Source organism: Pogoniulus pusillus, chromosome 18, assembly GCF_015220805.1.
Source record: "Pogoniulus pusillus isolate bPogPus1 chromosome 18, bPogPus1.pri, whole genome shotgun sequence".
Lineage (NCBI taxonomy): Eukaryota > Metazoa > Chordata > Aves > Piciformes > Lybiidae > Pogoniulus > Pogoniulus pusillus.
The window spans coordinates 5381905-5526083 of NC_087281.1; positions in this window are offsets into that span (position 1 = coordinate 5381905).

Consider the following 144179-nt stretch of genomic DNA (forward strand, 5'->3'; position numbering starts at 1 on the left):
CAAGCAAACCAAAGAGTTTACACAATAGTTTTGTTTGGAGTATTGTCAGCTAAAGTAGGACAAAATAGGCAAATATCATCTATGCAGCACATTTGGTCTAACTAGATGATTGTCACCATCATGTCTCATGGAAAGAAACTTAGGAAGTGAGAAAGCAGCTTAGCCCTGGATTCCACCCGATGGGCAAACAATGCAGTGTGAATTGTGAATGTGACAGTAACGTTGGGGGGGGTATCTCTTCAATATTTAACTTAGTTGTTTTCTTTTCATTGTTTTTTTCAACTGGAAAAAAAAGGACTACTTTAGTGTTCATTCTATCTCTTGTGTATGCACTCATCTTTATCTTTGCCTCTGTAAATGAAGTTTGCATGTCTTACCTCATTTCCAGTTGCTGCTTCTATGTCCTTTCTGTGGCCCGTTGCATTGACTGTGCTGCTCATCAAATCTGTGCACTTGCTCCTTTTTTTGTGCTAGATAGGTGCTTGTCTTTGCTTGTTATTTGTGATCCATTCCCTTTTGGCAGCAGCCTGCCTTTGCTCTGGATATGTCTAATGTCAAACTGCTCTTGGGGATATCATTTCCCTTGTGTCAGACTCTGATCTCTGTCTCCATTGCCTACTAATGAGATTCTCAAATGAACACCCATTACAGCTTTCTCGTGTGCAGCTTTCCATACTTGACTGGAGATCTGGATGGCAATCTGCAGCACTGTTTCATTGTTTACCTTCATGTCCCCCCTTTAAACTGTCCTTTTTTTTGTGAGGCCTATGAAAAAGAGACTTTGTTGGCGGCGTTTAGGTTGCCCCACACTGCTCCCACTTTTGATGTTTTGACTTCCATCTCTCTTAATCCATATCTCATCCTACCCCATGGATAATATTTTACTAAAAGGAAGGGCTGTCTTTTTGTTTTTCATTTTATGTTCAACAACAGTGAGACCTCAATCCACAGCTAAGACTGAAAGTCATCTTACTCACATTTATTAGCCTGTGGAATTACGGAAGGAAACAGTGGAAGGATAAGGAGATAAGGAGGAGACTAGGAAAAGGTGATAAATTAGGAAAGGAGCCATGGTACTAAGATCAGTTCTTTTAGCATCAGTGCCACATGGCACTGTTCCTTGCAATAGGATCTACTTCAGGAATGTTTTTAATTGTTCTTTCAAGTTCAGTGTCAGTGCCCTGAAGTATCCATCTCCTGTGCTTGTGAGAGAACATTCTTTTGTGGTTTAGAGCTGGCAGGCAAATCTTAAAACAATCCAATAGTTAAGCAGCTCTTGAAATCAGCACCTCTTTGAAGTAAATTTATTGCTGCAGCCCTTTTCATTTAACATACAAGACAGGTCTGTGAACAGGAGAGACCAACTATGTTATATATAGCAGTACAGATAAGTATTAGGAAGGTTTTCTTTGGAGGAGAAATGGGGAAGAGTAGCAGTGGGCTAAGTGTGAATTACAGATTCTGTTCATGCCCACTCTCTCATTTTGCTGCTATGTTTGACAGGTAAGTGATGGAACTCCCTTTGAAACTGTTTGGGGGATGTGACACCCCATGTGCTTCTGAGCTTGCACAAAGCCCTTCCCCAAGACCTCCACTGAAATTCTCTGCTGGTCCCTTTACATGAACTGCACATCACTGCTGATTGCTGTTGTACTCTGAAATAACTGCATCTATTGTTTCTTGTGACATGTATAGCTCTTTTTTATTTGCTTTTTGGGGGTGGTTTTGTTTGTGTGTTTTCTCTGGTGTTGTCTATATGTAAGTATACCTCATTACAGGTTCTTCTTTGTGGATTGTCAATATCCATGCTGTTTGAACACAGTGGCTGAGAAAACTGGGGTTGTTTAGTCTGGAGAACGCTGAGGAGAGACCTTCTTGCTCTCTAGAATTACCTGAAAGAGGGTTGTAGTGAGGTGGGTGTTGGTCTCTTCTTCCTAGTAAAAAGAGATAGGATGAAGGTAAATGACCTCAAGTTGTGCTAGAGGAGGTTTAGATTGAATATTAGAAGAAATATTGCTAAATACTGGAATAGGCGACTCGAGGAGGTGGTCAAATCACCATGCCTTGAGGTATTTAACAGACACGTAGAGAGGGTGATTGGCATTGGAATGGGTTGCCCGGGAAGGTGGTGGAGTCACCATCCCTGGAGGTGTTCAGGAAGAAACTGGATGAGGCACTTAGTGCTATGATCTAGGTGATTGGGTAGGGTTGAGTGCTAGGTTAGACTGGATCACAGGATGTTAGGGGTTGGCTAAAGGACACGATTTATCATCAAACTTGATAGAGTTAAATAATAGTTGGACTGGATGATTTTTAGAGATCTTTTCCAACTGAAACACATCCCTGGTTTCATAACACAGTGAAGTGTCACAAGTGACTAGGAACTATTTTAACCATTCCAGCAAATGCCACAAGCCAAATCTTGTTCTGCTTCATAGAATAAACCAAGTTGGAAGAGACCTCCAGTATCATTCAACCTATCACACAGCCCTATCGAGAGGTGAAAGCATGGTGCAGCATGGATTTACACCAGTGTACATGCTTTTGGCTCTTTGGACTTTTCTAAATTATCTGACCCTTAAATGAAGCAGAAATAAACCAGAATCCAAAACAGTGGTGGTGTTTGTTTTTTACATTCTTTGCTGATGTTCAGATAATAGAATCAAGCAGGTTGGAAGAGACCTCCAAGATCATCCAGTCCAACCTATCACCCAGCCCTATCCAGTCAACCAGACCATGGCACTAAGTGCCTCATCCAGGCTTTTCTTGAAGACCTCCAGGGACGGTGACTCCACCACCTCCCTGGGCAGCCCATTCCAATGCCAATCACTCTCTCTGCCAACAACTTCCTCCTAACATCCAGCCTAGACCTCCCCCGGCACAACTTGAGTCTGTGTCCCCTTGTTCTATTGGTGGTTGCCTGGGAGAAGAGGCCACCCCCCACCTGGCTACAGCCTCCCTTCAGGTAGTTGGTGGTTAAAAGTAAAACAAACAAACAAACAAGACTACATGAAAACAACTCAGATGTTTTCTTTTTAAATCAAAATGTCTTTTCATAAGGCTTCCTCGAGATGTTAGTGCTTTTTAAAGTGAGGGGAAAGCCCTGACAAAATACAGAACTCATCCTTTAACTTGTTTGTTATATGCTGCCTATGACAATCAGGGATTAGAAAATCTTTTTTTTGTGGTGGAGATAGAACTTAATGGTGCATATGACATGATGGTTTAGAGGAGCTTAATTGTCAGAGGGATGATCAGTTGCTCTTTCATGTTGAGCAACGGGACATTTGTTTAGTAGCAGGAGAGAATCCAGTGTGGCATCAGCTATGCCTTCCCCAACAGGTGGGCAGCCGAGAGGGCTGCTGGGTTTGCTCTTGGACTGTGACAGGTGAAAAACGCTATTTAATGAGTTTTCTTCCCAGTCAATTAGCAGGCGGAGGGAGCTTTCCCATCTGTGCCTGCCACAAGCAGGGTTTGCCGGTTGTTGTATTTCCTTTGTAAGAATGATGGGCGATTGATAGAGTGCGGTAATGACAGTGGCTGTGCTGGCTGCAGTCAGTCTCCCTATCGGCTCTGATTGTTTCATCTCAGGGGTTTGCATTAAATGCTTCCCATTAGTGCAAAAGGACAATGTGGAAGAGGGATTCTCCCTAGGGCAATGTAGTGCTGTATGTGGGCTACGGCTATCTGACAGTAAGAAGCCCCAAGCCAACGAGCAACTCCCAGGCTGTGCTTAACATTCTTATCTGTACATGTAATGTATCAATAAGAGATATATGTTTGTGTGGGACGCATACTGCAGGAGCTACTGGTAAATGTCACCTGCCTGCCGCTGCCTTTCTCGAAGTACGTTTTAGCCACAGCCGTAAAATGTAACAAATCCTATTGAAGTCTTTATTAATCTTTCCCCACCCTCTTCAGAGCGCCTTAGTAAAGGAAATTCCAGCCTAGCACTAGAGAGCACACACGAAAACCCGTCAGTAGATTAACGCTCCCATGAATGTAATGTGCCTTCCTCGCTGCACTCTCTTCCTAATGTAAACAGAATTTTCTAATTGCATATTTTAGTCATTCCTTGGCTCTATTAATCCATCTAATGCACAGACTAAATTTCTCCACACTTCAGTTCTGCTGAAGTAATGGAAATGAGAGCACATTAACATATCGCATCCTACTGCTGATACGTTGTATTGGGTTGCAGCTATACATAGTCTCTTCACAAGATGAGTAGCTGTGCTTTTGATAAAGCAAGTTACAATCCTTCTGGAGCTTTTCCTGAGAAGTAAGATTCCTATGGCATACAGTTTCCTGGTAGCAGCAATATTCCTGTTGTCACCACTCTTTTTGTATTTATTTTTATCTTTCCAAAACCTATTTTTGTCTTAAAAAAAATTTACTTGAGCAGTTTGATTTCGTCTGTTTTACTGTGGGGTTATAAACCAGCACAAATAGAGTTTTCCATAGAGTGAGTTGCTTCGATTTTCTTCTCTCTTTTATTTTAAATCTTCAGTTCTGTGAAATATAGCCGCCTTGGGGATTCCTTTGAAAAACCTGATAATGAATGTAAGATGTGAGTGACTGGTGTGTGATTGTGTTGATGTTTTCCCTTCTCTTGAGCCCAGTTTGAAATTCAGCTCTGCACAGCAGGGATTGTCCTCAGCCGCATACGACTATTTGGAGGATTGTGTGCTCGGAGTAGCTGTGCAGGCTTTGGGCAACTGGCAGCAGTTTGTCATGGCTGCCTTTAGGCTAGCAAACCCTGGGGATTTTAATCTCTGTCCTTCTCTGTCAATCAAGTCTGTTTCACTTTTTAATGCGAATATTTTCAAACAAATGCTGTTTGTTGTACAGTAGCAATTAAAAACAAGGCAAAATGCATAATGGAGATTTACCTCCCCCCCCTCCCGACTGAAAAGTATTTGCTCTGTAATATAATTGTTCGTATTTAAATCATCACCTCTTTTCTCATTGTCTCATTTTGTTTGAGTACTTTGATGTTGTAAATCCTGGCTGCGTTTGTTTCATTGTGATCATGTGAAACTAGATCCTGACTGGCTTCCAAATGAATATGATTTCATTTTCTTTGGCATCCACACAAGCAGCTTCTTTGCCAGCTAAGTAGTGGTAAGGATACACACATTTTCCACGTTAGTGTGACACGGTCAGTTTTTAGAGCTGTTTTCATTCACATTTCCAAGCTACTGAATATGGTGGTTTGGATATTATTACTAATAATTTTTTCATTCCTTTTAGTCCCAATAGGTGAAAAGTAAAGAGTAAATATTATGAATAGTTGTTTTTTTTTTTTGCCATGCTGTACAAGATGCAGAAGGAGTTTCCACATTTAATAGCTGGGTTCTCTGCCAAGATGGTCCAAAATCCTGCATGTCAAGGAATAGCAATTTGCTTATTTTTAACACATTAAGGGATAGTATTAATGTAGTATGTAAAAAGCAAACAGCTTTGCATGGCATTATGTTTTCAGCTGTTCCATTCAATTGCTTAACTCCAGCTTGTAAAGCTGACAGTCTAACACTCTAAGCAAATGACTTTTTGGTTTAGGCTTCTTTTTGTCCTTTGTTCCTTCTTGGGCAAGTCAGTGAATGTGGTTCCCAGTTACTGTAGGTAACTCTTATTAAATCTTGGCATTTTGATTTCAACAAGTTAGCCACAGAAAACATGTGGGAAACAAATTGTGCTCTCAGTGATTTCAGGAGGAGGTTGATGTGTCGTTTTCTGTTGCCTGCTGTTATAGGGCAGTCAGTGTGGCTTTCAAGGGCTTCTGTGGTTGTTGAAATCAGACAATTCTTCCCGTGTCTGAAAGGACCAGGCAGCCAGGTAGTCCAAGGCTCTTCACAGTGTGCTGATGGAGCTGCACTGCTGACTGTGCTGGGGTAGAAGCAAACCCTATATTGTTGCTGGCTTCACCCAGTGGGAAATAGTCATGGAGTCTAAGCCGTGGGGCTTTGCATCACATGTTTTGCAAAGAAAGGACATTGTGATTCCTGTTTTGTGGCAATCCAATCATTTTTGCAACCTGTGAGGCTCACACACTGTATTGGAAAGGAATAATCTATTATGAATATTAATTTGTGGGAATACTCATTTGTATTAATAATATTTAAAAAATCAGGGAAACTCCCTGAGATTGTTTGGATTTTTGGTCGATAGGAATTAGTTGGGTATTTACAAACGCAGGATCAACAGTTTAAACAATCAGAACCTGAAAAATAGGAATGCAAAACCAGGGAAATTCTAACTATGCTTATGAAGCCTTAGCATTAACTCCAGCAGAGGTACTCACAACACTCCAGTCCCTGAGTAAGTCTCCTGTACAAAGATGATTTCAAAACTCGTGATAATGATCCTGAGATAAAATACAAAATATTCCAGGCAGAAGGAAGAGGAACTGAGGTGTTGCTGCTGAGCTGCTGGTGCTAGCTGCAGACATGTGGACGCCTTGATTCCCAGTGAGTGAGGTGTGAATGAGGAAAGGTAGAAAGGCTCAGCGCAGAAAGGCAGTTTCTAGATCACTCCCCATTAAATACTCCATTTGGAAAATCAAACTGGCCAGTAGGCACTAGCACCGTTGTTCTGGCCAATGAATTCAAAGCTTGGTGCCTTGTGTGACCATGCAGGCACGTTGAGGGGCAGCACAAGGTACCTGACAAGTGGTGCTAAGCCCTTAGCTCTCAAGGGTTTGCTGGGAACAAACCCTTATTGTTTTCTCACTTGATTCCCTCCTGGACCCGCAGCAGGAGGAGGAGAGCAAGGGTTTAACTGGCCTGGCAGGATGTATGCCCTACCAGGACACACACTTGAACAGTTTTTTCCCCCCTACCTTTTGAGGATTGTTACCCAATTGAAGAAGATGAGTTTGGGTTCGTGTTTTCATGTTTTGCTCTGTTTTAAATGAACTGGGAATGGAGCAAAGCTGGAGGTGAGGAGATTCAGACTGGACATGAAGAGAAAGTTGTTCAGCATCAGAGTTGTGAGAGCCTGGAATGGGTTGCGCAGGGAGGTGGTAGTGGCCCCGTGCCTAGAGGTGTTTAAGGCCAGTCTGGCTGAGGCTGTGGGCAGCCTGCAGGAAGGTTGGAGCTGGCTGATCCTTGTGGTCTCTTCCAACCCTGACTGATTCTATGATTTTAACTGTAGAAAAATCAATTGGCGAATTCCCCTTCCCTGTAGCAGATTATGATGATGAGTAACAGCTTTGATCATATGGCAATGGAGCTAATGCCAAGTTGTCTGTTTTCTGCATCCTGTTGCATTTGAGAACAAGCCCCTAAAACCATTGCTTAGAAGAGGGAAGTGGTAAAACTCATTCATAATGGACTCTGTGGATGATATTCAGAGGCTTTGCTCAGAATGTGGAGGTCATCCTTTAGTGGTGATTAATGTAGGTCCTCCAGTTACCATAGAACATGTGCTCCTGGGAGAGAATTTCCTTCCTTCTACTCAGTTTGGTTTTGTAGTAGAGTTTGAATATCTAATAACTGCAGGCTGGCCTGAGTGTGTTTGAGTGGTATGAGCATCAACCCAAAATGGAAGCTGAGACTCCAAAGCATAAAAAAAATGCAATGTCAATCAGTCCTGATAGATGAACAAGAAAAAAGGAAATGGAGGAAAGGCTTAAATTTCCTGAGACAACTTATGTGATGTTGAGGAGATGTGTTAAATACCACATGTTGTGCTTACCCTTCCTGTGTTCTATGAGACTAAGTTAGGCATTTGTCTAAGTTAGAACCTTTGGCTCTGCTTGCAGCTGAGGCACCTGGGGATCTGAGGGTGATAAAAAGCTCAACATGAGCCTGCAGTGTGAGTGGAGCCCAGACAGCAACCGTGTGCTGGGCTGCAGCAAGAGCAGCACAGCCAGCAGGGCAAGGGAGGGGATTCTACCCCTTTGCTCTGCTCTCCTGTGTGCAGTTCTGGAGCCCTCAACACAAGAAGGACATCAAACCATTAGAGCAAGTCCAGAGAGGGGCCACGAAGTTGATCAGAGGGCTGCAGCAGCTCTGCTATGAGGATAGGCTGCAAGAGCTGGGGCTCGGCAGCCTGGAGAAGGCTTCGAGGAGACCTTATAGTAGCCTTCCAGTATCTGAGAGGGACCTACAGGAAAGCTGGGGAGGGACTATTGACAAGGTCTTCTAAGGACAAGGCATAATGGGTTTAAACTTGAAGAGGGAGATTTAAACTAGATGTGAGGAAGAAGTTCTTTACAGCGAGGGTTGTGAGACACTGGCACAGGTTGCCCAGGGAGGTTGTGGCTGCTCCCTCCTTGAAGGTGTTCAAGGCTAGGCTGGATGAGGCCTTGAGCAACCTGTTCTAGCAGGAGGTGTCCCTGCCTATGGCAGAGAGTTGGAACTGGATGATACTTCCAACCTAAAGCATTCTATGTTTCTATGACATGCTTGAATCTGTCTGCTTTACTGGTAGTTGGTTTGTTGGGGTTTTGGGAAGCCTTTTTTTCTCTTATGATTTCCATTATGTTACCTATGCAGTTACCTAAATAGTGTTCATTTTGCAAACTTTGGAGCCAGTGTTCATTAGGCTGTCAGACTTCCATGCTACAATGATAGAATGCATGAGAGAGTTTTAAGAAGTATTTGGTACCCTAGTTTTTAACAGCTTTATGTTATGATTAACTGCTAACTGTCTCAAAATGCTGCTGTAAGCACCATCTTTATATTCCACCAGAGATGTAGAACAGTAAGACATTTATGGTATTTAGGTGGGGAGGAGATTAGAAAGTCTAAAATAATTTCCTACTCCTAAACTGCCAGTAAATTATCTTTCCCTTTTGTAGTAAAACACTTAGTTTTGATAAAGATATACATCAGAGAATTGCCTCTCCCCCCTCAAAAAAAAATAGTACTTTGTGTCTAGTCCTTACTGAAGGATAACAGTGAAATAATCAAATGATTTTAGAAATCATTTCTCACAAATCTCTGGGTCTGTCCTTCTGGGAATTGCAGCACTGAGTTATTTCATTAATATTCCCTTTGCCAGCTCGCTTTCATTAATTCAGCATCTCAGGTTACTGAGTTGTGAAGTCTGCTTTTGTTTCCATTTAAATTGCAGAACGTTAAACACCAGTGCTGTGTTACACTCAGCTGGCAGTGCCATTTTCCTCCTGAAAAGAGGAGACACAGCCCAAGACTCAAATCTTTCTCTGCCACAAGAGAATAGCTGGCCTCATGGAAAGACAGAATTCCACTCAACCTTGGCCACCTGCTTCTTTACACTCTGATATTGTCTTTACATGGAGGATATGGTCACAGTCTGTGACTGTGTCACCTTCTGTGGCAGAGTGGCAGCCCTTCTCCATAGTCTACCTGGTCTTTGGCATGCTTTTATAAAGATCTCCCTAATCAGGAATAATGTTAGGGGTAGAAAAATAAAGATTGATGAATGCTGTGGAAGTAGTAGAGACCTCTTGCTTTCTCTAAAATTTCACCTTTTATGCATAGAGCTACACAGAAATGAGATTGTTTGGACAACTCACACTTCTCCTGTGATTTAAAATGTTTGGCTTTTATCTGGTGCTCTTTATGGAGCAGAACATCTCACTTTGAGCTGGGCTTAGGTGTCTCATTTGCCCCAAACTTGCCTTGTGTGTTTGAATTATTCAGCTTAACTATTGAGAATGGAGGTAGGAACTACCTTTACAAATGATGACAAAGATGCAAGGTAAAAAGCCTGAAGGTCATGTCTTTGGCACAGCAGTGATTCTAATTAAATCACCATCTATAGACCATACCTATGGATCTTAGTCTTATACTCTTGACCTTTGGAAAACCAGCCTGCAACACATCTGGTTATCTTCATTATCTGTAAAGCACACTTTTGTTACAGCTCCGTACAGTTAGATAATGTTCAAGGTGTAGGTGATAACTGAGGTATGGATGATATTCCCAGTGGGTAGTGAACCTCCTTCATTCCACCTGAAGTTCAGTAAGTGCAGGGTCCTGTGTCTAGGGAGGAATAACACCAGACACCAGTACAGGTTGGAGGCTGCCCTGCTGGAAAGCAGCTCCGTGGAGAAAGACCTTGGAGTTCTGGTGGACAGCAAGTTCTGCATGAGCCAGCAATGTGTCCTTATGGCCAAGAGAGCCAATAGCATCCTGGGGTGCATGAGGAAAAGTGTGGCCAGCAGGTTCAGGGAGGTTCTTCTCCCTCTCTATTCTGCCCTAGAAAGCCCACACCTGTAGAATACTATGTCCAGTTTTGGGCTCCCCAGTTCAAGAGAGACAGAGACCTGCGGGAAAGAGTCCAGTGGAGAGCCATGAGGATGACTGCAGGACTTGAGCATTTCTCTTAGGGAGAGAGACTGAGAAACCTAGGGCTGTTTAGTTTGGAGAAGAGAAGACTGAGGGGAGATGTTTTAATGTGTACAAATATCTGAAGGGTGGGTGTCAAGTGTCTGGGCCCAATCTCTTTTTGCTGGTCAGCAGCAATAAGACAAGGAGCAATGGCTACAAATTGGAACATGGAAGTTTCACCTCAACATGAGGAGAAACTTCTTTACAGCAAGGGTGACGGAGCTCTGGAACAGGCTGCTCAGAAAGGCTGTGGAATCTCCTTCTCTGGAGACTTTCAAAATCCTCCTGGATGCATTCTTGTGTGAACTACTCTAGGGGATGCTGCCTTGGCAGCGGAGTTGGATTGAATGATCTCTGGAGGTCCCTTCCAGCCTCTAAGTGTCTGTGATTATAATCCTTAATTGCCATATTTGCTGATACCATCCCTGGTTTATTCAAAGCAGTATTTAGTAAGTCTAGTTTTCTAGATGGCTAATCTTTGGCTTCAGACTTTTTCTTCCTCTTTGATTGGCTTATGTTCTTGGTGCTTTCACTCAACACCTAGGATTCAAGAGCCTAAGCTAATGGACCTGTGTCTATCTCTTCTGTTACTTCACATGACTACACATGTGCTAGTTTGAAGCAGGGTAGAATGTTTTGGTGAGAAGAACTAGATCATAGGCTGTGAAAGGAAAACAAATGGTGATATCTACTCCCCTCAGAGTCTTGCTGAAGAAGAAATGAAAACATTAGATAACACTCTGGCCATTTTGTCTCACTCTCTGCCTTGGGCTTCTGACTGAACTACATCTAACACACTCTCCACTCACCTTTGCTTCTCAACCTCTTGGCTGAACCTCTATTCCTCTTTAGGACTGGGGTAAGGTTGAGAGGAGCAGGGGGAAGGTGCAGGGGTGGTTAAGAGCCCCTCCTGGGGACTCAGGTTTCTGGGAGGGCTGTTGTGTTTCTGTATTACCTTTTACCTTGTATATTTCTGTCTGTAACTGTATCTCCTGTAAATATCTGCTTGTATATTGGGCCAGCTGTAAATAAATAGCTTCATTTATATTCCCAGAGCTGGCTGAGTCTAGTCTGGGTATTTCTAAAGTGTGGGGGGGGGCGGAGAACACCCAAACCACCACAACACAGTTAGGTGAATGCTGAGCAGCTGTGGGTTCTTTCCCCAGTGACTCTGCCTGGAGGTTTTGCTGTGCAATGCAGTAGCTGGCTCATCTCTGCCTGCCTTTTTTTTTTAATTGGGATTTTTTTAGGTTTGACAAAATCTATACTTTCCTAAGGGAAGTCTAGCCAACTTTTTTCTTTTCTTGTATTTATGAATTTCAGAGTATATGACCACTCTTTGAATAGTTATCTTGCTTGATACTAAGGTCTTGCACAAATTTTCACTTGTGTTTCTACCCTTAATTCTTTCAGTGCAGTAGGAAATGATAGATGCACTGTGGGGGTGGCATACCCTAAGTAACTGCTCCAACAAATGGTCATAACTTGACAGAGTGATTGCCATTGGAATGGGCTGCCCAAGGAGGTGGTGGAGCTGCTGTCCCTGAAGGTGTTCAAGCAAAGACTGGATGTGGCACTAAGTGGTCTAGTTGATTGGCTAGGGCTGGGTGCTAGGTTGGACTGGATGATCTTGGAGGTCTCTTCCAACCTGGTTGATTTTATGATAACTGAGCAGTGCTGCATATTCCTGTCTTAGAAAGAAAGATAATCCAATAATCAAGATGCAAGGTGCTGTGGGTTTGCCTGAGCATTGTGGCCCTCTCTCCTTCTCCCCACCATGCCTGACAGCTCTTTCTGCCCTCTTTCACTTGCACCTCAGTTGTTAAGTTACAGAATTAACAAAAGAAATAACACCAAAACAAATCCCCACACCAAAACAAAAATCCCCTCCCATCCACAACACTCAAATGTAAAGAACTGGAATCCCTCCCACCCACAACACTCAAGTGTAGAGAACTAGAATCCCTCCCACCTACAAAACTCAAGTGTAAAGAACTAGAAACTATTTAGCTATGTTATATAACATTAAAAAAAGAAAATATCATACCAGTTGTGAAGTCTTTGGTTCAGTTATTTTGTTCATTTATAAAACAATACATATTTATTAACTAATAATACATATTTATGGATTTCTTCTAAGACAGCAAATATTCCACTGTTTGTACACAAAAGTATTTCACAGGGCTCTGCTATGTAATTTTTCAGAGCTTGCAGAAAAAGAGCAGTGTCTGTAACCTTCCTTTGAAGAGCCACAGCCTTAGATTTCACTGTTTCACTAAAAAAATGCAGAGCATGCCTCTATAGCTGCTAAGCCTTTGGTTTTGAAGCATGGCAGGATTTCCCCTCCCCCCCTTCCTCTCCAAAGAACAAGGGATAGAGAAAGAGTGAAGTGATATATGGAATCTGTAGCTTTCCCACTCACAACATGCAATCCAATCTGTTATGTTTGGAGGAAGCCTGTGGACCAAACAGAAACATTGCTTTGGCTGTTTAGGAGTATGAAGCAGCTCTCTGGTAGCTGGGGGAAGGAGCTGATTGAGTTAGAGAGCATCCTGTAAGCAGTTTGATACATCAAGTTAACCATGGCACAGCAATGGGGTGACCTCATTGCTGTCTGCAACTCCCTGAAGGGAGGTTGTAGCCAGGGAGGGGTTGGTTTCTTCTCCCAGACAACCACCAACAGAACAAGGGGACACAGTCTCAAGTTGTGGTGGGGGAGGTCTAGGCTGGATGTTAGGAGGAAGTTGTTGGCAGAGAGAGTGATTGGCATTGGAATGGGCTGCCCAGGGAGGTGGTGGAGTCGCCATCCTTGGTGGTGTTCAAACAAAGCCTGGATGAGGCACTTAGTGCCATGGTCTGGTTGGTTGGCTAGGGCTGGGTGCTAGGTTGTAGTGGATGATCTTGGAGGTCTCTTCCAACCTGCTTGATTCTATGATTCTATGAATGGGCCCTTGTGGCGAAGAATGCCAATGGGATCCTGGGATGTATTAAGAGTGTGTCCAGCAGATCAAGGGAGGTTCTCCTTCCTTTTTCTCTGCCCTGATGAGACCTCATCTTGAATACTGCCTTCAGTTTTGGGCTCCCCAGTTGAAGAGGGACAGGCATATGCTGGAGAGGGTCTAGTGAAGGGCTATGGGGATGTTTAGGGGACTGGAGGGCTGCCTTATGAGGAGAGGCTGAGGGAACTAAGACTTTTTAGTCTGGAGAAGAGAAGACTGAGAGGGGATTTAATCAGTGTTTATAAGCATCTGAGGGCTGGTCAGGAGCAGGGAGATAGGCTCTGCTCACTGCTCCCTGGGATAGAACAAGGAGCAATGGGTGTAAATTGCAGCAGAGGAGGTTCCAGCTCAACCCAAGTGAGAACTTCTTTACTGTAAGGGTCCCAGAGCAGTGGAACAGGCTCCCCAGAGAGGTTGTGGAATCTCCTTCTCTGGGGTCTTTCAAGGCCTGTCTGGATGCATTCGTCTGTGGTCTGTGCTAGATTTTGTGGTCCTGCTGTGTCAGGGGGGTTGGACTTGATGATCCCTTCCGATTTCTAATATCCTGTGAGCCTGTGATCTAGGAAATGAAGCTGACTTCTGCTGCTTCATTCTGGATGGAGTCTACTCTGCTGTACTTGAATTCACTCAGCACAAGATATAGCTGTTGATTTTTGTGAATCAAGTTAAACAGAACTAAACTTGTGAATCAGAACCAATTGGTTTTGGTAGAGATATTTGTGGTTATTTTCTTAAAATTAGGGTATTTTAGAAAGAATTAGACAAAAAGTTACTGGAGAGCAAAAGAATGCAAGTCCCTGGGAAGCTATTACATCAAGGAGCAGTGCTTGCTTTATAGAAGCAAATAGCAATGGGAAGGAGCAATCTCCTAGATTTAAAATGTCCTCTCTTCGTGGGCTGCCCAGGGAGGTGGTGGAGGCACCGTCCCTGGGGGTCTTCAAGAAAAGCCTGGATGAGGCACATAGTGCCATGGTCTAGTTGATTGGTTAGGGCTCGGTGCTAGGTTGGACTGGATGAGCTTGGAGGTCTCTTCCAACCTGGTTGATTCTATGATCACTGTAACTTCTGTTTTTCAGTTCCACAAGGAGAAAAAATGAGGTCTGCTTCCTCAGTTGGTTCATGCTAGTGGTAATGATGATCACTACTTCAGGGTTCCATTCAGTTGCCAACAGCATGTCTCTCCCACATGCATAGGAGTTAATCAAAGCTTTGGCTTATTGTGAGTTGTAGTTGCTCAGAATACACCTATTCTGCTAAGTGAACCTAAGTACACACTTTAAAAGAGCTTTTTCACTTTCAAGATAAGGAAAACATTGCATACATAACTTGAGGGAACTGAGAACTTCTGTTTGTGCCAAAGCTCACAGGGAGTGAGTGAAGAAGGTGAGACAGATGGAAACCTATTTCTTGACCTCTTCTTGTCTCTAAATTATGAGTCTCATAATGTCCCAGCTTCACGTTGGGACAAGTCTAGACCACATAGTAATTTCTTCTGCTCCTCTTGCCGTTTTTACTCTTTCCCATTCATTCACATGTGCTCACATCAGGCACCCTTCAGTTCAGACACAGTCTTTGTGACTAACAAGTCCCCATGCTGGTGGGAGTCTCCAGCTGCCTTGTTACTGTAGCACCAAAGGAGCTAGCCATAGGACTTACCAGGCAAATTTTGCTATATGGAGGTATTTTTATATCCTGAAACCCTATCTCTTATATCTTAAAGATTTTTACCTTTTGTTTTATTTTTGTGTTTACTGTTACATGAATGATGACTGCTTCTGTTAATTTTGTTGAGGCTTTGCTACTCTGATGCAAAATGTTCCAAGCACAAAGATAAATGCTTTAAAAGAAATGTGAAATTAACAGGTGCTTGGCACTCTTTTGGTACAATAATTCCTGTTCAGCTTCAATAGGGTCCAAACTAGTGTGTTTGCAAGATCTTCCACCTTTTGGATCACAGGGCTGGAAGGAACCTCAAGTGACCTCATTGCTGTCTACAACTACCTACAGGTACCTGAGGGGAGGTTGTAGTCAGGTGGGGTTGGTCTCTTCTCCCAGGCAAGCAGCAACAGAACAAGGAAACATAGTCTCATGTTGTGGCAGGGGAGCTATAGGCTGGATATTAAGAGGACGTTCTTGCCAGAGAATGATTGGCATTGGAATGGGCTGCCCAGGGAGGTGGTAGAGTAGTTGTCCCTGGAGGTGTTCAGGCAAAGACTGGAAGAGGCACTTAGTGCCATGGTCTCATTGATTGGCTAGGACTGGGTGCTAGGTTGGAGTGGATGATCTTGGAGGTCTTTTCCAACCTGGTTGATTCTATGATGATCTAGTTCCAACCCCCCTGCCATGTGCAAAGACACCTCAGACTTGATCAGGTTGCTCAGAGCCTCATCCAGCCTGACCTTAAAGACCTCCAGTGATGGGTCTCCCACTAACTCCTAAGTGATCTCAGCAATATTAGAAAGCTAAGTAAGTTTTTAGAGGCTGTGTCAGTAAAAAATATATATGGAAATCAATTTGCTTTGCTGGGAGGATCAATTTGCAATTTGGGAGGATATCTGAAAATACCATTGCAGTTTTGCCTTTGTACTGTACAGTCCTTGATGTCCAGAAATGAGCAAGTGCCTTCATGCCAAAGGGAAGAAGAAAGCTTTCTAATGAAATTCCAGAGAGCCACAGTCATTGTATTTTGTTTGGAGGATATAAGCAGAAATAATATTTTTCCCAAAATTTACAGCCTGTCTTCTGTGTCAGATGATTGTAGACAAAAGTTAGAACTCGCACAACAAAGTAAAGCTATCTAATTTAATATCCTCAACTGCACCAGTACCAAATAGATCTGAAAAGAGAATTTCCTAACTCAGGGCTTGGCATGCAGTGTGGGAGCTTAATGTCAGGTATTAGTGTGGGGGCTTAATGTCTGGTATTAAAACCATGACCACTAAACTGCACAAGATTAAGCTATGATTCTCAGCAGCATTTCCAGGTGTCATCATCCAGACAGGCAGAGAACTGAGGGCGATCTTATGTCAGCATTTAAACCTGCCAGGCAGCAGGGCAATTCATAGCAAGGCTGAGACATGAAAGAGAAATACAGATGGCAGAGACTTTTTGTTTCCCATCACTTGCAGAAGAAGAAATACTGCTAATGTCTAAAATTCATCTGTACACAACCTTCTTAGATATTTAGCCTGGAGAAAAGGAGGCTCAGGGGTGACCTCATTGCTGTCTACAACTACCTGAAGGGAGGCTGTAGCCAGGTGGGGTTGGTCTCTTCTGCCAGGCAACCAGCAGCAGAACAAGGGGACACAGTCTCAAGTTGTGGCAGGGGAGGTCTAGGCTGGATGTTAGGAGGAAGTTGTTGGCAGAGAGAGTGATTGGCATTGGAATGGGCTGCCCAGGGAGGTGGTGGAGTTACTATGCCTGGAGGTGTTGAAGCAAAGCCTGGCTGAGGCACTTAGTGCCATGGTCTGGTTGATTGGACAGGGCTGAGTGCTAAGTTGGAGTGGATGATCTTGGAGGTCTCTTCCAAGCTGGTTTAGTTCTGTGAGTCTTATTTCTTTCGGGTTGTAATATGGAATTTCTGCTCTTGTCTCTTCCTTTCACCTTCTTATCATAATCTGTGGCACATAGCAAGAATGAGGAATTTTGTAGCACTAAAAAATGTACAATAAGTTTGTGTTGCAAACGTGCTCCAGGTAGCTGGCCAGTAAAGTCCTCTGATGGCAGTCCTGCTGAAAAGGGACAAGTCTTTGGTTTTCAATGTGCTTTCGTAAGGCTTGGTAAGGCAGTGCTCCATGGAACTCATTTCCATTTGAAATGATTCATCATTGTGTTGGGAGTCTTAATGGGTGTAATATTATATAATATGCTCTCTCAGTGCTTACCCTCTCATCCCCGCCCTTATATTTGCTAATGTTATGCATATTTTTGCTTACTGTGTTCTGTTCATGGTTTTGAGTGGGGATTTTGTGACATAATCACCTGTGGTGTACAATTCAATTACCTTTGCGCTTCTTAGAAGTAGCACTTGGAGAAAATGATTCACACATTCATCCTTTGACAGGTGTCTAGAGCTGGTCAGGTGAATCACAGCCTAGAAACGCCCTTCTCATGGTGGCAGTTAGCCAAGAAGTGGATGTCTCTGTTGCAGAAGTCTGAAGCTGTGTCCTTAAAATGTCATTGCTTTCATTTCTTGAACAATGCAAGCTATGCTATTCCAGCAGTATTAGGCTATTTAGACAATTGCATTAACAATCTGACTTGCAGAGTCTGAACTCTGAGAAAACCATTTAAAATTATGATAGAGTAGGTTAAATCGATGAGAAAGCACATTTATTGCACATGATGGTTAATTAATATTGCCATTTTCTGTGATATTTGTGAGAAAAGTAGGACCTTATCTACGATAGCAAAATAATTTTTACTGCTGTGTGGAGCATGTTGTGAGTGCACAGAAACCTTCCTCCTTCAGTGACTGTAAAGGCAGATGCTCCCTCTAGTGCCTCAGACTATTTTCTTGTAATGGCAAAAGCTTTGTTGGGCTTTCTGCCATCTTTTGCTATCCATTTGCTTGACTTCCTCAGCTCTCAATCATAAAGCAGGTAATAGGAAATGGGCATAAACCCTTAGTGTTGAAAGCCTCCTGCCTGTTTCCCCTTATGAGTAGCAGAGGGAGTCAGATAATACATTAGTATAAAACATGTGGGGAAGTTAAACTAAATGTATTGCTTTAAATAATGGGGAGTTTGTGGTTTTGTTTGGGTTTTTTTTTAATTTGGTTTGGGTTTTTTAATAGAATAGGATATTAGTAAACTTTGTTCAGATTAAACCTGGCAAAATGGTTTGCTTGGGAACAGGTTGCCCAGGGAGTTCAGGAATGCCCCCTCCCTGGAGGTGTTCAAGGCCAGATTGGATGAGGCCTTGAGTGACCTAGTTCAGTGGAAGGTGCCCCTGCCCATGGAGTGGGTGTTAGAACTGGATGATCTTTAAGTTCCCTTCCAATCTAAACCATTCTGTGAATTTCTGAACATAAGGAGGCTTCATTGTATATGTTGAACATGGGGAACTGAAAATATGGTAGGCATAGATCTCAGTTTCACATTATTATTGCTTTTTATAATGTTTTTAGCATAGCTATTGAAAGTAGCAAACTAAATTTGTATGACATGTTCTAAACCAGTCTATCACATCTTTGTATAGAAAGCAGAAATGCCTGAGCTACGTAGATACCTACTGAGATAGCTGCATAGAGTGTTAGGTATGAGCATCTGGAAGGAGTGTATTGAGGAGAATGGGACAGTGGGACCAGCGGGACAAGGAAGTTTATTCTGCCCCTGTGCTCAGCACTGGTCAGGCCACACCTTGAGTGCTGTGTCCAGTTCTGGGCTCCTCAATTCAAGAGAGATGTTTTGATACTGGAACATGTCCAGAGGAGGGCACCAAGGCTGGTGAGGGGCCTGGAGCACAGCCCTCTGAGGAGAGGCTAAGGGAGCTGGGGGTGTGCAGCCTGCAGCAGAGGAGGCTCAGGGTAGACCTCATTGCTGTCTACAACTACCTGAATGGAGGCTGTGGCCAGGTGGGGTTGGTCTCCTCTCCCAGGCAACCAGCAATAGAACAAGGGGACACAGTCTTAAGTTGTGGTGGGGGAAGTATAGGCTGGATGTTAGGAGGCAGTTGCTGCCAGAGAGAGTGATTGGCATTGGAATGGGCTGCCCAGGGAGGTGGTGGAGTCACTGTCTCTGGAGGTGATCAAGTAAAGCCTGGATGAGGCACTTTGTGCCATGGTCTGGTTGATTGGCTGGGGCTGGGTGCTAGGTTGGACTGGATGAACTTGGAGGTCTCTTCCAACCTGGTTTATTCTATGAAATTTGTGTGCCACATGAGATGCCAGAGGCTGCCTATCCTCCTTGCCTGTTGGGCTGAGGCTGCGTTCAGCTCAGCACACAGCTCTTTCTGAAGGTAGCCTTTTGATGCTGTGTGCATGCTGAAGTTTCTACACATTATTTTTGTAAACATGCAGTCTCCAGTACGTTATGCTTCAAAGTAAATTCTGTGAGAAATAGTGTGTGGGGGGGAGTAAATAGATATGTGAATCAATGTGTGTTCCTAGCAGCCTTCCATGACACATTGTAGAATGGAAGGTGATGAATAGTAATGCATTGCTTACACTCTTATCAGGTTCTGGTACATGTTTCAACACAAGAGTTTTTCAGGGGATTTGAGGGAAGAGAATAGGTAAAGGCTCTGAAATAAAACCCAAAACAGCAACTCCCAAGTGTGGTAGTCAGGGAATATTCTTGTGCTTTGTATTTATCCTGACTAAAAGCTGTCTGAAACGGTGAGCTTTTAGATGAAGGGGAGGTTCTGTTATTTTTGTAGGTAGTCTGTGTGTCTCTTCTCCTTTTCTTTTCCTCAATATTTCTCCCCACAAGGAAAACAAATGGAAAATCTGTTGTAAAGGCTCTGTTGACATCAGCATTCAAGCCCAAGAAAAATGTGTACAAGTAAAATGCCTGTTCTGCTTAGGTGCTTTGGGAATATCAGGAATATTTTTCATTCTCTAGCTTACATTTATACAGATGAATGGAAGAGTAATACTGTGCAATTTGATATAGTGGCCAGCAGCAGCAGTTTCTCTTCTGTCCTGGATCCTAGAATCTTGTTCTTTCTCAGGGGGAAGAAATGAGGAATTCTTCACTTGTTTTCAACTGTCTTTGTTATCAACAGGTAGCAAGGTCTAAGAAAACATAACTAAACATAACAGGCCCTGTGAGGAGAGGCTGAGGGAGCTGGGGATGTGTAGCCTGCAGAAGTGGATGCTCAGGGCAGACCTCATTGCTGTCTACAACTACCTGAAGGGAGGCTGTAGCCAGCTGGGATTGGGCTCTGCTGTCAGGCAAGCAGCAACAGAACAAGGGGACCCAGCCTCAAGTTGTGCCAGGGGAGGTCTAGGCTGGATGTTAGGAGGAAGTTGTTGGCAGAGAGAGTGATTGGCATTGGAATGGGCTGCCCAGGGAGGTGGAGTTGTCACCGTCCCTGGAGGTGTTGAAGCAAAGCCTGGCTGAGGCACTTAGTGCCATGGTCTGGTTGATTGGCCAGGGCTGGATGATAGGTTGGACTGGATGATCTTGGAGGTCTCTTCCAGCCTCGTTGAATCTATGGTTGTATCAGGATGGACCTAGTGGAAAATGCAAGTTTTCCAAAAAAGTTTTAAGGTACTGAAGCTATTGCTTGTATCAGGCCTACTTTTTCTGCAGAAGGAGGCAACCACAACAATGAAACAAAGCCCTGATAAACTTTAGTGTTACCCTACATTGCTGACTTAGAACTACACAGCAGTTGCTTTTTCTCTCAATTTCCTTTGTAATGTCTTATCATATAAATAATCTTACTTACACCATTGGTCTGACATGTGCTTCCAAAGTTATCTTTTTGGTGTAACTCAAGCTTTTGGAAATGTCCCAGAACATATAACAGTGTGATGTATTTCTTTGTATAAACACATTGACCAAGCTTACCTTGGGATAACTCTAGAGATTTGGTAGTATGAGCCACTTGTTCATGTATTTCCAGTAGCTATTTTTCCTCTTCACACATCCATGATAGATGACCTGCTTATCTTGTACTCTTTTCTCTGATTTGTATGCGCTCTCTCATTTTCCATCTGAGTCTTATAGTGCTGTATGCATTTCCTGACAGCCAATTAATTGGCCAGCTCTTCATACAGCCAGGAATAGAGGTGGCAGTTCTACATGAACTCCTCATGCCCGTTGATGTGTACAGCAGACACCCCAAGAAGGGGGATGCATTTCCCTGCTCTTGTGGCTGCATGCTGTTCACATCAATTTCCCATTAAAAGGTAATTTAAAGGTATAGCCCCAGGCAGACTCAGGAGAGAGTTATAAAAAGAGTTTAATTAACAGTTCAGAGTAATATAATCTAAGGTTGAATAGTCTGTAACCATCTCATTTTTTTGTTGTTGTTCTCATTTGTCATTTCCTTTCCTTGCAGATTAGAGCAGATTTCCTTGTTGGGTAAAGAATACAGTAAAATAAGTCTTGAAGAAGCTTTGTTGTACGTGTCTTGGAGCTAGATTGCTGTGTTATCATGAGCTTGAAACTTGCCTCTGCTTATCTCCCCACTGCATTACCTCACCTCTTCTGGTCCACACGTTTTAAGGGAAGCGATTTAAGTCATCTCACAGTGAGGGCCTCCATCCTTTGAAAGGTTTGCTGCTGCTCAAAAAAATCTTTAGCTTTACTTCTTCCAAAAACCCCTCAAAAATTAGCTATCATAGAATCAGGCAGGGTTGGAAGGGACCACAAGGATCAGCCAGTTCCAAGCCCCCTGACATGGGCAGGCACACCCTACCCTAGAGCAGGCTGCCCACAGCCTCAGCCAGCCTGGCCTTAAACATCTCCAGCCATGGGGCCTCAACTACCTCCCTGGGCAACCCATTCCAGGCTCTCACCACCCTCATGCTCAACAACTTCCTCATCACATCCACTCTGACTCTCCCCACCTCCAGCTTTGCTCCATTCCCCCTGGTCCTGTCACTCTGAGCATCCTCGTGGCCCTTCTCTGGACACGCTCCAGCATCTCCGCATCCCTCTTCTCATAGGGGCTCCAGAACTGGCTGCAGATCCCAAATCATAATCATGTGTGAAGAAACACTAGAAAGTAGAGCTAGGAGAGATCTAGGAGGCTTCATTTTCACAAGCAAATGCTGTTGTCTCTCTTTCCTCCTCTTGTTGGTTCTATTTTGGACTAAATTTTCTTTGTGGGTGTTTCTTTTTGTTCTTTCTTTTGTTTCTTTTTGTTGTTGTTTTTCTTTCTTTTTTTTTTAAATCCCCTTTTATGTTGTGCAGTTTTCTGCACACATCGAGCCAGGCTGAATACAGGAGGATGTGTTACTTTCATGACTCCTAACAGTCTTCAAGTCAGAATGATTTTCTGTCACATTGGCTTGACCTTTTCACAGGGAAAAAAAAAAATTACCTAAAAGAAGAAGAGGAAAAAAAGAAAATATATGTAAGGGGATTTGAAGTAGTAGCCTCTTCCTTGAGGGCTAAAGATATACAATACTTTGTGTCATTTAACTGTCCACCCATCTAATTCTTCCTAAAATGCCAGCTACAAGAGCAGCAATTTGCAGACATGACATCTCTTGCGTGCTCGGTACATTAGGACTCCAAGCCTGACAATTTTCTTCTGATACAGAAATCTCTCTTGCTCTCTTAGATCTGCTTCTGCCTCCTTTTCTTTTTCCAGCAGAAAACACAGAGACTTCCTTAAAACTTTTTACCTAGCTCACCTTTGAGGAATAGAGTGGAAGCAGTAACTGAACTCTTGTTTTGCCCTGTGGCCTAGTATGTTAAATCATTCCACAATTAAATATGGCTACACTGGGACATATTCTGCACAAATTAAGCCTGACTTGCCAAGTATTCAGTTTATTTTAATTGCAGAGAAAATGGGATGAGGCATAGGTTGATCATTGTTCTTTTCTGTGCTGACTCAAATACATTGTCACAGTTCAGAAAAGAATCAGCAAAACCAGGATCTTTTCATGTGGTGGACAGAAAGACCCCTTGAGAATAAGAAATAGTAACATTTAGAAATATCAGGAACTACATTTATGTATCTAATAAACAAAGCAAGCTGCAAACTATGACAGTGAGCTGATATTCTACCAGATGATTAAGTAACAGGATAGAGGGCAGTTCTACAGGTCAGTGAACACATAGTGCAACTCCAGTGCTCACGTTTCTGTTAACTGGTACCAATATCTTCAGTGAAAATTGTTGTGGAGTTACATCAGCTTTTGCTAGCTGAGACTGCCACAGCATCCAGAGAGTTCCTTAGTTACTGTTCTGCTTCTCCCTCCAATTGCTGTGCCAGGTAGGCACAGGAGTTAACATCTCCTTCCATGGTACACCTCAGATCAGTTCACTTTCATCATGCTGTCACGATGGAAGTTTGAAGAGGTGACCAAATTTGATTTTGACTCTAGCCATTCTGAGGGCATATTAAAGCTTGTGAGGCAAACAGTGACTTAACAAATGGTTATTTCAAACATATGGAGGGTTTCTAATTGTGACTAGGGAATGATATGGGAGTCAGTCAGTCACTAGTGGTGTTCCCCAAGGATCAGTGCTGGACCTAGTCCTGTTCAATATCCCTATTGATGATCTGGACAAGGGAATTGAGTCCAGCATCACTAAGTTTGCAGATGACACCAAGCTAGGAGCAGGTGTGGATCTGTTGGAAGGTCGGAGAACCCTGCAGAGGGACCTGGACAGGCTGGATGGGTGGGCAGAAGCCAATAGGATGAGATTGAACAAGGCCAAGTGCAGGGTTCTGCACTTTGGCCACAACAACCCCAGGCAGCACTACAGGCTGGGGACTGAGTGGCTGGAAAGCAGCCAGGAGGAAAGGGACCTGGGGGTACCGAAAGATAGTAGGCTGAAGATGAGCCAGCAGTGTGCCCAGATGGCCAAAAGAGCCAATGACATCCTGGCCTGGGTCAGGAACAGTGTGGCCAGCAGGACAAGGGAGGTTATTCATCCCCTGTACTCAGCACTGGTCAGGCCACACCTTGAGTGTTGTGTCCAGTTCTGGGCCCCTCAATTCAAGAGAGATGTTGAGGTGCTGGAAGGTGTCCAGAGAAGGGCAACAAAGCTGGTGAGGGGCCTGGAGCACAGCCCTGTGAGGAGAGGCTGAGGGAGCTGGGGGTGTGCAGCCTGCAGAAGAGGAGGCTCAGGGCAGACCTCATTGCTGTCTACAGCTACCTGAATGGAGGCTGTAGCCAGGTGGGGTTGATCTCTTCTGCCAGGCAAGCAGCAACAGAACAAGGGGACACAGTTTCAAGTTGTGCTGGGGGAGGTCTAGGCTGGATGTTAGGAGGAAGTTGTTGTCAGAGAGAGTGATTGGCATTGGAATGGGCTGCCCAGGGAGGTGGTGGAGGCACCATCCCTGGAGGTGTTGAAGCAAAGCCTGGGTGTGGCATTTAGTGCCATGGTCTAGTTGACTGGACAGGGCTGGGTGGTAGGTTAGACTGGATGATCTTGGAGGTCTCTTCCAACCTGGCTGATTCCATGATTCTATGAGTGAGGTCTGTCATCTAGAGCTGAGACCAAAAAGCAACGTTTTCCAAGCAAAGCTGAAAAGCTCCCAGGGTGCTGACAGCAGGGATTTTCCAAAGCGAGCACAACCCAATGAGGCTTGATGTTCAGTGCCAGGAAACTCTGACTTCAAGGGTCTCCAGCACTCGTGAGTTGCAGGGAGTGGGTGAAAGAAGTGTAGTTTCAAAACAGAGCTGCACTTCTCAGCTGTAGTACAGACATGATGTCTCAGGAAAATGGGCAGTGTTACTCCTCTCTTTCTCTCCCCTGCCCTCACTCAGATGCAGTGCCAGGTTCCTGATCTCTATCTCCCTTTTACAAGGGATCCTTTATGCTGATATAATGTTGCCATACAGGATTGAGCACTGCTGTGGAAGAGTTCTAGTGCTAAACTTAGGCCACTGCTGAAGGACAGCAGAGGTGACGTGGGCAGGAACAGGCACATCACTCATTGCATTTCATTCTTAGCTTTCTCTTTGCTCACAGGGAGTTGCTGACCTATACAAACAGCATATATGCTACTCACTAAGCAAGTCTGGCTAGTTTATGCAGCCATCTGGAAACTAAGTTCTGTTTATCTGCAGTAACCATCTACTCTGACAGACACAAGGCTGAGAAACAGTCTTGATAGCCCAAGAGAAGATGAAAAAGTGATGGGAAGCTTCTCACTGGGATTCATAGCAGAAATCACTGTCTGCCTGTAACTTGCATGGGCCTGAAACTACAAATCTCCTGGAATGCCATTAAGATACATCTGTGTCAAAATGTTGCTCTGTGTTGTATGAAAAGCTCCATCTTGTATTGCAACAGGAACAGATCTGGCCTTGCTCAAGACAGTGTACTGCAGACAGCTTACCTGCTGAGAGCAGCTCTTGACAGCTGTCCCTGGGAACTGCTGCAGGCTGATCTCTCAAAAGGTGGCCCAGCTAGCAGGGACTATAACTATTCTGTGGAAGCATCGCTTGATAGCTAATATCTGACACTTCTCAGCCTTCCAGTGTGGCTGAGACAGAGACACTGCATTCAAGGGTTTGTTCACCATCCTGTGCAGAGATGGCTGGAGAACAACAAAATGAGACATTCTGCCTGCCCTGGAACATTAAATGTTTTCAGACTCAGGAAACAGTGAGGTTGGAGAACAATGGGTAAACCCAGTACCTCTCTTGCTATGATTTGAATGAGAATCTCCAAACCCTTTAGAATACTTTTGCTGTGATTCAATAACTGTCCTCTTGAACCAGAACAGGCAAAACTACCATCGAATGATAGAATCAACTGGGTTGGAAGAGACCTCCAAGGTCATTCAGTCCAACCTATCCAACCAAGATTATGTAGTCCAGCCCTATCGAGTCAGCTAGACCGTGGGTCTTATCAACTATGTTTAGAATCAACCAGGTTGGAAGAGATCTCCAAGCTCATCCAGTCCAACTTAGCACCCAGCCCTGTCCAGTCAACCAGACCATGGCACTAAGTGCCACATCCAGGCTTTGCTTGAATGTCTCCAGGGGTGACAACAACTCCACCTCCCTGGGCAGCCCATTCCAATGCCAATCACTCTCTCTGACAACAACTTCCTCCTAACTTCCAGCCTAGGCTTTCCCTGGCACAACTTGAGACTGTGTCCCCTTGTTCTGTTGCTGGGTGCCTGGCAGAAGAGGCCACCCCCCACCTGGCTGCAATGCCCCTTCAGGTAGTTGTAGACAGCAATGAGGTCACCTCTCAGCCTCCTCTTCTCCAGGCTGCACACCCCCAGCTCCCTCAGCCTCTCCTCATAGGGTTTGTGTTCCAGGCCCCTCACCAGCTTTTTTGCCCTTCTCTGGACACCTTCCAGCACCTCAACATCTCTCTTGAATTGAGGGGCCCAGAACTGGACACAACACTCAAGGTGTGTCCTGAGCAGTGCTGAGTACAGGGGCAGAGTAACCTCCCTTGTCCTACTGGCCACACTGTTCCTGATGCAGGCCAGGATGCCATTGGCTCTTTTGGCCACCTGGGCACATTGCTGGCTCATCTTCAGCCTACTATTTTTCAGTAGCCCCAGGTCCCTCTCTGCCTGGCTGCTTTCCAGCCACTCTGTTCCCAGCCTGTAGTGCTGCCTGGGGTTGTTGTGGCCAAAGTGCAGAACCCTGCACTTGGCCTTGTTCAATCTCATCCCATTGGCCTCTGCCCACCCATCCAGCCTGGCCAGGTCCTTCTGCAGGGCTCTCCTACCCTCCAACAGATCAACACCTGCTCCTAGCTTGGTGTCATCTGCAAACTTAGTGATGCTGGACTCAATTCCCTTGTCCAGATCATCAATAGGGATATTGAACAGGACTGGGCCCAGCACTGATCCTTGGGGAACACCACTAGTGACAGCTGCCAACTGGATGTGGCACCACTCACCACCACTCTCTGAGCTCTGCCATCCAGCCAGTTCTTGATCCAGCACAGAGTGAATCTGTCCAAGCCATGAGCTGCCAGCTTTGCCAGGAGCTTGTTGTGGCAAACAGTGTCAAAGGCTTTCCTGAGGTCCAGGTAGACTCCATCCACAGCCTTCCCCACATTCACCAGGCAGAAACCTGATCATAAAAGGAGATCAGGTTGGTGAGACAGGACCTGCCCTTCCTAAACCCATCCTGGCTGGGCCTGACCCCTTTGGCCATCTTGTAGGTGCTTTGTGATGGCACTCAAGATGACCTGTTCCATCACCTTGCCTGAGGTCAGGCTGACAGCTCTGTAGTTTTCTGGCTTCTCCTTATGACCCTTCTTGTGGATGGGAAGTGTTCTTGTAGCCTTGAAGTGTTCTAAGGTGAATGGGGACAAACCATTGCACTGAACATTTTTTTGTTGGACATCTTTAACTGCCACAAATGCAGTCAGGACAAATTTAGCACATTGAGGTGTTTTCTAAATCTATTTGCAGTTCTCTTTCATTTCACCCAGCTGTTCTGTTCTTATTTCATGGTAGCTTCCAAAGTTTTAATTATTCTTGCCTATAGTTGAAGTTATGCTTCTGTGGTTAAATGCAAGTGTGTTGTATCTAATGTCAGAGATAATTGCTGGCTGCCTCAAGAGACTTGATAGATTCATTACCTCCACATATGGTAGGAAGAAAAGTGTCAGATTTTATTTAAGCTTTGAAGAGCCTTTAAAAGGGGTTAGAAGTTGTCACAGGAAGAGCATCAGTTTGCTAAACAAGGTCCCACACATTGTTACATTGCTACCAAAAAATAGTCTGGAAACAAAACAACAACAAAAAAAAAAAAGGGGAGAAAAAAGGATTGATGCCTGTCATCTGATGCCCAAAGAGCTTCCAAAATGAAACCACTTCATCTTGGACTCTGTTGTTCTGAATGCCAGCAGAATCATAGAATCAACCAGATTGGAAGAGACCTCCAAGATCAGCCAGTCCAACTTAGCACCCAGTCCTGTCCAATCAACCAGACCATGGCACTAAGTGCCTCAGCCAGGCTTTGCTTGCATGTTTGGCAAATACATTGAGGTATGTTTTCCAAGTGAAGTCTGACACATCTGATGCAATCACTTGCTAAGAGTATGGCCAGCTCAGCAGATGTCATTGGCATTATGTTCTTGTTGATGTCTTCCTATTTTATCTGTTGTATTTTTGCAGTGCAGTTGCACTTGGTGATCTTGTTGAGTTTGAAGTTGTGTTCTATGAGTGCTCAAAACAGTCTCAGGAAAGTAACTGAAGTTCCTGTAAGCACCTAACAGGAATCAAGTTGATGTCACAACTAACTATATAGGCCAATGGCATCCATGCCTATTCAGGAATAGTGTGACTAGCAGGACCAGGGCAATTTTTCTGCCCCTGTACTCATCCCTGGTTAGGCCACACCTTGTGTACTGTGTCCAGTTCTGGGCCACTCAATTTAAGAAAGATGTTGAGGTGCTTGAATGTGTCCAATGAAAGGCAACAAGGCTGGTGAGGGGCCTGGAGCACAGCCCTACATGGAGCAGCTGAAGGAGCTGGGGTTGTTCAACCAGGAGATGAGGAGGCTCAGGGGAGATACCTCATTGCTGTCTGCAGCTACCTGAAGGGACACTGTAGCCAGGTGGGGGTTGGTCTCTTCTGCCAGGCAAGAAGCAACAGAACAAGAGGACACAGTCTCAAGCTGCACTAGGGCAGGGATGGGCTGGATGTTAGGAAGCTCTTCATAGAAAGAGTGATTGGCATTGGAGTGGGCTGCCTGAGGAGGTGGTGGAGTCACTATCCCTGATGGTGTTTATTAGGAGGCTGGATGAGGCACTTAGTGCCATGAGTTAGTTAATTAGAAGGGTTAGGTGATAGGTTGGACTCAATGATGTTAGAGGTCTTTTCCAACCTGGTTGATTGTGTGATTTCTTTACTGCATGGTCTCAACACACTCACTTGTGTTAGTTGTGGTATTCATTTGTCACACCAAGCCAGTAAAATGCTGGTCCAAGTAGCCACTACCTGATTTGTTTAGCCTGCTGTAAAGCCTTAGCCTGGAGGTGCAGTTACATGTTACAGCTGAGCAAATTGAGAGGAGTATACAGGAGTCCTCCCTTGCTCCTCCTGCTTGCAATCTGCAACTAATCACTTGGTTCCACCTATATCTTTTGTCATAGCTTTGACTTTCATTCACATTTGATTTAACTTGCTAATTGAACAGAAAGCTCTTCAGTTTCTTTGCTCAAGCTCATTTTATGAGTAGTGACTCTACCCAGCACATATTTTGGGAAGCACTTGATGTGGTGAAAAGGAAGATGAGTGGAAGATGAATTGGCTGGGTTCAAGAAGGAAAATGGCAGAAAAATTGGCAACATGTTCCTTCTTCAGTAGCAGCATTCTTCATCTGGGGCCATAATGTGGCACTTCTCTTCAGCACCATAACTGTGCTTTCGTGGATGAAGTCTACCTGGAATTCAGCAAAGCTTTTGACACAGTCTGCCACAACAAGCTCCTGGCAAAGCTGGCAGCTTGTGGCTTGGACAGATTCACTCTGATATGGCTCAATAACTGGCTGGAGGACTGGGTTCAGAGAGTGGTGGTGAGTGGTGCCACATCCAGTTGGCAGCTGTCACTGGTGGTGTGTCCCAGGGATCAGTGCTGGGCACAGTCCTGTTCAACATCTTTATTGATGATCTGGATGAGGGGATTGAGTCCAGCATCAGTAGGTTTGCAGATGACACCAAGCTAGGAGCAGGTGTTGATCTGGTGGAAGGTAGGAGAGCCCTGCAGAGGGACCTGGACAGGCTGGATGGGTGGGCAGAGGCCAATGGGATGAGATTTAACAAGGCCAAGTGCAGGGATCTACACTTCGGCCACAGCAACCCCAAGCAATGTTACAGGCTGGGGACAGGGCTGAGTGATAGGTTGGACTGAATGATCTTGGAGGTCTCTTCCAACCTGGTTGATTCTATCAACTGTTTGTCTTGGGTTCAAATGCAGGTTCCCAGAGACTCTAATAAATTTAATAGACCCAATGACAATTTATAGAATTTATAGAGTGCCCTCCCCTCTTCCCCCTCCTTTTCCCAAAAGACAGGGAGAGAGAGAAAGGTAGGGACACCCAAATAAATCAATCTCACTCGACTTAGAAGTTAAAAAGGAAAAGTTTAACAATAACTTAGAAAAGGTATTGGAGGTAGGGGAGTTTGAGTTTACAAAGGATAAGGAAGGGAAAACAGCAAAATACAAAAAGGGATGGATACAACCCGAGTAATGTGATGGTGTCTCTGCCTCATGGCTGCCACGTGGTGTGCTGGTATGCAGTATGAGTGTGTGTGTGTCAAGAGGGAGCCAAGGGAAAAGAGGATGAGGAGCAGGAAGTGCTCCTCTTTTATACCACAGGAAGTGGGGGGAGTGGGCTAACCATCACCTGGAGTGTGGCCCACCCCTGGGGAGGGGCCAAGACCCCCAGGGTCAGGTTCAGGGTTACTGCCCCAGGAGTGTTAACCCTATACACTGTTGAAAAAAGTAGAGCTGAGACTAGGAACCAGAGGTGCAGAGAAACCAGCAGCAGAACTGGGAATAAGCTCAAGAGCCATCATGCTTTTTTATGATCATCATGAACCTGTGGCAGACTTCTGAAAATTGCAGCTGCTGCAGGAACAAAACAACCCAACAAACAAAACCCCTCTCAAAAACAACCCAAAACCAAACCATCACAATAGATTTTACTGGATCCCATTTGGATCCCTCTGCTTTCTCTGGAACATTTTCATGAATGTAAGAGATATTGCTAAGACTTTAATTCCTTTTATGCACGAGAAACGTTGCAGCCTAACGTCAGTCTATGAATGAAATCTTTAAACATGTGCAGTGGTAAGGGCAACAGGTACTGATACAGAGGAAATGTGAAGGTTGTCAGTTGTCAGGCAATGTGGTGCTCTGAGGAGATTTCCCAGTGGCACTTGATGGAATTCTCAAAAGCTGGAATCCTCCCTTTGTACTGAGCTGTCATGGATGTTTAAGTCTGTTATGAGCAAAGAGGGAATTGATCAAAATATAGCATGTGTTTGATGTAGTGGCTGCTACAGAGAAAAGGATTAAATCTGTTACAGATGTTGACGTATTGCAGTTAACTCACATGGAAGTCTAACTTGTCTTAATTAACACAGAAAGCTGGAATACTCACAAAGAGTTCCTGGAGCAGATAATAGGTTCTTTCAGCTAGTGAGCCACCTCGCTCTCATTTCAAATTCAGAACAGCAGACAGTTGGGCAGAAGAGTTGGATGATGAAGTACAATGGTGTCTCCTTTTTTTCAGCATTTAAGGTTGAGGAATCTGGTTGCTGGCAAAAAGCAAATTCTTCAACAAGTTGCTTTGCCTAATATATCAGTACAGGCTGGAGGATGAGGAGGTTGAGAGCTGCCCTACAGAAAAGGACTTGGGGGTACTGGTGGACAAGAAGCTGGATGTGAATTGACAATGTTGATTGGATGGGGCTGGGTGATAGGTTGCACTGGATGAGCTTGGAGGTCTCTTCCAACCTGGGTCATTCTGTGAATCTGTGAATGTGCACTTATATCCCAGAAGGCAAACCATGTCCTGGGCTGCATCAAAAGAAGCATGGTCAGCAGGTTGAAAGAGGTGATTCTGCCACTCTGCTCTGGTGAGACCTTACCCAAAGTACTGTGTCTAGCTCTGGGGCCTCCAGAACAAGAGACGTGGATCAGCTGGAGGGGGTCCAGGGGCAGGCCACAAAAATGGCCAGAGGACTGGAGCACCTCTCCTGTGAAGACAGGCTGAAAGAATTGAGGCTGCTCAGCCTGGGGGAGAGAAGGCTCTAAGGAGATCTTACAGCTACATTTCAGTATCTGAAGGGTGGGGAGGACTGTGTAGAAGGACTTGTAGTGATAGGATGAGGAGCAATGGTTTCAAACTGGTGTAGAGTACATTTAAGTTGGACATAAGGAGGGAGTACTTCACAATGACAGAGGAAAAATACTGGAACGAGTTGCCAAGGAATATGGTTGAGGCCCTGGAGACATTCAGGATCAGACTTGATGTGGCCTTGGGCAGCCTGCTCTAATTGGAGGTGTCCTTGCTCACTGCAGTGGAGTTGGACAAGATGAACTTTGAGGGTATTTTCCAACCCAATGCAGTCTGTGAACCTGTAATAAGCTGTTGGGAAATTGGATATCTAACCTGGTGAAGACACAGCAAGGAGCAACTTTTCCACCTTTGAAGTTCTTCCTTCCAGTTACCCAAGCACCCCAGAAGCGTACTAGTGCCATATTTCTGGGTTGCTCAGGTATTGATACTAGCTTAAAGTGGGTGAAGAAGCACAGGAACTAGCTATATAACTGCAGAATAATGCAGTGGAGGCAGGTATGAAGTGTTTGAAGTGTTCTTGCCCATTTTACACACCTGAGAAACATAGTGCTACTCTGCAGAGTGGTAGGGAGCAAACCAATTAATTCATGGTATGATATAATGTGCACAGAGAGTCATAAAACTCTCCTGTAGGGTCTTGTTTAGACATAAAAGAGCATTTGTTTGTTGTTGTATAAGTCTCCTTTGAGGAGAATTTATATTGGTTCCTTTGTCCTCAGTTTTGTCAGTGAAAAAACATTTCTATTCATCCTGCGTGTTTCTCTGTTTCTTTCTCTGTGCTGCGAAATGAGGTTTGGTGCAATCTTTATTGTTTGTGATTTATTTGTGGTAATAGCCTCTGTCATACAACTAATCACTTTACAAGTGTTCAAGGAGGGATGTTCTTTGCTCTGGGGAACTCACAACATAAGGAAAATCGGTCAGGGGAATGGGAGGACAGTGACAGGCAATTTAAAGCTTTGAAGGTGATGACAAGAAGCCTAAATTTGACATGACAGAAGTAGAAGGCTTCAAAGAGAGAGTGTCTTGACATGATCAAATCGACAAGTGAGGTAGATCACTGTTGCAGCTGTGTTTTGCATGGAACGAGGAGAGTCCTTTGGCAAGTAGAGGAACAGACTTTACCAGTGGTCAAGGTGGGCTGTAATGATGGTCTGAGTAAGAGGCTTGTTTATAGGAAGCACAGCATGATCTTGGAGATGTTAAGAATGAAATAGCAGTAGAATTGTAGTGTGCCTCAGCTGCATAGTAGAAGAAAGAGCAAAGTGAAAATTAACTGAGAAGGAGAAGTCAGTCGAGTTGTCATAAAGAAAGCAGGAAAAAAGTGTTTATAAGGAAAGGTATGGATGCTGCTGTGGCAGGGTTATGTAATAGCCAAGTACTTTGGTACTGGACATGGAACAATGAAATTGGAAGTGTGATGTCACTTCAGCTTTCCAAGCCCTAGTACAAAGACATGTGTCAAGTCTTCCACTGTGCAGAAATAATCAACAGTACAGAACAGAGCTGTGTACAGTGTGGGAAAAAGCAGAAGGAGTTTAGAGGAAGAAAATGTGGTTCACCATAAATAGGATTAAAAGCATCTCAGAGCAAAGCCATGTGAATTTTCTTGATGGGAAAAGTTAATTTCAAGTCTCAGAAGTCAGTGAGATGAAGATAATCTGTGTTAAAGTGGAAGCTGGCTGAAGAATGGGCCATGGAAAACTCAAAGTCAGGCAAAACCATTTTAGTACCTCTTGTTGAGTTCTGAGATACTGAGGCTTTCATCCCTGCACAGCAAGAACTGTCCTTGTGAGAGGAGCAAAGGCTTAACCGAGCAAAGAGCTAGCACCAAGCACAACAGGGTAGCAATTTTTGAAGTTTCTTTTTCTCACCCTTGTAGTTGATGGACTGTTCTAATGCTGTGGGCTTCTTTTCTTCAAGTGTAGGAAATTGAGGCTTAAGGAGTTGTTTTGGGGGTTGTTTTGGTGGGTTTTTTTGGGGGGTTTTGTTTGTTTGTTTAAGCATCCTAATACGTGTCACTCTCTTACCAGGAGAGTTTTCTAACCTGATGACTACAGAAAGGTTGCCTTAGGGTGGGCATCTAATTATGAGACAGTATGGAAAAGATGCTTACTGAATCACAGAATCAACCAGGTTGGAAGAGACCTCCAAGCTCATCCACTACAACCTAGCACCCAGCCCTAGCCAATCAACTAGACCATGGCACTAAGAGCCTCATCCAGGCTTTGCTTGAACATCTCCAGGGACAGTGACTCCACCACCTCCCTTGGCAGCCCATTCCAATGCCAATCACTCTCTCTGCCAACAGCTTCCTCCTAACATCCAGCCTAGACCTCCTCTGGCACAGCTTGAGGCTGTGTCCCCTTGTTCTGTTGCTGGTTGCACAGAGGAGCTATTGCTTCTTAGCTGGTATTAAAATTTTGAAGAGCTTATTTTCTGTACACTTCTCCATTACTGTTTTCCTTCCTTCTTTATTGGCAGCATAGGAAATCTATGACAAAAACTATCCTGTTGCTTGTTATAATTATGTTTTGGTTTTGGGTTTTTTATAGGGATGAAATAAGAAAAGCATCCTCCAAAAGTAAAATTAATAGTCAGATGGCTCTTAAAGATAAAGTAATATATGGCAGGACAGGCAGAGATGATTTTAACCAGTCTACTGCAAAATGAAAGAACTATCATCTGCCAACCTGTCATTCTCTTGATTCTTCATCTTCAGTTCTATGAAACACATTTATTTCAATTTTATTTTACACTACCATCTAAATAACATGGTAGCTGCTTCTTAAGCTAGAGTGAGATGTGTTGTCCTCTGCTGTAGGCTTTCAGACAGACTTTTCATAACCCCCTCCTGCTGCAGAATCTCTCATCTGAGCTCTCATAGTGAAATGTGCTAACAGCTCGCTCTGGCTGCATTGGGTGTTCATGGATTTGCTGCTTTAAGAAGTGGGAAAGTTCTCATTCCTTCACAAACATAGCCCTTAAGGTAGGCTAATGGAAGAGGCAGGTTAGCCCTTTTGCTGCTGCAAAAGCAGTGTTAGGTTTCATGTTGCACCTGCTCGTGGTGACCAGAAAGTGCTCATTTTTTACGAGACTCAGTGGCCAGTGGGACAGGGCTAAGGGAAAACTTCCCTGAAGACAGACTATCCAATGCATAAAAGCAGAAGGAAGGCAGAGGTAATGCTGTCATCATTGTTGTCACAGAAATCACAGGCTTCCTAAGAGTCATTGGTAGTTACTGCAAATAAAATTAGTGGGCAGGAGCTGTATTGACTTATGACTGGTCTGAGCCTGAGTGTGCTGGATTGCATTTTGGTTTTTATAAGGTTGTAGAGACTTTACCAGCATCCATCAACTATGTCTTGAGGGGAACGGAAGCTTAAAGCATTTACACAGTGTTTTCATTGCAAGAATAATGTGGTTTTGAAGTGCTTGATTGTGATGGTGATTTCTGTCCTTTCAAACTTGCACAGTGAAGATTTCCAAGTATCATTACCCCACTTGAGTTTATTTCTTAGCTCCGTGTAGCTACCTGATTGTATAATTCAGTTTTCAGTCTACAAAGTCATGTTACTCAGTGATGATGCCTTTCTGGGGTTTACATTCTCCTTCCACGGGCATATAGAACCAGCTGGGCTGGAAGAGACCTCCAAGCTCATCCAGTCCAACCTAGCACCCAGCCCTGTCCAATCAACCAGACCATGACACTAAGTGCCACTGTGTACAGCTTCATTGCATGCACCCTTGTAAGAAGAGAAGTTTGGCCTCTGCCTATAATATATCTCGATTTTCTGTAGTGTCTCTGTTTTGGTTTTAGAGATCTGTTATTTATGTTGTTAAGCTTAATAAATGAGGAGTGCAGTTCAGTTCACCAGGGATAGGTGTGTCAAGTAGTTAGAGCAGGACAAGTGGGCAAGCATTGCTTGGCCCCAAGCTCTGACTGAAAAACAACTTGGTAACGTGTGCTACATGTTAATCATAGAATCAGTCAGGGTTGGAAGGGACCACAAGGATCAGCCAGTTCCAACCCCCCTGCCATGGGCAGGGACACCCTATCCTAGAGCAGGCTGCCCACAGCCTCAGCCAGCCTGGTCTTAAACACCTTCAGGCATGGGGACTCAACCACCTCCCTGGGCAACCCATTCCAGGCTCTCACCACTCTCATGCTCAAAAACTTCCTCCTCACCTCCAGGCTGAACCTCCCCACCTCCAGCTTTGCTCCATTCCCCCCAGTCCTGTCACTCTCTGACAACCTAAAAAGTCCCTCCCCAGCTTTTTTGTAGCCCCCTTCAGATCCTGGAAGGTCGCAAGAAGGTCACCTGGGAGCCTCCTCTTCTCCATCCTGAACAGCCCCAACTCGTTCAGTCTGTCCTCCGTAGCAGACGTGTTGCAGCCCTCTCATCATCCTTATGGCCCTTCTCTGGACACACTCCAGCATCTCCACATTCCTCTTGTAATGGGGGCTTCAGAAGCAGATGCAGTATTCCAGGTTGGAGTCTCAGCAGAGCACAGTAGAAGAGGAGAATCGCCTCCCTCACCCTGCTGGCCACACTAATAATGTTAATCATTTGCTTTGCCATTTGTTGGCTGCAGTTCCTCTGATATGGAGAATTCATCTTCTGCCACTAACTCTGCTTTTTTTTTTTTTTTAATGGCAAAAGAGCTTAAATTGAGAACAGTTTCCCAGACAACCTTAGTATTCCTTAAATGCTAAAGACATTTCTTCTGCTTACTGTAAATGGGGTGGAAAAAAAATGAAATCTTTAAAAGCCAAGCAAACTGTGTTCTGATTTGTGTCAGTCATCTTTCCAATTTGCTTTGACTAGATTAAAATTTCATGAATAATATTTTAGGGTTGTTTTTTTTGCCTACCAGTTATACCAAACAGGGTTGCAGTTTCTGCCTCTCTAACTGCTCTTGAATGTCAAAATGTCAGATCAAATGCAGAACATCTTAGCTCTGAAGTATGTATTTAAAAAAACCTCTGAAAATAAATGTAGACAACATAGATGTCATTTGAAGAGTGAAATTCTGCTGCAAATAGAGCATTTTCTTCCTTTCCTTCCTCACACCTTGCTTCAGTCATGTTGGTAAGGGTCTTTGTTATGCCTCTGTATTAGAAGACTGAAATATTTTGCTGAGTGTATGCAGTGTCCCTGCAAGAAGGCCATCTCCTCAGATGTGTCTGTGCAATCCCTTAGAGAATAAGGCTTGTGATGGAGGTCAGGATGAGCAGAATCATAGAATCAACCAGGTTGGAAGAGACCTCTAAGATGATCCAGCCCAATCTATCACCCAGCCCTGTTCCCAGCCTGTAGTGCTGCTTGGGGTTGTTGTGGCCGAAGTGTAGAACCCTGCACCTGGCCTTGTTCAGTCTCATCCCATTGGCCTCTGCCCACCCATCCAGCCTGGCCAGGTCCCTCTGCAGGGCTCTCCTAGCCTCCAGCAGATTGACACTTACTGTGACCCTCTTGTGGCCTTCTAGTATCTGAAGGGGGCCTACAAAAAAGCTGGGGAGGGACTTTTTAGGCTTTCAGGGAGTGACAGGACTGGGGGGAATGGGTTAAAGCTGGAGGTGGGGAGATTCAGACTGGACGTTGGGAGATTCAGTCTGGATGTGAGGAGGAAGTTGTTGAGCATGAGAGTGGTGAGAGGCTGGACTGTATTGCCCAGGGAGGTGGCTGAGGCCCCATGGCTGGAGGTGTTTAAGGCCAGGCTGGCTGAGGCTGTGGGCAGCCTGCTCTAGAGTAGGGTGTCCCTGGGCATGTCAGGGGGTTGGAACTGGCTGATCCTTGTGGTCCCTTCCAACTCTGACTGATTCTATTATTCTATGATTCTGTGACATCTGCTTCCCTCTGCAGGAGCTCTCCTACCCTCCAACAGCTCCACATCTGCTCCTAGCTTGGTGCCAGCTGCAAACTTAGTGATGATGGACTCAACCCCCTGGTCCAGGTCATCAGTAAAGATATTGAGCAGGACCAGGCCCATCACTGTTCCTTGTGGGACACCACTTGTGAGTGGCTGCCAACTTGAAGCCTGCAAAGTCTACTTCTATCCACAGTTAGCAGCTATTGTACAGAGTCTAAGCACAGAGGAGATCAAGGGGCTGCCTCTCTGCAACACATCTGTTGTGGATGGGGTATTCTGTGACCTATGCCGGTTAGGCAGAGGGGAGAAATTAATTAATGTGAGAGGATATTTAGAAAAATATATACATTTATTAACTTCCAATATTTCAACTCTCGCCACCCCCAACCACTGAACTTTTAATCTTAAAAGGAATCTTTTACACGGTTATGAAGACATTTTAGGATATGTATGTCTACAGAAACTTATTAATAACTAGCAACATTCAAACTATTAACAGAGAGAGAATTTTCCCTGCAGCTTGATGCCACTTGGGGTCTTATACTATAATCTGCTTTCTGCTTTATGGCAGAGGCAATAGAAATTACAGAGTCATTTAAGTATTTACTCACAATTCAGATTAATCAGAAATCACCCTCCAGGCTACATCACAGCCTATTGCAAGTGTCCAGTTCTTCAGGGTCTCTGCCTGTGGACTTTAAGGCTGGAATCCTCCAGCGTCAGGGGAAATGGCAGTCTCTGACCCTGTGCTGCTGATTTCTGCTGGCTGCTCTCTCCAGGGGTACGTAGGCAGGATCTCCAGGTGCAGAGGCAGGATTCTGTGCAGTCTGAGCACGAGTCTAATGCTGACTAAAGGCAGGCATAAAGCTGCAAGGAAGTACTCAGGCAGGCAGGCAAGCAATGTGGCGGAGCTGCAAGTAACGTGGGGAAGGCTGCACCTGAGCCTGTGCACCCCTATTTATCAAATGTGGGCTGAGAGTTAATGGTCTCATTGGCCACTAGAATGACCAATCAGGTTGGCAGTCAGCCACACCTTACCATATTACCATGATAGGCAAAAGGCACTTGCCTGGACTGTCCCAAATATGGGGATCACATGGGCTTACACCAGGAAGACACGAGCTGGGCATGTGGGGGCTTACACAATCAGGTGTCCTGGGCAACTGACCTTATGGCCCCGGTCTGTTGTGCCCCTTTGTGCTCGTTTACTCCTGGTGCAGACAGACAGACAGACATGTCCAGGCAGAGCAGGCATAAATGAGCCTATTTTTGGGCCTACAGGCCCTCCACAACAACATCTCAGAAAGAGAGACAACTAGCTGCAGTACTATCAAGTACTTGTGCAAATAGATGGTTTTGTCCTGTGGCAGTTTTGCTCTGTTATTGGAAGGCACATAGGAAGAGAAAAGCTGGAAATTACAAGACTGTCTATGCATGAAGGCAATTTTCCAGAAGACTTACACTGCTAATACATTCAAATCTTTCTAATCTGTGGCTGCATTTGGATTTGGTTTTCTTGATTGTTTGTTCATTTTCCCTGGCTTTTTGGTTTGGGTTTTGGGTTGGTTTTTTTTTGTATTTTGATATTATTATGTTTTAAAAACCCATCTTCCTTTATATTAATTCAAATTAATATGATGATGATATGAAAAAAGAGGAAGACTATTTCAGTAGCTGATGTTAGCCTAAGAACTAGACTTTATCCCTATTAGTATATTAACATTTTTGTTAAGGCTTTCACATTTGTGTATGCTTCACTACAGGTTTAGTGAACAAAACCTTCTTTCTGTAGCACAAGCTGGCTCCATCAGTGTGAAGGCACATACTGACACAGTAGAGAAAGCCTTCCAGTGAACACTCAGGTACCAGTTCTGGCTGAGTCCTAACTGTGGAGCTCCATGTTTTGAACCTTGCCTCATGTTAGTTTCCATTTTTATTGTTTGGGGCTTTCCAGCTTTTTTTAGCTCAGTGGTATATGATGGTGGTGGAGGCTCTCCATAGCAGTACCCAGAATTGCTGCTTTTGATTTGGCCATGCTAGACCCTCACTCTATTGCTCTTTCCTCAGACATTCCAGATTTGTAAGTATTATCTTCAGGAGTTGCTGATTCTCTGGTGTGCTTAGAATCATAGAATGGTTTATGAAGGACCTCAAGGGTCATCCAGTTCCACCCCCCCACCATGGGCAGTACAACTCTCACTAGAACAGGCTGCTCAAGGCCTCATCCAGCATAGCCTTGAACACCTCCAGGGAGGGAGCAGCCACAGCCTCCCTGGGCAAACTGTGCCAATGTCTCACCACTCTCACTCGAAAGAACTTCTTCCTAACATCTACTTCAAATCGCCTCTCTTCAGGTTTAAGCACATTACCCCTCATCCTCTCATTACAAGACCTTGTAAATAGCTCCTCCCCAGCCCTCCTGTAAATGCCCTTCAGAAACTAGAAGGCCACTCTAAAGTCTCCTCAAAGCCTTCTCTTCTCGAGGCTGCAGAGCCCCGATTCTCTCAGCCTGTCCTCATAGCAGAGCTGCTGCAGCCCTCTGAGCATCTTCATGGCCTCCTCTGGACTGGCTCCAACAGGGCTGCTCTCAGCCATTCCCCAGCTAGCCTGGAGTTGTGCTTGAGATTGTACTAATCCAGGTGCAGGACTTTACATTTGGCCTTGTTGAATGTCAGGAGGTTGGCCTGGGCACACCTTTCCAGCCTGTACTGTTTGCTATGGGAGATGCTTTTTTTTCTGTCTAGACAATGACTGATTCACAAAATGACACAAACATTTGGGTTGGAAAAGATTCCCAGGGTCATCAAGTCCAACCACTGTCTCTACTCTACGAAGCTCACCCTTTAACCATCTCCTCAAGCACCACATCCAATCGACTTTCAAACACATCCAGGGTTGGTGACTCAACCACCTCCTTGGGCAGCCCATTCCAAGGCCTGATCACTCCTTCTATGGAAATATGTTTCCTAATGTCCAGTCTAAACCTACCCAGTCACAGCTTGAGGCCATTCCCTCTTGTTCTGTCACTATTTACCTATGACAAGAGACTAGCACCAGCCTCTCCACGATATACTTTCAGGTAGTTGTGTACAGCAACGAGGTCCTTCTTACCACTACCATGCTCACCATGTATATTTTATGCCTCTGACCCTGGAGCCTCAGAGGATGTTTACTTGAAGAATGTGTGACAGATCACATATTGGGAAATTTTTGTAAGTACTGGGTTTTTTAAAAGAAAAAAAAAAAAACAACCACAAAATAATACTGCACATCTTTTCAATGAAAGCAATTCACTTTGCACAGAAAAATCTCATTATCAGAAAGGAGAATTCCACTTGGGTTGCTTGTTTATTCTAGATTTGGAAGGAAATTACAGTAATGTAAACCATATGGAAATTGACAACCTTCTGCTGTAAACCAGCTGCACTTTTAATAACTAGTAAGAATTAGGCACATTGTATGTTTGTCAGATTCAGTGCTGGCTTTGGTTTGTGTCAGAGCTGTTGTTATGAGATAAGATGTAAGTATAAGTTCATCTTTTTAGAGCTCACTCTCTTATTCCCTTTTTCATTTTCCACTCCCTTATCTTACTGTAATCAGTTCTTCAGAATGAGAGTGGTGAGACTTGGACTGGGTTGCCCAGGGAGGTGGTTGAGGCCCCATGCCTGGAGATGATTAAGGCCAAACTGGATAAGGCTGTGGGCAGCCTGCTCTAGGGTAGGGTGTCCCTGGGCATGTCAGGGGGTTGGAACTAGATGATCCTTGTGGTCCCTTCCAACCCTGACTGAATCTGTGATTCTATGATTTCACTCTGTTGCTGAAATTGGAGTCAAAAAGTGATAGTGATGCACTTGTGCCTTTACAGTGAAGCAAAGATTTGAAAGAGTCAATGTTTGATATCCAAGAGCAAATTGTTTCATTTATTTTTTTTATGTTTCTCTGCATGAGAAGCACCTTTCAGTGCTTCTTCTCAGTCTACTCGTTTTTTATGAGTTATATGTTAACTCTGAGGTATGGTGAGATGTTGTGATACTAGAATGTGTCCAGAGAAGGGTGACGAAGCTGGGGAGATGCCTGGAGCACAGCCCTGTGAGGAGAGGCTGAGGGAGCTGGGGGTGTGCAGCCTGCAGAAGAGGAGGCTCAGGGCAGACCTCACTGCTGTCTGCAACTCCCTGAAGGGAGGCTGTGGCCAGGTAAGGTTGGTCTCTTCTCCCAGGCAACCAGCAACAGAAGAAGGGGACACAGCCTCAAGTTGTGTCAGGGGAGATCTAGGCTGGATGTTAGGAGGAAGTTGTTGGCAGAGAGAGTGACTGGCATTGGAATGGGCTGCCCAGGGAGGTGGTGGAGTCGCCATCCCTGGAGGTGTTTAAGCATAGACTGGCTGAGGCACTTAGTGCCATGGTCTGATTGATTGATTGACTAGGGCTGGGTGCTAGGTTGGATCTTTGAGGTCTCTTCCAACCTGGTTGATTCTATGTGATTGCTTCTTTGATGTTCATTATCCTGTAAGCAGCAGTGTTTTCCAGACATGAGAACTAGGTCTTTCAAGGAACCAAAGTTTGGCCTTCAGTTATAAGCAGAGCTAAGGAAAAGGTGTATCACCAGACCACACTGGCTGCCCAGAGTTTAAGTCTCCTTGATCCTCTAGCAAGACTTGTGCTGAGTATTTGCACAGGATACTAAATCAGGGTCTTGTTCAGGAGCTTCATGTATTAAGTCACCTGATGAAAAGCAAGCAACTAATGCTAAGTAATAAACACCTCATTTCCACTTTCCAAAGGAGAGGTGGGAGTTCTCTGTTTTCTTCCATGTGGTCTCTGCAGCTGCTTCCCTTCTCCTCCATTTCAGACTGTAAAGATGTATCTCCTTGAGAGGTGGCATCAGAATACTTGACCAGAGGTTTCAGGTTGCTTCCATTTCTCTCTCTTGATACAGAGAAGATTAATTTTGAATGATGACTTATTTCAATCACACAGCCTCTTCTGCCTGCTTGTCTTTAGAGAGTATTTTTAACTGTCTTAGCTGTACATACTGTAACTGTTGTTTTCCACAAGCTTACTATTATTTGGTTTGAAATAGGAAAAAAAAAGGACTAAAATAAGAAACCTCAGTATGTCTGTTGTCAATCTGGATTTTTTTTGCTCTCTGGTTTCCTATAAATGCTAGGTTGTGAAAAAAGGGTATTTGGCTTTGCAGCTGTCACAAGCTGCATGAGTACATGGAGAAATGGTGGAGGCCTGCACAGTGAGACACGAATCGAACTGCCAAACACTTGTGTGTAATTAGAAAACCTACAGCACATTCTTACAACCTATGACCACTCATTTGCTCTGCATAATTATCCTTAAAGGCCTGATCCTCTGAGATCCTGACCATGAAGCTTGCAGGGTATGGTTCTCTTTGATACTAGTGGGAACTGAGGTTATACGTGGCCTTGCATGAACATATGCTCGGAGCAGTAACATCAGATGCCTCCTGCCACGTGAGTGCCAGCTTCCATCCATCACAGTGCAGTTTTCCAGACGTGTCCTGGGTCAGATCTCTGTGCTTACAGGGAAGGTGAGTGCCTTGTATCACTCGTGTGATCCAGGCACCTATTTGAACCAGTATAGCTCAGTTGCTGAAGTGGCAGTTCTCAGGATGCTGTGTGTGAGTGGTGATAGGGTATTTGCTTTTTAAACAGAGGAAAGCTGGCCAGAGGAAGAAAAGGAAAAGCTTAATTCTCCTTTTCAAAGGACTGTGGGCTGATGGACTATTTTAGTCAGCTCTGTTAGAAGTGCTCAAGATGTATTCACACCACCTCATTGATTATCGTGACAGAAAGATACATGGGAGGGATTTTGCTGGAGGCAGAGACAGCATCAAAATGCATGACAATTGTATTAGCACTTAAAAAAAATTACCTTAACCTCTGCTTTTAATCATCACCTCTAGCAAAGTTATTTATTGAGGGGGTGTGCACGTTTGTGTCTGTCTCTTTCTTTCCCTTTGCTTTCCACGTTGTAATGGAAATAGAGAGTGGCTGTGTACAATCTTTCACCTCTGACAATGTGTGCTGCATACTGCACACAGCTGTCACGGTAATGACAAGTCTGTGCACCAGGATAATTGGGTACTTGAAGAAGATTCATAAGGCAATATGCTGCACACTACTGTGTTGTGCCCTGGGGCAAGGGGAAAAAGAGAGAGGGTACCAGGCAGAGTAGGGAGTCTATTTGTGAGAAATTATAATCTAGTAATGTGATTTTGTTTGCCTATGAAGTGGTTTGTTGTTGGGTTGATTTTTTTTTTTTTCATGCCCACCCACCCCACAGAATTGTGTTAAGGGTTTCAAAGTCAGTATGTACTATGTAAGAAATTGAGTTTCATTTTATAAGCAATAGAATTAAAATGTCCCAGCAGAATGAAGAAGAGGACTGTCATCACGACACTGTGGCTCTCTGTGAGAAGTAGTTTGGTGTCAAACCATGCTGTAATCCTGCCATCTGACAGCTCATTATTAAGAAACAACAAGAACTGACTTTATTACTGTAGACTATAGTTGGCTTATCTGCAAATTAGCATCTTTTGTTCCCTTGTGACAGGTTCCATCTGCTTTTCTGGCATCTGTCATCAGGTGTTAAAGGAGAACATATTTTCAGAGTTTAATGTGATAACAATTAACCTCTGATCTCTTGTTCTGATACATCTTCTTTTTCATTACTGTTTAAGTTATTTGTCTTGGAGTGAAGACGAAGTGCTTGGAGACCATGTATTTATGCACACTGATCTGATACTATTAGATGTTTAACAGATCACCTGTTAAAATTTTGATGGTGGTTTCTCTCCAGCAAAAGAAGATAAAGTGATGGTCACTATTAAAAGCACAACCTGGGATTCAGACCTTCCATCTGAATCTCTGCTTTGTTTCTGCATCTTTGAGCAAGTCATTTGATCTTTTGGTATAATGGAAATAACAGCCATAGTAACTCAGCAACGTGTTAAGATGCTGGAAGGTGTCCAGAGAAGGGCAACAAAGCTGGTGAGGGGGCTGGAGCACAGCCCTGCAAGGAGAGGCTGAGGGAGCTGGGGGTGTGCAGCCTGCAGAAGAGGAGGCTCAGGGGTGACCTCATTGCTGTCTACAACTACCTGAAAGGACATTGTAGCCAGGTGGGGGTGACCTCTTCTCCCAGTCAACCACCAATAGAACAAGGGGACACAGTCTCAAGTTGTGCCAGGGGAGGTCTAGGCTGGATGTTAGGAGGAAGTTGTTGGCAGAGAGAGTGATTGGCATTGGAATGGGCTGCCCAGGGAGGTGGTGGAGTCACTGTCCCTGAAGGTGTTCAAGAAGAGAATGGATGAGGCACTTAGTGCCATGATCTAGTTGACTGGATAGGGCTGGGTGCTACGTTGGACTGGGTGAGGTCTCTTCCAATCTGGTTGATTCTATGATAAAGAGCTTTATTCTTGCCATGTTACAGATGAAAGAAAAGGTCAAGTAAGGAATTAAATTGATAGCATGGCAGGCACAAGTCTGTTACACTGCTTTGTATGCTATGAACTAAGGGGTAAGCTTCAGAAAGGATCACGGTCTGTTCTCTGAGGGTCTTTTCTTACCTCTTTGTCTTTAGATCAGTTTAAAGGATCTTATACCTGTTGTAACTATGCAACCAAAAGCTCATATTACTCAGTTACTGCACAGAATGATAACCTGGGACCTTAATTCATTTTGTGAATACCCTTAGGTTGGTGATGACAGTGGGCAGATAACTAAAGCCACTTGAAAAAAACAAGTAAAGACTGTGGCATGAATTTCTAGGTGCTCAAAAATGCTCCTGTTAATGATGTGAGTTTGTGCCAATGTGGGTCTAGTACAGACTTTTTCAAGTGAATTCTGTGTATACATTGACAAAAATGCTTAGTAAAATAGAGCCTGACCTATGTCTTATTTCATTTAGCATCTCTTATATTGGTTGTTGGAGAAATAAAGGTTAGGTGTGCCAGGTGGGATGATCTGTCTACAATCTGTTTCTACTGACCTGCCAAAAAGGCAGATTATTGCATCTGAGGATTTGACCTGAGTTGTTGGAAGTAACAACTGAGCCTTGTGCAATTACTAGGGTGTGAGTGCATATACTTGAAAAGGTAGAGATCTGCAGTAGGTGGGGGTACTTTCCACATTTCAAGCCTCATGCACAGGAAACATTGATGTTCCCCAAAGCAATTTCAGCATCTTCCTCTTCAGTTTGAAGAACAGCTATTTTTCATCCTCATCTGTTTGTACCATGTAAATAAGGCTTTTGAACCTCAGGAAATGCATATTCAAGTTCAGTGATACCTAAAGGGTTAGATTCACTTTGCTTTTCATAATTTTTGGTACTTGTAAATGTTCATTCTAAAAACTAAATAGGAGAACAAATAGAGATTGATGCTTGCAACTACTTCATTGAGTTCACTGCTGCTATAAAAAGTCTTTACACATAAAATAAGAAAATGGGTGTAAATTGCTGCTATTTGCAGAGGTTTATTTTTCATATCAGGTTTTTTGAGACCCATTAACCATATCAGCTAGTGATTTTAAGGAAGTGCTGTGTGAAAAGATGTTTTTACTTTTACCCCTAGGCATAGTATATAAAACCACAGTAAAAAAATTATGTTTACACATTATGTTTACATAAAAGGACCAATAAAACACAAAGTGCTCTTCAGTAACAGCCTCATGTTTGACATCTGAATTACAGTTTATACACACACCAAATTATCCAGAAATAATAATCTGTAATTAATGGCTTCATTTTAATATCAACTCAAGAGAATCATGAATGGTTGGAATGAGAGAATCTATTTTTAGTGAGTACATCTTTTGAGTGCTGTTTAATTCGTTACTTGTCGTATTTTACCATTAGTATCCTTTTCTTTTGCAGACTATTGTTACAGCACCTTCCTGCTCAGGGCTTTGAGCTTACAGTCAAAACTGTCAAATGCTCAGACTGGCTTGCATTTTACAAATGAAAAACCATATTTGTTTGGAAAAGAGCTCTTCAGTCTTCCTTTCATTTTGTTTTATTCATGCATTTAAAGAAAATCATAATGATGATTGTTTCCCCATACCACAGAATAGGAGGTAATAAAGGAATTAAGGCCTTAAGGTTTGCAAGGAATTATGTTTAAGCTGCAAACACAAGGCTGCCCAGGGAGGTGGTGGAGTCACCATCCCTGGAGGTGTTCAAGCAAAGACTGAATGAGGCACTTAGTGCCATGGTCTAGTTGACTGGATAGGGCTGGGTGATAGGTTGGACTGGATGTTTTTGGAGGTCTCTTCCAACCTGGTTCGCAGTATCACAGTATCATCAGGGTTGGAAGAGACCTCACAGATCATCAAGTCCAACCCTTTACCACAGAGCTCAAGGCTAGACCATGGCACCAAGTGCCACGTCCAACCTTGCCTTGAACAAGGTTGATTCTATGATAGGCCAAGAGAATCTATGAGGAACTCTGTTCCCATTTTGGCAGAGCCTGTTCCTAGGAGGGACTTTTGTTGTGACTTTAGGACACCTTCTGCAGTCTGTCCCCATGGTGGGCTCTTAACAGCATAGGTAGGTGGAAGCCTTACAAAGTCCTTCTTGCTGCAGCTGCTGCAAAGTTTAAGCCACTTGAGGGTCTTGTTTTGGCATAATCAGCTCACATAATAATGAAAATGAGATGGTGTATTTATTATGGTAAGTGCTGCTTGGCCACCTGGGCTCCTGTCCTAACATGCCTGCAATTCATAAGCACTGCTAATGCCATAACACAATAAAAGCTTCCTGAGGAAGAGCTGCCACAGAACATTGCTTCCTCTGGCTTTACACAGAATCACAGAATGGTAGGGGTCAGAAGGGACCTCTGGGGATCCAACACCCCAGCTACTGCAGCTACACCTAGATCAGTTTGCCTGGGAACACGACCAAATGGGTTTTGAAAGTCTCCAAAGCATGAGATTGCTCAGTCTCTCTGGGCAGTTGTGATGGTTTGGGTGTTCCCCGCCCCCCCCCTTTAGAAATCACCCAGACTAGACTCAGCCAGCTCTGGAAATATGAATGAAGCTTATATTTACAGCTAGCACAATATACAAGCAGATATTTACAGTATATACAGTTATAGACAGAAATATACAAGGTAAAAGGTAATGCAGAAACACAACAGCCCTCCCAGAAACCTGAGTCCCCAGGAGGGGCTCTCAACCACCCCTGCACCTTTTCCCCCCTACCCCTCTCAACCTTACCCCAGTCCCAAGGAAGAATGGAGGTTCAGCCAGAGGTTAAGAAGCAAAATGAAGGGTGAGGTTAGAGAGATGCAGCTCAGCCAGCAGCCCCAGCAAAAGTGATTGTCTAATGTTTTTGTTTCTTGTTCCTATATATCTCAGCAAGCCTATGAGTGAAGTAGACGTCACCATTGTTTTCTTTCCACTGCCTGTAATCTAGTTCTTCTCACCAAAACATTCTGACCTGCTTCAAACTGGTACAGCAGCCTGTTCCGATGCTACACCACCCTCAAATCAAAGAAGTTTTGCCTTAAATTCAAGCATCACTCTTACTGTACTTACATGGGTTTAGCTGATCCAGTGGCTTGCTTTCCCTTGAGTTATTTTGTTGAGACCCTTGGCATAGGCATCCCAAAAATACAAAACTCTGTGGTATGAAAATGATTTAATCAGCAGCAGATGTATGATGCTGTGATGGAATTTGATGTTTTGGAGTGCTTTTTAGAGTATCCTGAAAAGGGCGTGAAAAGGCAGACAAACAACTGTCCTGAGCCATTCGTTTAAATTTTCATGTGTCTGGTGTGCTATGGACAAGTAGAGTTACCCCAGGGGAACGAGTGCGTTCTTGAATGCGAGTTGAAGCTTCACTTGAACCAGATTGATAATACTGAAGAGGCTCTTTTAAAATGAGACCTAACAAAGCACCACATATTATTGGAACATTATTGGAAATAATGATGGTAAATGGGATTTGCTGGTGGTAAATTGAAATCACTGATTGAATTACGTCGTTGGCTGATAAATTCACTTGGGGAGCAGTGCGCAGCAAGTGCCAACACAGCACAGCCCTGAGGCCTAAGTAAAAGTTATCTAATTGATGGCAAAGATAAATCACAATAGAAGTGGCTTGTTAATGTACTTATACAGAATACATTACATTACCCTTCAGTGCATAAGGCATCCCTGGTGTCCACCAGTTTCCATCACCTCTTCTTTTAAGGTGCTGCAACAGATGTCTGTGACGTACTCCATTGTTACCACATTGTGCTTAAATCGACACTCAAGCTATCTTTAGCTTTCATCATTTTTCTCTCTTCAAGATGGCCTCAGTATTTTACCAGAAAGTGTCATTTCTTTAAGTAGTTGAGTGAGTCAGGGTACCAAGCTGATTTCAGACCTGCTTTTCTCAACCTCTGAAACAGGTTGGTGGGGTGAAACAGTGGTTTCTAGTCAGGACAGGATGCAATCTTCAAAGATGCTTTCCCTGGAGAGGACATAAGATCGAAGTTGAGTTTCAGTCTGATAACTGGGAAGCCATTCCCTGTTGCTTCAAAAACATGTTCAGTTCTGGGCCCCTCAGTTTAGGAGGGACATTGAGATGCTTGAGCGTGTCCAGAGAAGGGCGACGAGGCTGGGGAGAGGCCTTGAGCACAGCCCTACGAGGAGAGGCTGAGGGAGCTGGGATTGGTTAGCCTGGAGAAGAGGAGGCTCAGGGGAGACCTTATTGCTGTCTACAACTACCTGAGGGGTGGTTGTGGACAGGAGGAGGTTGCTCTCTTCTCTCAGGTGGCCAGCACCAGAAGGAGAGGACACAGCCTCAAGCTGCACCAGGGGAAATTTAGGCTGGAGGTGAGGAGAAAGTTCTTCACTGAGAGAGTCATTGGACACTGGAATGGGCTGCCCGGGGAGGTGGTGGAGTCGCCGTCCCTGGAGCTGTTCAAGGCAGGATTGGACGTGGCACTTGGTGCCATGGTCTGGCCTTGAGCTCTGTGGTAAAGGGTTGGACTTGATCTGTGAGGTCTCTTCCAACCCTGATGATACTGTGATACTGTGATAATTTCCTTTTAAAATACTTGGTACTATCCTTGGTTGCTGCTTTGGGCTATATGGTCATGCAGTCAGCAAATTAAAGTTTAAAAAACCACATCCATTTATTACATTAAAAATAGTGTCTCTGATTCTGGAGTCTTTGATATTTATATCTAGGAGAGGTGGCAGGATGATCTGGACCAGGGGATTGAGTCCAGCATCAGTAAGTGTGCAGATGACAGCAAGCTAGGAGCAGGTGTGGATCTGTTGGAGGGTAGGAGAGCCCTGCAGAGGGACCTGGACAGGCTGCATGGGTAGAGGCTAATGGGATGAGATTGAACAAGGACAAGTGCAGGGTTCTACACTTTGGCCACAGCAACCCCAAGCAGCGCTACAGGCTGGGGACAGAGTGGCTGAGAGCAGCAAGGCAGAGAGGGAGATGGGGGTGCTGGTAGGTAGTAGCTGAAGATGAGGCAGCAGTGTGCCCAGGTGTCCAAGAGAGCCAATGGCATCCTGGGATGGCTCAGGAACGGTGTGGCCAGTAGGACAAGAGAAGTTATTCTGCCCCTGTACTCAGCATTGGTCAGGCCACACTTTGAGTGCTGTGTCCAGTTGTGGGCTCCTCAATTCAAGAGAGATGTTGAGATACTGGAAGCTGTCCAGAGAAGGGCAATGAAGCTGATGAGGGTCCTGGATCACAGCCCTGTGAGGAGAGGCTGAGGGAGCTGAGGGTGTGCAGCTTGGAGAAGAGGAGGCTTAGGGCTCATCTTATTGATGTCTACAACCACCTGAAGGGAGGTTGTAGCCAGGTGGCATTGGTCTCTTCTCCCAGGCAAGCAGCAACAGAAGAAGGGGACACAGTCTCAAGTTGTGCCAGGGGAGGTCTAGGCTGGATGTTAGGAGGAAGTTGTTGGCAGAGAGAGTGATTGGCATTGGAATGGGCTGCCCAGGGAGGTGGTGGAGTCTCTGTCCCTGGAGGTGTTCAAGAAAAGCCTGGATGGGGCACTTAGTGCCATGGTCTGGTTGTTTGGACAGGGTTGGGTGATAGGTTGGACTGGATGATCTTGGAGGTCTCTTCCAACCTGGTTAATTCTATGAGTCTATGACTGGTAATTTGGATATCAGAGTTCTTCACACTTTGGTCTTTAGTTCTGTACCAATACATGTTTTAGCTGGGAGTCATGTCTAGCATGAACAGGTAAGCATCACTGCATATAATGCACTGTCTCATCTGCTGCTGTTTCTGGTGGTGTTCTGATCTCAGTGTCACTAAGTACCACTCTCCAGTAACTCTGCCGCATTTAAGGAAGTAGTTGATAAGAACTTGTCCTGCTACCTGAAGCTGACAATTAATAAGGATCTAGTTACTTCACAGAGGTTATGTAGTGCTGCTTCTTTGACATGGGAATTTTGTGACTGGCATTTACAGAGTTCATGCAGCTATAAATCTTAAACAGAAATACTCATGTTCAAGCCACAGCAGCTGACACAAGCTTGGGTAGAAATCCCAGAGGTGTTTTCAGTTCAATAGATAAAGGCAACCACACAGCCCACCCAAAGCAAAGTGCAGAAGAATGTAAAAGTGTTAGCAGGTGCAAGCAAACCAAACCAAAATAGAGTTCAAACATGACAGTCTTAAACCCTGAAGGACTTTATGGCATTCCTATGCTAGCACTGGTGGTCTGGCTTTGTTCCTGCTCTTTTAAAGTTTGGAACTGCAGTTTAGTGGCTAGGAGGGGTAAAGGCTCAACCTTTATTATCTCAGTAAGTTAAGAAAAGAGGCAAAAATTGCTATACTTGAAGTGATTGAGCAGTTCTCCAGAGACGGAACAGTTAAGTAATTATGACAACTTAATGAAGTTATTTTACCTGCCTTGCTGAGTGGACACACCGTTCAAGTGTGTCCTAGGCTGTATTTTACACTTCTTCGAAGCATGGTGCTGGGGTTTTGAGGGTTTATTTGTGGTTCTGGTGGGGTTCTTTGGAGAGGTGGGTTGTTGGTACATGAGTACAACTGCAGGCACTGCTGAGCTTGTAAAGAGAAGCAGGGTGAGTGTTTAGGAGGACTTTCTTCACAGAGAGAGTGATTGGCATTGGAATGGGCTGCCCAGGGAGGTGGTGGCATCACTGTCTCTGGAGGTGTTGAGAAGAGCCTGGATGAGGCACTTAGTGCCATGGTCTAGTTGACTGGCTAGGGCTGGGTGCTAGATTGGACTGGATGATGGTTGGACTGGATGATCTTGGAGGTCTCTTCCAATCTGGTTGATTCTGTGATTCTCTCAGGAAGAATTATTGTAGTGAATGGGAGACTGATGTGTGAGGGAACTGACTGTGTTTTAAAAGAACATATTCTGTACCTAACAAGATAAATGAGACAGGCTGTATTTCCAGCTCCAGATTACAAATGTTCTCTGCTGCTGCTGCACATTTTTCTCTAACCTAGCTTGCAGATGATATGCATCTACAGATTGCAGTCAACAATATTCAATTCTGAGTGAAAGAAAATGTAATTATATGGAAACAGCTGAAATAGGTTTGCCTTGGTTGAGATTCCAGCATCCTTTCCTCGAGCCAATACTCAGGACTCTAAAAAGAGGTTTCTCTTGCAGAGATGGCTAATTGAAGGTTCATGCTTGAGAGGTATCAATATATGTATTTTTTTTTATGCAGGCAGCCATTCATTCCATGTCTAATGGTTTATCTACCACATGCCTGGATATACTGAAACCTATTCATATGGATATGAAAAACTCTTTCTTGGTGGGTCCCTTAATGCTCACACACAGTGACAAAGCAGATTGGTGGGTCCATGGCAGCCTCTTAATGTGGTATAACAGAATGAAGCTCTGGAGATAAACTGAGAGGTAACTAACACCTATCTCTTAAAGTAGAGGTTGAAGAAAAAGAGATAGAGTGGCAGGGCCTTTGTGGAAGGCAGCAGATCAGCTTCCACTTGGGAAGTGTGTTCTGTACCTCGAAGGCTTCCATAATTTCTTGCTCAAAGCTAGCTGCTGCTGGTCTGATGCATAGGAAGAAGCAGATTTCCCCTGCAATGAGTGTAGCTGTCTCCTTAACACTAAAATACATTACTAATTATAAACATCATCAATAGAAAACCTCCTGAGATTATTGTCATGGCTATGTGCTACCACATGCCTTGACATCCCCATTCAAAGGATTAGAGGTACAAAGAGAATGCTCCATGAGCTGATAAAATCAAATAAACAGATTTTTAGTTCTCATTAAAAAACATTAAATAGCTATGGCTTTTACCAACAGAGGGGGGAAAAAAGCCTAATAACAACCTGCTGCTGTAATTCAGAAAACTGAAGACAGTCTTTGTATTAGAAATATTGGGTGAATGTAAGTGTGTCTTGCTGAATGTTGCAAACCTTTTGCATTATAAGCAGCAAAACCGCCAGGGTACATTTTGCATTAATCAGTCAAAAAGCAGAAAGCAAAACCTAAAATCTCATAGAGCAGCAGAGGATATTCCTCAGGGGCTGTTTCTGTGCAATTGCCTGACTTGTGCCACTGCACAACATAGATATCCAGCTATTGATTTAAGTCTAATTATATGCTTTTTTAGTAATGGTTTACTTGTCTATTAGAACAGGTTTCAGGAATGGAGCACAGAGACTGAGGAACAGACATAAAATGCAAGGGCAGTCAGGACCTGAGGAAGATGAATTCAGGAATGTCTTTGAATTGTTGTGAAACACTTTCTTGTTTCTGTGATGGGAGATGCATAATCAGCCTTTTTATTGCAGGCATAAACATGTTTTGTTTAGCATTTTTGCTATTATAAATGAACTTCTATTTTGCTCACTCTGGAGCCCTGTAAAAGCAGCACTAATATGTTCACTTAGTTTGCTCATAACATTGTAAATTTTCAGACTGCAACAGACAGAGAGACAGGGAGAAAACGGGAGAAAAAGAACCAGGAAGAATGAGATGAATACCATCTTGGCTTGTTGGTCTGGTTCCTTCTTTCCTTCATCTGTCTTCTTTTCATCTTCTTCTTGGCCATCTGCTTTGGTATCATCTCCCACAGGTGCTGGGAATATGAGCACATATAGCAAGTAGTTTCCATTTATGAGAACTGGAGGTTGCTCACTCATTATAAAAATGCCAACCACTTTTATCCACTCTCTGAACCAAAATACTTCATTAAAAGTTCCATGGGAATTCAGCAAAAGAAAGTCTCCCAGTTGAAGCATAAGGTAGGCAGCTGGTGATTGAGAACTTTACTGTAGTGCTAGCAGCTGCGGATTTAAAGTTGTTGTATCTGAAAGGGTCTTTATTAAATGAGTAGCAAAACAAAGAGGGGGGAAAGGAAAAAAGAACCCAAAAAAATGAAGGCTCTTTCAAGGCTCTGGTATATTGCTATGAGATTTCTTTAGATTGAATAATGTGTGTAGTGCTGACCAGAACTGACCATACCTTGCAGTTCTCTGTTCTGAGATTAGTAGTGAGAATGTTGAAGGCCTAAGTGAATAATAGTCCCTCTTTGAGCGCCCATTCTAGCAAAACACTTCAGCACACACACTGCTAAATGTGCCAAAAGAAAGAAGGAAGAAGAAATAGTCAAATGAATACAAGTTAATGCAGCTGCAATAAACATATAGCAAGAAGGAAGAGAGGTGGTGTGCTGCACACAGCTCTTAGGTTGTTCATTTACATAGATTTTGTGAGAGCAGTTAGACATTTACTTGGAAAATCAAATTCAAAAGTAAGCTTTTGCAAGAAGGGTAAGTGGAAAACTGCAAAAATAAACTATATCTGGTTTTCTATCCTGCCATTTTACTATCATAATGAAAAGAAAACCTTTCTGCTGTTAATTAGACTCCTAATGACTTTCCTTAGTGAGTTAATCCTGTTTCTTCATTTTTCTCCTGATCCTTCTCATTTCTTCTTTGTAAAATAACTGACTTCAGAAGTACTCTGAGGTAGAGAGAAGTCATATTTTCAGGAGGAATTATAATCGGAGTTAGTAATTTTGAGAAGGTCCTGATGTAACTGTTGGCTCTCACAGGAGCACAGGATGTTAGGGGTTGGAAGGGATCTAAGGAGATGGAGTCCAATCCCCCTGCCAGAACAGGACCACACAATCTAGCTCAGATCACAGACCTTGACAGTTCTTGTCATAAGTTATTTTGGAAAACAGTAGAGTTCAAAGTGGAGACCAAACTACACACCTCAAAGCAGCATGGACTCAAATGTGTCCAGAGAAGGGCGATGAGGCTGGGGAGAGGCCTTGAGCACAGCCCTACGAGGAGAGGCTGAGGGAGCTGGGATTGGTTAGCCTGGAGAAGAGGAGGCTCAGGGGAGACCTTATTGCTGTCTGCAACTACCTGAGGGGAGGTTGTGGCCAGGAGGAGGTTGCTCTCTTCTCTCAGGCAGACAGCACCAGAACAAGAGGACACAGCCTCAGGCTGCACCAGGGGAGATTTAGGCTGGAATGAGGAGAAAGTTCTTCCCTGAGAGAGTCATTGGACACTGGAATGGGCTGCCCGGGGAGGTGGTGGAGTCGCCGTCCCTGGAGCTGTTCAAGGCAGGATTGGACGTGGCACTTGGTGCCATGGTCTGGCCTTGAGCTCTGTGGTAAAGGGTTGGACTTGATGATCTGTGAGGTCTCTTCCAACCTTGGTGATGCTGTGATACTGTGACTGTTCTAAGCGCCAGTACTACAAAGCATGTCTGCACCTTTGCATGCACACAGCTTCCTTATCACTTCTGAGTTTCTGCAAGACAGCAGCTGAACTGTTGCAGTATTTAATAAAGTCTGTGGGTTGTGTGGACATCTGACCTTGTTCTTATAAAATTTGATGGTACTTTTTTCCCCCTCACCAAGTAATTATCCTCACTAGAGCTAGTCCACAAACGTTAGGAAATGAGTAATGGAACGGTACCGTAGATTTAAGTGACAAATGAGTCGTGCAGATTCCATTTACAACTTGAGTGATACCCTTAGCAAATTCTTTTCTAAATCATCTGGTTAACTAATTGTATTTCTTGTTGGATTTTTTTTCTCTCCTTGTCAGTCTCACTCACTAATTCTTCAGCTTATTTGTGTGTGGAGGGGGGGGTGGAATTCAGAACATTGTGTGTACATCATCACATGGAATTAAGATGTCACTGCAAAATAGGTATATTTTTCTGACTCTCCCTTTCTAATTGCCTCCTGACTGATTAACTTCTGTTTATTCCTAATTAGAAAAGCCACATCAGACTGAGCCACAAAGCATGTCAGAGAGTATGCAAATAATGTGGAGTACTTGAAAACCTAGGGCACTTTGCCTTTAAATGCTCTGCTTGGTTTATTAAACTCTAATTGCGCTCTCTGAAATGTCGTAGTGCAATTAGATCCTGGCTTATTAGTTAAAATAAAAGAAACTCTAAATGGTAAAAGATAATTTTGCCTGTGAAAAGCTTTATTGAGATTTTAGAGAGGGGCATTCAGACAAGAAGTCATTTGTGAGAGAAGCTCCCACTGAAAGAAAATTAGATGTTTTGATCACCTACTGAGGAAGTGAACCTGCATTCATTCTCAGCAGGCTGGGAAGTGTAGCTAAAATACAGTGAACCATAGAAGAGGAAGAATTGTAGGTGATAAGAACCACATACTTAGGTAAATTCATTAGCACTGACTTATGCAGGGAAGGTCTTGTTTTCTCCAGTCATATCTTTCATTTTTAAAAGTGTTTACTTGTTTGAGTTAATGTAATATGGAAGTTGTTAATATTCCTTAAAAGCAGGTACAGGTGATGCAACTTCTGAGAGCATCCCTAATGTTCTCCCTAGCTCTAGCAGAAGTGGAGGTCATATGCAACTGTTGACTACTTAAGAAAGAGCACTTCAAAAGATTGTTTATGCACCTGATAGGAATTTACCTTCCATTTTCTGTAGAGTAATATGTCACTTTAAAAATGGAATGTAATTTTATAATACACAGAACAGGCTTTAATTGGCTGTCTGATAAAGTAGGAAAGAGACTTTCTGTAAGCCACAATTCGCTCTTCTATGACTTCTCTTTAGAGTTTGCTTACTGTGCCAGTTTGAGGCTAATTGGAATATTTTGGTGAGAAGAATTAGATGACAGGCTGTGAAAAGGAAATAATGGTCATGTCTGCTGCACTCATAGGCTTGCTGAGATGGATAAAAACAAGAACACAAAATGTAGATAAAACAGAGCAGGAGAGTCAGCGTGTGTGGGGTCTCTGTAGCAGTTGGTGCTCTGGGCTGCTTCTGCTTTCTGACCCCCCTTGCTGACCCTCTAAGCTCACCTTGCACATAAGGCAACATCTGGGATAAGGTAGAGGGATGGAAAGGAGATGGAAGGGTAGTTGGGAGCCCCTCCTGGGGACTCAGGTTTCTGGGAGGGCTGTTGTGTTTCTGTATTACCTTTAACTTGTTTATTTCTGCCTATAGCTGTAAATATTTTAAATGTCTGCTTGTATGTTGTGCTAAACTGTGAATACAAACCTTCATTCCTTAAATTCCAGCTTGGCTGAGTCTAGTCTGGGTGATTTCATAAGAGTAGGGGGCAGGTAACTCCCAAACCATCACACTTGTCATTGAACCCATCCTGAAAAAAAAAGGGATTTCAGTCTGGACAGAGCTTTCTGGATCAGTTTCCTGCATCCTTTTTTTGTGAGGATATGTTTATGCTTCCCAGAAATCATTGGGCTTTTGGACTTCATTGCTGAGATGGAGCACCTTGAAACATTCATTGGTTCTTCTTTTCTTTTGTGGCATTCCACCTTTGTAAGTTGCATCCTCATAGTGTATTACTTTGCAGCTGATACGTCTGGCATGGTGCAGCATGTATTATTGTCTAGATGGATATTCTCAGTCAGACAGTGAAGAGATCACCTCACTGTATAAATGTGGGGATTTTTTTTTTTCTTATTTAAAAGAATTTTGCAACTAGTCAACTTGGGACAGAGGAAGGAATGCTCATCATCGAATTGCTTGGTAGGTTTGTCTCTAAAAACAAATTCTCTGTGTTTCTGCACTCTACTGGTAGGTCACGATGTGTATTTGCACAGTGCTGCTGAAAAGATGATGCTGCAGTCACTATAGATATCTTTATTGATGATCTGGACCAGGGGATTGAGGCCATCATCAGTAAGTGTGCAGATGACACCAAGCTAGGAGCAGGTGTGAATCTATTGGAGGATGGGAGAGCCCTGCAGGGGGACTTGGACAGGCTGAATGAGTGGGCAGAGGCCAATGGGATAAGACTGAATGAGGCCAAGTGCACTTTGGCCACAACAACCCCAAGCAGTGCTACAGGTTGGGGGCAGAGTGTCTGAGAGCAGAGAGGAAGATGGGGATGCTGGTAGATAGTAGCTGAACATGAGCCAGCAGTGTGCCCAGGTGGCCAAGGCAGCCAATGGCATCCTTGCCTGTATCAGGCACAGTATGACCAGTAGGACAAGGGAGGTTATTCTGCCCCTGTGCTCATCACTGGTTAGGCCACACCTTGAGTGCTGTGTCCAGTTCTGGGCTCCTCAATTCAAGAGAGATGTTGAGATACTGGAATGTATCCAGAGAAGGGCAGTGAAGCTGGTGAGGGTCCTGGAGCACAGCCCTGCAAGGAGAGGCTGAGAGAGCTGGGGGTGTGCAGCCTGGAGAAGATTCTATGCAACCTGGTTGTTTCTATGATGCTGTTTACCTCTGGGCATTGTTCTGTTATTGCAAGTCATAAGATTGCTAAGTAACGCTGGCAGAGCATTCAAGTCATGTTTTCAGCATATAGCTTTCATTTTATTCCAAAAAGTCAGGGGAAACTGGGTCAAGAGGTACTGGCAAAGGAGGCACAGAGAACAGCATTTAAAAGTTGGCTTTTGTGTTAGTCTTGCAGGTGTAAGTAATTCTTATGGTCAAAAGGACTTCTGGAATCAGAACTAACTGGTCCTTAGGCTGCCCAGAAAGACAGCTTTTTATGATAAAGAGATTCTAGCTACTATCTTTTGCTTTCAGCTGTTGAGGGCAGAATAAGCACAGGGACTGGCTGTTTTGTGGAATACTAATCAGAATATGCCTTTTGTTATGGTGGATCTTTTAATTGAGAGTGAAGAAAGGAAAATAAACATTCTTAGAGGGATTTTTATACACCTCTGTGAATGAATAAAAGGCAAAGTCTTTTCTGTCCACTAGGGAAAAAAAACCAACACTGAAGGCCCCACCACATTAAAGGCACAAAAACTTTAATCTTGAAATTCAGGTTTTGTGTAGTCTCTTTTGCAATGTGTCTGATACATATGCATTTAGGATAGTAAGAAGGCTTCACTGAATCTCATGTCCCAGTTTGAATGCTGCTGGAGGAGAGGACTACTGCTTTGAGACATGTCACTGTGGAACCCCTTCCTCCCATAGTAGAAGCAGAAAAAGTATTACTTTTTCCACACAAAGGCAAATAATTGATTAAAATAAGCAGTTTGAATTGCCAAGGCAACCTGGAATGAAGGAGGAGCCTCACCACTTAATTGTAACCAGTGATCTTTGGCAAGCTCACACTTGTAAAATAGAAAAACAGTTGTCTCAGTACATGACTTTATCACTTCTCTGTCTCCGTTAAAGGCTTTGTTTTACCTTCTATTTCTTTGGTTGTTGTGTTAGATATACACCAAATTTAGGAGCTCATAGAAGTAGCTGAGCAGAAGAGCTGAGAAGTTTTTTTTCCAAAGTAGCAGGTTTCATTTTAAAAAATATGTGAGACCTCACCTGGAGTACTGCATCCAACTCTGGAACCCCCATGACAAGAGGGATGTGGAGATGCTGGAGCGTGTACAGAAAAGGGCCACAGGGATGCTCAGAGGCTGCAGCAGCTCTGCTGTGAGCACAGACTGAAAGAGTTGGGGCTGTGCAGGCTGGAGAAGAGGAAGCTCCCAGGTGACCTTCTTGTGGCCTTCCAGGATCTGAAGGGGGCCTATGAAAACGCTGGGGAGGGACTTTTCAGGCTGTCAGGGATTACCAGGACTAGGGGGAATGGAGCAAAGCTGGAGGTAGGGAGAGTCAGCCTGGACATGAGGAAGGAAGTTGTTGAGCATGAGAGTGGTGAGAGCCTGGACTGGGTTTCCCAGGGAGGTGGTTGAGGCCCCATGGCTGGAGGTGTTTAAGGCCAGGCTGGCTGAGGCTGTGGGCAGCCTGCTCTAGGGTAGGGTGTCCCTGGGCATGTCAGGGGCGTTGAACTGACTGATCCTTGTGGTCCCTTCCAACTCTGACTGATTCTATTCTGTGATTCTATAATTGGTCAAACCTAAGCAATGAAAAGGCATTATTATGCCTTTCAGCAATGGGGTATAAATAATTCACAGAATCAATAATGTGATGTTTGATACCATTTACTTTTAAGGGAAAGAAAACTCTTATTCAAATCAAGAACTCTTAAAATCTAAATACTTTCTTGCTCCAAGGTATTACAAATGTTTCATTAAAGCATGCTTAAAATAAATATATATATATATGAAAACTTACTGCAGAGAAGGACCTGGGAGCCCTGATTAGTAACAAGTTAACGATGAATCATAGCATCAACCAGGTTGGAAGAGATCTCCAGGATCATCCAGTCCAACCTAGCACTCAGCCCTGGCCAGTCAACCAGACTGTGGCACTAAGTGCCTCATCCAGACTTTGTTTAAACACCTTCAGGGACAGCGACAACTCCACCTCCCTGGGCAGCCCATTCCAATGCCAATCACTCTCTCTGCCAACAACTTCCTCCTAACATCCAGCCTGGACCTCCCCTGGCACAACTTCAGGCTGTGTCCCCTTGTTCTATTGGTGGTTGCCTGGGTGAAGAGCCCAACGCCACCTGGCTACAGTCTCCCTTCAGGTGGTTGTAGACAGTAATGAGGTCTGCCCTGAGCCTCCTCTTCTCTAGGCTGAAGAACCTCAGCTCCCTCAGCCTCTCCTCATAGGGTTTGTCTTCCAGGCCCCTCTCCAGCTTAGTCACCCTTCTCTGGACGCACTCCAGTATCTCAACATCTCTCTTGAGCTGAGGAGCCCAGAGTCAGTAATGTGCACTTGTGACCAAGAAAGCTAATGGTATCTTGGGGTACGTTCAGAAAAGTATGTCAAGCAAGTTGAGAGATGTTCTTTTCTTCTCTCTGCCACTTTGAAGCCTTATCTGGAGTACTGTATCTAATCCTGGGCTCCCCAGTTCAAGGGAGAAGGGGAACTATTGGAGAAAGTACAATGGAGGAGGGCTACGAAGATGTTTAGGGAACTGGAGCGTCTTTTTTTCCAAGGAAAGATCTGAGGCTGTTTAGTCTGGAGAAGAAAAGACTGAGAAGGTAACTTTTTAATTCCTCTAAACATCTGAAGGAGAGGAGTCAAGATGACTGGGCTATATTTTTCAGTGGTGTGCAGCAATATGGCAAGAGTCACAAACTGATCCTGGTGGTCCTTTCCAACCATAGCCATTGATAGTGGTCAGATGTTGTGCTGAGGGATTTGGGTTAGTCAAGGACTTGTCAGTGTGAAACTAATGATTGGACTCAATGAGCTTTAAGGTCTTTTCCAATCTAAGAAATTGTGTGATTCTGTGACCTGGAGCACAGGAGATTCTGCCCAACATGAGGAAAAACATTACTTTGAGGGTGACAGAGCCTTAAAACAGGCTGCTCAGAGAGGTATCAGTGTCTCCTCTGGAGCTAATCAACACACCTGCCTGGGCATGATTCTGTGCCCCCTGCTTTAGGTGAACCTTCTTTACCTGAGATGGATTAGGTGATTCCCGGAGATCCTTTCCCACACTGATGATTCTGTGATTAACACTGCAGTTTGAACTCATTAGCAGATTGTCAGTAGGGTCAGGATTTGAAGAGCTCAAAAAGTTCCATCTGTTAATGACTGTGAACCTACATTACCATTATTGTAAGGTTCTGAACCAAGACATACATTTAAATAAGTAGTTAACTGAAGAATATTAAGAAAGAACTGAAGAGACTCTGCATGAAATATGTAATAAAAGTATGGTTGTAGCACTGTAAAAGACTCATTTTGGCACATTTGCACTACTTTTAAATCCTTATAAAACTCAGAAATAGATTTTTCAGAAGTAATGAAGAGTTGGATTTTCTGCACTGTAAGGCTGCACTGAGCTTGAGCACAAGGAGCTGTGGACTGGCTGTGGGAGAATGGAAATTCCTGCATCTGAATTTCCAGAGATTAATGTGTGCAGTTCTGGAGGACTGCACAGTTCATACTCCAGATCTCAGAGGAAATTTCAAGTCAGATTGTCAGTTTGGAATGAATTATTTTGAAGGCATCTGCAATGACAGGAATAATATTGAAGCATAGCAAATTATTTTTAGAGAAGATTGACAAAAACTGTTTACAAAACTGGGGAAGAGAGTACCTAGTATGTGAAATATTAGGAAGTAGATGAGCTGGGTAACAGGACATGATAGCAGACTGTACTGAAAGAGAAAATCGTGGTTTGAGGGGTGAAAAGCAGTGGAATTTCCCAAAGATGAAGTCAATGGAGTTAGTCATATTTTCATTAATAATATTGTAGCAAGTTGTAGTACTCTGCTGTTGTAGCTGACACAAATTTAGGAGAGAGAAAAAGGATTGAGATAGCAGGATGGAAAGAGACAGATGAAGATGTTACTACAAGACCTCCCCTGGCACAACTTGAGCCTCTGTCCCCTTGTTCTTTGTTGTTCACAGTGAAATTGTTCGCATACATCCTCTATACTCTTAGTTACAGCTACACAGTGGAAACTCTTTGGTAGGCTAAATGAGATCCATGTCAGTTGGCTGCAGTCTTCCAGTTTGTTTTTCATCAAAGTCAATATTTTACCTATTTGTAATTAGTCTGGAGTTGCTGTCTCTGGAGGTGTTCAAGCAAAGCCTGGATGAGGCGTTTAGTGCCATGGTCTGGTTGGTTGGACAGGACTGGCTGATAGCTTGGACTGGATGAGCTTGGAGGGCTCTTCCAACCTGGTTGATTCTATGACTGTTTGCTCCATAAGGAAAGCTGCTTGGCAGAAAGGGGCCTGGGGAGTTCTAATCAACAGGAGGCTGAATATGATCCAACAGTGTGCCCAGGTGGCCAAGAAAGCCAATGGCATACTGGCTTCTATCAGGAATGCTGTGTCCAGCAGCAGTAGGGAGGTGATTCTCTTCCTGTATTTGGCACTGTGTGTACTGTGTCCAGTTTAGGGCACTTCAATACAAGAAAGATGTGGAGGTGCTGGAATGAGTGCAGAGGAGGGCAAGGAAGCTGTGAAGGGCTTGGAGAATAAATCTTATGAAGACAGACCAAAGGAGCTGGGGATGGTTAGTTTGAAGAAGAGGAGGCTAAGGGAAGACCTCATCTCTCTCTGCAACTGTCTGAAAGGACATTGTGGAGAGGTTGGTGCTGGTCTCTTCTCAGAGGTAATTAATGATAGAACAAGAGGGAGTGGCCTCAAGCTGCCACTGGACATTAGGGAAAAAATGTTCATAGAAAGAATGGTCAGGCACTGGAATGGGCTGCCCAGGGAGGTGCTGGAGTCACCAACCCTGGATGTGTTTAAAGGTCATTTGAATGTGGTGCTTGGGGAGATGGTTTAGAGTGAACCATATAGAGTAGGGTCAGGACTTGATGATCTTGGGGGTCTTTTCCAACCTGGATGATTCTGTGATTGATTGGTACTGAACTCTGTATTTTTCCTCCCCTCTTCTTAGTTAATCTTACACTAGTTACATCTTACACTAGTTACATTACTAGTTAGCTAAAATATACCAATCAAAAGTACTTCCCAACTATTTTTGTAGTGAGATAGTAGTCATCACCATAATTAATTTGACAGTCTTATTTTGGGTGCTTCTACACTTACAGCTCTTGAAGGTAGAATGGGGAATGGTAAAATTTAGGAACATTTGCTTTTAGAGAGCTTATGGCTAGTCATGGTTTCATTTTCCTGTATGAGGGGAAGGTCAGTAATATGGTAAAAAATTAATGTTGTTTAGGGGGAAATATCCAATGGCATCCTGGCCTGCATCAGGAACAGTGTGGCCAGTAGGACAAGGGAGGTTATTCTGCCCCTGTACTCAGCACTGCTCAGGCCACACCTTGAGTACTGTGTCCACTTCTGGGCTCCTCAGTTCAAGAGAGATGTTGAGGTGCTGGAATGTGTCCAGAGAAGGGCAACAAAGCTGTTGAGGGGCCTGGAACACAGCCCTGTGAGGAGAGGCTGAGGGAGCTGGAGTTGTTTAGCCTGGAGAAGAGGAGGCTCAGGGGTGACCTCATTGCTGTCTACAACTACCTGAAGGGAGGCTGCAGCCAGGTGGGGTTGGTCTCTTCTCCCAGGCAACCACCAATAGGGGACACAGCCTGAAGTTGTGCCAGGGGAGGTCTAGGTTGGATGTTAGGAGGAAGCTTTTGGTAGAGAGAGTGATTGGCATTGGAATGGGCTGCCCAGGGAGGTGATGGAGGCACTGTCCCTGGAGGTGTTCAATAAAAGCCTGGCTGAGGCATTTAGTGCCATGGTCTGGTTGACTGGATAGGGCTAGGGGATAGATTGGACTTGGATGATCTTGGAGGTCTCTTCCAACCTGGTTGATTCTATGATTCTATGACTGGTATTTGAGTGAGAGACACTTAAAAGGTTAGAGAGTAGTACTTGGAGTCTAGTGCTGTACATCCAGTGCTGCCAGTGGTGGAAAAGGGATCATTAAGGACCATGCCTGGACCTCTAAAAACCTGCTCTGTTATTTCTAGCATATACTGCTATAATCTCAGTTGTTTATCACAGCCTACTCTTGTTGGAATTTGTTTGTGCTATATTAAAAATACCCATTTTCAGCAGTATTTGGGGGTGGGGTAGTGGGGGGTGTGGTATATGTAATTGAACTATGTCATGCAATTGTCTTTATATATTGGCTATCTCAAGCATTCTGTAGGTCTAATAACTTTCCCTCTGAATAAAGAGACTCAATGTATGCAAATGTATGAGGAGGCATCTATTGTTTGGCTGCTTTTGTGCCTGAGTGCACTTAATGAAGTGTTGGTGATTACAGGTGCTTCTGCTTCCAGCAGCACTTCCCCTAAAAGAGCACCAATCTCTAGTAAGAGGAAAGCAAAGCCTTGCCAATATCGGCAGCATAAGTGAACACAAGGGTCCTCAAGGGCCCAGTTAGCAAAAATAGCTGGTAGGCAGACAGGCTTCTCTTGGCATATTAAATGTGCTATATTGGGCTTTAGGGTCTTTGTTTGGTGTTTTGTTTTCTTGTAAGAGAGGAAACCCTGTGAGAGTGGCACTGCAGTGCAATGGGGCTCGCTTCTATGCTTCCACTTGAAGAACCTCGTTGCAGAGATTCAGGGAACAGGAACTTCTAACCATGGGGTTGTGCAGCTCAGGGGGGATATCATTGCTGTCTACAACTACCTGAAGGGAAGTTGTAGCCAGGTGGGGTTGGTCTCTTCTGCCAGGTGACCAGCAACAGAACAAGGAGGTAAAGCCTCCAGTTGTGCCAGGGGAGGTCTAGGCTGTGTTTTAGGAGGAAGTTATTGCCAGAGAGAGTGATTAGCATTGGAATGAGCTGCCCAGAGAGGTGGTGGAGTCACTGTCTCTGGAGGTGTTGAAGAAAAACCTGTCTGGGGCACTTAATGCCATGGTCTGGTTCATTGGACAGGGCTGGGTGCTAGGTTGGATTGGCTGATCTTGGAGGTCTCTTCCAACCTGATTGGTTCTATGAAAAGCAAACCTGGATATGGTATCAGGTTGTAATCTTACATCAAGCAAGGAGAATTGTGTGCAACCAGGTCTCAACATTTCAGCAGTGCCCTGCTGCTGCGACAAAGGGACGTGGATGCAGCTTGATGCAAGCTAAGTTCCAACTTTATTAGGCAACATACAGGACTTATATACTTTGTCAGAAGGTATCAGAAGGCTTAACATTTTTACATATTGAATAGTCATTTTATCACATGCAAAACCGTCTCTTCTTCCAATCTAAATTCTTGTCTGCCACATCTGCTTCCCCGTGGAGCAGGGGTCTTAGCATATTCATCAGATAAGGAGGACAGGCATATTCATCAGATGGCAGGACAGTCTCCTTGCTTCTTCTAATCAGATCACTCTGACTCAGGTAGTTTGCCCAAGGCTTGTGTTGCCACCGACCCTGATTGACCATTGTTCTTCAATCCCACACCCTGCAGCAGCATTAACTCATTCCAAGGTGAACCCTTTCCTCTGATTCACAGGCAGTAGCTCTCAGCTCAAGTTGCTCATGCTCTGAGAGCTGCATTTTCTGTACAAATGTAGGCAGATAATGATTCTTTCTGCAAGTGTACATTTAAATGAGAGAAATCATCTGACTCATTGCTAGCTCTTGACTGAAGCCAGACTTCATGACAGCCATTTTTATGACAAAGCATATTTGGAAAACATATTTTGAAGAACTTTTTTTTTCCCTACTGCCTGAGATTCCAGCACAGGTAGCCAGAAGGTGAGCAGCAACAGTGCCATTAACACCAAAACATGGCTTGAAATTGATTGCAGCTGACCATCACAGTCATTAACTGTAGGTAATGCTGCAGCCTCTTCTTAGTCTTGCCTTGCCTTAAGTCAGATCTCTTGGTCAGGCACTGGAACAGGCTGCCCAGGGTGGTGATGGAGTTGGCATTCCTGAAGGTGTTCAAGCAATGTGTGGCCATGGCACTTTGGGACAAGATCTAGTGGCCATGGTGATGTTGGGCTGGAGGTGCTCAAGCAATGTGTGGCCATGGCACTTTGGGACAAGATCTAGTGGCCATGGTGATGTTGGGCTGGAGGTGCTCAAGCAATGTGTGGCCATGGCACTTTGGGACAAGATGTAGTGGCCATAGTGATGTTGGGCTGGAGGTGCTCAAGCAATGTGATTTCTTTTCCAAGCAAGTGGTCCATGATTAAGAGTGGTCAACATTAAGCATCCAAGCTCCTGGATTACTAAATGTAATCATGGGACAGTTTTGGCTGGAAAGGGAATTAATTGTTATATAGAAACTACTATTATGTGAATTGTTCTGCTTGGTAGGGAGCCACACTTTTGGTATGTGGAAAAGGGTTGGACTTGATGATCTGTGAAGTCTCTTCCAACCCTGATGATACTGTGATATTTTGTTGGATAGTACTGCAAATGTAGCAGGGAGCTAGAATGCTCCCCTTGACATACAACCAAGTGTTACAACCAGGCTTATTTAAAACAACCCTCAGTAGATTTCCTGTATTTTTATTTTTAATTAAGGTTTCCTGACCTTGGTAAGAAAAAGGGTTGATGTGAAAACATAGCAAAAAGAAGTTATTAATAGATTTCACAGGTGGAAATGATGCAAACATGCACACTGGGAGATGAATGATCTCATGGCTATATTATATGCAAAATCTAAATAGCAGAGAGCAAAAGAAATGGATGTGTCCAGCAATGTTTCAGTGTGCCGGGCTACTCTGAGCTAAAATGTATAATATTAGCTCCAAAATCAATGAGAAAATCCATTTTAAAGGAATAAAGGATGCAAAATATGTTGGTTCTCTTTAAAAACTCCTTTTCAATTGCTGATGATGCATTAAAAGAGAGGGGAAAATCTTTTCTGGTTGTTTTTTCAAGGCAGAGCACATGAAGAATTTCTGTGATGAAACAGATTAAACATCAGATGCAGTTAATTTGCATCTCACTCCTTGATTTTGCATAGCAGTAAATGCCATTAGCAAATCTGATCTTTCTGATAGAATGTATCAGGTCCTTTGTTTCATATTGCTGTCTGTGCAGAGACCAATTAATTTCAGGCTAGGTTTGTACCAAGATTCTCTCCCTGAATGAGTCTTTAATAATGTGTATGACTTGCCAGAGAAAAATAATGTCCCTTGGTTTGCAGTAGCAGCCTGACTCAACAGACTATGTTGGAAATAATCCAGGTGCCATTGACAAAGACTGATGAAAGAAAAGGAAGTCCACTCTTGGAGATGCAGCCTGCTTTCAATAATGTAAGAGGCAGTAAGCTGAGGAGTAGACCTGTAGAGACTTTGCACTACAAGGTCTATGCAAAACATGAAAGAAGTGAGTTTGGGAACTGTGTGTTTCGCCAATAACTAAGTAGTTGTCAGGTGTTTGAATGGGTTTCAGGTTCCTAGAAGGTCTTTTGGCATACTGTAGGTGTTGCAAAAGTTCTGCAAGCGGCTTTATAGTGTGAACTGGTTTAAAATGAATGAAGAGAAATCCTGTCCAGCAGTTATTATTAGACACAAACAGTTCTAAAGCATGCCATTTCTTCTGTGAGCTATGGGTGAACACAGAAGGCTTTTCAGTACCAGGGTGGTGAAACAGCCATGGAGCACATGCAGCCTCTTTGCTTTGTAATTGAATTTTCCTGGTTACCTGAGCAGTTGTATGACCCAAAAGAAGAGAATTAGTGATTGCAATCATATCTAGCTGATCAAGCCTTCTGCAGTGAGCCATGCTTGAACATTTTTCCATGGACACAAGATGTCTCAATCAACTTCCAAATGTTTCTCACAGGTTTTCACAACAGTCCAGGGTTGTATATTTACCAGTATTCCCTGACCTCATTAAACAGAACAGGGAAGATTGAGAGTTGGTGGAGGAGCAGAATAATGTCAGAGACTTCTGTGAGGAGAAGCTCAGCTGCTGTGGCTGCTTTACAAGAACTCCTGTTCTGTTAATTGCTCTGATGCGAAAATTGAGAAAGCTCTGAGGTGCAAAACCAGCGTTGCTGTTGAAAGCCTGATGCCCAGGAGAAATTCAGAGGTTCTGGTTTTACCTCAATTGATTTTTCATTTCATGGTGCTATGCTAGATGCCCCCAAATAAAAATCTCAGAAAAATACTCTTTTTTTTTTTAAGGGCAGTGTTCTTTAGAAGGCTTCTTTCTGAGACATCTTAGCTCCAGCTTACAGAATCACAGTTTCTTCTATATCTACATTGTCACTCATGTTGATGGGGCCATGAGGACCATCAGAGGGCTGGAGCAGCTCTGCTCTGAAGACAGACTGAAAGAGTTGGGGCTGTGCAGTCTGGAGAAGACGAGGCTCCCAGGTGACCTTCTTGTGGCCTTCCAGGATCTGAAGGGGGCTACAAAAAAGCTGGGGAAGGACTTTTTAGGCTGTCAGGGAGTGACAGGACTAGAGGGAATGGAGCAAAGCTGGAGGTGGGGAGGCTCAGGCTGGACATGAGGAAGGAAGTTGTTGAGCATGAGAGTGGTGAGAGGCTGGAATGGGTTGCCCAGGGAGGTGGTTGAGGCCCCATGGCTGGAGGTGTTTAAGGCCAGGCTGGCTGAGGCTGTGGGCAGCCTGCTCTAGGGTAGGGTGTCCCTGGGCATGGCAGGGGGGTTGGAACTGGCTGATCCTTGTGGTCCCTCCCAACCCTGACTGATTCTATGATTTTATGTAGAGAATATTTTCCATAGGTTCTGCTGTAAAGAAGTGGTCTTCTAAAATTATTTCAGACAAGGAAAAACAACCAACCCAACAAAAATCTAACCCTGAATTATTCAAACTATGACAGATATCTTTCTTCTGCCTGGTTCCACACAGCAATTTAAGAAGGTGGTTTTCTCTAACACATCTAATGTATGCCAGCTCTCTTTCCTATTTAAATTGTCTCACTGGAGCAAGAGGGGGTTTGTCTTTGCTGGCTGAGCTACATCTAGAGACAAAACACTGGATTTGAGGCAATTTTTCTACAACTAGCTCTATAAATTAACAGAGAATCATGTGAAATCTTGAATTCCTACATCCCGACAGCAGTTTTCTTTATCAATTCTCACTGTCCAGCATTGTACAGAGACAGTGGGAAGTGTAATGTCAGAGAAGATGATCATAGAGTCCTTTTCTGTCTCTAAAAAAAACTATGGATAAAGCACTTCAACCTCACTGTTGCCTGTTCTCTCTGCTTTGAAATGCACACACAGGTCATGGGATTATTTAGTGGGTTTGAGTGCCATGAAAATAAGAAGACATCTATTTCTTAATAGAAATACTCAAATACTGCTGGATACTTACAAACAGCAACCCAAAACATTTCCCAAAGTATCATCTGACTGCCAGTGTTAACCTAATATGCATGAGGAATGGTGTGGTCAACAGGAGCAGGGAGGTCATTCTGCCTCTCTACTCTGCACTGGTTAGACCACACCTTGAGTTCTGTGTTCAGTTCTGGGCCCCCAGTTTAGGAGGGGCATTGAGATGCTTGAGCGTGTCCAGGGAAGGGCGACGAGGCTGGGGAGAGGCCTTGAGCACAGCCCTACGAGGAGAGGCTGAGGGAGCTGGGATTGGTTAGCCTGGAGAAGAGGAGGCTCAGGGGAGACCTTATTGCTGTCTACAGCTACCTGAAGGGTGGTTGTAGCCAGGAGGAGGTTGCTCTCTTCTCTCAGGTGGCCAGCACCAGAACAAGAGGACACAGCCTCAGGCTGTGCCAGGGGAGATTTAGGCTGGAGGTGAGGAGAAAGTTCTTCACTGAGAGAGTCATTGGACACTGGAATGGGCTGCCCGGGGAGGTGGTGGAGTCGCCGTCCCTGGAGCTGTTCAAGGCAGGATTGGATGTGGCACTTGGTGCCATGGTCTAGCCTTGAGCTCTGTGGTGAAGGGTTGGACTTGATGATCTGTGAGGTCTCTTCCAACCTTGGTGATACTGTGATACTGTGATACTTGGTGCCATGGTCTAGCCTTGAGCTCTGTGGTAAAGGGTTGGACTTGATGATCTATGAGGTCTCTTCCAACCTTGGTGATACTGTAATACTGTGATGATTAACAAAGATCTTGGGATGTGCCAGGCAGACCTTTTATACACACGCTCAGGAGATTGCTTCTGATTAATTTGTATGGTAATCCACAGCCATTTATTCTACTTTGTGCCTGTTTGCATGGGGTGGTTATAGTCTCTGTTAAGGTGTTTGTGAGCTGGATAGGCAGCTGGATTCATGCTCATTAAGCCTCAAAGCCTCTCACTTTCTCCCCTGCTAGCAGCGTTCAACGTGCTGTGGTTTTGTGATTTGGAAGTACAGCGCGGAGGGAACTGAGCTGAAACCACCAGTCTAATTTCACTTTGGTCTTTTTGCACTTGACTGATCAGAATGATTTTCAGTCACTCTAGTCAAGGCTGGAATCCCAGAGGTGAAAAGTCAGCGAGTAATCCATTTAGTCACCAGGTCCTCCAGGTGGAGCTTAGCAAACTCTAGCAATTATTGAATTCTCTTCTCTCTTATCATAGCGTGGCCATTGCTAATGTTGTGCCAGAGCTTCCATCTGAAACGCTGCTTTGCAGGAGGTGTAACATTTCCTGTAAAAATTCCCTATGTGATGAATCTGGACAGAAAAGGTTGCAATGCAGGAGCCATTTTTGACACCAATTTAAAGATGAGCTTCAGTAACTTTTAATGAAAAATTGACTTTTTCATCCAGAACATTCTGCCTCAAAATCCTTTCTCAGCAGAAACCTTCTGTGAAGGAAAATGTGGTGTTTGGTGGGATACGTGTCAACATTTGTCCCAAACTGCTGCCTAAGCTGCAAAGGGTCCCTCACTTCAGTATTGTGACCTGGTTTGAATTAAAACAGAACTGGTTCTGATTGGTGGGTTTAGTTTTCAGCTCAGTCTCTCTGAAATAACAGCACTCTCTGAAAGTAACATCTTTTTGCAGACAGCCTCTGCTTCAAGTAGTGATAAAGCTCCATCCTTCTAGTTCATACCAAGGATTGGTATGCATGCCAAGGTCACTGCTAAGTCTGGGGTACTCTTGGGGGTGCAGAGAAAAAGGCTGCACCTACAGGGAGGAGTGGCCATCTCGGATGATCCTAAACTGACCAGTGAGGTGTTCCGTTCCATATACATCATATTTGGTACAGTGCTGCAGGATCATGAGGGTCAGGCTTTCTTCTCTTCCTCTTCTTCAACGACTGGCATCTGAGAAGGACATTGTTCATTTTGTCTTCAGTGTCAATCCATAAGGTCCTGAATACAGTTCTGGAATCCAGCTCCTGAGTCTGCTGCTGAGTGCAGCTAGGACTTCTGACGCTCTGTCAGTAGCAATGGTCACTAATTGCCATCAGTAGGGCTGAGCTTGATATTGGTTTGGTATATGTATTTCTGTATGGTTTATTGTATTATCATTTTTATCATTTACATTTAAGTAGTTTCAGTCTTCTTTTCCAATTCGTCTCATACAATCAACCAGGTTGGAAGAGACCTCCAAGCTCATCCAGTCCAAACTAGCACTCAGGCCTATGCAATCAGCCAGACCATGGCACTAAGTGCCCCATTCAGTGTCTTCCTGAACACCTCCAGGGATGATGACTCCACCACCTCCCTGGGCAGCCCATTCCAATGCCAAGCACTCTCTCTGCCAACAACTTCCTCCTAACATCCAGCCTAGACTTCCCCTGGCACAATTTGAGTCTGTGTCCCCTTGTTCTGTTTCTGGTTGCCTGGCAGAAGAGACCAACCCCACCTGGCTACAGCCTCCCCTCAGGTAGCTGTAGACAGCAATGAGATCACCCCTGAGCCTCTTCTTCTCCACATTGCGCAACCTCAGGTCTCTCAGCCTCTCCTCATAGAGCCTTTTGTCTCTTCCTTATTCCCTTTTTTTTTCCCTTTGGGAGAGGAGAAGATTTATGAGAGAATGTCTGTCAGTGGTTGAGAGGCCAACCCTTTGCTAACCATAATTGCAATGGACTAAGCTATCAGTACCATTTAACCTCTGCTAAAGTACATTCATTTATTTGACCACTGACACCTCATTTTGTAACACCTCAAGTACCTGATGGTTTAGTCAAGCCCATGCACATCTTTCAGGTTGAAGAATACAGGTATGGAAAGTCACTCCTGTGAATGGGAAGTTTCATTTATCAGATTCAGTGTACTTTAGCATCTGGGAGGAAATATCACAGAATTCTTTTGTTTAGTACAAAAAGATGAATTTAGGATACTAATATTTTTTTTTTTTAATGTGTGCATTTCTTGCATCCCTCCTATAGGGGAAAAAAAAAGTAAAATACATTAAAATTAAATGAATATTAAATTAAAGTTGTATTAATCCCTTTAAAAATTAGCTTGGAAAATCCCACATGTGTGTATATTACCTTTTTTTCCCCTCACATGTGAATTTTTAACTTACTTACAGAGCAATCTCCTTCAAAAAGGTAAAATGATGAAAACCAGATGGAAGATGTCAAGGTCATTGTTGTTCTTTTGAAAGCAGCTGGTTTTTAACCCATCACATGTTTTGTGAGGGCTTCTTGTTAAGGACTACAGACACCTGAAACAGAGGGAACTCATGAAGAGTCAAAAACACTCAAAGGAGATATTCCTTTATTCATCATTTCTCCTGTTTGGTCTTGGGTTTTAGACTCCTTCTGTCTCACTCCTAAGAAGACAGTATTAAACCTTTAGGTTGTTAGCCCTTCTGTTTTTGTGTCACTGACCTTCCATAAGTGCTGTGTAACCTTTATAGTTTTATCCTAAATGTCCAGTAAACATATATTGGTATCACAAAGTCTTGCTTCTCTTAAACTCTTTGCCCTTGGATCTGCTGTTGTACTTAGGAACTGTGATGCTTGGGGTGTTCCCTGCCCCTCCACACTGTAGAAATCACCCAGACTAGACTCAGCCAGCTCTGGGAATGTAAATGAAGCTATTTATTTACAGCTAGCACAATGTACAAGCAGATATTTACAGTATATACAGTTATAGACAGAAATAGACAAGGTAAAAGGTAATACAAAAACACAGCTCCCCTCCCAGAAACCTGAGTCCCCAGGAAGGGCTCTCAACCACCCCTGCACCTTCCCTCTGCCCCTCTCAACCTTACCCTAGTCCCAAGGAAGAATAGAGGTTCAGCCAAGAGGTTAAGAAGCAAAGGTGTGTTAGGCCAAATGGAAGGGTGTGTTAGAGAGATGCAGCTCAGCCAGCAGCCCAAGTCAGAGTGAGAGAAAAATGGCAAGAGTGTTATCTAATGTTTTCATTTCTTCTTCAGCAAGACTGTGAGCGAAGTAGACATCACCATTGTTTTCCTTTCACAGCCTGTAATCTACTTCTTCTCACCAAAACATTCTAGCTACCTTCAAACTAGCACAGGAACAAGATAGTATGCTTTAATTTTCTGCACTTGAGATCATAGAATCAACCAGGTTGGAAGAGACCTCCAAGATCATCCTGCCCAACCTAGCACCCAGCCCTAGCCAGTCAACCAGACCATGGCACTAAGTGCCCCATCCAGGCTTTGCTTAAACACCACCAGGGATGGCAACTCCACCACCTCCCTGTGCAGCCCATTCCAATGCCAATCACTCTCTCTGCCAACAACTTCCTCCTAACATCCAGCCTAGACCTCCCTTGGCACAACTTAAACTGTGCCCCCTTGTTTTTCAGTTCCTAAAGCTATGTCTTTGAGAACTGAAAAATAGAGGAAATTATCAAACAGAAGGAAATTTGTTGAACACATCCTTCAGCATGCAGAGCAAAACAGGAAAGCTGACAAAACATTCCTGACTAGAAGCTCCTTTGTTTATTACCAATCTTTAACAGTCTTCTGGCTGTTAGAAGTAAGGTGGATTCAATTATTTCAAATGTGGCAAACTCTAATCAATATTCAATTATTGGTGTGTTAGTTAGTAGATGACACGTTGTCTATTATTAGCACAGGCAATTTGCTGCTGAATTTCTTCTCTGTTTTGACTGCTCAGTCTCCAGTTAAGAGCCACTCTCACTACAGACACACAAGCAATAAAGCAGTTGCCTGCTCACAGCTTTAGATTAGCATTTGGGCAATCAGCATTCTCAAGAAAAAAATTTCTGTGAGGACATCTTTTTTGTGAGGTTATGTTCCATAAAACAGGTTTAAAAGCTTTTATTCATTAATTAAGCACAGATGAAATGGCAGGAGATGTCAAAATATTGTTTGTAAAGGGCAAGTGCATTGCTTTGGAGTCAGCAGCAAAACATTCTCTGGCTTCAGTGCATGCTCATTTGGATCATTAGTGTGCACTTCAGTTGAGATGGTCTTTCTGTATGGCTAGCAGCACATTAAATTCATGTCTGGGCTCCACTGATGAGACATTGTACATAGACTTAGGTATAGTGAAGGCATGCATCAGTTTAGGGATACGAGCAGGGCAGAACAAAAACTGGAATGATTTCTCACTGTCATGAAAGCCTGGAAATGTGGATCCTATCAAATGTTGCTTTTTTGTTTAGGGCAACAGAACATTAATGCAAAATTAAATCTCCTGAGTCAAGGGTTATTAGGAGAGAGATGAACATTGAATGCGAGATCATGTGAGATGTCAGTAAGTACTGGAGCACTGTAGCAGCATGCTTATGGTGAATCTACCTGTTCCTGCAGAGGTGGGCTCCATATGGAAACTTGAGGCTGTGTCCCCTTCTTCTGTTGCTGCTTGCCTGGCAGAAGAGACCAACCCCACCTGGCTACAGCCTCCCTTCAGGCAGTTGTAGACAGCAATGAGCTCTGCCCTGAGCCTCCTCTTCTGCAGGCTGCACACCCCCAGCTCCCTCAGCCTCTCCTCACAGGGCTGTGCTCCAGGCCCCTCACCAGCTTTGTCACCCTTCTCTGGACACCTTCCAGCACCTCAACAATTCTCTTGAATTGAGGAGCCCAGAACTGGACACAGCACTCAAGGTGTGGCCTGACCAGTGCTGAGTACAGGGGCAGAATAACCTCCCTCGTCCTGCTGGCCACACTGTTCCTGATGCAGGCCAGGATGCCATTGGCTGTCTTGGCCACCTGGGCACACTGCTGGCTCATCTTCAGCTACTATCTGCCAGCACCCCCTGGTACTGGGACACATTAGACACGTTATTTTTTTGTTTTAGTGGGCAGTGAGATAGTTTTAGATGATCACTGGAGTATTAATTGTGATAGCTAAGGAAAACACTGTGCAATTCTAGTATTTAGAATCATGACAATCCTGACCCTTCTCTGGAGACTTTCAAAACCTTCCTGGATGCATTTGTGTGCAAACTACTCTAGTTGATCCTGCTTTGGTTGGGAGGTTGGACTTGATCTCTGGAGGTTCCTTCCAACCTCTAAGGTTCTGTGATTCAGTTTAAAACACCCAGCCATTCTGACAAAAATGTTTGAGTACTATTACTTTCCAACTCCTATAGAATACTGGCAGCATTTCTCTACAGTGGTTCTGTGTTTTGATTTTTTCCCCTTCCAGAGCTTTCCTGCTGAGATATTACCAGCATCTTGTCCTACAGCCTTATATTTAATACTTTTTAAAAAAAATGAATTAGCCTTACTAATTTTTCCTTGTTTTGTGATAGTGCTTTGTGTATAAAGAGAAGAAAATGAATATTGAAAGGGATGGTGTGGAGAGGACTGAGAATAGGTGATTTTGCTCATCAGAAACTGCAAATGTGTAACCCATTCTAGCTTTAGCATGTTTTCAGATACAGCCTTTCCCCTGACCACTGTCTTACCATCTGTGTGCAGAGCTGAAGTCCACAGTGTTCTTCTAACTCCCTGGTGCTTTTCTCAGTGTGATTTAACTGAGCAACACTTAACTCCATTTCCTGTCTTTACGCTTCAGGTATTATTATGCAGCTCCCTTCAAGAGGTAATTTGTAGGCTGTTTATCAAAGCTGTGAATTGAGTAATATCCAAGCCATGCTATTGCCCTGTCACTGTAATAAGATGAATGGGCAGCATTTTCTCTCTGTTCATCTGTTATTCCTCTGCTGAATATTGTGGGATTTAAAAAACAGCCAAAACCTCAAAGCCCTACAGTATCTGCATTATTTAGTCATATTATTCCATTACCCTCACCACCTTCACAGTTAAATATTGCCATCTAAAATGCAGAACTTTAGCACTTTGGTACTTGAACTGCAACAGGAAAACCATCCTATACTTATTATGGACAGTGGCACTGAGTCGTGGACAGAGCCATTGAGTGCACCCTTAGCAAGTTTACTGATGACACCAAGCAGTGTAGTGCAGCAGACAGGCTGGAGGGCAGAGATGCTTTCCAGAGGGAGCTGGACAGGCTGGAGGGGTGGGCACAAGCCAACCTCATGAGGTTCAACAAGACCAAGTGCAGGGTGGACGAGGCACTTAGTGCCACGGTCTGGTTGATTGGCTAGGGCTGGGTTGGAGTGGATGATCTTGGAGGTCTCTTCCAACCTGGCTGATTCTATGATACAGTAACAGACATTGAGCTGAGAAAGTAAATCAGTTTTGAGAGTATTGTAGTGTTTCTGGTGATGTATACATTCGGGAGAGAGAACTTCAAAGAGTTAGTCACCAGCTTTCAGTTGTGTTAATTTGCTTAGTTGAGTTATAATTGTGTTTGCTCCTCTAATTTCTAACTGTTCTCACATGAATGTGCACGTAGGCTGTGAGAGTACACATCACACTGAAGAAGTTGTTGTTGACCACAAGAAAAGACAGACGAGCCAAGCGTACTGTGAGACCAAATGCTGGCAGTATGCTTTGTGTCTTCTGTGTCAGAGCTTATTTATGTGAAGGACAGTTGTCTTCTCGTTTTGTGATTGGATTTTATTCCTCCTATTCTTTGCTCTTATATACATTTGGTTTTGAGAAGGAAAAATAGGTCACTTTATCTGCACACATAGGTTCTCCCTACTGACCATCCTTTTAAGGATGTTTCCCTGACTGAGAACCCTATTCCCCTGGCTTCTAGGCTTGCCTGCCTAAACACAGGTACCTGCCTGCCTAAACACAGGTACCTGCATGCATGCAAATGCTTCTCTGGAGACAGCTGAACAATTAAAGTATTGCTGCTGGAGGCTCCAAAGCAACCGAGAAGCTAGGAAAAACCTCAAGGTGGCTATTGTGAAGGGCTGTTGCTCTTGACCTTGGACTCGTTATTCCAAGAGCTGTGTTAGTAAGCATGGCTGTTTCTTTGTCTCAGGGGCTTACAATGCCTCTGGTATTTTATCTTCTGCAGTATCTCCAACACAGACGCCTGTGATTTCCACAGGTTTGGTGTTAGCCATCTCTCTTCAGGCCACACAGCTCAGCACTGAACATGGCTTCACTGAAGCTGTTCGGATTGTTAGTCCAGTGTGGCAATCTGCACTACTAAACTTCATGGAAGATATGATATGCAGGTAGTTGCCAGCTCCAATTCCACTTAAAACAGCATGAGGTGAAATTGGCACTCTGCTGATCCAAGCTCTCAGTGGATGATTTTGTCTGTTTCATCTGTTTCTTTTAAAAGACACCAGGGTGCTCTTTCCAGTCACTTCTCCATCACAGATCTGATGGAAGGAAGCAATACATTGAGCCATTTTCAGAAGGTGAAAAAGGGGACATTTTCCTTTCAGCAACACAGCAGCTATTTTCAGTGCCCTATATTCTTCAGGATCCCTATTGGCCTTGGGTGGCGAAGTCTCTCACTGGGTTGTGAATTTCTTTGCAAGAATGTTCTTTTTAAAGACCTCTCTTAATAATGGTGCCTCCCAGTTTATGAGGCAGTCCTCATCAGGTGGTACCCACACTTAATCTACCTTCTAAGATATGGTTTAAGAACTTACCAAAGGGTAAATTGTGAATTTCTTTGCAAGAATACTCTTTTAAAAGACCTCTTTTAATAATGGTGCCTCCCAATTCATGAGGCAGTCCTCATCAGGTGGTACCCACACTTAGTCTACCTTCTAAGAGATGGTTTAAGAACTTACCAAAGGGTAAATTGTGAGTTTCTTTGCAAAAATGCTCTTTTAAAAGATCTCTTTTAATAATGGTGCCTCCTAATTCATGAGGCAGTTCTCATCAGGCAGTACCCACACTTAGTCCACCTTCTTAAGAACTTACCAAAGGATAAATTGCAAAGATAAATAATCATTAGTGACCTGGGAGAGGTATCACAATGTTTTTAATAGCATACACCAATATTAGCAAAGATCATCCATTGGCAGAGTACTGTAAGCTCACTGAAGTCACTGACACAACCTCACCTTCCCCAAAAAAAGGTAGTGCTAGGTCACATCTAAGAATAATTCTTAGGTAGCTGTTTGTTGGGGCAGGGACTCCACTGGGTTTCCCCCCATGAAGACATTTATTTGCACAACTTCTTTTTCATCTTGTGCTAGTTTGAGCCCAGCTGGGATATTTTAGTGGTGGGAATTAGATGCTAGGCTGTGAAAAGGAAACAGTGCTGATGTCTGCTGCGCTCATAGGCTTTCTAACATGGATAAAAACAAGAACACAAGCATAGATAACAAAGTTGCTCTCTGGCTCTGGCTGCCTTCCTTCTCTCTCTAACCTGCTGTCTGTGTAACTAATCCCTCTGTCTCCTATCCCCCCGGTGGATTCTCCAAACTCACCTTGAACGTAAAGGCAAAGCCTGGGATAAGGTAGAGGGATGGAAAGGAGGTGGAGGGGTGGTTGGGAGCCCCTCCTGGGGACTCTGGTTTCTGGGAGGGCTGCTGTGTTTCTGTATTACTTTTTAACTTGCCTGTTTCTGTCTATAGCTGTATAGATTGTAAATAGCTGCTTGGATATTGTGCTAAGCTGTAAATATAACCTGAAAGGACATTGTAGCCAGGTGGGATTGGCCTCTTCTCGCAGGCAACCAGCAGCAGAACAAGGGGACACAGTCTCAAGTTGTGCCGGGGAAAGTATAGGCTGGATGTTAGGAGGAAGTTCTTCACAGAGAGAGTGATTGGCATTGGAATGGGCTGCCCAGGGAGGTGGTGGAGTCACTGTCCCTGGAGGGGTTCAGGAAAAGCCTGGCTGAGGCACTTAATGCCATGGTCTGGTTGACTGGATAGGATTGGGGAATAGGTTGGACTGGATGATCTTGGAGGTCTCTTCCAACCTGGTTGATTCTATGATTCTATAAAGCTTCATTCTTTAATTTCCAGCTCTGCTGAGCCTAGTCTGGGTGATTTTCTTAAGTGTGGGGTGGTGGGTAACACCCAAAATTATATATGCTTCCAGTTCTACTTATGTGTCAATCTACAGATAGTTTGCAGATCACAGCCTTTGATACCCATGCACATTGATGACATTGGTTAATTACATCAGACCTGCGCACCCATTCCTTTCCTTCACACTTCCATTCATCTTATCTACCATCTACACCCAGATGGCAGACCATCCTTTCAATGCTGAACTGAGCTGAAATGTGCCATTCCCATAACCTTGGATGGTTAAATTTAAGGAATAACCCATGCAGTGAGGACATGTGAAGGGTGCTGTGGTTCAGTTGACTGTGAGACAAGCAGCTACTAAAGGAACAGTCCATTTCCTCTTCTACTCCAATCTCTTGTCCTCCCTGCTCTATTTGACACTTTTTTGACTAGGAAATGAGTTGAAGCATCTTGTCAATCCATCAGAAAACTTTCTTTCTAATTTTCTGTGTTTGACAGAGTTAGTTTTCCACAGGATAAGGCAGCTGAAGTAATTTACCATGCAGTTGCATGGTTCGCTAAATCTGGTGCTTGATGGAGAAGTAAGGATGCAGAAAAACAATTCCTTTGGCTGCTAAATGTATTCAAAGCTAATATCTGGAAGTGAGGTACCTACTGGTCAAGGTCTCAGACTTAAAATATGACTTCCTCCTGGGAGCCCTTAAAAAAGGTAAATTTGTGAAAAACATGTTATGAATATTGTATGCAATAAAACCAAAGCTGGTGAGGGGCCCGGAGCACAGCCCTGTGAAAGGAGAGGCTGAGGGAGCTGGGGGTGTGCAGCCTGCAGAAGAGGAGGCTCAGGGCTGACCTCATTGCTGTCTACAACTCCCTGAAGGGAGGCTGTAGCCAGGTGGGAGTCAATCTATTTTCCTAGGCAAGCAGCAACAGAAGAAGGGGACACAGTCTCAAGTTGTGCCAGGGGAGGTCCAGGCTGGATGTTAGGAGGAAGTTGTTGGCAGAGAGAGTGATTGGCATTGGAATGGGCTGCCCAGGGAGGTGGTGGAGTCACCGTGCCTGGAGGTGCTCAAGGAAAGCCTGGATGAGGCACTTAGTGCCATGGTCTGGTTGACTGGCTAGGGCTGGGTGCTAGGTTGGACTGGATGATCTTGGAGGTCTCTTCCAACCTGGTTGATTCTATGATTCTAGAGGTACTGGTAGATAGTAGTTGAGCATGAGCCAGCAGTGTGCCCAGGTGGCCAGGCTCAGGGGTGACACTGCTGTCTTTCTGCCTGGTTGCTCTCAGCCACTCTGTCCCCAGCCTGTAGCACTGCATGGGATTGTTGTGGCCAAAATCTAGAACCCTGCACTCAGTTTTGTTAAATCTCATCTTGTAGCCATTCACTGTGTTACAGCATTTGAAAGGGATTCTTTCACATGTGCTTAAAAGATTTAGCAGCAGAAACATGTATTCTTCTTCAACTGTATATAAGAAGGGAGATTAAACACAGGTATTTGTGACAGATGAGCATGCACTTCTAGAAACACTGGACACAACTCATGCTCTGAAAAACCTGTGAAACCCCCCACATTTTGATGATTCTCACTTGATATTGTAGAAACTGAAATATGTAAACTATTAGAGGACAGTTGTAAGCTCCTCCCAGTAAACAAAGCCAGTTTGAGCTCTCTGCCAGACCACAGGGTAAACTCTGGGCGCATCATTTGTTCTCTGAACTGGTCTCAAGAAACTCTGCTTAGGCTCTGAACTGGGAATGAGAATTGTGTGGGCAGCATCATCTTACTCAAATAGTTCTCAAAATATCCTCAGTTGTGTCCTTAGGAAAATATTCTCCTTGGCCACATAAGAACAGCAGTTAAAATATAGCAGCGCACTGCCTTCACAAAGTGTCCTTTTCCAGGCTATGTCAGCAGTGATCAGTGCATGAAAAGCAGTGACAAAAGTGAAAGCTCTTTTTCTCCCTTGAGTTTGGAAGTCTGACAAACACAGAGCATGCTCTTGCCCATTAGTGTTCCACAAATGGAAGAAGACTCTCTCATATTCAAAGAAATCCTTCTCTGTACGCCAGAGGGTGTCCCTTTTTGGTTTTCTTTCTGCATCCCAAAATACTTTCTCTGTGCCTTGCTCAGTAGTGCCTGCTGAGTAATGTGTATGCTACTCTATTTGCTTGCTGTTGTGTCCTACTGAATTGTTTGTTGCTTTAATTGCTTGTGCCCCCGTGGCATATCACAGAATGTGCTCCAGCATTGCCTGGTGTGATAAGGGCTTGCTCATTCAGCCTTCCTCTTCTTGATTCTGGTAGGAGAGCTGTATATCTGAGGGATTCCTGTGGTGACTTCTTGCTTTGGTGAGGTAGCCACCCTCTGAGTTGTATAAGAGAGTTAAATTCTAGCACATAGTAAAGGCAGGTGTAAGTACAACCAAGAAATAGAGGGGTCATTTTAAAGTGCGTTAGAGACGTTTGCTTGTATCTGAGCTAATTCATGCAATCACAGAATCAGGCAGGGTTGGGAGGGACCACAAGGATCAGCCAGTTCCAACCCCCCTGCCATGCCCAGGGACACCCTACCCTAGAGCAGGCTGCCCACAGCCTCAGCCAGCCTGGCCTTAAACACCTCCAGCCATGGGGCCTCAACCACCTCCCTGGGCAACCCATTCCAGCCTCTCATCACTCTCATGCTCAAGAACTTCCTCCTCACGTCCAGGCTGAATCTCCCCATCTCCAGGTTTGCTTCTTTCCCCCTAGTCCTGTCACTCCCTGACAGCCTACGAAGTCCCTTCCCAGGGACTTTTTTGTAGGCCCTCTTTAGATCCTGGAAGGCCACAAGAAGGTCACCTGGGAGCCTCCTCTGCTCCAGACTGCACAGCCCCAACTCTTTCAGTCTGTGCTCACAGCAGAGCTGCTCCAGCCCTCTGAGCATCCTCGTGGCCCTTCTCTGTACACGCTCCAGCATCTCCACATCCTTCTTGTATTGGGAGCTCCACAACTGGATGCAGTGCAATTCAAAACTTAAGGGAGGTACATGACAATGTGAGTGTGGGATCATATTTTCAGAGCATCAGGGAGACATACATAAGGAAGGAAGGACTTGGGCCATGCAAATGATGGATAAGAGAAAAGGGATGTTCAGGAAAGACATAGAGTAAGAATGGTTTCATGGCAAGCATAGCAATTGATGTGCATAGAAGTAAAGGTAGCAGTTGATGTATATAAATAAAGGTGGTTGGGGCAATAAAGGATTTCATAACAAAGCAAAATAAGAGAAGAAAATAACATGGTTAGAATGGAGAAAGGTTTCTAGTAAGATAGGTGTGAAAAAAAAAATAAATGGAATGTGCAGGAAATGTAATTTCCCACATTTTACATTAAAATAGTTTAATGAACAACTCAGCTGTAATGATTCCTAAGGAAAACAAAACCAAAAGATGATGGAGATTGTGGTAAGTTGGATTGGAATGTGTGTGTACACATAAAGAGCAGAACTGGAGGTGGGGAGGTTCAGACTGGACATGAGGAGGAAGTTCTTCACCATGAGAGTGGTGAGAGGCTGGAATGGGTTGCCCAGACAAGTGGTTGAGGCCCCATGGCTGGAGATGTTTAAGGCCAGGCTGAATGAGGCTGTGGGTAGGCTGCTCTAGGGTAGGGTGTCCCTGGGCATGGCAGGGGGTTTGGAACTAGATGATCCTTGTGGTCCCTTCCAACCCTGACTGATTCTATGATCTTTATTAGGCTTTCCTAGAAAGTGAAGGATTCAGAAATGTCTAATTTCTAGGGATTTCATGAGATTTGGTATTTTGAGTGTGTTTCCTTCTAGCTCATATCTGGTATAGCTGCTTCATTTGTCAGCTGTAGGCACCTGTCAGGCCTGAATTTTCATTCCAGTTAAGGTCTTCCACTTGGAACAAGTACATATCTTCATTGTGTTTTCATTGCTGAGTTGAGCAAGAAGAGAAGATGGTAACATGGAAGTCCATTCTCAAATGAACTCTTACAAGGAACAGTAAAATCTGGCATACGTTTACATATTTTAAGGATTGGTCTGTATCATATGACATCCACTTTTGCCCACTCTCAACCCAAAGATTTTGCTTGAGAGAAAACATTAAAAGGTGTCTGTTATCAGTGTAAGTAGCTTTATTAGGTGTTCAAAACAAGCCTGGCTGGGGCACTTAGTGCCATGGTCTGGTTGATTGTCTAGGGCTGGGTGCTAGGTTGGACTGGATGAGCTTGGAGGTCTCTTCCAACCCGGTTGATTCTATGATTCTCATAAGAAGTCTAATTATCCATCTGTGCTATGTCTGTGTTTTGCCACTGCCTTGAGTACCTTCACCCAGCTTTTTCAGGAATAGTTGGGCATAGCTGCAGAAACCCTCTGGCCACATTGTTTTTTGAACATTGAGTTGGTTTGAAATGTGTGACGTATAGTACGACACAAGAAAATGCCCTGTCTTCTACTGTGGGCCCCTGCTTTCAGAAAGGATCCTGGGGAAGCAAGGATAGATAGGTGTCATAGAAGTTAGCATACTGTTTATGTTTGCATTTGCAACTTGGTTTTTCACAGTATCACCAAGGTTGGAAGAGACCTCACAGATCATCAAGTCCAACCCTTTACCACAGAGCTCAAGGCCAGACCATGGCACCAAGTGCCACGTCCAATCCTGCCTTGAACAGCTCCAGGGACGGCGACTCCACCACCTCCCCGGGCAGCCCATTCCAGTGTCCAATGACTCTCTCAGTGAAGAACTTTCTCCTCACCTCCAGCCTAAATCTCCCCTGGCACAGCCTGAGGCTGTGTCCTCTTGTTCTGGTGCTGGCCACCTGAGAGAAGAGAGCAACCTCCCCCTGGCCACAACCACCCTGTAGACAGCAATATTATTTTTGACCAGAAGAAGGACCAGAGGTTGAGAAATCCTTAGCAGTTAGGAAAGTTCCATTCCGTTACCCATTCTTCTGTCTGCCACTGCACTGTTCTTCTCCACAGGCAATTTTCCAGTGGTTTGTCTAATTTGCTTTTACAACCTCAGAACAAATTGTGCTTCTGCTGTTTCCTGTGGGAATTGATATTCAGTGAGTCTCTCAACAGCCTTATATATAATTTATTTCAATTATATATGGTGCCATTAGAACTTTATTATTCAGATAAAATCCAAGCAGAAAAAGAGATTTTGATTGTATTTTCATAGACTGGATGATCTTGGAGGACTCTTCCAACCTGGTTGATTCTATGATTCATTGTGGTGTTGTGTTCATAGAATCAATCAGGTTGGAAGAGACCTGCAAGATCATCCAGTCCAACCTAGCACTCAGCCCTAGCCAATCAACCAGACCATGGCACTAAGTGCCTCAGCCAGGCTTTGCTTCAACACCTCCAGGGACAGCAACTCCACCACCTCCCTGGGCAGCCCATTCCAATGCCAATCACTCTCTCTGCCAAAAACTTCCTCCTAACATCCAGGCTAGACCTCCCCCAGTACAACTTGAGACTATGTCCTCTTGTTCTGTTGCTGAGTGCCTGGCAGAAATGACCAACCCCACCTGGCTACAGCCTCCCTTCAGGGAGTTGTAGACAGCAATGAGGTCTGCCCTGAGCCTCCTCTTCTGCAGGCTGCACACCCCCAGCTCCCTCAGCCTCTCCTCACAGGGCTGTGCTCCAGGCCCCTCACCAGCCTTGGTGCCTTTCTCCAGACACGTTCCAGTATCTCAGCATCTCTCTTGAATTGATGAGCCCAGAACTGGACATAGCACTCAAGGTGTGGCCTGACCAGTGTTGAGCCCAGGGGCAGAATAACCTCCCTTGTCCCGCTGGCCACACTGCTCCTGAGCCAGCCCAGGATGCCATTTTCTAATATTTGATATTTCCTTTTCCATAGTATGAATTTTATACCTCAGTACATATCAGCTGTTGATGCTGTCATGCTATCCCATATTCTCCAGGAGACTTCCCCATAGATAAATGTATATAATACAGTCATAATTTACAGTCATTAACATGGGCATGTTTTACCCATTACCTAAGCAAAAATATCTCTCAGAATCTGTGGTTTGGTTTTTTGTGGGTTTTTTTCTTTTTAGTTATTAAAAAATGATTGCAATCTTAAATTAGTTATTGGAAATAAAGAATTCAGTAGCAGAAATTAATCACTGTCACATGCTGGTGCATGTCCTCTGGATGCTAGGCTGTGTAGAACATTGGTTTGGAAAAAAGGCAAATTATTGTTATGATACCCTTAATAGAAACAGACAATCAAACAAATCTTAATTTGAAAAGGTTTTTGTAGCCATAAATCATAATGGCACAGAGGAAAAACATCTTCATAACTGAATGACCTTGGTGCAGAGGGACACATTCTAGGAGGGGAATGCTCTCATCAGACAGCCAGGTGGGGGGTGGCCTCTTCTCCCAGGCAACCAGCAATAGAACAAGGGGACACAGTCTCAAGTTGTGCCAGGGCAGGTCTAGGCTGGATGTTAGGAGGAAGTTGTTGGCAGAGAGAGTGATTTCCCATTGGAATGGGCTGCCCAGGGAGGTGGTGGAGGCACCGTCCCTGGGGGTCTTCAAGAAAAGCCTGGATGAGGCACTTAGTGCCATGGTCTAGTTGATTGGCTAGGGCTGGGTGCTAGGTTGGACTGGATGATCTTGGAGGTCTCTTCCAACCTGGCTGATTCTATGATTCTATGATTCTATGTGTCCATCCTTCCTCCCGCCCCCCCCCCCCCCCCCCCCCCCCCCCCCCCGCCCAGTTTCAAAGGCAGGTGACATTTTGTGCCAAAGCCTGAAGTTAAAGATGTGCATTGTAGCTGCTGGTTAAGTCATGTTGTGCTTATTCTTACATTTTGTAGCAATGAAATATTTATCAAAGAGCAGCAGTGTGACTCTGTCTCTGTTAACAGATACCTTGGGGTGGTTTGCAGTGCCACTGAAGCCGGCACAGATTAAAGGTCGATCTATGTTTAATGTAGATAGAGAGACCAACATGCTGGTCAACTCTGTCTGCTTGGTTGTTAGGGTCGTGAGTACTTGGACTGAACAGGATGAAGCCAAAAATAATTTAGAAACTCCCAAAGGGAATACATAAAATATGAAATTGTATCAGGAGCAGTGTGGCCAGTAGGACAAGGGAGGTTATTCTTCCCCTGTACTCAGCACTGGTCAGGCCACATCTTGAGTGCTGTGTCCAGTTCTGGGCCCCTCAATTCAAGAGAGATGTTGAGGTGCTGGAATGTGTCCAGAGAAGGGCAGCAAGGCTGGTGGGGGGCCTGGAGCACAGCCCTGTGAGGAGAGGCTGAGGGAGCTGGGGGTGTGCAGCCTGCAGAAGAGGAGGCTCAGGGCTGACCTCATTGCTGTTTGCAACTCCCTGAAGGGAGGCTGCAGCCAGGTGGGGTTGATCTCTTCTGCCAGGCAAGCAGCAACAGAACAAGGGGACACAGTCTCAAGTTGTGCCAGGGCAGGTCTAGGCTGGATGTTAGGAGGAAGTTGTTGGCAGAGAGAGTGATTGGCATTGGAATGGGCTGCCCAGGGAGGTGGTGGAGTTGCTGTCCCTGGAGGTGTTCAAGGAAAGCCTGGCTGAGGCACTTAGTGCCATGGTCTGGTTCATTGGCTAGGGCTGAGTGCTAGCTTGGACTGGATGATCTTGGAGGTCTCTTGCAACCTGCTTGATTGATTCTGTGACTCTAAATTTAGGCTGTGCAAACATCAACTGGGGACATAATGTGGCTTAGCTGCCATTTAGGCAATCTCCCCACACCAGCAAGAGAGGATTTCTTTTTACATGCATATGTATGTTAAAGATGGTAATCACATTTTCATTCCCATTGAAGGGAAGAAGATAGTAGAATATTGAACAAATTAAAGGCTGAAATGATAAAGATATTTACCCTTATCTGAAGAAGAGATTAGTATGAATTTAAACTAACAGAGAACTGGATAGCAAATTAAGATTGATGTATTGTAGTTATTTATGTAGTTTACTGTATTCTTTATCTAGAGAAGCTACTGTCATCTTATTACATCAGCTGGAGTCAAATAGCATAGTTGAAAAAGATGAATGAGATGTTTTTGGAGGTAATATAGTTGAGATATCTCATATAGCTGATACAATCGAGATAGCTGCCATTGGCTTACAAAGCTCAGTGACATCCCTGAGATGCACTGAGAATGGTGCTCCAAAGCCCATATGGTGTACATATGTTTATGAAAAGATGATCTCCCTGCCAAAGAGCAGGGGAAAGGGTGTAAAGGGCATATGGTGCAAAGGCAAGAGAGAATGAAGTTAAAGGGATGTGGACTGTGTAATTGAACCATCTGCTGAGCCTAACTCTGATAGCTGAACTACATCTATCACAGTCATAGAATCACCCAGTTGGAAAACACCTTAAAGTCATCAATACAACTTAACCACAACCTAACATCTGCCTGTACACAACTATTGGCCCAGTTATTCAATGGTCTGAGCTGGTTGTAGTTTGAAGTATGGTGGTGAATGTGAACCCTCCTGCCCCATGAGATTTGATCTATATTTTTCGTCTTCTTTGATCTATATTTCATAGAATCATAAAATCAACCAGGTTGGAAGAGATTTGATCTATTTCTATCTTTGGGTTTTTTTTTCCTGAAAAAGAAATAAAAATTGAATGATGGAATCATAGAATAGTTTGAGTTGGAAAGGACCTCTAAAGGTCATCTCATCCAACCCCCCTGCAATGAGCAGGGACATCTTCAACTCAATCAGGTTGCTCGGATCCTTGTCCAGCCTGACTTTGAATGTTTCCATGGGTGGGGCATTTACCACCTCACTGGGCAACCAGTTCCAGTGGTTCACCCCCCTCATTGTAAAACATTCCTTCCTTACATCTAGACTAAATTTACCTTGGTTTAGTCTAAAGCCATTGCCTCTCACCTGGGACTAAAGGGCATAGCAAAAGGTTATTGATACTGTTCCTTGGTAACTGTTGTCTGCTATCAGTGTGTGAACTTATCATGGAATCAGCCAGGTTGGAAGAGAACTCCAAGATCATCCAGTCCAACCTAGCACTCAGCCCAAGCCAATCAACCAGACCATGGCACTAAGAGCCTCATCCATTCTCTTCTTGAACACCTCCAGAGACAGTGACTCCACCACCTCCCTGGGCAGCCCATTCCAATGCCAATCACTCTCTCTGGCAACAACTTCCTCCTAACATCCAGCCTATACTTCCCCCAGCACAACTTGAGACTGTGTCCCCTTCTTCTGTTGCTGCTTGCCTGGCAGAAGAGACCAACCTCACCTGGATACAGCCTCCCTTCAGGGAGTTGTAGACAGCAATGAGGTCAGCCCTGAGCCTCCTCTTCTCCAGGCTAAACAACCCCAGCTACCTCAGCCTCTCCTCACAGGGCTGTGTTCCAGGCCCCTCACCAGCTTCATCACCCTTCTCTGGACACCTTCCAGTATCTCAACATCTCTCTTGAATTGAGGGGCCCAGAACTGGACACAGCACTCAAGGTGTGGCCTGAGCAGTGCTGAGTACAGGGGCAGAATAACCTCCCTTGTCATATTGGCCACACTGTTCCTGATGCAGGCCAGGATGCCATTGGCTCTCTTGGCCACCTGGGCACACTGCTGGCTCATCTTCAGCCTACCTCACAGTTACTGTGCTTGTTGACTGACCTCTCTTTGGGTAATGGGATGCACTTCCTGTAGGTATTCTCAAACAAGGACTTTCTGAACAGCATTTTGGAGTAATTGTTGAGCGTGAGAAGCTTTCTTCTGCAAAATGAACAGACCCCATGGTGAACAGCTCAGCACTATCACAACATTCTTTTCAGGTCACCTTTAAAGAAAGACATGATGCTCCTACTGTGCTCCATGCCCCAGACAAACTGCTTTCTTCTCAGGAACTCTTGTTGTATTATTGATAGCACAACTAACTACAGATAATCCTCTGATTTGCTAAGTCCCTTGTTACCTCTCTGATACAAGGCATCTCCTGCTGTGTTCCCTCACTATCAGATGATCAAAAAACTGAGCTGTGAAAACAACAATAACCCCAAATCTGCCTTTCAGAATGCACTTTTTGAAATAAAAATCTTATAATGAATGAGTAGATGAATGAAATATATCTCATTAATATAGATTGTAGCAGTGAGAGAGCAGATTTTGCACTAATTAAGGAAACAGAGTAAGTTGGATTGAGTTTGGCTTTGCTCATTCACTAATGAGCTATACTGTGTGAACAGTTAGTCATTTAAATTACAGTGTGGTTTCTGATTCAGCAGACAGCTACAATTGTAGGCCTGTGGAGTAGAAGAATAATGATTCTATAGGAGGTGTTGCCTTATCCCCCTTATCTGTACACAGGATCACACTATGCTCTTGGAGTATTCTGCTGTTTGCTCTCACCGAGGAATGTGTTTTAGAGGTTGCAGCAACTGCTCTAAAATGAGACTCTGGAAAGATTACTGACTAAGGGAAGCTGTAGCCAGGTGGGGTTGGTCACTTCTGCCAGGCAAACAGCACCAGAACAAGGAGGTAAAGCCTCAAGTTGTGCCAGGGGAGGTCTAGGCTGGCTTTTAGGAAGAAGTCGTTGCCGGAGAGTGGTTGGCATTGGAAGGAGCTGCTCAGGGAGGTGATGGAGTTGCCATCCCTGGAGGTGTTCAAACAAAGCCTGGCTGGGGCACTTAGTGCCATGGTCTGGTTGACTGGACAGGGCTGGGTGCTAGGTTGGACTGGATGATCTTGGAGTTCTCTTCCAACCTGGTTGGTTCTATGATTCTATGTTACAGTTACATCTCAAAGCTTCACAACTTTGCTTTGGTGAATCTCTGTTTTGGGACATAGTTAAGTCACACACTTTGTTACTGCCTGAAGCATATTGAGTGTATCTTGTATCCCACATGCATCTGATGTGGCCCTCTGTCAGAGGTATTTTAAGACATGAAGGAGTGGTTTCCCAGCTGGCACCTCTAGGAACTGTTCAACTGTACTACAGTATTTACTTGAGGCAGGAACCAGCAGATTCAAAATAGCTCAAATGTATTGATGCCTTTCAGTATCTGAAAGGGGCCTACAAAAAAGCTGGAGATGGACTTTTCAGGCTGTTAGGGAGTGACAGGACTAGGGGAAATGGAGCAAAGCTGGAGGTGGGGAGAGTCAGACTGGACGTGAGGAAGGAAGTTGTTGAGCATGAGAGTGGTGAGAGGCTGGAATGGGTTGCCCAGGGAGGTGGTTGAGGCCCCATGGCTGGAGGTGTTTAAGGCCAGGCTGGCTGAGGCTGTGGGCAGCCTGCTCTAGGGTAGGGTGTCCCTGCCCATGTCAGGGGGCTTGGAACTGGCTGATCCTTGTGGTCCCTTCCAACCCTGCCTGATTCTATTAAGGAAGTGTGCTAGTTTGTGGCGAACTGGAATATTTTGGTGAGAAGAATTAGATGATAGGCTGTGAAAAGGAAACAATGCTGATGTCTGCTGCACTCATAGGCTTGCTGAGATGAGTGAGAACAGGAACACAAACATAGATAAGACAGAGCAGGAGAGTAAGTGTGTGTGTGGGTCTTTGTCAGAGTCTGCGTTTCTCCCTAGGCTGCTTCTGTGTAACTAATCCTTCTGCATTCTAATCCCCCTTGCTGACCCTCCAACCTCGCCTTGCATGTAGGGCAAACTCTGGGATAAGGCAGAGGGGTGGAAAGGAGGTGGAAGAGTGGTTGGGAGTCCCTCCTGGGGACTCTGGTTTCTGGGAGGGCTGCTGTGTTTCTGTATTACCTTTAACTTGTCTTTCTGTAGCTGTATGGATTGTAACTACCTGCTTGTCTATTGTGCTAAGCTGTGAATACAAAGCCTCCTTCCTTAATTTCCAGCTTGGCTGAGCCTAGTCTGGGTGATTTCATAAGAGAGGGGGAGTGGGTAACTCCCAAGCTGTCACAGGGAGCCACGACCTGTCTTTGCAATGGCTATGTTATGTATTCAAAAGCCTGCTTATGTCTCTGGAATAAGCTGTTCTATTATAGGGAAAGTAGCTAGTGGTTTGACCTGTAGCTTTGTATTAAGCAGGTTTGGTTGGTTTTGTATGAAGCTGTTAGCTAACAAAAGTGGCACTTGCTAGACTGCAAGCATTGCCTTTCCTAGTACTACCTCTGGAAGAGTCTCAGACAATTTGACTGAGTTTGCAGAAATTGAGAGGATTGTTCTGTCGCTCACCAGACTCCACAAACCAGTTCTGTACAAATGAAAAGAAACTTCACTGCTTTTCATCAGTTTAACAGAGGAGCTGCATTTTGTCTGATGTTCTTGTGATCTGGAGATCACAGAAAAAGAAAATGCTGATGAGAAAGAAAAAAAAAAAACCTGCTAAATCTTTCAAAGCTCAAAAAAATATTCAGTTTGTGATTTGGACTTTGGATAAAGAGGCAACAGAAAGTGAATACAGTTTCTGTTTCAAGCCAGGTTTTGCTGCTCATCTGAATGTGATTGCTGGATGTTATGTGTTATGAAGATCTAAAGAACAATCAATTGTACTTCTCATATACCTGCATAGATACATAAACAGCCCCTTTTTCTGTTGGGATTTTGCATCCAAGTTAGAAAAGGTGGCATCATGGATGAATTTATTTAAAGAAATAAGGTAATACTGCTTGAGTGTGGCTGTAATGTGAGTCTGGTTCAGAAGCAGACGTGCCCAAATCTTGAAATACAAATATGATAGGTAGTGGTTTAGCAACTTCATCTGCCAGTGCCCTCAGAACCCATGGGTGGATCTCACCAGGCCCCATGGACTTGTGCATCTTCAGATTCCTTAGGTGCTCACCAACATGATCTTCAGTTACAGTGGGCAGATCTTCCTTCTCCCAGTCCTTACTTTTGCCCTCTGGGATTTGGACATTGTGGTTGGAGACCTTGCTGTTGAAGACTGAGGCAAAGAAGTCATTGAGCTCCTCAGTCTTATCTATATCCTTTGTTTCCAGCTTTCCATTTCCCTTCTGGAAGGGTCCCACATTCTCCCTAGTCCTCCTTTTCTCACTAATACACCTGAAGAAGTTCTTGTTCCCCTTACTGTCCCTAGCCAGATTCAATTCCAGCTGTGCTTTAGCTTTCTTAAGCTGAGCTTTGCTTGCATGAACAATTTTATTTATGTTTGTCCCTGGTTCCCTGTCCTTGCTTCCACTCTCTGTAGGCTTTCTTCTTGCACCTGAGTGTGTCCAGGAGCTCTCTATTCACCCCTGCAGGCCTCCTGGCATTCTTACCTGCCTTTCTCTTTATTTGGGATGCATTGCTTCTGGGCCTGGAGGAAGTGATCCTTGAACACTGAGCAGCTTTCCTGGGCCTGCCTTCCTTCCAGAGTTTTTTCCCATGGCATGCTGACGAGGAAGTCCCTGAAGAGATTGAAATCTGCTCTTCTGAAATTCAGAGCAGTGAGTTTGCTATGCACTCTCCTTGATGCCTTGAGGATTTTAAACTCTACCATTCATGGTCACTGCAGCCAAGGCTACCCTTCAGCTTCACTTCACTCACCTGCCCCTCCTCTTGGTGAGGACTAGGTCCAGCATAGCAGCTGTTCTTGTGGGTTCCTCTACCACTTGGAGAAGGAAGTTATCACCAGTGCATCCCAGGAACCTCTCAGATTGCTGGTGCTCTGCTGTGTTGTCATTACAACAGATGTTAGGGTGGTTGAAGTCATCCATGAGGACCAGAACCTACGAGCATGAAGCTTCTCCCATTTGTTTGTAAAGGCCTCATCTGCTTTGCCTTCCTGATCAGGAGCTCTGTAGCCGACTCTACTATGATGTCACCTCCCCCTGCCATCCCTGTAACCTTTACCCACAAGCTCTCTGGTTTTGCATTGCACATGCCCAGTGGAGCTCCATGGACTCCAGTTTATCCCTGGTGTAGAGGGCATCACCTTCTCCCCTCGTCCCCTGCCTGCCCCTCCTGAAGAGTCTGTAACCATCTGTCCCCAAGCTCCAGTCGTGAGCTCCACCCCACCATGTGTCAGTAATGCCAATGACATCAGAACCCTGTGGGCTTGCAGATGTTTGCAGTTCTTCCTGTTTGCTCCCCATGCTCCTTGTGTTAGTGTAGAGGCATTTCAGCTGAGCCTTTATTGGAGCTGACTTGTGACTGATTTTCCCTTAGCCTGATCTTTGGGAACTCTTTTCTCAGTCTGTAGGGCCAGATCCCACTTATCCATGCTCAGGCACCTCTGCAGCTATTAACCTATCTCTACCCTTCAGGTCATCACTACTACCTGGTGTTTTCCTATTGGCAGCAGCTACCTGAAGGGGATCAGACTCATCTCTGCCAGACTGCATTATTTTGAAACCAGCATGCTTCAAGGCAGCAGCCTGACAGCCCTTACTAGTGCCCCATGGCTCCCACACCGGTGTGTCCTCCCTCCCACACCTTGCCACTTGGGAGCCTGATGACTTCTTCCCCCTCCCCTTTCACATCCCACTTTCATAATTTATAGAAGTGATTGTAGTGTGTAGTGTAGGAGCTGACCAAATAACTAATTGAAAATGACATTGTTTTAACTGGTGTCCCCTGCCACTAGTAGATTTCTCCACTGTTAAAAACCCATGTCCCAAGATACTGTTCAGACAATACAGAACAAGTACCTTAATTCCCTTTGCTCTGAATGTGATACGTGCTTAAGGCAATGATGCAAGCTTTGTATATTGCTGATGTTCTGCTGATACCTTCTAATGGAGAGAATGGGATTCTGGTTTGGCTTTTTGGGTGCTTGTTGATTTCCCTGCATTTGTTTCCTTTTTCAAGTTATGTATGTTATTCTTCTCTTGTACTCAGCACTGGTCAGGCCACACCTTGAGTCCTGTGTCCAGTTCTGGGCTCCTTAATTCGAGAGAGATGTTGAGGTACTGGAACATGTCCAGAGAAGGGCAACAAAGCTGGTTAGGGGCCTGGAGCACAGCCCTGTGAGGAGAGGCTGAGGGAGCTGGGGGTGTGCAGCCTGCAGAAGAGGAGGCTCAGGGCAGAGCTCATTGCTGTCTACAACTCCCTGAAGGGAGGCTGTAGCCAGGTGGGGTTGGGCTCTGCTGCCAGGTGACCAGCAACAGAACAAGGGGACACAGTCTCAAGTTGTGCCAGGGGAGGTCTAGGCTGGATGTTAGGGGGAAGTTGTTGGCAGAGAGAGTGATTGGCATTGGAATGGGCTGCCCAGGGAGGTGGTGGAGTCATTGTCCCTGGAGATGTTCAACAAAAAGTTGGATGATGCACTTAGTGCCATGATCTGATCGACTGGCTAGGGCTGGGTGCTAAGTTGGAGTGGATGAGCTTGGAGGTCTCTTCCAACCTGGTTGATTCTATGTTTCTACACTTTGTTAGTGTATTTTCCTTGGCTCTTTTTTAGTCTGATAACTCTCCAATGCAGAGCAGATGAAGAGAGGTCATTCTACCACTCTGCTGCTCTGTTGAGACCTCACCTGGAGTAATGTGTCCAGCTCTGATGGCCTTAATAGAAGAAGGATATGGACCTGAAGGAGCAGGTCCAGAAGAGGGCCACAAAGTGATCAGAGGGCTTGAGCTCCTCTTCAAAGACAGGATGGGAGAGATATTCAGCCTGGAGAAGAGAAGGCTCTGGTGAGATCTCAGAGCAGCCTTAGAGTACCTGAAGGGGGCCTAAAAGAAAGCCAGGGAGGGGCTATTTACAAGGGCATACAGCAAGAGGTCAAGGGGCAATGGCTTTAAGCTAGAGCAGGGTAGGTTTAGATTGGATATTAGGAAGAAGTTCTTTACTGTGAGGGTGGTGGAAGTTTGGAACAAATTGCTCAGGGAAGTGGTGGAGGCCCCATCCTCGGGAACATTCAAGTCATCCCTGGAAGCATTCAAGGTCAGGCTGGATGTGTTTCTGGGTGTGGTGGTTTGGCTTTTACCCCCCCACACACACTTTAGAAGGTACCCCAGCTAACTCAGATGGGCTCTGGGAATATAAATGAAGCTATTTATTTACAGCTAGCACAATAGACAAGCAGTTATTTACAATATATACAAGGTAAAAACAATACAGAAGCACAACAGCCCTCCCAGAAACCTGAGTGCCCAGGAGGGGCTCTCAACCACCCCTGCACCTTCCCCCTGCCCCTCTCAACCTTACCCCAAATCCTAGGAAGAAAAAAAGGTTCTGCCAAGAGGTTAAGAAGCAAGGTTAGTGGCAGTGAGGTTAGGGAGATGTAGCTCAGTCCAGAAGCCAGCCAGAAAGTGAAAACAAAATGGAGAAAGTGTTATCTAATGATTTCCTTCTTGTTCCCATACATCTCAGCGAGACTGTGAGGGAAGGAGACATCACCAATGTTTTCCTTTCATAGCCTATGATCTACTTTCTCTCACCAAAACATTCTACCCTGCTTCAAACTAGCACAATGGGCAGCCTGATCTGGTTGAGGATGTCTCTGCAGGACAACCTTTAAAGGTTCCTTACGACCCAGGGCATTCTATGATGTAAGAGAGGACTCACCAGGTTGTTTCCATGTTTTTATAGCAGCTTATTTAAAAACCTGTGCAAGTACACAAGTGATTGAGAAAAGCCCTGATGAAGAAGATAAAGGAGCTACACTGCAGTGTCGCTTATTCATGTTCCCTTAGTGAGAGGGTTTACTTCTGCTCTAAAATGCTCTAAAATTGCAGTATCTGAGATGACTCTTTCACTCAGTCTGATATTCAGTAGCAAATGACTGTAATGTAAAACAGAACAGATCTACAAGGTCATACAGTTACTGTAAGGGTATGTTTTAAAGTCTTCAAAGAATTCAGAGTTGATATACAAAATTCACCCTCTGAGTATGTACAATGTAAGAAATACACATGTATGCCTGCATATAGGCTACCTTTGAGCTTCTAATGTGTGCTTGATTGTGGGCATTCCAGTCTGATAGCAATTGTCATCTTCCTCCTTGTTTCTGGCACAGAATACTCTATCATGAAAAGCAGACTTTTCTTTTCAAGTATATTCACAATGACTGTAGGGAAATGCATCTCATGGTTTTACAATAGAGCTTCAGACTTACTAAAGCAACTGTATTGGGTTTTATGCATGGTTTCAGGATCTGAGTAACTTTATTCAGTAGTAATCAGCAGGACAAGGCACAGCCCTCTCTTGAGATGTGAAGACATTGATTGTAAATCCTATTTTTGTAGTGGTTCACTACAGGAACTAAGAATATCAAACTGTATGTATTATTTCTTATTTAAGTGCCTGTAGGTCTCCATCATCTTTCAAGTAAATCACAAATAACCTGATGTAGCAGCAATGACTTCTGTTTAGGTGAATGATTCATGACTTGATATAGTGAAAATCTCTCTTCCTCCTTCAAAATCTGTGTGTATTTGTGCAAGCTCTGAGGCTGACTGGAGGGATGGAGAGGAGAAAGACTAATCAGAGAGTGCAGAGAATAAAGGGAACATCCCTTTTTAGGATTGGCCTGGGAGTTCAGTAAAGTGCTGACACCACAACACAGACAAAGATGCTGTTTTGCAAGCATAGGCTGTCCTGGGCATCTGCCTGCACATCTTTACATTGGTCCTACTCCTTGCTTCCTGGACTATGCAGGGATTTTACACAAACCAGATAGAAAATGCACTTGCTTTAGTTGATCCTCTTCCTCCAACTTTTCTGTGCACCAGAGTTACTATTATGTTTTGGTTTCCATTGTTGTTTGTTTAGGGTTTTTGAGGTTCTGTCTGTTTGGGGAGTTTGGTGTTGGGTTTTTTTTGTTAGCTTCTTTTTCTCCCAGGAGATTCAGTACCTTTGCAAAAATTACATGCTGATTCAAGGGAAGGAGTGGAAACAAATGCAAGTGCTTGGGGAGGGATTCTTTGGGTGACATAGTGTAGTTAACCTGGCATAAGTAGTGAAGATAGACTGAATGCCTGTCTCCCTTCCATCTTATCAGAGCTGAGGACAAAGCTTGGTTGATGTGTAAGAGCAGAGCCACATGAGTGCCTGTAATGGGGGGTATTAAATAGTGTGAGATAGAACTTTTCCAAACTAATATTGTTTATTAGTTTTGATATTTAGGATTCTCTCACCACCCACCTAGTCATTTTTAATAATAATTAGGTTCTTCACAAGGGTCATGAAAACATTGTACAAAGGAATAACTGGATCTAGACCAAATAACTAGCAACAACACAGTGCTAGGTTGGACTGGATGATCTTGGAGGTCTCTTCCAACCTGTTTGATTCTATGATTAAACTCAGTCGAACTGGGAGAGAAGTTCTTGCAGTCAGTATACTTCTTGCCCACCAGATGGACTCAAGAGACTCCTTTCTGTTTGAGACAGAAGGCTAGGATTCAATTGAATCATTGAATCAACCAGGTTGGAAGAGACTTCCCAGATCATCCAGTCCAACCTAGCACCCAGCCCTGTCCAGTCAACTAGACCATGGCACTAAGTGCCTCAGCCAGTCTTTTCTTGAACACCTCCAGGGATGGCGACTCCACCACCTCCCTGGGCAGCCCATTCCAATGCCAATCACTCTCTCTGACAACAATTTCCTCCTAGCATCCAGCCTAGACCTCCCCTGGCACAGCTTGAGGCTGTGTCCCCTTGTTCTGTTGCTGCTTGCCTGGCAGAAGAGCCCTACCCCCACCTGCCTACAGCCTCCCTTCAGGTAATTGTAGACAGCAATGAGGTCTGCCCTGAGCTTCCTCTTCTGCAGGCTGCACACCCCCAGCTCCCTCAGCCTCTCCTCACAGGGCTGTGCTCCAGGCCCCTCCCCGGCTTTGTCACCTTTCTCTGGACACATTCTATTATCTCAACATCTCTCATGAGTCCAATAGTCATGAAACTGGCACATAGTTTGTGATGCTCTGCTAGGAGTGACTGTATCAACCCCAATGATAAAAAGACTTGCTGATTTGCTTACCCCAAAAAAAGGATTAGTGGCAGGCCATGAGGGCTTTGTTTGAAAAATCCATGCCCTGTAATTCAACAAAGGAACCAAAAAAAGTAGACTGGAAATAATCCAGTGTTAGAGCTGCTCTATGCAGAAGCTTTTTGAAAAACTTACTGATGCAGCAACTGAACATTTCCTGATGAGATCTGAGCTATGGAGGAAAATGCAGTACCACACTGTTTCCTCAGTCACTCTCTGAGAACAAAGTTCAGTTTTTAAACTAGGTCAGCAGCAGAACTGAATGGCATGTAACATCTTGGAGAGCTGCCCAGCCTGCTTTGCTCCTGTAGAAAGTCAGAAATGCATCCTCTGCTACCTCTGTCATTTAAACGTTCATGAATTGGTGTTTTTTCCATTGGTATAGTCCAATGAAGAGGAAGACCAAGCTATGAGCCCTTTAACCTGCTGCTTGGGCTTCTCTGAGTTACTGTGAATGGTTCCTAGGACATTGGAGTGGCAAGTGGCAAACTATAGTCTACAATAATAGTAGGCTATTACGTAGGCTATGCATTATGTGGGCTATGCAGTGTGCACTTGCAGCCCAGAAAACCAACCAGAGCCTGGGCTTCATCAGAAGTGTGGCCAGCAGGGCCAGGGAGGTGATTCTCCCCCTCTGGTGAGACCCCACCTGGAGTACTGCATCCAGTTCTGGAGCCCCTGTGACAAGAGGGATGTGGAGATGCTGGAGTGTGTCCAGAGAAGGGCCAGGAGGATGCTCAGAGGGCTGCAGCAGCTCTGCTGTGAGCACAGACTGAAAGAGTTGGGGCTGTGCAGTCAGGAGAAGAGGAGGCTCCCAGGTGACCTTCTTGTGGCCTTCCAGGATCTGAAGGGGGCCTACAAAAAAGCTGGGGAGGGACTTTTTAGGCTCTCAGGGAGTGACAGGACTGGGGGGAATGGAGCAAAGCTGGAGGTGGGGAGAGTTAGAGTGGCAGTGAGGAGGAAGTTGTTGATCATGAGAGTGGTGAGAGCCTGGAATGGGTTGCCCAGGGAGGTGGTTGAGGCCCCATGGCTGGAGGTGTTTAAGGCCAGGCTGGCTGAGGCTGTGGGCAGCCTGCTCTAGGGTAGGGTGTCCCTGGGCATGGCAGGGGAGTTGAAACTGGCTGATCCTTGTGGTCCCTTATGACCCTGACTGATTCTGTGATTCTCTATAGTTCAGAAGAAGTCAGCACAGCCTAGCACACAGATGTGTTTTTCCATTTGTGCAGTATTGCTTTCCCAGATGGAAGTTTGGTTGTGTCTTGCTGGGTTGCTTTTGCATTTGCCAATGCTGGCTTTGGACTATGGTCTGTCTGGTATCTCTTTGCAACTGTGTTAATGTAATGATGAAAGAGAGAGGAATTCCTTCTTAGCATTGACCTAATTCACTCTGCTTACTTAATGACATGGTGGCTTAATACAGTATCCATAATGAAGCTAGGCTGTGATGACTTCACTTGGGATGGAACCAGCTTTAGGCTACAAAAGGCAGCCAGCTAGATCATTTAAATTTTATTTCTTGTTTAATACCATCAAAATTCCTGTGAGCTATCTTCAGCACCCTCCTGCAGTGAGGTACTTTTCCCCTGACCTCTTTTCTGTGCCTGCATATACAAACACTACAAAAACCCAAGCAACAAACCTACAAAAAACCCTCAGACTTCATTCTTAAAAATGGATACTCAGGGTGCCATGGTCTAGCCTTGAGCTCTGTGGTAAAGGGTTGGACTTGATGATCTGTGAGGTCTCTTCCAACCCTGATGATACTGTGATACTGTGACTTGAGCATCTGCACCAAATTTGGAAACAAGTTGTTCTGAGTGTATTTCAAGAGCTTGTTTTTCAGTAACTAATGAAAATCAAAAGCTAGGACACTCTGCTCCTTGTAAGTGAGACTCAGGGAGGTATTTTTGGGTGGGAAATTCCAAACACAGATTGAAGATTAGCAAAAGAAAATGATTTTTTTTTCCTGCAGATGAGATTCTGCTCACAGATTTAACAAAGTCTGCTTTGGGAGAAGGTAGCTGTAAGCATTTGCCTTAGTATGAAATAGTGGAGTTACATGAAACAAGAGACTGGGGCTGCAGATGGAGATCAGAGAACTTGTGCAGTGCAGGAGTGACAGGGGCATCAACTTCAGCTGAAGACAGCATGAACCTTTGTGTGGTATGCCATCACACAATCACAGACTGGTAGGGGTGAGAAGGGACCTCTGGCATCCTGGCCTGCATCAGGAATGGTGTGGTCAGCAGGAGCAGGGAGGTCATTCTGCCCCTCTACTCTGCACTGGTTAGACCACACCTTGAGTCCTGTGTTCAGTTCTGGGCCCCCAGTTTAGGAGGGACATTGAGATGCTTGAGCGTGTCCAGAGAAGGGCGATGAGGCTGGGGAGAGGCCTTGAGCACAGCCCTATGAGGAGAGGCTGAGGGAGCTGGGATTGGTTAGCCTGGAGAAGAGGAGGCTCAGGGGTGACCTTATTGCTGTCTACAACTACCTGAGGGATGGTTGTGGCCAGGAGGAGGTTGCTCTCTTCTCTCAGGTGGCCAGCACCAGAACAAGAGGACACAGCCTCAGGCTGTGCCTGGGGAGATTTAGGCTGGAGGTGAGGAGAAAGTTCTTCACTGAGAGAGTCATTGGACACTGGAATGGGCTGCCCGGGGAGGTGGTGGAGTCGCCGTCCCTGGAGCTGTTCAAGGCAGGATTGGACGTGGCACTTGGTGCCATGGTCTAGCCTTGAGCTCTGTGGTGAAGGGTTGGACTTGATGATCTGTGAGGTCTCTTCCAACCTTGATGATACTGTGATCTTGTCTTGTTCCAGGATTTTAGTGTCTCTCTCCCTTGCAGGTATATAGGTACCATTCTCAAGAACAGGAAAGCCAAAACTAGACCTATGATTCTTTGGTTCTTGCTTTCTAGTGTTTGTTGTATGATGTTTGAAACCTCAGCAGATCATATACTTTCAAAAGAATAGTGCTGTACTCCATTTGAATCTTTTTTAAGAGCAGGATGGCTTTAATCTCATCTGCATGGATCATGGGACTTAAAGGTGAACTTATTTCTGTAAAGAACTACTGTGCGATAGATGAGTTTCAATCAATCAAATACCTGAAGGGAGGCTGTAGCCAGGTGGGGGTTGGGCTCTTCTGCCAGGCAACCAGCAATAGAACAAGGAGACACAGTCTCAAGTTGTGCCAGGGGAAGGATAGGCTGGATGCTGGGAGGAAGTTCTTCCCAGAGAGAGTGATTGGCATTGGAACGGGCTGCTCAGGGAGGTGGTGGAGTCACCTTCCCTGGTGGTGTTCAAGAGAAGCCTGGCTGAGGCTCTTGGTGCCATGGTCTGGTTGATTGGCTAGGGCTGGGTGCTAGGTTGGACTGGATGATCCTGGAGATCTCTTCCAACCTGGTTGATTCTATGATTCTATGAAGTACACCTATTGAAACAAATTTTCTGGCACAGGTAGTAACTGGGTTTTGAGAACATCCACAGAGAGAGTGACTTATGTCATCACAACGTGGTATGAAATAGGCTGCCCTGTGTGATTTCTTTGTGAAGGAAACAGGTGGATGCCTTTGTAATGCTGTTGAAGAAGAGCTTACATCTCCTCACTTGAATTGGTGGCTGTCACAAGGTTTTCTAAAAACTACTACATACATCTTTCTTTTTGATGATTTCTGAGATGGAATTCAGCTGAACTGAAGCCTTTGTTGCACTGAATCCCAGTGTGAGTCAAGGACCGATGGATGTGAATAAGAATTAAAGAGATGCAAGAAAATATCCCTAATAAAACAAAAAGTGCAGCAATTGGGTGGCACAGTTAGATTGAGTCCTGGATTGTCACTGATGGGTTTCTCAATCTTGTCAGTAATGATGGTCTCCCATAGTGCCAGCAAACTGAGAGCAATTTTCTGCAGTAGCTGCTGTGAGCAGATTCTATTAAGATGAAATGTTGTCACGAGACAGATACACAAAAGCTTTTTGATGGTCTGTGCCTGATGCAGGGAAGAAAACCATCTTTCTCTGCTGGGTGAAGCATAGGCAGCTCCCCTCAAATCAAGGCTGGCAGAAAGACAATTGACACTCTAGAAGAAAGGGATGTCATCCAGAGGGACCTGATCAGGCTTGAGAGGTGGGCTGGGGCAAACCTCATGGACTTCAGCAGAGCCAAGTTCAAGGTTATGCACATAGATTGGAGCAATCTCAAGGGCAAATACAGCTTGGAGGAAAATGGATAGAGAGCAATCCTGGGGAGAAGGAACTGGGGGGTGTTGGGTGACAAGAAGTGCATCATGACCCAACACTGTGCACTTGTGGCTGAGAAATGCAACCATATCATAGGCTGCTTCTAGCTGCAAGAGGCAGGTTTAGGGTGGTTCGTATTTGTGGTTGCTTTTGCCAGTAGTGGGAGAGATGTATTAGCAGGTACTGCATGCAAGCCTATCTCATTGAATCATAGAATGGTTTAGGTTGGAAGAGACCTCAGATCAATTTCAACCTCCCCACCATGGGCACTGATGTCACAGACTCACAGAATCGCCTGTACTCAGCACTGCTCAGGCCACACTTTGAGTGCTGTGTCCAGTTCTGGACTCCTCACTTCAAGAGAGGTGTTGAGGTACTGGAAGATGTCCAGAGAAAGGCAATGAGGCTGGTGAGGGTCCTGGAGCCCTGTGAGGAGCAGCTGAGGGAGCTGGGGGTGTGCAGCCTGCAGAAGAATGTGCTGCACACACTTAGCCTGCAGGTGTGCAGCATATGAAAAAAAGTAGAATATAGCAAACCTCTGGAAGTTGAAACTCTGAAACTCATGGCTGTTCACCCTGAGAAAGCATGTGATTTTAACTACTGTTAAATATGATTTCACTGCATATTGCCCCCAATTAATGATTTGCTTTTTTGGGATGCTTAGATTCATTAATGCTGGCTCTGCTGTTAGCAATGGGTGCAGTTAGTCTTTATATCCCTTACTGTCAACACTCATTTTCTTCTCTCCACTTACTGTACTTTTGGTTTAGTTTCTGATCTTTCTTAAGGCCCAGTCAAATTCTTCATCCACATCTTGTGTGCCTTGAGCATCTCTCTTGAGTAGATAGCCAGCCTTTTGAAGTGAAAAAAGTCCCACCTAATATTGACTCGTTGGAATTTCTTCCTCAAACTCCCCATATTTTCCATACCATCTTTCTGTCAATGGCTCTTTCTCTTTATTAACCATTCATCTACAAAGCTCCTTTAAAAAAAAACAAAGCAAAACAAAACAACAAACTTCTACCAACCTCTGCTTCATTCCTCCTGAAGCTAAAATTCTGCTTTTTCTATTGCCTGAAGCTTCTTGATATTTTTATTCCAAAACATCCTTCACATCATCCCTAGATACCTTCCACTTCAATATATCCCTTGCTATCTGCCTTCTAGGAGGTGTTCATCTCCTTGGAAGCTCCTAGATCATAGAATCATAGAATCAACCAGGTTGGAAGAGACCTCCAAGATCATCCAGTCCAACCTAGCACCCAGCCCTATCCAATCAACCAGACCATGGCACTAAGTGCCTCATCCAGGCTTTTCTTGAAGACCCCCAGGGACGGTGCCTCCACCACCTCCCTGGGCAGCCCATTCCAATGCCAATCACTCTCTCTGTGAAGAACTTCCTCCTAACATCCAGCCTATACCTGCCCTGGCACAACTTGAGACTGTGTCCCCTTGTTCTATTGCTGGTTGCCTGGGAGAAGAGGCCACCCCCCACCTGGCTACAATGCCCCTTCAGGTAGTTGTAGACAGTAATAAGATCACCCCTGAGCCTCCTCTTCTCCAGGCTAAACACCCCCAGCTCCCTCAGCCTCTCCTCATAGGGTTTGTGTTCCAGGCCCCTCACCAGCTTTGTTGCCCTTCTCTGGACATGTTCCAGCACCTCAACATCTCTCTTGAATTGAGGAGCCCAGAACTGGACACAGCACTCAAGGTGTGGCCTGACCAGTGCTGAGTACAGGGGCAGAATAACTTCCCTTGTCCTACTGGCCACACTGTTCCTGATCCAGGCCAGGCTGCAATTGGCTCTCTTGGCCACCTGGGCACACTGCTGCCTCATCTTCAGCTTACTATCTATCAGTACCCCCAGGTCCCTTTCCTCCTGACTACTCTCCAGCCACTCTGTCCCCAGCCTGTAGTGCTGCTTGGGGTTGTTGTGGCCAAAGTGCAGAACCCTGCACTTGGCCTTGTTAAATCTCATCCCATTGGCCTCTGCCCACCCATCCAGATCTTTCTTATCTCTCCATCTCCTGCTTGCACAATATATGCACACCTCCTTTTGCCTCTCCTATGCGTATTTTGATACTTTAAGTGCTAAAGATCTATTGTACAGCAAAAATAACCTGCTCACTTTATTGCTGTGTATTGCATCTGTTAACTGTGCCTCAGCTCACCAGATTTGCTGCTTAGCTAACCCCTGTATTCTTCTGCACAGCTGAGAGGGTGCTTGTGATTTCTTCTCCTTCAAGAGACCTCTCTGTTAACGACCCTTCTGCTAGCTCTCTTCTTTTTTTTGACATCTTGCTCACTTTTCTTGCTTCACCCAGGATGTAGCTATGGAAAATTCTGTTTTCCATGTCAGCACTGTGGAACTGAGACCACTCTTCTGTCATTTGACTTTGTGGCTTTTGTATTCTCTATCCCTGGCATAAAAGGACTTTCTTGATCTCCACAGAAAGTGTAGGTGACTGCTCAGGGCCTTGCTATGAATGAAAATGCATTTCTGAAATGTGAGGGCTGTGTGTGCTGCAGTAAATGCCCAGGCATAGGATCAGCTTATGCCCTGAAGATTTCATTTTGACCCTTTTTAAATGTGAGAGGAGTTAACTGGATGTTGCCTAACCTAATTTATAGTTTGGAGCAAAACAATCTTGGTAAGAATTAGTAAATAAAACCTTGACTACAACAAAAAAACTGCTGCAGAACTGTTCTGATATTGCTTACAGTATCAGTATCAGTGCACATCCAGAGTGCTGAGTCTGTAGGACGGGGAGACATCAAAAATGATTATCCAAAAGGATAAACTTCTTTGCCAGATTATCAGAAAATATTAGATGCCTAACATCTCAAACAGCAGCTGTCAAAACCCCTAAAATCCTGCTTCTTGTGCAGCATGAACTCTACACTGAGGTGGGAAGAAAGGTTATTGCATACAGGAGTCTGGGATGAATATGAACTGTGCTGGTTTCAATTCTTCTTGTGGCCTTCCAGGATCTGAAGGGTTCCTACGAAAAAGCTGGGGAGGGACTTTTTAGGCTATCAGGGAGTGACAGGACTAGGGGGAATGGAGCAAAGCTGGAGGTGGGGAGAGTCAGAGTGGACATGAGGAAGCAAGTACCTGAGCATGAGAGTGGTGAAAGCCTGGACTAGGTTGCCCAGGGAGGTGGTTGAGGCCCCATCCCCGGAGATGTTTAAGGCCAGGCTGGCTGAGGCTGTGGGCAGCCTGCTCTAGGGTAGGGTGTCCCTGCTCATGGCAGGGGGGTTGGAACTGGCTGATCCTTGTGGTCCCTTCCAATTCTGACTGATTCTTTCAATCAGTTCTCTCTGAACAATGTTCAGCTTCACAACTCTCCAGGGTTCAAACCTGGTGGCCTGTACTCTTGGTTACTTAACTTCCCAAGAGCTGTGTGTTTGCATTCCCAGTAACTGGTTTCTGTGCATCTCCAGATCAGTTTCCAGACAGCCATTTGTGTAGTTTGGAAAAAAAAAATCAACAATATGCTTTTTTTTAATAGCTACAACTGGATTATTTTCCATACTATTTACTGAGGTGGTCTTTAGTACTCAATATTGCAGAGCCACACTTGGAGCATCTTGAGAGTGATTCAGTATTAGATCATTTTAGGTCACTTAGTATTCTGGCTGTGTGCTCTACTATGTATGCACTGCTTTGCAATTATTAGTTAATATGGTTCTGAATGAACCAACAGAAAATTCTAAGAGTATCTCAACTTCATAGTTACCAATTTTTAACCTCCTGAAACACTAAGTATGCCTGCCAGGGCGTTCATCATGTAACCCAGAATGTAGCCCATAATTGTATTCCCATCCTCCAGAAACCAATTATTTGAATACTTGAGCCTCATTGCATGTTATGAAGTTTTACCATTTCCATCTGTAATGGAAGTTTTTACTATTGCTAAGTCTTCTCTTGTTACTGTCTTTTAAAACCTCTTTTATAGTGGCTGTATACCTGCCATCTGTGATTTGATTCTGATTGATCTTAGATCTCATCTCCATGTTTTTAATAACATCCATCACATTGGTAATGAATAGCTAAATAATTTCTACATCATTTTCTCATTCTCCAAGCCAAGGTCTCTGGTGTAGATATGGCATTAGCTAGAGCCCTTAGGGAGCTACGGGGAGCCCTTGGAATGAATCCTGTGATTCATTCCAGTGTAGTTCCTATAATTGTGCTTGAATAAAGATCATAGAATTGACCAGGTTGGAAGAGACCTCCAAGCTCATCCAGTCCAACCTAGCACCCAGCCCTGACTGATCAACCAGACCATGGCACTAAGTGCCTCATCCAGTCTGTGCTTGAACACCCTCAGGGACTGCAACTCCTCCACCTCCCTGGGCAGCCCATTCCAATGCCAATCACTCTCTCTGCCAACAACTTCCTCCTAACATCCAATGTAGACCTGCCCTGGCATAACTTGAGCCTGTGTCCCTGTTTTCATGTTTACCAAAGCAGTGACACAGTCACTACTTTGTAGTTTGCATAGAATTTCTTAATTAATATTTGATAAGCTCCTAAAAATCATGAGAGAAGCAGCTCCAAGAAATAATTCCAAAGTCAAAGATCTTTAAAAACATTTTAAAAAAACAAAGAAAGGTAAAGTAAAGTTTATCACATTTCCCATATTTATCAGTTTGGCCAAGGAAATCACACATTGCTGTTACAGATAATTAAGGCCTGACATAGAAACTCTCTGTATCTTTTGAAATAAGCTTTTATTACCTTAAACTTCTGCCTGGTTACATTGCTTCCATGTGCAAGTCTTTTCCCACATATACTGCCATCACTAGGCCAGGCATTACATCATGAATCCCAAGTCATACTACTCTTAGCTCCCTCTGGAAATCAGGTGTTGATATTTTCTGAGAATATGTTTGCTCTGTATTTACTGTGTTGGAACAAGACTGAAGTCCTATTACTGTGGAGCCTGTGGTTTTCCCAACATAAATGGGACACCCCTCCAGCCTGCTGTGACAAATTTCCTGCATGGTCATGTCCTTGAATCATAAGCAATCAGTGAAGCATAGTTGCTGGAAAACGGTTCTTGGAAAGAAACCTGGGGGACAAACTACCTTTTAGAAGGACAAATGTAAGCAGTAGAACTATAGCTCTGATCCAACAGCCTCATCCAGCCTGGCCTTAAAACACCCCCAGGGATGGGGCCTCAAACACCTCCCTGGGCAACTCAGTCCAGCCTCTCACCACTCTCATGCTCAACAGCTTCCTCCTCACATCCACTTTGAATCTCCCCACCTCCAGCTTTGCTCCGTTCCCCCTAGTCCTGGCACTCCCTAAAATTGCTATTTCTGAACCTCTTATGACAGTGAAAATTCTGTAAAATACCCCAGAGGGGAGGATGTCTCATCTGGAAAGGTACCAGGTTCCACCCACATCCAGCTTTGTTTTCATAGAATCATAGAATCAACCAGGTTGGAAGAGACCTCCAAGATCATCGAGTCCAACCCATAAAGAGATAAAGACCACAAGCTCTGCAGGTGGTTGTTGCTTCGTTAAGTGCTAGGGAATCAATGCAAGATGCTGTAAGTAGAGATGTTTGCCTGCCTTTACGTGTTAACCCAAAGTAGGTGTCACTTCTCAGTACCATTGTAAGAATTGACTTTGCTTTAAGCAGTTACCATGCAGCATACACAACGATGTGTGTGTGTTGGCTGCCTCCCTACACCTCTTTGTGAGAGCAAAGCAAGTACCCCTTCCATTCTTTGCCATTGCAGTGGACAATAAACATCTGGTTGGCTGCCTCTTCAGAAGATCTAAAGTACGACTTCTGAGAGTGTCTACATGCTAGAGCATCACTTTGTCAGAGGAATCATGCTGGATTGAAGACAAAGAAGCCCAGAAAACTTCAAAATCACAGTGTACAGCAGTAACATCTGGTTTAAAGAGTGTTAAGAGCCAACAACTCAATGTCAATTTGGTCTGACTTTACAGGATTACTTCCTTGATTATGGCTCTTGCTGGGGGAGCTGAGCTTTTCACTATCCTCCAAAGCCCCCGAGAACTATTCAGAGCAGCTGGTATTCTCTATATTACACAATTACAAAGCACACTGTGCAATTTGGCATACTGAAGAGGCACTGGGGGCCCACTTCTCAAAATATTTACAGCCTTTTATTCTCCTCTAAACAATCATTTGCATAGTAAACGTGATCTACGGCACACCAGCATACGGCTTTACTTGGGTTTCACTTTCAAGTTACCTAGAAGTGTCTGTGTTTAGCAGTGAGAAGGCAGAAGAGAGATAGAGCTGGCAGGGATAAAAGCTGTAGTGTTTCCAGGAAAAGCTCTATGTTCACTTGGTCAGTGAAAGATGAAGAGTCACAGAATTACCCAGGCTGGAAAGGACCTCCAAGATCATCCAGTTCAACCTAGCACCCAGCCCTATCCAATCAATTAGACCATGGCACTAAGTGCCTCATCCAGGCTTTTCTTCAACATCTCCAGGGATGGTGCCTCCACCACCTCCCTGGGCAGCCCATTCCAATGCCAATCACTCTCTCTGCCAACAACTTCCTCCTAACATCCAGCCTAGACCTCCCCTGGCTCAACTTGAGACTGTGTCCCCTTGTTCTATTGCTGCTTGCCTGGCAGAAGAGACCAACCCCACCTGGCTACAGCCTCCCTTCAGGTAGATCTTTCCAATAAATCTTTCAAAGAAAACCTGAAAGATGTGTAAATGTTTGCCTGTGTGAAAGAAAACAGAACAAGGGCACACAGTCTCAAGTTGTTCCATGGGAGGTCTAGGCTGGATGTTAGGAGGAAGTTGTTGCCAGAGAGAGTGATTGGCACTGGAATGGGCTGCCCAGGGAGGTGATGGAGTTGCTGTCCATGGGGGTCTTCAAGCAAAGCCTGGATGAGGCACTTAGTGCCATGGTCTAGTTGACTGGATAGGGCTGGGTGCTAGGTTGGACTGGATGATCTTTGAGGTCTCTTCCAACCTGATTGATTCTATGATAATGTGAATCATCTGTCCTGGAAGCAAAGAAGCTATAAGCCAAGAAAAAGTGGGGAGTAAACAGAATGTTTCACAGGGTTGCTCATCTGCTGTTCAAGGCAAGGTTGGACGTGGCACTTGGTGCCATGGTCTAGCCTTGAGCTCTGTGGTAAAGGGTTGGACTTGATGATCTGTGAGGTCTCTTCCAACCCTGATGATACTGTGATACTGTGTGCATCTTAGTCAGAGGAGTGTGGTGTGTCTGGGAGTGTGTCTTTGTATTGGGTAACATATTTTCCATCAGAAGATCAGCTTCTTTCTAAAGCAAAGCAGCTAAAACTGTATTTTATCAAAAGTGAATCAAAAGCCATGGACGTTAGCAATAGCTGAGATGCCAGAAAAAGAGAGGGGAAAGGGGGGGAAAAAAAAGCAAAAGATACATTTCCTACAACAATAAAATACACTTCTTATACACACACAACTTTTGACATGCAAGCTTGCCTTTATGCCATGTATGGGAGGCATTGCATAATGTAGCCAAAATCTTTCAAAGCCCAAATTCTTCTCAAGTTTTCTCTTACTAAACTCATGTTTGTCAAAAGGCATCACATAGAGCAGCATTAAATGAGAGATGAATGAATTTTTTAAAGGCTTTCCCGCTGTGTAGTGTGGAATTTCTCTCTGGTTTGTTTTGGTTTTAATTAAGAGATCAGCTATAAGTGATGTTGTGTTTAGGGCTAAAGTTCAATCCTTTGTCCTTTTATGCACAAAGCCTCAAGCCTGATTTGAACTGAACTTTTACAGCTTACAAAATTCTCTTAGGTAGGGAAAAAGTATTAACTGAAAGTGAGCATAGGCAAATTATTACATACACTATAGGGAGCCTGGTATTTACATATTGTCCAGGATCTGGGTGGCTGCTACAAACAGAGATGATTAGTTGTAAATCTCTGCACCTCTGCAGGGGGTCTTATCACTCAACTTCCACACAGCAAGGGTTACTGAAGCTAATTTTTGGTGCTCGTTTGCCACCCACTTTCAAGATGTTTTACTGCGTTGCTGAATTTGGACTGTAAGTGAAGGTCTCATTAAGTACAGAATCAAAACAAGAAATGCAATGGCAGCCTGAATGGACCATTGCAAGTGGTTTAGTGAGCAGAGTGACACAGTGTGGCAGGTGCTGCTATGTAGTTGAACCTGTGGACTGATAACCTTGCTGAACTCTGAACTGTTTTTTTGCCATCTGGTCCTGCTGCAGAATTTGACTGAGGGCCACTGATTTTCACAGATGACTTCCAAAACTCATGTAAGAGATAGGCAAAGAAAGGCTGCTCCTGTCACACAGACCGAGGAGGTAAACACCTTCACTGTGCAATAAAATGTTAGCTAACCAGACATAAACAGACCATTAGAACTCCCTCTGCTCTGTTTCTTGGTTTAGACATCCCAACAGAGTACCACAGGAGATGAGAGGAAAAAAAATTACCTGAAGCCTGCTGGACAGCTGGATGTGAACTTGCCTGTTACCTTAATTTCTCTCAGAAAATACTGTAGAATCAACCAGGTTGGAAGAGGCAGGCCTCCAAGCTCATCCAGTCTAACCTAGCACCCAGCCCTGTCCAGTCAACCAGATCATGGCACTAAGTGCCTCAGCCAGGCTTTGCTTCAACACCTCCAGGGATGGTGACTCCACCTCCCTGGGCAGCCCATTCCAATGCCAATCACTCTCTCTGTGAAGAACTTCTTCCTAACATCCAGCCTATACTTCCCTTGGCACAACTTGAGGCTGTGTCCCCTTGTTCTGTTGCTGGTTGCCTGGCAGAAGAGACCAACCCCCACCTGGCTACAACCTCTCTTCGGGTAGTTGTAGACACTACCTGATACTACCTGAAGACAATGGAATTCCTCTGGAGCCTCAAAGTGAACAAACCATAAGTGGGCTGTGAATAAATCAGCAAAAGTTTGCCTACATGGATTTCCAATGTGTTGCCATAGCACATGACCTGTTACAGGGGAGCTTCAGTCTGTGTAAGGAGACTTCCAAGTAAAAGTCTAATTTATACTAATAAAATAGAAAGAGATCTGTTCTTCTCTCAAAGACAAGAAAGAGATCTTTGAAATAGAAAGAGATCTGTTCTTCTCTCAAAGACAAGAAAGAGATCTTTGACATAGAAAGAGATCTGTTCTTCTCTCAAAGAACAGATCTCCAACCAGGCTCAAAGAACAGCCTCAAGCTACGCCAGGGGAAATTTAGGCTGGAGGTGAGGAGAAAGTTCTTCACTGAGAGAGTCATTGGACACTGGAATGGGCTGCCCGGGGAGGTGGTGGAGTCGCCGTCCCTGGAGCTGTTCAAGGCAGGACTGGACGTGGCACTTGGTGCCATGGTCTGGCCTTGAGCTCTGTGGTAAAGGGTTGGACTTGATGATCTATGAGGTCTCTTCCAATCCTAATAATACTGTGATACTGTGATCTCCAACCAGTCCTTCCTTATGGCTGGAGGCATGTGGTGGATTGAACACTCACCTTCCTGAGTGGGCTATGGCCTGAGTGCCAAAGAGATATGGGATTTACCGTTCATTTTGACACTTCAAACATGCATGTATGTAGATGAAAAGAGGATATTTGGCAGGAGTCAAGTTTCGAACAAATTTTTCTACCCTTTTAGGTTTTGCTGAAGAATTGATGGAGCTTTCAGTTAGACAGTCTTTCACTTTGTCACAACTCCAAAATAATCTTCCTTTGCATTCTAATCTCTCTTATCTCTCCATCTACTTTAATGTAGCAGTGACATCTGGTTCCATCCCTGGAGGTGTTTAAGGCCAGGCTGGATGAGGCTGTGGGCAGCCTGATCTAAGGTAGGGTGTCCCTGCCCATGGCAAGGAGGTTGGAACTGGCTGATCCTTGTGGTCCCTTTCAACCCTGACTGATTCTGTGATTCCATGATTCATCCTGTGTGATTCTGTTGTTATTTAAGAAAGCTGGAAAAGCAATGGTAGCTGGAAGCCTGTCTGCCTGGTATAGATAGACCTTACTGCAGTTACTCAAGAGTGACTCAAAGTACCACTAACTATTATTTTTCTCCACAAACCTAACATATTTTACACTCTGTTCCATGTTGCAGTCTGAATCATAGAATCAACCAGGTTGGAAGAGACCTCCAAGATCATCCAGTCCAACCTATCCCCCAGCCCTATCCAGTCAACTAGACCATGGCACTAAGTGCCTCAGCCAGGCTTTGCTTGAACACCTCCAGGGACGGTGCCTCCACCACCTCCCTGGGCAGCCCATTCCAATGCCAATCACTCTCTCTGGGAAGAACTTCCTCCTAACAGCCAGCCTATACCTACCCTGGCACAACTGGAGACTGTGTCCCCTTGTTCTATTGCTGGTTGCCTGGCAGAAGAGGCCACCCCCCACCTGGCTACAATGTCCCTTCAGGTTCTCAAACAGAAACTTCAGTGAAAAGTAGCCATAATTGTCTTTAATGATACAGGTGGAGTGGATAATGAATTGCAAGTAGAAAAGGCCACACACCTCTGCAGACCTATGTAAAATAGTTGCTGCTTTGTTCTTCGCTAAGTTGAAATCCATTTTGAAGCTAGCAGATTGGATGGTCTGTGTGGCACTACTACATGAGTTAATGCTTGTATTTAATACTGTCATTAATAGAGTTCAACAAAAAGAGCAGTGTTTGGGAAAAGCAGGAATATCCCTTCTGACAGCTCAAATAAGACAGTGCCCATGATTCTATTGAATATGTGTCATATCTTGATATGATTGGCTTTAATTCGTGTTGAGAAGACTTTTCACCTGTTACGGGGGAGTAGGCTTCTTCACTCATGGGTCCATTTCTTTTACTGGTTTTAATAATGACATTTATCTGGTACTAATTTTTCTCCCTTGCAGAAAGGTGCATAGTAATTTTCATGTCTATGTATTAACTTGGGTTCCCTAATTTCTTAACTCTCTAAAGCTGCACGTTTGAAATCCGTGCATCTTGCAACGGGAGAACTTCTGTTGTGCACAACTTAGTGCTGAGATAGAGTAAATAATGCAGGTTATGTTCTCCTGAAGAGCATTTGTGCTACTTTTAAAATGTTGATCTGGATGCTGTCCCTGTAAATCATAATTGAATTGGTGACCACACCAAGCTGTGTGGCGCAGCAGCCAGGCTGGAGGGCAGGGATGCCATCCAGAGGGACCTGGACAGGCTGGAGAGGTGGGCACAAGCCAAGCTCGTGAGGTTCAACAAGACCAAGTGCAAGGTCCTGCATCTGGGTCGAGGCAATGCCAAGCAGAAATCCAGGCTGGGCAGTGAGTGGCTGGAGAGCAGCCCTGAGGAGAGGGACTTGAGGGTGCTGCTGGACAAGAAGCTCAACATGAGCCAGCAGTGTGCACTTGCAGCCCAGAAAGTCAAGCAGAACCTGGGCTGCGTCAGGAGAAGTGTGGCCAGCAGGGCCAGGGAGGTGATTCTCCCCCTCTGCTCTGGTGAGACCTCACCTGGAGTACTGCATCCAGTTCTGGAGCCCCTATTACAAGAGGCATGTGGAGATGCTGGAGTGTGTCCAGAGAAGGGCCACGAGGATGCTCAGAGGGCTGCAGCAGCTCTGCTGTGAGGACAGAGTAAAAGAGTTGGGGCTGTGCAGTCAGGAGAAGAGGAGGCTCCCAGGTGACCTTCTTGTGGCCTTCCAGGATCTGAAGGGGGCCTATGAAAAAAAATGGAGAGGGATTTTTCAGGCTGTCAGGGAATGACAGGACTCAGGGGAATGGAGCAAAGCTGGAGGTGAGGAGGAAGGTGCTCAGCATGAGAGTGGTGAGAGGCTGGAATGGGTTGCCCAGGGAGGTGGTTGAGGCCCCATGGCTGGAGGTGTTTAAGGCCAGGCTGGCTGAGGCTGTGGGCAGCCTGCTCTAGGGTAGGGTGTCCCTGCCGTGGCAGGAGGGTTTAAACTAGATGATCCTTGTGGTCCCTTCCAACCTTGACTATGATTCTGTGATTCTAACCCTTATTTACAGACAGGTTCTCAGAAGCCCCATTTAAAATGCACCATCAACCATGCAATTGCAAGTGGAAGCTTTTTAAAATGCATGGCAGGTTGCATTTTGCCACTTGGAAAAAAAGCAGCAAAACAACAAAACAAAAAGCTGTAAAGCTTAATGAAGCAAATGCATCAATTAGGTAATTAGCTCAAAAAGCAAAAGGGAATTTCATGTCACTTTTACTTACTAAAGCTTAGGCTGTCTTACTAATTCACACATTAGGGTTTTTTCTCATAGGGAGGTCAACAGATTTTGTGCTTGCAACTTCATTTACATTGATAGTGAAAGTAGCAGACATACAAAAGGAAATCTGTAAAGCTTGAAGGCTGGTGCCTGGTATGGAAGAGGAGTTCTCTCTGAAATAGGCACAGCATATGAAATTAAAAAGTTGGTTAATAAAATCATGTTTTGATTCCTTTAACGCATTTGTAGGAAGAACCTAAAGAAGATTAGTGTGCAGAGGGGATATTAGGTCTTGAATACCTGAAGGGAGGCAGTAGCCAAGTGTGGGTAGGTCTCTTCTGCCAGGCAACCAGCAACAGAACAAGAGGATGCAGTCTCAAGTTGTGCTGGAGGAGGTATAGGCTGGATGTTAGGAGGAAGTTCTTGGCAGAGTCACTGGCATTGGAGTGGGCTGTCCAGGAAGGTGGTGGAGTCACCGTCTCTGGAGATGTTCAAGGAAAGCCTGGATGAGGCACTTAGTGCCATGGTCTGGTTGATTGGACAGGGCTGGGTGCTAGGTTGGACTGGATGATCTTGGAGGTCTCTTCCAACCTGGTTGATTCTATGAGTCTATGAAATATGGTGTTGCAGAACCAGTAATTATTCTTACAGCAGAACATTTTAGTTTCCCTCTGTTAGAAGATGATTGCCCAAGTTAGGGAGGCAGCATTGCCAACCTTTCTTCCTCTGCCTCTGGGGTCCAAATGTGACAGCTATGCTATGACTCTTATTTGAAGAGCTATGGCTCTTCAGCATCGTACTGCAAACGCAGGATGAGGCAGCTGAAAAGACAGGGTCCTTGGAACTGCATCCTGATTCATAAGAGGATTTGACCTCTTCTAAACCAGCCAATGATTCACATCAGTTTCTGAAAAGTTCTCAATACCTTCCCTATCATGTGAGTTTTTAATTTATTTTTTTTTATGGGTGAGAGTTGTTCTTTTCTGTACACAAAATCTTTATCAGCCACAAGGTTCTTCTTTTCTTTTTTTTTTCCCTTTCTCTTCTTCTCTCGCTCCCTCTTCTCTCTCTCTCCCCTCCTCTCTCTCTCTCTCCCTCCTTCTCTCTCTCCCCTCTTTCTCTCCCCCCTTCTCTCTCTCCCCCCTTCTCTCTCTCCCCCCTTCTCTCTTTCCCCCCTTCTCTCTTTCCCCCCTTCTCTCTCTCCCCCTTCTCTCTCTCCCCCTTCCCTCTCTCTCCCCTTCCCTCTCTCTCCCCTTCCCTCTCTCTCCCCTTCCGTCTCTCTCTCCCCTTCCGTCTCTCTCTCCCCTTCCGTCTCTCTCTCCCCTTCCGTCTCTCTCTCCCCTTCCGTCTCTCTCTCCCCTTCTTTTTCCTTTTCCTTTTCCTCTTTTTCCTTTTCCTCTTTCTCTTTCTCTTTCTCTTTCTCTTTCTCTTTCTCTCTCTCTCTCTCTCTCTTTCCCTTTCCCTTTCCCTTTCCCTTTCCCTTTCCCTTTCCCTTTCCCTTTCCCTTTCCCTTTCCCTTTCCCTTTCCCTTTTCCTTTTTCTCTTCCTCTTCCTATTCCCCCCTCTTTCTCCCCCTTTCTCCCCAGTTCCCCTTCCTTTGTGCCAGACTAGCTTAGCCTGCAATCTCACTAAGCCTAGCAATGTGTTTTATCTAAGCAACGTTGCCAAGCGTATCTAATTTCTCGCCTCATTGGCCTGCCAGCTCCAGTGGACTGGCTAAATGGCTGTGAACCTGTCAGCAGTAAAGGACAAGAGGGCAGTATTTTGTTTTACAGCTATAAAACCACTTCAGCAAAGCCATAAGAATTGCAGCACATTATTGTGCCCGGATGCACAGTGTAATCTAAACCTTTCACAGTATGATACTAAAGAGTAAGAATCATGTTGCTGAACAGTATGCAGTGCTATGGAGCCATTTAGGTAATGTTTGAAGAGTCTGGGGGTCTCTCTTTCCTCACTAATACTCTGTCTTCAGGCAGTCTTGGTTTTATTGTTGGCATGAGTACATTTCTCTGGGAGATTTTACCTTGTATTGTCAGCTCTTTTGCTACAACTTGTAAGGACTCTTTCCCTCATCAGTGCGCTGCCCTGAGCCTTCCCTTCAGGTCCTACCAGCCCTCCATGACCCCACACATGGCATTTGCTGGGTAGAAGTCCCTTTTGCCAGCATGCACAAGCTGTGCTTGCAGTACTGTCCCCATGCTTGGCTCAGGCTGGGATGAGCTTAGTATAACAAACTGTAGGGACATAGGAAGGGTCCAGACTATATGTGGAACTCCAGAATGAGACACAGGCCTGGTACCACTACTATTACAATAGCATTAATGTGTAATACCTTTGATAATGCTAACAGGTTTCAGTTTATTGCTGTTCCAGGAAGAGGCTCCAAGCAGTCGAGTTCATTCCTGAGCCTTTGTCTATTTACATGTATGCTCCTTATCTACCCAGCATGAATCATAGAATCAACCAGATTGGAAGAGACCTCCAAGATCATCCAGTCCCACCTAGCACCCAGCCCTATGCAGTCAACCAGACCATGGCACTAAGTGCCTCATCCAGTCTTTTCTTGAAGACCCCCAGGGACGGTGCCTCCACCACCTCCCTGGGCAGCCCATTCCAATGCCAATCACTCTCTCTGGGAAGAACTTCCTCCTAACATCCAGCCTAGACCTACCCTGGCACAACTTGAGACTGTGTCCCCTTGTTCTATTGCTGGTTGCCTGGGAGAAGAGGCCACCCCCCACCTGGCTACAATGCCCCTTCAGGTAGTTGTAGACAGTAATAAGATGATGGGTTATCTTAGAAGTGCAAGTATTTCAGGGGGAAAGGATATTAGAGGAGTTCATCAAGTGAACAGTCTTATTTAATATTCTCCTTAGTGACCTTGACTCATGAATGAAGCTTGCTGATAAGGCAGAGATGGGGTCAGTCTCAATGCAGAGGAGGAGTTGAATAACAAGCAGGATGAACAGGGTAATATCAAGAGCTGCAAATGAATAAAAAGAGGTGAATTTTAATAGGGAAAAAGACAAAGGCATGCACCAGAAGCAAGTAATAACTTCTGTTACTTTCTGAGCTCTCATCAGTTGCAATAAAAAAGACTCAAGTGCGTTAGGCAGTCGTCGGATGTTTATGAAATACCAATGAGATTAGGCTGTGCAAAAAAAAAGGCTAGCAAAAGGCATCTGATAAACTATTTCTGGCCCTTGTACTGAGCAGTATCAGCTATGTAAAAGGTTTATGAGGTTCTATCTGAAATGCCATGGACATGTCTGTCTTCAAGAAGGATGGAAATCAAATTGAAATTCCTGCAAATAAGGACTCTTAGGATTCCAGGTTATCAAGGCAAGGACTTGTTTGTTCAAGAACAAATAGGTGTCAGCTGCTTCTATGTACCTCTTGACTAGAACATTTCTGCAAGTACTGAGACAACCACTGCATTAGCTTCCCAGGAGGATATGGAATCTAATCAGATTTAACATGACACTGGATGAAGTTATAAACAGGATTATGTTACATAACTGCTTGTCTGGTATAGCAAGGAACTAGATTTAGTAGTGTGCAATTGGTTCAAGTGTATGTTTTTCCTTGAAAGAGGGCTCCTATGTTTTCAGGCATTGAAAAGAAAATTTAATAATCCACATCAGAGAGAGGGGGACCTTGCCAGGCTGGGTGGGTGGGCAGAGGCCAAGGGGATGGGATTTAATGAGGCTAAGTGTAGGGTTCTGCACTTTGGCCACAACAACCCCAAGCAGCACTACAGGCTGGGGACAGAGTGGCTGGAAAGCAGCCAGGAAGAAAGAGACCTGTGGGTGCTGGTAGATAGTAGCTGAACATGAGCCAGCAGTGTGCCCAGGTGGCCAAGAGAGCCAATGGCATCCTGGCCTGGATCAGGAACAGTGTGGCCAGTAGGACAAGGGAGGTTATTCTGCCCCTGTGCTCAACACTGGTCAGGCCACACCTTGAGTGCTGTGTCCAGTTCTGGGCTACTCAATCTAAAAGAGATGTTGAGGTGCTGGAAGGTGTCCAGAAGAGGGCGACAAAGCTGGTGAGAGGCCTGGAGCACAGCCCTGTGAGGAGAGGCTGAGGGAGCTGGGGGTGTGCAGCCTGCAGAAGAGGGGGCTCAGGGGTAACCTCATTGCTGTCTACAACTACCTGAAGGGAGGTTGTAGCCAGGTGGGGGTTGACCTCTTCTGCCAGGCAACCAGCAACAGAACAAGGGGACACAATCTCAAGTTGTTCCAGGGGAGGTCTAGGCTGGAGGAAGTTGTTGGCAGAGAGAGTGATTGGCATTGGAATGAGCTGCCCAGGGAGGTGGTGGAGTCACCATCCCTGGAGGTGTTCAAGCACAGCCTGGATGAGGCAATTAGTGCTATGGTCTGGTTGATTGGCTAGGGCTGAATGCTAGGTTGGACTGGATGATCTTGGAGGTCTCTTCCAACCTGCTTGACTTTATGATTCTATGATTGTTTGAGATAGCAGGCATGTATTACAGGTGCCTACATCTGAGTAAATAAAAAGTCAGTGCTTTTAGCAGATAGAGTAGCATTCATGAGAACGAGAGGAGAAGTAGACAGTTAACAAGAAGATAATAATTCAGTTGCTGACACAGTTTTCTCAGATACCAATTCAGTATCCACAAAGAATTTTCTCTCAGGCTCCTTCACATTCATCCCTTGGGCTTCAGGATAAGAAACTGAGGGATTTACCTTCTGGATAATAAGCAACATTGCATTTCTCTGTCAGTCTTAGAAAATACACACTTCTTTTTGACCTGGGCATTTAATAAAGAACTTCACCTTTTTTGTGCTCCAGAAAGGACAAGATTTCAAAATTCAGCTGAGGAATACCTTAGTGTTCCTGTACTGTTCACTCTTCCCATATCCTAATTTTCTGAAGTTTTGGGTTTCAGTGAAACAAGCATCCTTTAGTTCTCCTTCCAGCTTTGGGTCGTTTTTCCCAGCATGTTCTGATTTCCCAAATTCTGAAACTAAATCTGTAAGAATAAATATAGAGAATTCCATCATATAAGTAAATATAGGGAATTCCATCATATCCACTGTATTCCATCATGTACTTAATCATTTAACTCATTGTTCCCAAATCATTGATCATTTTACAGATGGGATGCTTTTTAAGAGCTACGTTTCTGTTCATTTCCTATTGGCAGTTACAGCAGGGCTCACAGGTACTATGTGTTGACAGCCATGCATCTGCAGTCCTTATGGGCAGAGTTTGCCTTTGCATACTGTGGGTTTCAGGTCAAAGGAAGGATTTGCTGGAGTGGATGCAGAGAATGAGGCTAGGGAGAGGTCTGGCGAACATGACCTATGAGGAGTGGCTGAGGGAGCTGGGGGTGTTTAGTCTGGAGAAGAGGAGGCTGAGGGGACCTTATTGACCTCTACAACTATCTAAAAGGAGGTCGTAGTGAGGCAGGAGATGGTCTCTTTTCCTGAGTTACTAATGGTAGGACAAGAGGAAATGGCCTCAAGTTGCATCAGGGGAGGTTTAGGTTGGATGCTGGGAGGAAGTTCTTTCCTGAGCAGGTGGTCAGGCACTGGAACAGGCTGCCCAGGGAGGTGGTGGAGTCACCATCCCTGGAGGTGTTTAAAAGGAGAGTGGATGTGGCTCTTGAGTCTGTGGTCTAGTGATGAAGATGCTGGGATGAAGGTTGGAGTGGATGATCCTGGTGGTCCTTTCCAACCATAGTGATTAGATATTGTGCTGAGGGATTTGGTTCAGTCAAGGATTTGTCAGTGTGAAACTAATGATTGGACTTGATGAGCTTCAAGGTCTTTTCCAATCTAAGCAATTCTGTGATTCTGTGGTTTTTCTATCCTCTAAAGCACTTGATTGGAATGATAAGAATGGTAAGAATCTATCTGTCTCTCTCCCAGGCTGTTGACAAGAGAGCTAGTTGACTGCAGCTTCAGTCAATGCAACCAAACTAATGCCAAAGTTGGCACTGAAAACTTACAGCTAGCAGTTATTACTAACCACTATTCCCAGTCTATATACCTAAACGTTTCTGGGTGCTCGTAAGGCCTCCTAAAAGGTTCCCCTTGGCTGCTTCTTGGGCAAACAGCAGTTTTGTTAGTTTCCTGCTTGACTTCTGTATTTTCAGTCTATTTCTGCACTTAGTACTTCAAAAAAGCGAAGGGAAGAAAAGTGTGAGTCGTTTGATAAATACAACTATTACATCCTTACAATCTTTGTCTTCCTGTCTCTGCTCCCCCAAAAGTCTTCACCAGTTCTTCCTCTCCTCCAGCAATTGCTCCTTTCCCATCTGGGCAGGAGTCATCTACTGCATGGACTGACTGACTTCTGGATGTACTGCTTGCCTGCCTGATTTCTGCTGCTCTCTATCTAGGTGATACATAAAAACTTGACTCCCTTTTAAAGTGTGGTTAAAACATGCAGACTTAGAATACTAAAACATTCAATCACATTTAAAGAGGCTCAAACCAGGAAGTAAATGAAGTAAACCAAACCCTGGGTCACATAAGGCTCTAACAAAATAAAATCTGCCATCCTTTCCCCCTAATTTCTTCTATTTTTTTAACTCCAAGATGTATGGTTTGACCTACTTACTGTGAAGCACTATAGACACTTAAGTGAGGGAAGTAACCCTTCCTTGTTCAGCATGATTTTTAACAACAGAATGTCTAGAACAATCTGTTAAATAGCTGTTAAAAATACTGCAGATTTACAGCTAAGTGTGGGGGAAAAAAGGCAAAGAGGATAAAATGGTTCCCATGGGAAGACCTTTTTAGCACAACATGAAACATAAACCATTTTGACTTAGCTTTCATGGGTGGGTAGTTGGTAATTTTGATTGACCTGAACCTGAGATCTGCAAGCAGAACTATGAGATGCAAGAGACAGCAGAAGCAATGTTTGGGGAGGTACTGTGATACTGTTACTTAAGAATGAGATCCTGTTCAATATCTTTATTGATGATCTGGATGAGGGGATTGAGTCCAGCATCACTAAGTTTGCAGATGACACCCATCTAGGAGCAGGTGTTGATCTATTGGAAGGTAGGAGAGCCCTGCAGAGGGACCTGGCCAGGCTGGATGGGTGGGCAGAGGCCAAAGGGATGAGATTTAACAAGGCCAAGTGCAGGGTTCTGCACTTTGGCCACAACAACTCCAAGCAGTGCTACAGGCTGGGGACAGAGTGGCTGAGAGCAGCCAGGAGGAAAGGGACCTGGGAGTACTAATAGAGAGTAGGCTGAAGATGAGCCAGCAGTGTGGCCAAAAAAACCAATGGCCTCCTGGCGTGGATCAGGAGCAGTGTGGCCAGCAGGACAAGGGAGGTTATTCTGCCCCTGTACTCAGCACTGGCCAGGCCACACCTTGAGTCCTGTGTCCAGTTCTGGGCCCCTCAATTCAAGAGAGATGTTGAGGTGCTGGAGGGTGTCCAGAGAAGGGGAATGAAGCTGATGAAGGGCCTGGAACACAAACCCTATGAGGAGAGACTGAGAGAGCTGGGGGTGTGCAATCTGGAGAAGAGGAGGCTCAGGGCAGAGCTCATTGCTGTTTACAACTACCTGAAGGGAGGCTGTAGCCAGGTAGGGTTGGTCTCTTCTCCCAGGCAAGCAGCAACAGAACAAGGGGACACAGTCTCAAGTTGTGCCAGGGAAAGTATAGGCTGGATGTTAGGAGGAAGTTGTTGGCAGAGAGAGTGATTGGCATTGGAATGGGCTGCCCAGGGAGGTGGTGGAGGCACCGTCCCTGGAGGTGTTCAAGAAAAGCCTGGATGAGGCACTTAGTGCCATGGTCTGGTTGACTGGATAGGGCTGGGGGATAGGCTGGAGTGGATGATCTTGGAGGTCTCTTCCAACCTGGTTGATTCTATGATCTAGGTAGTCCTCCTTCACCACAGGCTTACTCTTCACCCTTGTCCAAGAATGTCTTCTCCAGGTGTGATCTGTTCCTAGCAAGTGGTGATGGTTGAATCTGTGACAGGTAAATAATTTCTTGCCTTAGGAAGCATAAAATTTGCTGGGCAAATAGGTATTGGTATTTTTGTACTGTAGTTCTATTGGTGTTACACATCTCTGGGGTATTTTGAGATGTTGTTTTGTCTTTAAAAACATAAAACCCCAATAGGTGTTACTGACTGAGAGTGTTTCAGTTTATTCACTGCTGTTTTAATCAATGCAACTTCTCTCCTTTATTTTCCCCTTTTGTATTTCCCTGTCCCCTTGCTGTATTTCCCCCCTTCACAAAGATATTAAACTCAAAGCACTGTCTGTAGCTATTCCTCCTTCAGGCAGGTGAGTTGAATGATTATCAGCTATGGCTACCAGTTCCAGTGGAGAAAATATTGGGTGTCTTTTTTGTCCCTTTTTCTTCTTTCTCCCACATGCTGCTCCAGAAGACACTGATCCATGGTACTTTGGACTCAACAGTTGCCATGGGAATCTAAACGTTTACCCCTAGGCCCTTTGCAAAAGTACACCTTCCCCGTGACAAAGGTGTTTCTATGGTAACATTTTACTGGTGGCCATAGAACTTGCAGAGGATGTGCCACAAGGCTTCTTTTGCACATTATCTGTCTTAGAGATGTCAATGAAGGTTTAGCTATATTAAAGCAGGTAGCGGCGAGAAGAAACGTTCCCCTTTGGAGACTAGACTCTCTAGGAGCTGTTAAACACAACTCATCAGAATTTTCACAGTATCATCTGGGTTGGAAGAGACCTCACAGGTCATCAAGTCCAACCCTTTACCACAGAGCTCAAGGCCAGACCATGGCACCAAGTGCCACGTCCAATCCTGCCTTGAACAGCTCCAGGGACGGCGACTCCACCACCTCCCCGGGCAGCCCATCCCAGTGTCCAATGACTCTCTCAGGGAAGAACTTTCTCCTCACCTCCAGCCTAAATTTCCCCTGGCGCAGCCTGAGGCTGTGTCCTCTCGTTCTGGTGCTGGCCACCTGAGAGAAGAGAGCAACCTCCCCCTGGCCACAACCACCCCTCAGGTAGTTGTAGACAGCAATAAGGTCTGCCCTGAGCCTCCTCTTCTCCAGGCTAACCAATCCCAGCTCCCTCAGCCTCTCCTCGTAGGGCTGTGCTCAAGGCCTCTCCCCAGCCTCGTCGCCCTTCTCTGGACACGCTCAAGCATCTCAGTGTCCCTCCTAAACTGGGGGGCCCAGAACTGAACACAGCACTCAAGGTGTGGTCTAACCAGTGCAGAGTACAGGGGCAGAATGACCTCCCTGCTCCCGCTGACCACACCATTCCTGATGCAGGCCAGGATGCCACTGGCTCTCTTGGCCACCTGGGCACACTGCTGGCTCATGTTCAGGCGGGTATCAATCAGCACCCCCAGATCCCTCTCTGTCTGGCTGCTCTCCAGCCACTCCGACCCCAGCCTGTATCTCTGCATGGGGTTGTTGTGGCCAAAGTGCAGCACCCTGCACTTGGAGCTATTGAACTCCATCCCATTGGACTCTGCCCATCTGTCCAGGTGGTCAAGGTCCCGCTGCAGAGCCCTTCTGCCCTCCAACCCAGCCACATCTGCCCCCAGCTTGGTGTCATCTGCAAACTTGCTGATGACTGACTCCATGCCCTCATCCAGATCATCTGTGAAGATGTTAAAGAGGATGGGGCCCAGCACTGATCCCTGAGGGACACCACTAGTGACAGCCTCCAGCTGGATGTGACACCATTTTGCTTTATTCCAGGTTTTTACTCTGTGCTCTTTCCTTGTTTCTCCTGGGGTGCACTATTTTAAAGTGGTAGTCTTTGAATAATATTGGCCAGTTGTATAAACCAGATAGGACTTTTGATTTCCAGCAAGGTTTTGTTGGTGTTTTTCAACTTCCCAGGATACTGTTCTGGTGATTGTAAGGAAACAGCTATCTGTAGCAAAGGTATTAAGTATGGGATTTTAGTTTTTCTTTTGATTCACTCTAGATCATTGTTGCCTCTGATAATGGCTTTCACCTTTAAAAATGAGATGACACTTTCCAAATTAAAATGGGCCATGTTTTCTCACTGAGAGTCATCCATTGATGTCGGCTTCCATTTGCAGCAGAGCCTGAACAGGCAGCCTTGTAATAAATAATTTTGGGTTATCATCATTGGTTTATTACTGTGCTATCAGCCTTTATATTTATTCCTATCCATCAGTGAAGGGATTCTTATTGCTGCCAGGTATGTGGGCCCACTTTGTTTCCCTGGCTGTTTTGAAAGGCTGGCCCTGGCTTTGCATCAGCTGTTGCTTTCCTTTCTCTTACGGGGATGAGCTGCAATATGAGTTGTTATTAATGTCAATCATTCTCTGTTGGCAAGGGTACAAAAGAAAGCTTCAGCCAGCACTGTGCTACTTTTAACAGGAGCCTTAATCAGATCATCCTCCTTGGCCAGGGAAAAGATGTAGAGGAGAAAATGATGCGAGCTAAAAGAATGAGGCCAAATACAGGCATTTTGTGAATGAATTTGTGACAGATTAGCTCAGTCTGCAAATAGAGACTTGTTTGTTTGGGGGAAATGAATTGGTTTGCAGAAGCATAAGGATCAGAGCCTTCAAGTTTAAGGTGAAGGAATGCTTAATTAGAATCAGTGCTAGGTTTTCTTCTGGCATTAACCCTAAACTGACAATAGTGTCTGAAGTTAACTCTGTGGAAGCTTCTTGTATACAGTCTCCTTAGCTAAGGAGCAGCTGTTCTTAAACAGCCACTGGATAAAACACAATTCCTGAAAATGAGAAACATAGTCACACCCCACAGAATCAGTGCTGCCTGTCACCTTGTTCATGCTGCCACCATGGAGGAGAACAACGGCATCCCTTGTGCTCGTTTGCTGACAACATCGCAGGCTCTTAGTCACTGCTGGTGCACACAGATTCATATTTACTTGAGAGGAATCCCATCAGCCTGCTCTGACTGAATGCTCTGAGCTCTTTACCAGTTTGCCAGTGTATAATTGGTGCTAATGTCTATCTTTGCTATATAAAAGCACAAAGGGGGGAGAGAAGGTTATTTCTATGCATCCCATTGTCATTTAGAGTATTTCATTCAGGACAGCGTTACTTTATGCTGCTTTATTACATAGGTGTCATGCAATTAAAAGCTTCACACGTCCAAAGTTCATGCACACATGACTTCATCTGGCATTAAATCACCTACTAGAAAAAGAAGCAATTCAACAAAGTATGGAACCCCTCTTCAAAAGGCTCTCAGTGCTTATTTATGTACTTTTTTAGCAGTCATTCAGTGCCATGAATAAGCTCACACAGGTTACTGTGTAACACAATCTCTTAATCCTTATGTGTGCTCAGTTTCAGACTGACTCAAAATTGAGACATTTGTTTACTTAGCTGGATTGTTTAGAAATGTTTTAGTCAAGACTTTAAGCAAGCATTGATGTTGTTTGCTAAGGATTCTTGCTAGGGTTAAATCAACCAGATTCTAAGTGTTAAAGTATTAAGGCAGTTTACCTGAAAGGGGATGAGAAATGCTCTGTGGTACTACACAGAATCAAGCAGGTTGGAAGAGACCTCCAAGATCATCCAGTCCAACCTAGCACCCAGCCCTATCCAGTCAACCAGACCATGGCACCGAGCATGTTTCCCTCCTGCATTTCTTTGGTCAATTTCATGCATGTGTCTTTCCTTCTCTGAAATAAATCATTTCTATGTTCAAAATAATCACTTTAACCCTTTTGTGATTGAATTGTGCCCAGCCAAATAAAGTCAGTTAGTTCTAGTATCTTGGCCAAATCAAATTAATTAATTCTGGCCACTACTCCTTCCTCAGGTCTTCTCTGCTCTAACATGAAATTGCACCCTGGATAAATAGCAGGCCTTCAGGGGATCATTTATTTCTCTTTACTTAAGCCTGCTTTCCCCTTCTCTCAGCAGTTCAGAAACTATTTGATATTGCCTTTTCATGCCTAGGAAGATGGATGAGACACAAAAGTTAGCATAGATGTCACTCTTATCTTGTAAACCTTGAGAATCCAGCTGCTTCCTCACTTCTTCCTCCTTTTAATTTCTATCTCTAGCAGTGTCTGTATTGCTCTTTTTTGTACCTTGGTGTTCTGCCCATGTTTGTTGCACTTAGAGTGCAGACCACTGGTGGAAGACAGAGATGATGGTAAAGGATGAAAAAGCATTTTTTTTTTTTCATTACTTGCAGGAAAATGTAGTCTTGATATTTTGTTTTGTTGTTTGGGTTCTTTTTGTTCATTGAGGGTTTTTCCATGGTGCTGGAAGACAATGCTGAAGTTAAAAAAGGGGTGGGTATGAAATCTGCTCTTTGGCTTGAGGTTGTGCAGCTCTACATGTGCTCCACCTGTGTCCTAGGAGCTGAGTAGTTGTAGAGAAGTGGAGGCAGAGAGGCCCTAGTGAAGAGACATTCCTCTCCTTTTTTCCCTTAGCCAATAGAAGATTTTCCTTATCATTTGAGTTACCAGAAAAGAGTTGTGATTTTTATTCCTGTCATAGAGGTGCAAGTGGCACAGGGAGGCAATGCTGTACCAAAGGAGAGAGGATAATACAGAGAAAGTCCCATAAATTCTCTGGGCTTCACTCTGCTATGAAGACATAATGTAGAGAAAGTCCTGTACATGCTCTCTGCTGCCTCCTGCTACAGAGTTACAGGGGACTGGTGCATTTCTCTTACTGAGACAAATGGACCTCTTTTGCCTGTGAAGGAGAGGACTGAGAGAGTCATATAAATGCTTACAAATATCTGTTGGACAGGTGTTAAAAAGATGGGGCCATTTTCTTTTCGGTGGTGTCCAGTGGTCGGACAAGGAGGAGAAGGGTGCAAGCTGGAACACAGAAGTTCCACACAGACTTTGGGGAGGAAAAACTACTTTCAGAGTGACAGAACAGTGGAACAGGCTGCCCAGAGAGTCTAAAGAACCAGAGTCTTCTCCAGAAACTCAAACCCCACTTGGATACATTTCTATGTAACCTGATGTAGGTGAACCTGTTTTAGCAATGGGGTTGGACTAAATGATCCTCAAAGGTCCCTTCTAACCCCTACCATTCTGTCATTCTGCTCCATGGGATCTTATCCTTTTCTGCAGGATTTAATTTGAAGTAAAGATCTAGCTTAAGGCAGAAAAGGAAATCCCTGTGTTTGCTCACTGTCTTCTCTAACCTCCTTGAAAGTTTGGTAATATTTACATTTAATCCTTATGTCCAAATGGTATCCCCCTGGATATCACTGAGGCTAAAGGGTAACCCAAGTAATGAACAGTGCCTTGTGACATCAGTATTTGCTCTGTAATTAAAGCAGAAGTTTCCATTATACATCTGATTTGGGATCTTTTGGTGAAATCTGTCTAAATTTCTATTAGCTCCAAAGTGGATTTAGATTTCCTACAGGACTGAGAGTTTCTGTCTTCCTTTCTTCTTCCCATAAAAAGCATAGGAATTAGAGACTATTTGACTGAAGACGGTATTAGTCAAGAAGAAGAGGATGTGTATTCACCTGTAATTAAAGGAGAAAGAATAAAATGAAAATTGGGTTTTCTGCTGACAGATTAAGCAGAAGTGTCGATCTGCTGGAGGGTAGAAAGGCCCTACAGAGGGATTTGGACAGGCTGGAGCCATGGGCTGAGGCCAGTCGCATGAGGTTTAAACAAGGCCAAGTGCCAGGTCATGCACTTTGGCCACAACAAATGCCAGGACCCATACAGGCTGGGGGAGGAGTGGCTGGAGAGCTGCCTGGCAGAAAAGGACCTGGGGGTGTTGGTGGCCAGCTGGCTGAACATGAGCCAGCAGTGTGCCCAGGTGGCCAAGAAGGCCAACAGCATCCTGGCCTGTCTCAGAAATGGTGTGACCAGTTGGAGTAGGGAGGTGATCATGCCACTGTACTCAGCACTTGTGAGACCGCACCTCGAGTACTGTGTCCAGTTTTGGTCAGCACAGTACAGGACGGACATTGAGGTGCCGGAGTGGGTGCAGAGAAGGGAGAAGAGGAGGCAGAGAGAGGACCTTATTGCCTTCTACAACTACCTGAAAGGAGGTCATAGTGAGGCTGGAGCTGGTCTCTTCTCCCCAATTACTAATGATAGGAGAAGAGGAAATGGCCTCAAGTTGCATCAGGGGAGGCTGAGGTTGGATGCTGGGGAGAAGTTCTTTACTGAGTGGGTGGTCAGGCACTGGAACAGGCTGCCCAGGGAGGTGGTGGAATCAAACATCCCTGGAGGTGTTTAAAAGGAGAGTGGATGTGGCACTTGAGTCTGTGGTCTAGTGATGAAGGATGCTGGGATGAAGGTTGGACTGGACGATCCTGGTGGTCCTTTCCAACCATAGCAATTCACAGTGATTAGATGTTGTGCTGAGGGCTTTGGTTTAGTCAAGGACTTGTTAGTGTGAAACTAATGATTGGCCTCGATCATCTTGAAGGTCCTTTCCAAACTAAGCGATTCTGTGATTCTGTGGCATGGGAGAGTGAGCATTTGTCCTCTTAAATACATGTTTCTATTGTGGCAATTTATTAAAACATGCTGTAAGAAAGATTTGCAAGGAACTTCTTGTTAAAAGTTTGTTTTCCCATCAAAGCACTTCTATTTTGACTATGCTTTCTTTTACTTCTAGTCCTCATTTACATGAAGAAAACTATAACACATATATATATGGCCTGTATTAGAAACAGTGTGGCCAGTAGGACAAGGGAGGTTATTCTTCCCCTGTACTCACCGCTGGTCAGGCCACACCTTGAGCAGTCTCTTCCAACCTGGTTAATTCTGTGAGTCTATGATTCTATATTGTCAATGCATGTTCAAGAATTAATTACTAGTTGGGATGCCTATGGAAATATTCCTATGTACCTAGTAGCTTGGCAAAGCTAATCATAAACTTTTCATTATTTTCATACAATCATTCCTTTAACAAGTTAGGCAGAAAATGGTCCCTGAAGCTGCTGTTAAAACATTACCTTGAAATTGCTGGGGATGGAGAGAGAATTGGTAAATTCTCTAGCCACTAAGATGAGACTTCATACAACCTTTCTCCTTCCAAGTCCTTAAGCCAGCTAATTAAGCACAGCTGAAAGCCTGAAGGTTTTTACCTTCCTTGCAGTGATGTTCTCTGGGGATGGAGCTTGGTTGGGAGGGGTGTCTGATTCACTCTAGCCAGAAATTTCAGTGTCATTCATAGTAAGATATATAAGGTTTGGTAATAGAGCTCTTGATTGCAGTTTGGATATTCCATGCATGGAACTCTTGCAGTAGATCATGTAAACTCTGTTATGACTTATACAAGGTTTTGAAAGAACTGTTGTGAATTTTTTTTTGCACTCTTAACTGGCAGCCAAGGTAAAAAAAAAATTGTTCTGAATTTATTATTCTTCTATAATGAATTTTGGCAGGAAGATCTAATTTAAGTGAATGGCAGAGGTAAACTGTGACAGTGATGCATGGACTGTCTTACAACTACCTGAAGGGGCATTGTAGCCAGGTGGGGGGTGGCCTCTTCTCCCAGGCAACCAGCAATAGAACAAGGGGACACAGTCTCAAGTTGTGCCAGGGTAGGTCTAGGCTGCATATTAGGAAGAAGTTCTTCCCAGAGAGAGTGATTGGCATTGGAATGGGCTGCCCAGGGAGGTGGTGGAGTCACCGTCCTTGGGGTCTTCAAGAAAAGACTGGATGAGGCACTTAGTGCCATGGTCTAGTTGATTGGTTAGGGCTGGGTGCTAGGTTGGCCTGGATGATCTTGGAGGTCTCTTCCAACCTGGTTGATTCTATGATTCTATGATTCTGGCAGGGACACTGCCATTGCCTTCTGCAGCATTGTGCTAAAGATATAAGTTAGCTCTGCCACAGAGTAACAAACGCTGAAGCTCTGAGCTTGTTTGCCTGGAAACTCCACTGCTTTGTGTTTACCCAGAACAGGCTTTACATGCCTGCCTGGCATTTAAATGCCTGCCTGGCACAGCCAGCGTGACATTGTGCTAAGACTGCACGTCACAAGACATCCTGCCTACACCTGAAAGTCTCCTGGAAGGAGGAAATTCTTGCCAGAGAGAGTGATTTGCCATTGGGATGGGCTGCCCAGGGAGGTGCTGGAGTCACTGTCCCTGGAGGCGTTCAAGAAAAGCCTGGCTGAGGCACTTAGTGCCATGGTCTGGTTGATTGGATAGGGCTGGGAGATAGGTTGGGCTGGATGAGCTTGGAGCTCTCTTCCAAACTGATTGATTCTATGATTTGTAAGTGGTTTTTCTCTTTTTTTCGATGATTGGTAGCTGGTTTTTGGGGTGCAGTCACATTAAGACCAAACCAAAGGTCTACTTGCCATGTACTTTCTTCTCTGTAAAACAACAATATGGCCTGTCCTGTTATTGAAGTTTAGCTGGCTGTGTTATCTTAGCTGTCATTTTCTTTTGGAAAAGACAAGCTCCAGGTTGTAATGCTTAGTACCATGATACTGATCTCTTTGTGCACAGACATATGGGGTGAGTTCACTGTAATCTAAGAAAGAAGTAGTTATTTTCCAGTTGCAACACTTGGAAAATTTCTGAGTTCATCACGGGCAAAGGCTGAATAAGTTAGTAAGGAATCATACTATCAAACACAAAGTCTTCATATTGTGGTTGAAAAAGCCTGCATGAGGCACTTAGTGCCATGATCTAATTGATTGGATAGGGCTGGGTGCTAGGTTGGACTGGACAAGCTTGGAGGTCTCTTCCAACTTGGTTGCTTCTATGATTCTATGAAGGGTAGTGGGCACAGCCAAAGATTCAACTACCATCTTCTCCAGGTATCTTATTCAAGGAATTCTAGAAATGTTAAAACAAAACTCATGCTAGAAAAAGTTTTCTTATCTTTTACATGCTCATTTTAAGAACTTCAATCATAGTTTACTACTGTGATTTTGACTTTCAATTATTGAATACTGTGTTGCAAAAAAAAAAAAAAAAAAAAAACAAAAAACACCAACCCCAAACATTTTAAAAAGGTGATTAGGCAATTAGGACAGGAAAGGACTTTTGGATTATCTCCTCTATTATCTCAAATACATTAGACACGTTGAATAGGAAGCAAAATCAAGTAGCAGGGGTTCAGCGATTTACTTAATTTTTTCAGCACTCTATGCTAGTTTGAAGCTAGTTAGAATGTTTTGGTGAGAAGAACTAGATTACAGGCTGTGAAAGAGAAACAAGGGTGATGTCTACTTCACTCACAGGCTTGCTGAGAGGTATAAGAGCAAGAATCCAAACATAGATAAGGGAGGTGCTCTTTGTCCGGGCTCTGGGCGTTTTCTCTCTAACTCACCTGCTGTCTCTCTGGTTAATCCATTTGCTTCCTAACCCCCTGGCCGACCCTGCATTCTCCCTTGGGGCACAAGGCAACATCTGGGGTAAGGTAGGGGAGTGGGAGAAGGTGGAAGGGTGGTTGGGAGCCCCTCCTGGGGATTCAGGTTTCTGGGAGGGCTGTTGTGTTTCTGTATTCCCTTTTACCTTGTCTATTTCTGTCTATAACTGTATATAGGGTAGATATCTGCTTGTATATTGTGCTAAGCTGTAAATGTAAGCTTCATTCAAAATGTCCAGAGCCAGCTGAGTCTAGTCTGGGTGACTTCCAAAGTGTGAGGGGGCTGGTAACACCCAAACCACCGCACACTGCTGACTTCGGTTTTGCATCCATTCCACGTGTCACAGTGGCTAACCTCTGTCTCATTTAGCAAGGCACTGATCTCAAACCTTCTCTGCATTACTACTGACTCCATCTGTCAAGCATAGTTAAAAAAAAAAACCCAAACAAACCACTTTTGAAATAAACATTGTCATAATCCCTTGCAAAGTGTCTGCCCAAGAAAGGGTAAGAAATAGCTAAAGTGTGTCCATCTGTATCCCCCTTAAAGAGTGGGATTCATTTCAAATGGATGCAGATGCTTTAAAGGTGCCCTAGGATTAATGTTGTAACTGTATAAACAATAGAGCTTTGCTCATATTTCTTAGTTAAAAATAGATTTTAAAATTATTGAGAGAGGAGGGAGGGATGATGGATCTCCCTTTTGACCTGGTCATCATTTCTTGAGTTTAGCTCTCTGGAGAGTATGCTGGGGAAGGTTTCGCTTTCCAAAGAGCTATTAAGCTTCCACTTCTGTCACTCACAGCAGAGCAGGTCAGCCAACATAAGCCTTCAGCAGTGACGCAGCCAAAGACACTTAAGGAAAGCTGGAATCAGATGGGCACTGGAAAGCGCTGTCTCTGAGCTGATGAAAAGAAGGGAGCTTTCCTGTACCCTCTGGTACAATGGCAAGGAGTTTAAACCTAGACACAGATAACTGCTGAGCTGAAGACAAGGCAGTAGTTTCTCTTCAGGCCCTTTCATTTACTTTTGATGACTCAGCAGTTCCAAATGTCTTTAGCTACAATTATTTTTTTCTAGTCATTCTTCCAGACCAAAAGAAAAAAAAAACAATTAAAGGCTGCAAATATTTGGTGTCTTTAAGGATGACTGAAAGAAAGAGAATGGCAGTTGTATCTCAGGACTCCCCAGCTGACCTGAAATTGTCAGGCGTTTCTTCATCCACCCTCTGCTTTGCACCATTAACCTCAAGTCCAAACCACCATGACAGAAGAGGTTAGGTGGATAAGGCAAGGAGGTGGCAGTGATTTATTGTGTCCCTTATGCAGCCAATTTAGAGTTGCTCTTTAAAGCATGCACGCTGTATGTCGTGTCACTTTTTCTAGCGTACTTCTAGGAATCCCAGGTGAAAATTTCCTGCCCATGATCTTATTGCCTTAATATTTTCCTTTTTCTATCTCCTTTATAACACTGTAAGTGCTCTAGTCTGTCTTTAGGGTGTTTTTATAACATTTCAAATAGTTTTCTTAGAGATTGCATTGCTGAAAGCGTTGGATGTATTTGCTTACATTTAAATAATGAAAGACTTGTCCCAGGCTTCAGATGTTCATGGCTCATACTGCAAAATCACAGCATAGTTAAACCAATCTATCAAGATAGCACTTGGTGAGGTGTGAGCATTTGCTCCTGTGCCATTCCCAAAAAATCACAAAGTGGTTAAAGAAATTCTGTGTCCACTGGCATGCAACCACCCTCCTGCCTGATTGTCATTTATGTGATGAGTGGTCTGCTGCGAGAAGTCCTCCTCTTCACCCATTCCTGGATAGCATAACTTGAGTCTGAGTGAGTCCCAAGATCTTTGACAGTGAGCTCTGCCTTACAAACAAACTAGTTCCAGCACTTAAAACAAATATTCTGAATGTTCCTATTTTTCCTGGAATAGCAAATGCTGAAGTTAGAGTGTTTTTACAAGTTGCTTCATAACAGTTTAATCACACATCACAGTTTCTGCTGTGCATTTTTCTCAGTCATGTAGTAAAAGCAATGCATACAGAGGGGCTTGGGCAATAACACTGGGGGAGAAATGGGATGTAGAAAGCTCAGAGGAGTCAATACATCAGTATTCTACATGAAAATGATGTTGCAGTAGTAGTGATATTGCTCTTACTGAAAGCTGTTCTAAACAAATGAAATATTTCACTAGAGGAAACGGAGAGCAAATTTATTTTGACTTCACAACATACCAATAAATATTGGATTTTCAGTGGTGTGAAAGGAAACCTTCACTAAAGCCAGTGGAACAACACGTCTCTGTTGTAGGAAATAGTCTTTAAAAGCAAAACAAAGCATTTAAACAACCAAAATGTCTTTAATGAGGAAATGAAGAAAAGAAAGTCATTCTTTTCCCCCTGACAACTAATCATTATGCCCTTGCATTTGCTTAAACATATATTTCTTTCAATTTAGCTGCATTACATTGTAAAATATTCTGGTTTGGATGAGTGTGTTTTCTGCTGAGTGTTGTGAAATTTAATAGAGAAGTAATGTCTTATTGATGGTTAGTTTTTGTGACCTTTTCCATCTTGCATTAGTGACATATTGGTCGTCTGTCTACAATACTCTAGGATCCTGATGCATCGTATAGAATGGGTCAGATAATGAAAGTCCCTGGTACATTAACTTTCAATTTCATGAATGTCTGAGTGCTGCCTGGAAGATGAATAACAGGCATTTCCCTCCTTTTGCATTTTAACATTTAAGACCTGGTTATGGGGTTTTTTTGATCGTGATACCTCACAACAGGTCTGTGTTACCATATTAAACTTGGTACTCCTGCTTTTGGTAAAGATCAAATGTTTTAATTCACAGAGGGAGGCAGATAATGCCCAAGTTCTGCTAAATGAGATCACAGTATCACAGTATCATCAGGGTAGGAAGAGACCTCACAGATCATCAAGTCCAACCCTTTACCACAGAGCTCAAGGCTAGACCATGGCACCAAGTGCCACGTCCAATCCTGCCTTGAACAGCTCCAGGGACGGCGACTCCACCACCTCCCCGGGCAGCCCATTCCAGTGTCCAATGACTCTCTCAGGGAAGAACTTTCTCCTCACCTCCAGCCTAAATCTCCCCTGGTGTAGCCTGAGGCTGTGTCCTCCTGTTCTGGTGCTGGCCACCTGAGAGAAGAGAGCAACCTCCTCCTGGCCACAACCACCCCTCAGGTAGTTGTAGACAGCAATAAGGTCTGCCCTGAGCCTCCTCTTCTCCAGGCTAACCAATCCCAGCTCCCTCAGCCTCTCCTCATAGGGCTGTGCTCAAGGCCTCTCCCCAGCCTCATCGCCCTTCTCTGGACACGCTCAAGATGGGAGCCTAGCCAGCGCACTACAGCTAAGTAGGAATTGGACTACATTTCCTCATTAAAGTGAAGTCTGTGGTTTCTGTTCCAGATTTTAAACTGATCTGAGGTGTGGACTACCTGGGGAAAGGAGGTTTCTCCCAGAAAACACACAAACTTGTTAGATTTAGGTGAGATTCTTCCAGAGGAAAGTAAATGCCAAAAGCAGGGTAGGTTATATCAGAAGGCTTTCTTCTTTTGTGTCTGTAACAGCTGAGTCAGCTCACGATGAAACTCAGAGACAAATCATATGTCAATGATTTCAAGTTCCAGAATGCACTTTATTTATGATCCCAAAAGAAACATTCAGAACATTCTGAAGCTGAATTGGAGGTGGTGGAGGCACCGTCCCTGGAGGTCTTTGAGAAAAGACTGGATGAGGCACTTGGTGCCATGGTCTAGTTGACTGACTAGGGCTGGGTGCTAGGTTGGACTGGATGATCTTGGAGGTCTCTTCCAACCTGATTGATTCTATGATTCTATGAAGCTGCTGCCTAGGACCTAGTTCCTTCTCTGAAATCATTTTCTATTAGACTATTTCAGAACTAAGCAGCATTTGGTACTCTGAAATTAGCAGAGGTTTTGTGGAACCAATCATAGTACTCATGCCATTGTGTAGGCACTTCATAACTAACCAACAACTTAGGAGAAATTCTTACTTTACATCTGAAACTGCAAACAGACAACCAAAGTAATAGCTTTTTTTTGAAACAGTTGATGTCTTTTCTTTCTTCAAAACTGTAATTTAAAGGCCAACTGTAATTTGATAACAGTGTGAATACCAAGCACATGCTTTATTTTATCAGCAAAAGGAAAGGGAAAGTGTTCTCAGGTAGAATATATTGAGGAGGACTAAAATTGAACTGCAGAGTAAGAATTGCAAAGTAACTTTTGTGGTGTATGTTTTAATTTGAGAAGTCTGGAACATGCCTTTTTAAAGTAGGTGGTTTTGGAGGAGGGATTCCTCAGTATGGGTCATGTTCACTGCCATTAGCAGTCCCAGCTCTTACAAGAGCAAGGACTTCTTTGTGAGCAGCAGCTGATTGTGCAGATGCTGCCTATTTTACATATGTTCTGTTGTGAAGTAAAACGTGACTCTATGTGCATGTGGGGCCAGGAGGATGCTCAGAGGGCTGGAGCAGCTCTGCTGTGAGGACAGACTGAAAGAGTTGGGGCTGTGCAGGCTGGAGAAGAGGAGGCTCCCAGGTGACCTTCTTGTGGCCTTCCAGGATCTGAAGGGGGCCTACAAAAATGCTGGGGAGGGACTTTTTAGGCTGTCAGGGAGTGACAGGACTGGGGGTAATGGAGAAAAGCTGGAGGTGGGGAGATTCAGGCTGGACGTGGAGGAAGTTGTTGAGCATGAGAGTGGTGAGAGGCTGGACTGGGTTGCGCAGGGAGGTGGTTGAGGCCCCATGGCTGGAGGTGTTTAAGGCCAGGCTGGCTGAGGCTGTGGGCAGCCTGCTCTAGGGTAGGGTGTCCCTGCCTATGGCAGAGGGGTTGTAACTGGCTGATCCTTGTGGTCCCTTCCAACCCTGACTGATTCTATGAATCTTTTACCTGGATTTGGAAGATTGCTTCATCTTTGGTAAGAAAATATAGTTGCAGACTTACCTGACAGGCCATAAAAGTCTATTTGTGTAAGAATAGGCTGCCTCATACAGCAGCCAATTATTAATAGGCAGCTAACTGCTTTTCAATTCTAATCTTGTTCCAGTATCAAGCAGTAAAGGTAGCATTTGGAGGGTTGGCACATGTGCAAAAGATTCCCTGTGGCAAGTTGTCCTCCTTTCATCCAGATGTAGTGCCTTTGGAAGATCACAGCTAAGGGCAGTGGGATTGCTGACATCCTTTTCTGGACAGAGTTTTGACTGCTGTTTTAGTTAGTGGCATTGCCAAAAGCCTCTGTAATGTTATTTGACCAGAGGTAAATTCTACAATGTCCAGATGTCCTCTCCTGCCCTTGTTGAACAAGACAGCCTACCATATTCAGTGTGAAGTGTAGCAAACTGTGATACAAGGGAGAGGCAGCACATCAGGCTGCCATCTGGGCTGGACCTGCTTGACTTGCATTTTAAAATGAACTGGGTTGTATCAGTCACTTTTGGCCTACTGTTAAAATGTTGTTTATTTTAGTGCACTAACAAAAATCCATTGAAAGCCATCATCTCCAAGGCCAGACATAAAACATTGCATAACATGGTTTTCCCCAGATTTAAGAATGCATCAGTAGAATCAAAAAGAGATAATCTGCAGTCTGATTTTAGTGCTTTAAAAGCATTAACACTACAGCCAAAGGAGATGTGTGTTTTGTAGCAAACAGGAGTGTACAGTTCCTTTTAAAATCAGCAACATAAGTCTGGTAACAGCAATTTAATATGTAATCTAGCAGTGTGTTTTAAACTGATGCATGTGACTGTATGCAGTACATGGCACATTCACAATTCAAATTCAGATGAACCTTAGAGGTCCCATTTTCAGTCTAAAGGCTCTTATCTGTGCCTGGTCATTGCCTAAATTAAAAGGGAAGTTTCATTTGTGTTGTGCTACGCACAGAACTGAGTAACTTTTAAGATGACTGGGATTGCATTACTCTCCACTGTTTTATCAGGTCGGTGGTTATCACAGCTGTGTTAAAATGGTGACTAGAATGACCTCTCTCTTTGTGGGGTAACCACTGTTTAACTGCCTTAGGAAGCACAAGTGGGTGGTCCTACACCAGCACCTTTACAGACATCCTGTGCTTGAGGAAGAGGGAGTGTGTGAATAACTTCTTGTGCATAAATATGTTGTACTAAGAAAATGCCCAGTCATAGAATCAACCAGGTTGGAAGAGACCTCCAAGATCATCCAGTCCAACCTATCCCCCAGCCCTAGCCAGTCAACTATCCCTATCCATGACAACTAGACCATCCAGTCTTTTCTTGAACACCTCCAGGGATGGTGCCTCCACCACCTCCCTGGGCAGCCCATTCCAATGCCAATCACTCTCTCTGGCAGGAGCTTCCTCCTAACATCCAGCCTAGATTTTCCCCAGCACAACTTGAGACTGTGTCCTCTTGTTCTGTTGCTGCTTGCCTGGGAGAAGAGGCCAACCCCCACCTGGCTACAATGTCCCTTCAGGTAGCTGTAGACAGCAATGAGGTCCCCCCTGAGCCTCCTCTTTTGCAGGCTGCACACCCTCAGTTCCCTCAGCCTCTACTCATAGGGTTTGTGTTCCAGGCCCTTCACCAGCTTTGTTGCCCTTCTCTGGACATGTTCCAGCACCTCAATCTTAAGGATGCATCAGGGTCTTTAAGACATGTCTCTGGAAGGCCTGTGGGTCTGGTCCTGTTAAACAAAGGCTCTGCAATACTAAAACTTCACTTAGCAGCAGCTTGGGTCTCTATTAGGTCTAATCAAAAGTATGTCCTATTGAGGTGGTCCTACTGCAGGCTTGCTAAGAAACACTGCTCTGAAAAGGTATGGATGGCTATTCTGCTGAAATGTGTGTGCCTGACCTAGTAGAGAGGTTGGAAGAGTGGCAGGGTGATAACAGTTAGTTTGCTTAGAAAAGGCTAAGAAATCCTCTAAGACAGGAGACAATTCAGGAGACCAGTGTGCTGAGGGCTTCATTAGGAAATAATTTATTTCAGTTGCCAGTGATGAACAGCTACAGGTTGATGATTTATTGGTAATAAATTCATCAAGTTCCACTTGGAAACTAATTAGAATACTTGCCTCCCTTAGTTACACATACTAGCAATTGCCTTTGAATTCCCAGACTAAATTTATTTGTGGTTAGCTTATACTTAGCTTTCTCTTGTCAACAAAAATAGTTTGTCTTGATGGCTTTTGCTGCTTCCTGGTGTGCTCAAGTGGTTCCTTATGTTTTTTCTGTGTCCAGTCTGGCTTCTGCTTTCCTTACCTGACAGAATTTTCTGTGACACAAACATCTGGTTCACAAATATACCCCAAACTATTGTAATTCACTTCTGTGCTGTTATCCCTTACAATTAATTTTTCCTCTTTCCCATTTAAACACTCTGAGGATAAAAAGATCTCCTCTCATGAAGCAGTATAAAATGCTGATCTCTGAACACATTTCTCCTGCCTGATTCAATCATAGAATCATAGAATCAACCAGGTTGGAAGAGACCTCCAAGATCATCCAGTCCAACCTAGCACCCAGCCCTAGCCAGTCAACCAGATCATGGCACTAAGTGCCTCATCCAGGCTTTTCTTGAAGACCCCCAGGGACGGTGCCTCCACCACCACCCTGGGCAGCCCATTCCAATGCCAATCACTCTCTCTGTGAAGAACTTCTTCCTAATATCCAGCCTATACCTACCCTGGCACAACTTGAGGCTCTGTCCCCTTGTTCTATTGCTGGTTACCTGGGAGAAGAGGCCACCCCCCACCTGGCTACAATGCCCCTTCAGGTAGTTGTAGACAGTAATAAGATCACCCCTGAGCCTCCTCTTCTCCAGGCTAAACAGGCCCAGCTCCCTCAACCTCTCCTCATAGGATTTGTGTTCCAGGCCCCTCACCAGCTTTGTTACCCTTCTCTGGACATGTTCCAGCACCTCAACATCTCTCTTGATTTGAGGGGCCCAGAACTGGACACAGTACTCAAGGTGTGGTCTGACCAGTGCTGAGTACAGGGGCAGAATAACCTCCCTTGTCCTACTGGCCACACTGTTCCTGATGCAGCCCAGGATGCCATTGGCTCTCTTGGCCACCTGGGCACACTGCTGGCTCATCTTCAGCTTACTGTCTATCAGTACCCCCAGGTCCCTTTCCTCCTGACTGCTCTCAGCCACTCAGTCCCCAGCCTGTAGTGCTGCTTGGGGTTGTTGTGGCCAAAGTGCAGAACCCTGCACTTGGCCTTGTTAAATCTCATCCCATTGGCCTCTGCCCACCCATGCAGCCATTCAAAGTGATGACATTTAACTTCCATTCAGCAGAACTTGGCAAAGTGCAACCAGGAAACCCTGTGGCAGTTATCATATTTCTCTCGTTTTGTTGAAAAGTTCCCTTTAACCCATATTAACATCTTAGACTAATTGAAGAGAAGGTAATAAATTACCTTATGGATCATTTGAAGTCTGACAATATAGTGACATAGAAAAGTTTTCCCTGAAGAAGGAGTCATTATCTGATTATTTTATCTTTGCCAGAGCTTGAAATTCTATACTCATTTTTGGGCCTTTTTTGGAAGACTTAAGTGAAAGATGTGATGGTCATATCCTAGTGATATGGTGCCAGAAAATTAACAGTGAATGTGTACTCAATACTTCCAGCATCTATTGATTTATGTCAGTAATTACTTGTGAACCTGTAATGCTGACTGTTGTCAAAACAGCCTGTGAAATATTGGTTGTGCCAAGGGATTCCTTATTTATTGAGATAAAGTAAGTGTAATAGTGATAACTTGAAGCAAGTGTTTATATTATATATCATCTTTGTCACTGGTCAGAGAGTAATTCATTCAGTAGGTTCCTAGGCATGAATCAGTAATCAAAATAGTAATCCCAGTCAGGCTCAAAGAGCAAAACCCTTGGGCTGAGTCAGCCTGGGCAATGGTGATGCAGAGTAGAGTTGTCCAGAGAAGGACGACGAGGCTGGGGAGAGGCCTTGAGCACAGCCCTACGAGGAGAGGCTGAGGGAGCTGGGATTGGTTAGCCTGGAGAAGAGGAGGCTCAGGGGAGACCTCATTGCTGTCTACAACTACCTGAGGGGAGGTTGTGGCCAGGAGGAGGTTGCTCTCTTCTCTCAGGTGGCCAGCACCAGAACGAGAGGACACAGCCTCAGGCTGTACCAGGGGAAATTTAGGCTGGAGGTGAGGAGAAAGTTCTTCCCTGAGAGAGTCATTGGACACTGGAATGGGCTGCCCGGGGAGGTGGTGGAGTCGCTGTCCCTGGAGCTGTTCAAGGCAGGATTGGACGTGGCACTTGGTGCCATGGTCTAGCCTTGAGCTCTGTGGTAAAGGGTTGGACTTGATGATCTGTGAGGTCTCTTCCAACCTTGGTGATACTGTGATGCTGTGAAATACAACGAGTTGTCTTTCCTGAAAACTTGCACAGATTCTCTTCTGGTTTGGCACTTGTTTTGTTTTCAGTTTAAATTAAGGAGAAACAGTCTAAATTGTATTGCTTATGGAACCTGGAATACAGCACTGAGTATCTCTAGGCCAGTGGCATCTGGGCCTGTGTCAGGAGCAGTGTGGCCAGCAGGACCAGGGAAGTCCTCCTGCCCCTGTGCCCAGCACCGGTGAGGCCTCACCTCGAGCTGTGTGCAGCTCTGGGCCCCTCACTGCAGGAAGGATACCGAGGCTGGAGCAGGCCCAGAGGAGACTGACGAGAGAGGTGTGGGGGGTGGAGGGAAAGTCATGTGGGGAGGGGCTGAGGGAGCTGGGGGTGCTCAGCCTGGAGGAGAGGAGACTTCATCGCTCTCTGCAACTGCCTAAAAGGAAGCTGTAGTCAGGTGAGGCCAGGCTCTTCTCCCGGGCAACCAGTGTCACAGTCTCACAGTATCATCAGGGTTGGAAGAGACCTCATAGATCATCAAGTCCAACCCTTTACCACAGAGCTCAAGGCCAGACCATGGCACCAAGTGCCACGTCCAGTCCTGCCTTGAACAGCTCCAGGGACGGCGACTCCACCACCTCCCCGGGCAGCCCATTCCAGTGTCCAATGACTCTCTCAGTGAAGAACTTTCTCCTCACCTCCAGCCTAAACCTCCCCTGGCACAGCCTGAGGCTGTGTCCTCTTGTTCTGGTGCTGGCCACCTGAGAGAAGAGAGCAACCTCCTCCTGGCCACAACCACCCCTCAGGTAGTTGTAGACAGCAATAAGGTCTGCCCTGAGCCTCCTCTTCTCCAGGCTAACCAATCCCAGCTCCCTCAGCCTCTCCTCGTAGGGCTGTGCTCAAGGCCTCTCCCCAGCCTCGACAAAAGTGACCAGACAAAAGGGCCTGGAGCTGTGCCAGGGGAGGCTTAGGCTGGCTGTGGGGAAGCACTTCCTCACAGAAAGGGTGCTTAGGCCCTGGCATGCACTGGCCAGGGAGGTGGCCGAGTCCCCTTCCCCGGCGGCCTGTAAGAGAAGATTGGATGTGGCGCTTGGTGGCGTGGTTCAGCTGATGTTGTGGTGCTGGGTTATAGGCTGGGCTTGATGACTTCAGGGGTCTTTTCCAGCCTCAGTGATTCTGTGATTCAGTTCAGTGTGTCTTACAGTATTTGCAGGGTGGCTTTGGCTTTATACTTGACCTGCTTAAAATGGTGTCAGTGAGCACAGTGGTAACTCATGCACTTAGCTGCCTGACTCTTCACGTGCTTGCCTGCTGCTGAAGTGTGGCCTTGGCTTGTTTCTGATGAACACCTGCCTTTCCTGGAGCCTTGCTTTCTTGAGTTAAAATCATACAATCATGGAATGGTCTAGGTTGGAAGGGACCTCAAGGATCATCCAGTTCCTACCCCCTGACATAGGCAGGGACACCTCCCGCTAGAACAGGTTGCTCAAGGCCTCATCCAACCTGGCCTTGAACACCTCCAGGGAGGTTGTGGAGCACAGAATCACCCAATGTGATCTTTGATCACATTGGGTGATTCTGTGCTCCACAGCCTCCCTGGGCAACCTGTGCCAGTGTCTCACCACCCTCACTGGAAAGAATTTCTTCTTAACATCTAGTTTAAATCTCTCCCCTTCAAGTTTCAACCTATGCCTCCTCATCCTGTCATTACAAAACTTTGGCAGTAATCCCTCCTCAGGCTTTCTGTAGGTCCCCTTCAGATACTGGAAGGCCACTATAAGGCCTCCTCGAAGCCTCCACTTCTCCAGGCTGCAGATCCCCAACTCTTGTAGCCTGTCCTCATAGCAGAGCTGCTGCAGCCCTCTGAGCATCCTCATGGCCCTACAATGACCGAAATGTGACTTATAATTAGCATATCCAGAGTTTAGATACTGGCTGAGGTACCCCATAATCAGAAGCTATATTCTATGGCTCTTATGAAAGAGCATGAGGATAAGCTTGAGTCCCAGGCATAAAACACATGAACATTTGGCAGAACCTTAAATATCTGAAATGAAATAATTTTATTCCTGAATAAGATGGAACCCTAATTTCAGAGCATCTTTGGAGTAACACTGCAGCATCTGTATTGGTCCAAGCAACTCAAACCTGATCTGCTGAAGGATTTAATTTTAGCCTTATTTTAATTCTGATACAGAACATTATTTTCAGGTGAAAGTTGCCTGTAAATATTCCTTATACTTCTATCAATCTGGAAGGTGATTTTGTAAAGCGTTGAAATGAAGCTGTGGTTGAGGCCCCATCCCTGGAGGATTCCCATCCCCTTGAAGCCTTCTCTTCTTCAGGCTGCAGAACCCCAACCCTTGTAGCTTGTCCTCATAGCAGAGCTCTTGCACCTCTCTGAGCACCTTCGTGGCCCTCCTCTGGACTGGCTCTAACAGTTGCATGTCCTTAGAATCATAGAATCAACCAGGTTGGAAGAGACCTCCAAGATCATCCAGTCCAACCTAGCACCCTGCCCTATCCAATCAACCAGACCATGGCACTAAGTGCCTCATCCAGTCTTTTCTTGAAGACCCCCAGGGACGGTGCCTCCACCACCTCCCTGGGCAGCCCATTCCAATGCCTATCACTCTCTCTGTGAAGAACTTCTTCCTAATATCCAGCCTATACCTACCCTGGCACAACTTGAGACTGTGTCCCCTTCTT